At 47.4% G+C, this 144,179-nt stretch overlaps 1 protein-coding gene and 2 long non-coding RNA genes across 5 annotated transcripts; 2 read left to right on the plus strand and 1 right to left on the minus strand.

The window, feature by feature from the left end:
- Nucleotides 1-244: 244 nt before the first annotated feature.
- On the minus strand, nt 245-10,246 carry LOC143667542 (uncharacterized). Its single transcript, XR_013168083.1, has 3 exons — nt 9,771-10,246; nt 7,769-8,095; nt 245-3,619 (listed from the first exon to the last, which is right to left on the minus strand). It is a non-coding gene; the product is annotated as an uncharacterized LOC143667542 (long non-coding RNA).
- On the plus strand, nt 6,409-37,251 carry TMEM114 (transmembrane protein 114). Of its 3 annotated transcripts, XR_013168082.1 has the most exons (5): nt 6,409-6,628; nt 6,914-6,994; nt 34,170-34,307; nt 35,359-36,121; nt 36,486-37,251. XR_013168082.1 is itself a non-coding variant. In XM_077141876.1 (4 exons), the coding sequence occupies exons 1-4, from the start codon at nt 6,409-6,411 to the stop codon at nt 35,589-35,591; spliced, it is 672 nt and encodes a 223-aa protein (XP_076997991.1). In that variant the 3' UTR covers nt 35,592-37,251. The 3 variants fall into 3 exon arrangements, 2 of the variants coding, with proteins under 2 accessions (XP_076997991.1, XP_076997992.1); XM_077141876.1 differs by having other exon boundaries at nt 35,359-37,251; XM_077141877.1 differs by lacking the exon at nt 34,170-34,307 and having other exon boundaries at nt 35,359-37,251.
- A 763-nt stretch (nt 37,252-38,014) lies between these two features.
- LOC143666805 (uncharacterized) lies at nt 38,015-93,170 on the plus strand. Its single transcript, XR_013167736.1, has 3 exons — nt 38,015-38,464; nt 70,644-70,761; nt 93,044-93,170. It is a non-coding gene; the product is annotated as an uncharacterized LOC143666805 (long non-coding RNA).
- Nucleotides 93,171-144,179: the final 51,009 nt, after the last annotated feature.

Here is a 144,179-nt window from a genome sequence, read left to right on the forward strand (position 1 = left end):
ACAAAGTATTTGTTGCTAACAATAGGAAATCATAAAAGGGTGGCTTAAATGGATAGGGGTTTATTTTTCTCTTCTGATGGGACTCTTTCTTTTTTGTTCCCCTTATTATTTATTTATTTTTAATTCATATGCTTTACTCATCTGTTGATAAGGTGGATAAAAGGAACATCAGACACAAGGTTTTCACAATCACACAAGCCACATTGCAAAAGGTATATATATCACTATGCAATCATATTCAAGAAACATGGCTACTGGAACACAGCTCTATATTTTAGGCAGTTCCCTCCAGCCTCTCCATTACACCTTAACTAAAAAGGTGGTATCTATATTATGCGTAAGAATAACCTCCAGGATAACTTCTCAACTCTATTTGGACTCTCTTAGCCATTGACACTTTATTTTGTCTCATTTCACTCTTCCCCCTTTTGGTTGAGAAGTTTTTCCCAATCCCTAGAATGAGTTCCAGCTCATTCTAGGATTTCTGTCCCACGTTCCCAGGAAGATCCACACCCCTGGGAGTCTTGTCCCACATAGAGATGGGGAGGGCAGTGTGTTTGCTTGCCATGTTGGCTGAGAGAGAGGCCACATCTGAGCAACAAAAGAGGTTCTCTGGGGGGTGACTCCTAGGCCTAATTTTAATAAGATTAGCCTATCCTTTGCGGGGTTAAGTTTCATATGAACAAGCCCCAAGATTGGAGGCTCAGCCTATTGCTTTGGTTGTCCCCATTGCTTGTGAGAATATCAGGAATTCTCCACTTGAGGAAGTTGAATTTTCCCCCTTTCTCACCATTTCCCCAAGGGGACTTCACAAATACTTTTTTATTCACTGTTCAAATAACTCTGGGATTTATCGGGGCATCACTCTGACAAGCCTACAAAATCTCATGCCCTACTCAAGGTTCCGTGTATGGTGTTCCATTAAGCTGTTCACATAAATTATATTAGGAAATGCACTAGTCAAAATATAAACTTTATAAAAAATAAACATTTTTTTGCTTTAGTCTCACACATAAGTTAAAGTTTTAAAATATGAATTACCATCTATTTTCAGCACCCTGCAGTATTGACATTCCTTTGTTCTTCCTCATGCAAAAACATTTTAAAATTTGTACATTTAGTTACTATCATTATACACTCTAAGCATTCCTAGATTATACCATCTCAGTCTTTATCGTTTATCTTTCCTTCTGATTTCACTTGTGCCCCCAGGTCTCCTCCCTCTATCATTCTCAGATTCAGATTCACTCAGTGTTCTAACATTATTGTATTTAAGTTAGGTAGTATTGCGCTATCCATTTCTGAATTTTTACTATCTGATGGGACTTTGATGTAGGAAATTCAAGGATGGGGCAGCTGATCAATGATGCTATCAAGGAATATGACTCTCTGTTATCTTCATGTTCTTGCCACCCATGAAAGAGTTTTATCCTCATGGTTGCAAGATGGCTGCTTCATTCCAGCTATCACATCTACATTCCATGTGAACTAAAAACCTTCTCCTTGCAAGCTCTTGTCTTTTTTCTTGGGGGAACCCTTCCCAACAGACTCTGCTTCTGCCTCATTGACCAGAATTATATCACATGGCCACCACTGACTGAAAGGTGTCTAGAAATGTGGAGCAGGAGATGGATCAGAATTGTATTGATTGAGCCACCCTACAGTACCTATCATACAGCTTGAGTGAAGCTTACAGTCTAAAAGGGCAGACGGAAGGAAGCAAATAACCTCATCATTAAGTATTAATCAATTACTGCTAAGAAATGCTCTATGAAGGAAGAATAGCACTAAGACAGCTATGTCTTGGGTTGAGTTTGGGGAGTGATGTCAGAACTCACTGGTAGGTAAGAGGGGAATCGAAATGGAGAAAAGAAGGAAACAAAAATAAGATATGCTATTTAGCAGGTCACTGCTGTGGACTCTGGGAGAGGTCATGCGGAAGATACTATTAGACCCACTTTACAAACAAGGAAACTGAAACTGAAAGAGCTGAAAGTCAAATCCAGGTCTTATTGATTTTAAAATACCAGTATTTCCACGATGCTCTGATGCTTCATGAAGAAAGCTAAGCCTTTCTGACATCCTCCCTCCAGTCTTCCTCTTTCTTTTAAAACCTTTCTTCTCTTTACATTTTTTAAATGCAGTTTCCCCATACTTCTGAAAGAGTTTCCCACATATAATAATAACATTTCCTTGACTCCTTACAGTTCACAAAGAACCTGAATACTCATAGTCCCATCTAATTTTCCCGTTGCCCTCCTTGGGTTGGTGGGTGTGAGTGCTCCCAATTTACAACAGAGGAAACTGAGGCTCGGAACAGTGAGGCAATTTCTCTAGTTTTGCATGGCCTGTAAGATGTGGATTCGTGTTGGAGTCCCTGCTGGATGTTATTTTCCACCTCATCAGGTCTAGCACAGTGCCTGAGAATTCAAGAATCCTAGCTATTGTTTAGGTTTGTTTGTAGCCTTCAAGTTTTATCATGCCTCTTCAGGCATAATAAGGTATTATCCAGTGTTTGATGTGCTCCTCCCTTCCCCAGATTCATTGAAAAGCATTATTTTCTGTTCCTTTTGAAGTGATTGAGCATGACTCAGGTATATTATATTAAAATTCTTAGGGAAAATAAAATTAGCAAAACCTACAAGGTAATCTTTGCAAAGGGGCATGAAAGAAGGTCTCGTATAGATGAGGAAAGTGGGACCCAGTAAAGGGGCTTGCACATGCTGAGTCCAGTGGCCAGCTGCTACTTTTGCATGCTATTACCCCATTTCCTGTAACAGAGCCATGGTTTTTCTTTGGGGACCCAGCTAGTTTTGCCAGATGATAAAAGGACAGCAGTTAAATTAGAATTTCAGATAATGAATACTTTTTTGATAGAAGGTACTTACTTTTCCTAAAAAAATTCTTCATCACTGATCTGGAATCCAAATTAAGAAGGCATCCTGGGATTTTACGTGCTGCATCTGGTGACCAGGAGCCCTTTTCACACCTCTTAGTTGCAGTGGTGTAGGTGGGACCCGCCGGGTCCTATAGGCTGGCTAGGAGTGGTCAAGCGACCCAGGCTTGGCCACTCAGCACATGCTATCTCTCCGAACCCCAGACATTGGCTCAGGGACAGGTCTATGACCACAAACAGGCCACTTAGCTTCAATTCTGGGAACCCGGGACCATCGGGAAAGAGATTCCTTCTCTCATTGTGGTAGCTCAGCTGTGAAGGGTTTATCCTGGGGCCCAACACTTCGTGAGCGCCTACTTGAATGAAGCCAATTGAGAGGAAAGCAACTGAGAGATGGAAAGAAAGAGAGGAAGACCGAAAAGACTACAACTTCAAGATATCTCGGGGCCTCCTGGAAACAGCCTTATTGAATTTTCCTCTTATTTAAGTTCCCGAAAGCTGATGGTCTGGACTGTGTTTGACGATGGTGCCAATGAAGATAGTAGCCAGAGCGGATGGCATGGAAAGCAAAGCTGTCAGTGGTGGCAGTTAATCAAGACGGTGGCTGAAGGGACGATGGAGCAGAATGGTATGTGCCATCAAGGGCAGGATGTGTGCTGGCAGTGATGACTCTGGCTGCTGGTTCCACCGATAATGAAGATGGCCATGATGAAGCTTCAGATGCTGTGAAGAAGAATAAAGTGACAAGAGAAAGAAGAGTTCGCAGTCCTAGTCAATTTCTACCCCCACATGTTAACTCTACCCCCACAGGTTTTCCTCAAATCTATTCACTTCACTCTCTGCCTACAGTTGCTACCACCCTGGCCCCAGGCACGAGCATGACTTGCTGCTTCCATGCAGCATCCTCCTAACTGGCCTCCTTGCTTCCCAACACCTTCCTGGAATCTGAGCTCCACGCCAGAGTCCGTATGAGAGTGACATTTTTAAAATGCAAAGCAGAATATTTCACTTCCTTGCTTAGAACCATTTAGTGGCTTAGACTGAAATCCAAACTATTAGGGACTTCAAGACCTAAGTGACTGGCCCTTGCCTGTACCCCAATCTCATTTCCCTCTTCTCTCTCTTCTCTCACAGTGTGCTAGCCTGATGGTACTTTTGGTTTCTCTAGAGCCAACAAATCCCTAATATATGCTATTTCCTAGGCACAAAATGCTTCTATTCCCTACTCATCCTCATGTCTTATGTCAATGTCACTTTCTCAGAGAGGCATTTCTTGTTCTGAATCCAAATGAAACTTTCCTCTGCTTTCTCTCATAGCACTCTGGTATAAGCATGCTGTGTTGCTATGCATGCATTTATTTATTTCTTGGTTAATCCTCTTAAATGATTCTCTCCCCAATTTGACCAGAGATTATTAACTTTTGGACCTTGGCATAACAGTTCCTTAAGAACCTGACTCAGGATGCTATATATTGATCTCTCCATCCTAAGGGCAGCCAGGGGAAGCCTTTGCTAGCTGTAGCCCCTGAGGATGGTCATTTTCAGTGGCTAGAAACCATTTCCATTCCTCGCTGTGTGCTGTTTATTCCTCAAACAAACAGATATGGTTATTTTTTCTATGTGCCATCTTATGAAAAAAGACTGGGAGGCTTGCACCATGCATTCTTAGGGGTACAAGTTGTGTTTGTATTGTTAATGCCTATAATCTCTGTACAAACTGTGGTGTCTGGCACAGCGCAGCACACAAGAAGCCTTTCTCAAAGGAATGAAAGATTTTATGGCATGAAGAAGATGGTGGAATTGATAAGGTTGGGGATAAAAAAGAGAATAATGGCAGTAGAATGGTGTGTAGTGATGTTGGTGGCTGTGATGGTGATAGTGGTGGTGGTGGTGATGGTGACGGTGATGATGGTGGTGATGGTGGTGATGACAATGGTGATGGTGATGGCAGTGGTGGTGGTGGTGGTGGTGGTGAGGATGGTGGTGATGGTGGTGATGCTGCTAATGGTGGTGTGGTGGTGATGGTGATGGTGGTGATGGTGGTGATGGTGATGATGGTGGTGATGATGGTGGTGATGGTGGTGGTGGTGATGGTGGTGATAATAATGGTGATGGTGATGGCAGTGGTGGTGGTGGTGGTGGTGGTGGTGAGGATGGTGGTGGTGGTGGTGATGCTGCTGATGGTGGTGATGGTGGTGGTGGTGATGGTGATGACAATGGTGACAGTGGTGGTGGTGGTGGTGATGGTAATGGTGATGGTGATGGTGGTGGTGGTGATGGTGGTGATGGTGGTGGTGGTGATGGTGGTGATGGTGGTGGTGGTGTGGTGGTGATGGTGGTGATGGTGATGGTGGTGATGGTGGTGGTGGTGATGGTGGTGGTGGTGGTGGTGATGCTGCTGATGGTGGTGTGGTGGTGATGGTGGTGGTGGTGATGGTGGTGGTGGTGATGGTGGTGGTGGTGATGGTGGTGGTGGTGGTGGTGATGCTACTGATGGTGGTGTGGTGGTGATGGTGGTGGTGGTGATGGTGGTGGTGGTGATGGTGGTGATGGTGGTGGTGGTGTGGTGGTGATGGTGGTGAGAGTGATGGTGGTGGTGGTAGATCAAGTGGCCTGGTCTACCCTGTTGCTTTAATGAACTTCTATTAAAAAACTGACCTGCCTTTTCTTCTTCCAACGTGTAGCCCAGCTCCACTCCCCTCCCGCCCTCCCCGCCTCCCCACTCCCCCCCCACTCCCCCCCACCCCCGTCCCAAATCATTTGAAGGTCAATTTTGAAGGAGGAAAGAAATTGAAGCCGGAGGGAGAGGGTGTACTGAAAATTACTGGCACGATCTGGGAGGGCTGTCAGGCCGGCAGCACCCGTCCTTTACTCCTCCTGGTCCGCCGCCCCCCTTCCCCATGCCTCCCCCGCGCGGCCGGGTCCCGCCCCCTCCTCCAGGCTGCGCGCGCTCAGGGTGGAGAGCGGGTCTGATTGTCCACTGCGCCCGGCTGCAAGTGGGGAGTTGAGGTGGCTGTGTGCGGAGAGCAGGAGGGCTGAGAGAGGAAAGCGGGAGAAAAGGGCAGGACCGGGAACAAGCCGGGGGAAGGGTGGAGAGTGTGGGGGGGGAGGGAGTAAGAGTGTAAGAGTCTGGGGAAAGTGAGGAGTTTGATGGAGAGAGGGTCCACTTGAGCTGGGGAGTGGGGAGTGAGGGAAGAGGTGGAGGTCTGCCGCGCAGGTGGTGGGGCGGGATGAGGACCCCGAGGAGGGTCTGAGGGCGCAGGTGAGGGGCTCTGAGGGTGGAGGTGGCGCCGGAGAGAAGGGGTCTGGGGATGGGCGCAGGTAAGGGTCTGAGGGGCGGAGCCAGAGCCTCGGGAGGACCCGGGGTCCACAGCCCGACGTCCCAGGTTGCGAACACGGAGGCTCCGGGGGTGGAGCTGGGAGCTCCGGGCCGCGGGCCGGGGGCTCGGGGAGGCGCGGGGGGGCCGCGTCTGGGCCGCAGGAACCGGCGCGGGGGCTTCCCCGGCTCGGCGATGCGGGTGAGCCTGGGCGCTCTGGCGGCTGCGGCGGCCCTTAGCGGGGCGCTCAGCTTCGTGCTCCTGGCTGCCGCCATCGGCACGGACTTCTGGTACATCATTGACACCGAGCGGCTGGAGCGGAGCGGCCCGGGGGCGCAGGATCTTGGGGGCGCCGCCAACCGCAGCCAGCTGGAGCCCCTGAGCTCCCACTCCGGCCTCTGGAGGACCTGCCCCGGTAAGGGTGCGCCCGGGGCCCGGGACTGTGGCCGCCACCGCCCCTCTGCGCTCACCCTGCTCCTCCGGGACCTGTTGCTAGGCGCGCACCCTTCCCCAGTCCTAAATGTGGCGGAAGGGGGCAGAGGGCTGGGGCTGCACGCCCCAGAGGTAGTTGGATGGCAGACCGTGGGATCTCCTTGCGCCCTCCCCTCCCCGGGAGGAGTCTCTAGGTTGGGGGTGAAACCACGGGCTGGGGGTGGGAACTGCAGTGCCCCAGGCTCATTGCTTTCTCTGCTGCCTCCAGTCCAGAGCCCATGCACGCCTCTGATGAACCCCTTCTGGCACGAGAACGTGACCGTCAGCGACTCCAGCAGACAACTTCTCAGTGAGTCCTGGGATAGTGACGCCCCTGGGTTAGCTACCAGTCCTCGCCCTTTCTCCAAACAGCTGGGCCGGGGCACTGTGCAGGGTGCCTGCCCAGGTGGCCTTGGCAGTGGGGTGGGAGAACGGAGTGCGGTTTAGACTAGGGTAGTGGGGGGTGGGGAGAGAAGGGATTGTTCCTTGGTTCCACCTGTAAGGGTGTGCAATTTAGGAGTCATTCAACAAACATTGATGGATGGCTATCTATGTGCCAGGCACCGTGTTCCCGGCTCTGGAGAGGGCTGATTGTGCTCCAGGGCTTGCCCTGACGGGCTCCCCGTTGAGTGGGGGAGACAGATGTGGAAACAGGCATTCCTGAATGGCTAGTGGCCTGATGGAGGGTGGGTGGGAGTCAGGATAAACCTAAACCAGCCTGGGGGAGCCAGGACCTTTCCTGGGGGAGATGGTGTGCAACTGGACGTTGAAAGAAGAGGCCTTATCTTACACACCCGAAGGCACCTCCCAGGTCAGTGTTATTTGCATTCTCAGCCTAGAATAAGTACTGGGCAGTAGGGGGGATGCAGTGAATGGCTGCTGAATGATTCAAGTTCTCTTTAGGAGTGAGAACAGCCCCCCAGGGGCCACTGGCATCTGTCTCGTTGGCAGAGGCTCCCCAGCGCCTAGCACAGTGCCTCAAACTCAGTAAAGGTTTTGAGGACTGAATGCAGGAAAGCAAACAAGGGCTGAATAAGCATGGCAGAAGGAGGGAAAGAAATAGTTCACGTTCAACGAGGCTCACCATGTGCCGGACATGGAGCTTGGTGCCCCATGCTTGTCTTCACCGAATTCTCACCACCACCCTAGAAAGTGGGTGTTATCATTATCTTCATTTTTCCAATAAGGAAACTGAGGCTCAGAGAGGTTCCGTTGAGAGAGCTTGAACTGGAAATGAGGACTGAGTTCCATTGACCTTGAAAAATGGGGACAGCTCTTGATCGACTTACTGAGACTTGGGTCTGTGACTCTTAGAAAAAGGACACGGATCAGCAGGGTCCCTGTGGACCGCTCCAACTCCATTCTCTCCTCAGCAGTCTTCTCTCTGGCTCTGCTGGCGTTGGGTCCGTTCCTGGAACATGCCAAATTTCCCCCTGCCACAGGGACTTTGCACATGTTGTTCTCTACTGGGAGTCTCCCTGCCCCATCTGCCAACTTGGCTTGGATAATTCCTACCCTTGGCACAGATTGTGTGACTTTTTGGGTTAAACTCTGACTCTCTCATTGGACAGTGGACTCCAGGAGGGCAGGGACCATGCCTATTTTCCCAAGGCTGAAGTCCCCAAGGAGGCCATCTGTCAAGGTTTGCTGAGTGAGTATGCGAGTGGATGCAAGCCAAATTATGCAATAAGGAGAGCTCAATATATATTTTTGAATGAATGAGTGAGTGAATGAATGAGCCCAAAGTATATCTCGAATGCCCAACGGTAAGCCAGGAAATATTTAACGACTGGCTCTCAGGGGGTGGGGTTGGAGGACCCTTGATTTGTAGTGTTGGCCAATTTCTATGATGTAAATACACACCGTGGTTGATTTCAAGCTCTGCGTACAATGTTAACTGGCTCACCAAATTCCTAAGATAACAAGTGACTCTTGTGAGTTATGTGAGGGGGCTCCAGCACACCAAGGGGCAAAGTCCTGCAGAAGGGGACATCTTCTCGGCCCCTGGAATCTGCAGGGGCTTGAGGAAAGGTGAGGTAGCACCTACTCTATCCCGAGCCCCAAACTGCACAGGGTAAGCTTGGGTAGCCTTGGAGCATCGCCTCAAGAACAATCAAGAGTGAAAGAATGGTTTGATGTAAAGGTGCCAGATATGTAGTAAATGCTAAAAAATGCCATTCCTCTCTTTATCATCCTGCATGACATCTGTGGAGTGCTGACCCTTTGGGGACTGGGCGCAGCATTTGGCCTCCTTAGCTCATCTACTGGGTCGTGGTTAACTGCTCCCAACAACTGGGGCTGGCTTCCTTTTTGGAATTTGATAAGGCAGCAACTCTGCTTGCTCCATGCTTTTTAGAATCAGGCAGGACTCACATTCAGGTTTAAGCCATAAATTAGGTGTGTGGCCCTGGGCAAGTTCCTTTCCTTCTCTGAGCCTCAGCTCCTTCTGGCAAAATGAGGATAATTATCCTTCTTCGTAAGGCTGTCTGGAGGAGGAAAAGGGAGCACGTAAAGAGCCTGAAGCAGTAAGTGGCCGCTCTTATCCTTGCCATTATTTCCTCCGGGGAAGAGGGCAGGGTGTCCCTTCACACTGTGTGCCTGCTGCAAAGCATCCTCAGAGGGACCTTTTACCCAGAATCTCTTTTTTCCCTGAAATGAATTCTGTTTCTGGCCCAAGCTGATTCATTATGCGAAGGCAGTCCGTTCCTTCAAGGAGCTGCTGTGGAGGTAAGAGAGAAGAAGCTGTGGACAAGCAGCACCCTCTCTGAGTTAGGTTCCTGGACAAATTCCCGGTGGGCGTGACTGTGAAGACCCCTAGACTGTTCCTGTAGGAAAGCCCAAGTGTCTTGACCACTTCAGCACCCAGTAACCTGCTGTGATCACCTGGCAGACCGTGAGATCTGGCAGAAACCTGTTAGACCCATTAGCTATCCTGCCTCCTTAATTCCATCCAGCTAGCCTACAGAAGTGAAGGTGGAGCAGAAACATCAGGCTCAAAAACACATAAACCTCCTTCCCGTCCGCCACTATTTCAACCAGATAACACAGAGAAGTTTTCAGTGAAACCCCTTGTCAGCAAAACCTACCTTGCTTGGGTATTTTGTCTTCCACATTTGCTCATGGGATGTTGTCGGTTGGGTTCTTTGGCTACGGGCTGGAGAGCAAGTGATCAAATTCAACAGAGTGTAGGTAAAAGAACCCTGGTCTGGAACCAACCAGGCCAGCTGCACCAGCTGTGCATCTTTTGGTGGCAAGTTTCAGAAACTCAAATCATATTGGCTTAAATAAGAAAAGGAATTATTGGTCCATAGAGGTGAAAAGTCCAAGCCTGTTGGGATCCATAGAGCTAAACTCAATTTTTTCTCTTCCTCTCTAGTCTTTGCTTTCTTCTGCTTGGGTTTGGCTTTCAGCTAAGTCCTTTCTAGTCTGAGCAACTCCAGCAGGAGACTTTCTATTTCCCGGGAATTCTGTGATGTATCAACTGTGTCTCTCTTTGGCCCATATTTGGTCACATGGCCAGCCCTGAGCCAATCGCTGTAGCCAAGGGGATGGAATGTACTGATTTCTGGCTGGCACAGTGCCCACTTGTCAGGATTCCGGGATGGGGGGAGGGATTAGTCCCATCATAGATGAGAGATGGGGCATAGGGGAGGGCTGGTGCCAGGGAGGCAAATCAAGGGGCTGCTGTTAGATACAGAGATGGCAGAACCCACACATGGCCACTTTATGGAGTTTGGAGCCTGGCACCCCCTTTTACCAGCTGTATGACTCCTGGCAAATCACCTGCTTCCCTGAGCTCAGTCTCTGCATCCATGAGTGGGCTGTTCCCAGAAGAACTGAGCTCCCATAAGCAAAGCATTCAGCAAAGCCACCTTACATAGTGGGAGCTCAGTTCATCTGCCCTCCCCCCTGCTGTCCATCATATGCGCCCCCTCCCCGAGCCTCAGGCTTCTCATTTGCAAAATGGAGTTCATAACTATAGAGCCACCAGACCAATTTATTCACCAAGAACGCATTTGTCCAAGCCCAGCTCTGGACTAGCTGCCAGGGATAGAACAGACACAGGGCAGGCAAGGTCCCTGCCCAGGTGGAGCTCGGTCTAGGAGAGGAGTCAGATAATAAACAAGTGGACAAACAACAAATAAATAGCAAGCGGTTTCAAATGGTAGTAGGTATAACGAAGGAAGTAAAACAGGGTCATGCAATAAAGGTCAATGGGGCAGCGTCCCACGTGGCAGCTGGAAGACAATAAAAGTAATGGCCAATGTTCATGGAGCTCAAGCTATGAGCCAGAACCTGCTCTAAGTTCCCTATACAGATAGCCACTCGTTGAATCTTCACAACAGTCCCCAGAGACAGGTTATTTCCACCTGCGAGGAAAAGCACAGAGAGTTTAGGCGAGTTACTTGAGTTTATGCAGTAACTGGCAGATCTGAGATTTGAACCCAGGTAGTTTCTTTCTACTCTCTTAGAATGATGCTACACTGAGATTTTGGTGTAATTTGAGTGGGCTAAGACCAGTGGCCACGGTAGCCCAGAGGAGGGGCTCCTAGCCTGGTTTGGGGGTTCAGAGCCCTACTCTCCTACTCTGCTTCCTTTAGAGAGGGCACAGGAAGGAGGCTGGGGTTTCAGAAGGGGACGCAGAAAGGACTTCTCAGATGCAGTTCATGCTCCTCCTGTGCCTTACCGCAGCTGCTTCTTCTAAGCTCACAAGGAGGGTCAGGCGGGTCGCTTTACAGTTAAGGACGCTAGGCCCAGAGAGGTCAAATATCTTGTCCAGGGTCACACAGCACAGCAGTGGCAGAAGCTGGACTGAGGGCCAACGGCCCAACGCAGCTGTCCGCTGAGGAGGGGAGTTTGCAAAGTTACGAGATTGGGTGCCCGGTGCGGGGATGTATGCAGCGACTTGGAAAATTAAAAACAGCCCTCCCACGATGCTGGGTGCATCTCTTCAGAGTGAAGCTGGCAGGGGACAAAAACAGAGGAGGGATTGGGGACATAATGGTGTTGAGAGGCTGCCTGAGCCCGGGGGGAGGTCTCGGTGGGATTCCTGCACAGCCCTGCTGCAGGCTGGGAGGAAGGGAGAGGGGGGTGTCTCTGGGCCTCAGTGTCCCCAGGCACCAAGGCCTGAGCTCAGGCTGCCTCTCCTGGTACCATCGAAAGTCAATGTCAGACATTTTAAAAATAAACAGTTTTTTTATTGTGAAATATAACATATATAAAAAATAATAAATTTCAAAACATTTAACAAGTAGTTATGAACAGATTTCAGAGTATCGTATGGGTTTCAGGGCTACAATTTTAGGTTTTTCCTTCTAGCTGCTCCAAGACCCTGGGGACTAAAAAGGAATATCAGTAAAATGACCCAGCAGTCACACTCACTTGTTAAATCCTGTCTTCTCAGTTATAACTCCTCCTCCTTGGATCCTTCTCCCACTCTTTATGGGTATTTGGGTATTACTCTTTATGGGTATTTATGCCCATTTTAACTTTTTCATGTTGGAAAGGGCTGTTGATAACATGGGACAGGGTGATGGAAGTAGCTGATGTTCTGGGGAGGCTGGGCTCTCTGGGTTTCAGGACTCATCTGACCTAGGAACCCATCTGGAGATTGTAGATTTCAAAAAAGTAATCTCAGTGCATGAAACTTTTGTAGAATTTCAGATTGAGCCCTAGGTGTTTTCAGGTTTGACAGGAATGGTTTTGGTTGGGGTTTGGCAAACCTTGGTAATGAGCAATATCTAGCTGAAACTTGTGTAAGAGTAGCCTCCAGAATAGCCTCCTGACTCTATCTGAACTCTCTTAGCCACTGATAACTTATTTTTTCAATTTTTTTTTGCATGGGCAGACACCAGGAATCGAACCTGGGTCTCTGGCACGGCAGGGGAGAACTTTGCCTGCTGAGCCACCATGGCCCGCCCTGATAACTTATTTTGTTACATTTATTTTCCCCCTTTTAGTCAGGAAGGCATTGTTGATCCTGGTGCCAGGACCAGTCCCTGGGACTCATGTCTCATGCTGTCAGGGAGATTTTCATCCCTGGATGTCATGTCCCATGTAGAGGAGAGAGCAATGGTTTCACTTGCATAATCGGGCTTAGAGAGAGAGAGGCCACATCTGAGCAACAAAAGAGGTCCTGTGGAAGTAAATCTTAGGTATAATTATAGGTAGTGTTAAGCTTCTCTACTACGTAAATAAGCTTTGCAAGAGAAAGGGCTTGGCCTATTGTCTTGGGAGTCCCTCGTATTTGAGATAGTATCAGGGTTTTTCCCAGTGGTAAAGTTTAATAGTTCCATATTTTTTCTCCCATCCCTCAAAGGACTTTGCCAATACTTTTTTTTTTTTTTTTGTATTATATGGATAGGCACCGGGAAATGAACCCAGGTCTCTGGCACAGCAGGCGAGAACTCTGCTACTGAGCCACCGTTGCCCTCCCGCCAATACTTTTTAATTATCTTCTCAACATACTCTGGGATGTATTTAAGCATTACATTAAGCTAAGCCGAATTACAAGTCCTCATGCCCATTCTGGGCTCTATGTTTAGATGAGCCATCCAGATAGGTTGAGTTAGATTACGTGCTACAGAAAATTTAGGATTTGAACAAAATAAACCTGTCTTCCTTTAGTCTCAAAGAGTAAGTGAACTTCTAAAATACAGACAACGTCATACTTGACCTTCATCTGACCTGATCATCTTCATTCTTATCTCTGATTGAAGCCTGATCTCATTTAGGTTTCTTTAACCGTTGTTGTATGGAGCAATGCTGACTTTCAGAGCTGCAGAATTCCTACTCTGCATCTTAAGGGTAACACAAGTAGTCAAAGTTCCTGGGAAATGCCAGTTCATACATGTACAGCGCCGCATCTCAAAATTCGGAATGAACATTTACAGCTCCAGACTAAAGGTGACTGCTGTAAGAGCTCGCAATCTAGGCCCCAATTTTCTTATGAGTGTTTTCTCAAAGAGATCATACAGTATTTGTCCTTTCATTTCTGGCTTATTTTGCATCACACGATGTCCCCAAGCTTCATTCACCACGTCGCAGGCCTCACGACTTTGTTCCTTTCTGTAGCCGCACGGTATGTCATCATATATATACACACACCACAGCTCGGCTTTCTTTTACTCAGTCATTGTACCTTTTGCCACCTTCTTCCATTGGGCATCATGTAGAATGCTCCAAGTCAGCAGTCTGTGTCTCAGATTAGCCTCACTTAGTTGTCCAATCATCAGCACTCTCAATTTTAAACAATTCTTCCTTGCTCCAAAGAGAAAAAGAACTGATAAACACACCCTCACCAAACAGAAGCCCAAACCTCCCCTTAACTCTTGTCTTCCCTCCCCCCAGTTATTCATCCCTGGTGTTGCTGTGGTACCATGGATGTCTTCCAGTTGACTACAGACCACAGCATGCAATCGTAGTTTTCCTCCTATACTCCGTAATTATGGACTCTGTGCAAGATTAGTGCCTTTGAAGCAGTTCATGCAAGAACTTATTTATATTTCTAGTGTTCACTGGTAGGACACATGGGTCTATAGAACCCCTTTCAGTCATGTCCACCTTCAATACGGCAGTTACTTCTAGACCCACTAATGAACTGCCTTCACTTCTATCCATTCCCTTACATTTAAGTTCAACCTCATTAGCTAACTGTTCACCCATCTCTAGCTTCTGTGTGTCTCTACGTCCCCTGTATTCTATATTATAAGCCTCTGAGTTCACCTTTACTACAATATCTGTCCTTTTGTGTCTGGCTTATTTCACTCAACATTATGTCCTCAAGGTTCATCCACATTGTCATAATCCTCAGGACCTCATTTTGTCTTAATTGCTGCATAATATTCCATCATATATATATATATATCTATATCACATTTTGTTTATCCCACTCTCTGTTTATGGGCATTTGGATTATTTCCATCTTTTGGCAATTGTGAATAATGTTGCTGTGAACACTGGTGTGCAAATAACTGCTTATGTCATTGCTTTCAGCTTTTCTGGGTGTATACCAAGTAGTGCTATTGCTGGATCTTAGGGCAACTTGATATTTAGTTTCCTAAGGAACCGCCAAACAGTCTTCCATAGTGGCTGCAGCACTACACATTCCCACCAGCAGTGCATAAGTGTCCCAGTTTCTCTGCATCTGCTCCAACATTTGCAGTTTCCTGTTTGTTTAATAGCAGCCATTCTTATAGGTATGAGGTGGTATCTCATTGCAGTCTTCATCTGCATTTCCCTTATAGTTAATGAAAATGAGCCTCTCTTCATGTGCTTTTCAACCATCTGTGTTCGCTCTTTGGAATAATGTCTATTCATATCTTTAGCCCACTTTATGATTGAGTTGTTTGTTCTTTTGTTTCTGAATTGTATGATTCTTTGTGTACACAGAATATCAAACCTTTATCCGATACGTGATTTCCAAATATCTTCTCCTATTGAGTTGGCTGCCTTGTCACCTTTTTGACAAAGTCTTTTAAGGCACAGGAGTTTTTGATTTTGAGGAGTTTCCATCTATTTTTTTTTTCATTGCTTGTGCTGCGGGTGTAAAGTTTAGGAAGCTACCTCTTATTACTAGGTCTTGAAGATGTTTCCTATATTTCCGTCTAGGAATTTTATGGTACTGGCTCTTACACTTAGGTCTTTGATCCACTCTGAGTTAAGTTTTATATGGGGCGTGAGGTAGGGGTCCTCTTTCATTGTTTTGGCTATTGATATGCACTTCTCCCATGCCCATTTATTGAAAAGACTATTCTGTCCCAGTGGATTTGGGGACTTTTTAAAGATTGATTTGACCATAGGTTTGGCGGGCTATCTCCGTACTCCGGATTCAATTCCATTGGTTAATACTTCTATCCTTGTGTCAGGCCGTCTATTAAACTGAAAAAAAAAGTTCTGACTCAAAGTAATTCCATTAAAAATTTTTCATTGCAGCGGCGTATGTGCTACATAAAATTCCCCATTTTCCCCAAGCAGACAGTTCAGTGGCACTGATGGCATTCACGATATTGTGCCACCATCACCACCCTTCAGGGCCCAAACTTTTCCATCACCACAAGCAGAAACTCTGTGGCGATTAAGCAATAACCCTGCATACCCATCTGCTCTTCCCACCAAGTTCCTGGCAGCCTGCATTTTACTTTCTGGCTCTATGAATTTGCTTATTCCAGGTGTTTCATGCAAGCGGTCCTTTTGTGTCTGGCTTCTTTTACCCAACAGGATGGAAGGTTCATGCATGCTGTTGTGTGTATCAGAACCTCATTCTTTTTCACAGCTTACTAATATTCCATCGTATGGATGGACCCCATTTTGTTTATCCATTCACCAGCTGATGGACGCCTGGGTGTTTTCCACCTTTTGGCCCTTGTGAACGATGCTGCTATGAAGGTTGGTGTGTAGATATCTGTTCGAGTTCCTGCCTTCTGTTGTTTTGCATGAGTACCTAGGATTCAGACAGCTAAGTCATATAGGGGTAATGTCTTGGTATCTATCAAATGAGGTTTCTAAGAAGAGGTTCGCCATAAGGTTCTTTTTTGTAACAGTTAAAAGCAGGATACAACCTCAGTGCCTGTGGATGGAGAGGTAGTTATGCATTGCTATGTAACATGTCCATTCTTTGGGGTGTTACGTAGCCCATGAAAAGAATATGCTCACATGGACAGAACACCAGGATGTACTGAAGCATGAAGCAAAACAGAGCGCTGTGGGCAGTGGGACACTATTTCTGACGGCTTCTTCCACCCCCAATATTGTACCTTTCCTGTAGGCATGAGCCAGAATTTTGAGATGCACCTTTATAATGTGCCATTAAGAAAGAAAAAGAACGCTACCTATTCTAATTGTGAGAGGCATGGCTGGTCAGGTGTGTCAGAGTGTGACCAAATGTGCATCTTAGAACTGGAGAAATATGTAAATATAGTGGAAAATATATAAATATACAGGAAAAAAAAAAAAGACTGGAGGGATGCACATCAAACCATTCACAGAGGTTTGTACTGGAAGAAAGAGAGAGTTGGGGATGGTGGCCAAATGGGTCGTGTTTAATTTTTTCTAAGAAAAATGTCATGTATTAATAAAAAACAAGCCCCAAGAAGACTACCCAGAGGCTGGAATCTTCCTTAGCCTGCTTATGACCCCTGTGAGCCCCCTTGTGCCCCAAAACGTGTGCAGTCGCCGCTTCCTGACCGTGGCATAGCCCACCCCCCTCTCTCGGGACCGCCCGCCCATCCCCACCAGTCCGGTGACACCTCTGTCCGGAGCTTCTTCTCTTGGTCTCTGGTCCCCGGCCGGCGGGGGAAGACGCTGAAGAAAAAGACTCGGACACACTCCTCCAGGTTTGTCGTAAGTGCCAAGTTTTACTGGAGCTAAGCTTACACACCTTGTTACATTTCTCACGCAGGGGGGAGACTCCCTGCGGGGGACAACCTCTATGCGGCCGTCAAGCACGGCTCTCTGCGGGCTGTCTCCCCGACTTCCCGCCCGGGGTCCTAGATATAGTGTGGTGATTACCAATGGCTGAGCTACACGTACAAGGCTGGGATAGGTGGATAGGAGAGGCGGGCGTGTACATCATGGGCGGAAGTGACGATCGGGTGCCATCTTGGCCCGAACGTCGGGTATACGTATAAGGCGGAAACAGGATGCGGGCGCCATCTTGGCTCACTCGATGGGCGGGGGGAACTCTAGGGCAGGCTGCGGCGTGTCCACTAGGCCCGACCCGGGAGGCGGCTCTCCACATCTCCCCCTTTTTTATTCATTTTGACCCAGTGTCTCCATTGATGAGTGTGCTCCCATGAGCCTGAGAGGCCCACTACATGATTTGGTGCTTTGGGGAGTCTGGACTAGGCTCCAGCCATCTTGCGGCTGAACCTCTGGCACCGACCAGAATGCTCACCTCATATAGAGACCGGAGAGCCCGTGAGCTGGAAACCACGTGACTCTCCCTGCAGTGCTTCGCCTCGCAACTGGGTTATGTAGGGGGGCAGGAGAGCGGCAACCAGAGCCGAGAGCATCATTAGGTGTCTCTGTGCAATGGCCGGAGTCTAGTCTGGCCAGGACCGTGACTCCGCCGTAGAGATCATCCTTTAGACAAAAATTATGACTTCTGGTGCCGCCTTTTACACCCGGGACACGGCCATGGGCTTTGCAGCAGATCCTGTTTTCGAGCGCCCCGCCCTGAGTGGCCGGGACGGGTCATACAGTGAGGGGAAGGACTGGGTAGCGGGACGGTCGTTGCCAGGAGCATCAGGGGCGAGTGACATAGCCAACATAGTGGTGACGCGTAGCTGTTGCTGCGTCTGGAACAAGCGTTCTAACAAACATTTAACAATGAGCAGAGTTACTAAGAGTCCCACTGCTAAAAGAATCCAAGTGGTCAACCTGGGCCAAGAGAACCATGAGGTGACTTGGTCCCACAGTAGCTCGTAGTGGGAAAAGTGGGGTTAAAGTTAGTCTCTCTTCTACTCGGTCGGAGGGTTACTTGCACTGTTGTTGTCATCTTTTCGGTCGCCGCCATCATCAGCAGAGTTGGAGACCGGATCCGGTGGCTCTGGTTGGAGGCTTATCAATTTTCTGGGCAACAGTTCCTTGGCGTCCTCGGGCGACGTCACGGTTCTCACCAGTCTTTCCGGAACCCACACAGGTTGACGTCCTGGTTCCTGGGGAAAAACACAAACAGAGCCTCTGGCCCAACTAAGTACCGGGTCAGGGCCTTTCCATTGTCCTGACAGAATATCTTTCCACCGGACTAGACCTCTATGCGGTGGGCTTGAGGTGGTGTGTTGAAGGGCAGGTGTCACCCCTAGTGGGTTTTCATTTAGAAAATTATATGTAAATAAAGCCACTGACAGTTGAGTCTTCGGGGATAGGCCATGGCTTATTCCCCCTTTTTGTTTTTTGAGCAGGTCTTTAAGAGACCTATGTGCTCTTTCGATGATTCCCTGTCCTTGAGGATTATAAGGGATGCCATGCTTTAATTGCACCTCCATAGTATCACAGAACCTTTGAAAGGTTTGACTGGTGTAAGCTGGTCCATTGTCTGTTTTTAACAATTTTGGCTTGCCCCATGCTGCCCAAGCGGCAAGGCAGTGCGAAATAACCTGGTGAACTTTTTCTCCGGTCTCAGCCGTGGCGAATAGTATTTGGGAGTATGTATCTATAGATACATGTAAATATCTCACTTTGCCAAATTCCGCATGGTGAGTGACATCCATTTGCCAAATGTCACCTGGGATGAGACCTTTGGGGTTGATGCCCAGTGAAGGGGCTGCCTTTTGCTCGGAACAATTATTGCAGGCTCTAACTATATCTCGGGCAGCTGCGCGCGGTATTTGAAACCGTCTGGCCAAGGTGCTTGCATTGACATGAAATTTAGTATGGAATCCCTGTGCTTGCTGATATGGTGTTAGCACTGGGAAAATATGTGGTTGCCGAGTGGCCTTATCTACTAGGCGATTTCCCTGCGCCATGGGACCTGGCAGGCCTGAGTGAGCTCTTATATGGGTTATGAAGAAGGGGCATTGCCGGGAATATATGGTTTCCTGAAGTTTGAGGAAGAATAGTCTTACTGAGGAAGAATGCTTTATAACGCCCACCGTTTCTAAAATATTTACAGAATTCACTACGTAAAGGGAGTCTGATACAATATTTAGAGGATCGGTGATTTCTCTCAGGACAGTGATAATGACTTGTAATTCTACCCACTGAGGTCTTTGTGGTTGAAAAAATACTGTCTTGGGAGTACTCCCTTCTACACAGTATGCTCCTGAACCGGAGCTGGAACCATCCGTGTATACGGCGAGGGCATTCACTAGTGGCTTAGGTGAAGTTATTTTAGGAAAAATTATTGGATGTTGGGTAATAAATTGCAAGAGGGGGTCTTTCGGGTATTGGTTGTCAATATTTCCTGCAAAAATACACCTGAGAATAGCCCATTGGTCTATGCACCCAGTAAGCGTTTCGAGTTGCCGGGAAGAGTATGGCACTCTGAGGTTTTTAGGGTGTTGGCCAAAGTGTTGCACTGCTCTTTTTAGGGCTTCTGAGGCCAATTCTGCAACCGCTGTGGGATAATGTTCTAAACTTTTTCTGGGGGAGATTCCGGGGTGGACCCAGAGTAGTGGTCCTTGTTGCCACAGCACTGCCGTAGGCTGCAGTTCTGTGGGCAGCAGGCAGGCTTCAAAAGGTTCATGGGGGTTTATTCTTTTTATGACAGCGGTGCTGAGTGCCTCCTCTACTTTAGCTAGTGCTCGCCGTGCTTCGGGAGTGAGAAGCCGGGGAGAGGTTATATCTGGGTCTCCTTTCAACAAATCATATAAAGGTGCCAGTGTGGCATTGGGTAGTTTTAAGTATGGGCGAACCCAATTGATATCCCCCATTAGTTTTTGCAGGTCATTTAGGGTCTTAAGAGTGTCTGTTCTAAGAGACACCTTTTGGGGGGAGACTTGAGTGGGCGAAAGCTTCGCTCCCAGGAAGGTGGCATTATCAGCCATTTGAATTTTTTCAGGAGCAATCATGAGATCGGTATTTCTGAGCGTCAGCACTAGATGTGACAGCGCTGCCTGAAGGAGGGGTAAGTCTGCAGAAGTTAGTAAAAGATCGTCCATGTAGTGAACGATTTTCACTCGAGGGAAACGTCGCCGGGTATCAGTTAACCGTGCGGCAACGTACAGTTGACACATAGTAGGGCTATTGGTCATGCCCTGGGGCAGGACTGTCCATTCAAATCGTTGACTAGGCCCTTCCTGGTTAAGGGAAGGTATGGTAAAGGCGAACTTTGGGGTGTCTTCAGGGTGAAGTGGGATTGAGAAAAAACAGTCTTTAAGGTCTAGTATAAAGACAGGCCAATGCTCCGGTAAGGTGGAGAGCAAGGGTAACCCCGTTTGAACAGGTCCTAGGGGTTCCATACAGTTATTAATGACTCTTAAATCATGTAATAGTCTCCATTTCCCTGATTTTTTCTTTATGACAAATACAGGTGTATTCCAAGGGGATGAGGACGGAATGATATGACCTTCTTTTAGCTGTTCTGATATAAGCGCGTGTAGCGCATTGAGCTTTTCCTGCGGCAAGGGCCACTGAGGCACCCAAATAGGGGTCAATGTTTTCCAAGTTATTTTTATTGGGGTGGGTGGGAATCTTCCCTCAGTGGCCCCCGCGAAAAACCCAGGCCCTGCCTGCCTGGATTGGGTATGGTCTGTACAGGCGCTGGGCGTCCTTGCAGGGAGGCCCCCAATCCTTTTCCGGGGACGTATCCCATACCTTTTAGAAGGTCCTTGGCTGTTTTGGAATAATTAGTTGTTAGGGTAAGATCCATTTGTGTCAGTACGTCTCTTCCCCATAGGGAAACGGGTAAAGCCAGCACGAAAGGCTGAAAAGAGCCGTGATGTCCTTCGTCATCTGCCCAGTGAAGGGCGGAGGCACTTATCATGGGAGCAGAGCACTGCCCGATCCCTGTGAGGATTTCTTCCGCTTTGCATAGCGACCAAGAGGCGGGCCAGTCTTGCTGCCGTATAATAGATCGGTCAGCTCCGGTGTCCAGCAGGCCCAGGAAGGGCCTGCCTTGCACCTTGAGTGTCAACATGGGTCGGTTCTCTAGGGACATATGTAAACCTTCAAAGATTTCCCCAGACGATCCAAATCCTCTGTCTCCCCTTAGGTCGGGTCTGCTTGGAAAGGCAGCATGTAAACTAGGCAGGAGCAGGAGTTGTGCCAATTTATCGCCCTCTGCAATGACTAAGGTGCCTTGCTGTGACTGAACCATGATTTGGGGGGAGCCGGTGAAGTCTGAGTCTACCACGCCTGGTATAACTGTTAGTCCTTTTAGGGCCGTGGACGCTCTCCCTAATATTAACCCAACAGCCCCTTGGGGTAAGGGCCCTTTAAAGGAAGTTTTCACTAGCTGAACACCCATGGAGGGGGTTAATACGAGTCGGGAGGTGGCACAGAGGTCCAATCCTGCGGACCCGGGGGACGCACGGAGCGGAGAGGAGCAGGGCGGGGGCCCTCCGTATTGGGGGGCCCCCTCCGCCCGTTTTTTGAGGGCTGTTCTGGTCTTCCAGAGAGACGCTCCCCTTCTGCGCTGAAGGCTGATCTACAATCTTCCGCACGATGGGGTCCCTTTCTACAGTGGCCACAGAGTTTGCTTTGGACTCGGGGTTCATTTTGCCGCTGATTAGGGGCTCTACCGGGACATTCCCTCTTAAAGTGACCTGGTTTGCCACATCCAAAACAGGTTTTAGGCCTTACCACAGGACCCCCCGAGTCTCCTGTGTCCACATGTAGAGAGCTAGCTAGCATGGCAGCAAGACCTGCATTAGTTAAAGGGCTACCAGCATCTCTACAGAGGCGAACCCAATCTGTCAGGGACTTCCCTCGATTTTGTGCAAGAATAACCTTACATTCTTTATTGCACTGTTCGAATATCATCTGTTTGATAACTGTTTCTGCTACCCCTGGGTCAGAAAAGATTCTTTCTGCTGCGGTCTGCATTTTTGCCACAAAGTCTACAAATGGTTCGGTGGGTCCTTGGTGAATGCTGGTAAGCGAGGCCTGAGCTTCCCCTTCCCCGGTCAGCTTTTTCCATGCTCCCACAAAGCAGCGGAAGACTTGAGCATAGACTTCTTGTGGATACCCCGTCTGATTGTGGGCGTGGGTGCCTTTTCCTAGTAGCATGTCGGCATTCCACCCACCCCGCCTCCCTGCGGCATTCTTTGCCGCTTGTTCTTCCGCTAATTCCTCAAACCACGCTTTCCAGTCGATGTACCGACCTGGAGGCAAGCAAGCACGAGCGAGCTGATAAATGTCTGCGGGCGTGTGGTTTAGTGCCGAGAGGTTCTCAACCATATTTAGAGTGAATGGTGCATTCGGGCCATACTGATGAACAGCTTGTCTTAATTCTCTTAACACTTTATAGTCATAGGCCTCATACTGGTTATTACCGGGAGGATTAATAAGGACTGGAAACATGCCTGTTGGCTGATTAGCACTTATCGCATTAAAAGGGTTCCATCTCCAAAAGAATCTCCCCCTACCAAGAGCTAACGAGCGGCCCTGTGGGGCTGTATACGCGGGCGGCGGAGGTAGGCAAAGTGGTCCCTCCTCCTGCCAGCGCTCCGGAAATTCAGGGTTACCTTCTGGAGGGGGTGAAAAAGAATCATGACAGTTACCCGAGTCGGCCACTAGGGGGAGCCCGTATCGGGGGTCTAAGGCGGAAACACCAGGGCCTCCCCCCAAAGGCCCCCGCGTCACGCTCGCGGGTGCGGGCGGGGCGGAAGGTCGTGGGCAGGTTTCTAGCTCAATTAACGGGTTTTCATTTGTCCCCACGCCCTCACCGTCCTCTGATGCTGAGTCCGAGCTGTCTGATGAGGCGCCTGGCTCCGACGGCCTGCCTCTGCAAGAACCGTCCGTAAACGAGGCAGACCGGGAACTTTCAGACTGCCCCATGCTTGCAGTCGGCACTAGCTTCAAGCGTGCTCGGTGACGTCTACCGAGCTCTCCCCCGGGGTGGCCTGAGTACCCACGGGCCTTAACCCTCAAGTAAAGCAAAGACACTTACCTCTTCGCGGTGATCAGGCGCGAAGGTTGAGAGGAATCAGGAGAGGCGCGAGGATGTTCCCCGTACGGGCCACCACTTGTCCGGAGCTTCTTCTCTTGGTCTCTGGTCCCCGGCCGGCGGGGGAAGACGCTGAAGAAAAAGACTCGGACACACTCCTCCAGGTTTGTCGTAAGTGCCAAGTTTTACTGGAGCTAAGCTTACACACCTTGTTACATTTCTCACGCAGGGGGGAGACTCCCTGCGGGGGACAACCTCTATGCGGCCGTCAAGCACGGCTCTCTGCGGGCTGTCTCCCCGACTTCCCGCCCGGGGTCCTAGATATAGTGTGGTGATTACCAATGGCTGAGCTACACGTACAAGGCTGGGATAGGTGGATAGGAGAGGCGGGCGTGTACATCATGGGCGGAAGTGACGATCGGGTGCCATCTTGGCCCGAACGTCGGGTATACGTATAAGGCGGAAACAGGATGCGGGCGCCATCTTGGCTCACTCGATGGGCGGGGGGAACTCTAGGGCAGGCTGCGGCGTGTCCACTAGGCCCGACCCGGGAGGCGGCTCTCCGCACACCTCAACTTCCCTGCAATCTCCACTGCGACCTTTCCCCCCCCTCAGACACCCTTAACAGTCGCATGGCCCCTTTGCCGACCTCCTTTGTGACCTTTTTCCTGCTCTGACACTTTAAAGCTCTTTGATCCTGGGCAAGTGACAAGCACTTTGAACCTTGGTTTTCTCAATAGAAATGGGGGCTAAAGGCGGCTACCCGGTGGAGCCTAGGTACTGGAGAATAAGAAAGAAACAATTATTCTCATGTTGGGTGCTCACTCAGCCCTGCAAGGTCCGAGTCCATGGCCCAGTTGACGGATGAGGAAATGGAGGCTGCAGATGGACAGAGCTGTTTGCCCCCTGAGCAGAGGGGTCAGGATTCGAACTCAGGTTTTTGCTTGTGGACCTGTGCTCGTTCCATATCACAACCTTGCCTCTTGGTGGCCACAAAGAAAATGAAGAGGCAGCCACCGTCCTGGAGGAAGTCCCTGTGTTCTTGTGATGACAGACCTCAGGACAAATGCTTGCAAAAATGTAAACAAACCTACTTTCCCATCAGGTGTCATGGGATGGAATATATCCCTGAGTCCTTTGTCCATTTCAAAGTCACACTGACCAGGTTTGAAAATAAAGACAGTGACATCCTTCCCCTGTGGGAAGTGGTTTCGGAGAATTTCTTCTTTGGCCAGAGCTTCTGATGTTTCTGGGGAAAGATGCGTCCTTGCTCTTTCAGGACAGAACTGTGACTTCCCTACCCGCCGACTTCCAGACCTGCCAGCACTTCTCATTGAACCTTTCTTTGAACAGTGCATTACGGAAGTCACAAACACAGGCTTCCTTGCTTTTGCTTTTACCGGCAACAAAGCATTTTTGAGTTGAAAAGATCTTTTGCAAATAGGTGCACATGATGAAAGGAACCTGTCTCGACATTTTTATGATTACCAATTCTATATGATGTCCATAACCACCATGTATTATGCCTCTCTCATATGGCACCTGAGATCAGGGAGTGGGCTGAATTGTGTCCTCCCCCACAAAGATCTGTCCATGTCCTGGCCCCTGGGACCTCTGAATGGAACCTTATTTGGACAAAGGGACTTTGCAGCTGTAATTAAGTTAAAGATCTTGAGATGAGTTCGTCCAGGATTAACCAGGTGGCCCTAAATTCAATGGCTGGTGTCCTCCCAAGACAAAGGAGGGGAGATTTGGATACAGAGGCGCACAGACCCATGGGGGAGGAGGACACGTGAAGATGGAGGCAGGGGCTGGACAGACAGATGGGGCTAGAAGCCAAGGAACACGAGGGGCCACCAAAACTGGAAGAGGGAGCCTCCTCCGGAGTCTTCAGATGGAACAAAGTCCTTGAATCTGGTCTTCTGGCCTCCAGGCCTGTAGAGAATCTATTTCTGTTGTTTTAAGCCTCCCCGGTTTGTGCCATTTGTTGCCCTAGGAAATAATAGAACCATTTATCTAGAGAACACCCCATTCCCCACCCCATTATTCACCTCATGATGCTTATTTCCTTTGCGACACATGGAGGTCTGGGTTTATCCTTGCTTCTTGCCTGTGTTTCTGCAGCACTGCCCTGCGAGCTCCTTGGGAACAGTCACTGCTCTCTGTTATCTCCCCAGGCTTGACACAGAGCTTGGCACCCATCCAGGGCCCAGAAGTATTTGTTTCAGGGACTCACTGAACCGAGACTGAAATCCAGGAAGCAGGAATCTTGCTTCCAATGCTGCATCTGCTCCTTAATTCATTACCGTCCAGCACATCGAAGGCAGAGAATCACTGGGACCTGCTTTGGGGCTCCTGGGGATGGCATGGGGGAGGGGTCACTAGGTCTGTGGAATAAAGGGAAAGAGAGTGGACGGAGCGCCATGCCTGAGGTTATGCAAGTTCTCATCGTGAGCCGGCAAGGTCCCCCCCCCCCCCCCCATTTCCCAGATGAGAAAACTGAGACTCAGAGCAAGCAGCTCGCCTGAGGTCACACTGCTAGGAAGAACTGAGCTCAGATCTGATTCCAAATGTCCCACTGTTTCCTCTGTGACTCACCGACTCCTCTTAAGACCATATTCCCAAGTGGAGGTGCTATTTCCATTTCAGCTTAGTCTGCCATTCCTGGACGCATCATCCATGAGCTTGCATCTTTTAAGACACTTATCACTTCCATCTGGCATTACAGGATTTTGTGCCTACACTTGACCTTCCCTCCTAAATTATACAAGGAGGCAGGATTCATGTCTGAGTCAATTTTATACCTCTACATTTCCTTTCACAACATATCTCACAAGCTAGATGCTCAACAGATGCTTAATGTCCTCATTCATTCATTCTCTCAATCACTAATTCAGTGATGAGTTTCAAAAATATTTCTTCAGCATTGACTACGTTCTAGTCTCTGTCTTGGACATTCAAGCAAGGATGAGCAAAAATAGATCTTGAGAAAGAAATTTCCTGGGCCATACTGGCCTTTGGTTGCTCCCCTGCCTTGCTCCCTCACATCCCAGAGCCTGGGACAGGTAGGATTCATCGTGTGCTGCAGTAAGGAGGAGGCTTACTGTCAGGAACTGTGGGGTGTCTCAGTAAGAGGGTGTTACAAGGAAGCTATTGTAGGATTTGGGCTTTGGTTGGGTGATTATGGGATTTTCCCTAAACTCGGTGTTGTCAGGGAGCAGGGACAATTCTCTGATTGGTATCTTAATAAATCTTATCTATGGGGAGGTCAGACTGGAGAGACATTATGGCTGTGATTGGCAAAGAGGCAGCGATATTAGCCAGGGGGAGTGTTTGGTATTTTGTAGGTGGCACAGTGACCTCGTTTTCATCTGTGCTTAGACAACACAGCGAAATGGTCTCGCTCCGCGTCACTGCGTCATGGTTTCACAGTCTCACGAGCTGCACCTGCCAGGCCAGTTCCTGAAAGTCAGGGCCTATTTTTTTTTTTTTTTTGTACTTCTTACCATCATTAGAAGGTTGTTGCTGAAAAGGAATCAGGTCTAGCTTGGTCAGAACAGCATTCCTGTGTTCTTAAATGGCTTCCAAGCTTGCAGAGATATTTTCTCATTTAGATAAAATAGTATCAGCTCCCCAAAACCAATAATAAAAATAGCAGTCACCACTTAATATAGGGCTTATTAGGTGACAAATGGTCTAAGAGGTTGGCTATTTTAATTTATATAATCCTCAACATATAATCGTATGCAGCGGATACTCTTATTTCAAAGTTAGGGTTGAAAGATTATATAATAACTTACCTAAGGCCCCTCAGCTGGCAGGTAATGGAGATGACCTTTGAGCTCTGGCAGTTCCAGGCAGTAGGGGCTGGGTTAATGTTTACTGAAACGATGGATGAATACGTGGTTGACCAGTTGTCCTGGTTTGCTTGCGTGCTCCTGGGGCATATGCCCGTGGTCACAATATATAATCTAGTACCTATTGATGAGCGCTCAAAAGTGTTGAGGTTTGGATGATAAATAATAAGGTTATTCAGTGAATATGCTCACAAAAGAGGAATTATGACCTACTCATTTTTGTTTCCATACCAGCACTTTGCATGGAGTCGAACTTAGAACAGATGCTCTTTGTGTTGTCTTTTAAACTTAACTAGTTTTTGGGGATCATTGGGAGGTTTTCACCCTGATTTTATAAATGAGGTTCAGAGTGGTCTAATAATTTGTCCAAAGTCACATACTTTGTTTGTCACTGACTCAAACTCACGATTAAGTAATTTTGATGGCATGCCACCCACAACATTGCTACGTATCCACCACTCTCCCCAAACCTCCCAGGCTCCAGAAATTGGATACTTTAAAGTATCCACATTCCAAATGGAAAATCTTGCCCAAGCACATTCAGTGATGTGATTGGAGATGGGTACATTTCCCAATAGATCAGAACTTGGTATTCATGTTCCAAGACCTCTGTCCTGAAAATCAGAAAATAGAAAATAAGGCGTGCACACACATGCACACACGCACAAATGCAAAAATCAAAACCAAATTTCAACAGGAAGCTTTACAACTCTCCCACGGGCTCCTGTTCTCACCCAGACATTTAATTGAACGCGTACGTCAAGCCAGCTTGCTGCTTGTCTGGGGAGCTCACACACGGGGCCGCCAGGGCTGATCCAACTCCGGGAAACCTAATTAATTTCTAAATGAGAAATGATTTCATTTCTTGGTTGTAGTCTGGAGGCAAATCCAATACAGGGGGACAGATCTTACAGGACCAGTTTTTCATACCCACGGTTGTACTTCGCAGCCCACGTTCTGTTTTGTTTTTCTTATAAATGAAATAGGGAGAGAAAAAACAGAGGTCTCATCCTCTGCAACCACATTCCCTGCCGCCATAGCCCTGGGCGGGGGAGCCCAGTCTCGTCATCTTTGGCTCCGATGAGGCTGTTGGTTTGGGGACTTGAAGGCAAAGTGAATTGGCCTCAGTGGAGATCAGACACTAAAGCGAAATCCTTGTAGGTAGAGTTGCCATTTAGCGGTGTGGGCTCTGTGAGGTGCTGCACCGAGCATCTTACTGGCATTGCCCAGGCTGCCCCATTGCCTTTACCAATATCTGTACGATAACGCTGTGAGCCATACGTCATTGCCCCCAGCTCACAGGTGGGCAAACTGAGGCACCAAGTCCCCACAGTCAGAGCCTGATTTCAAACGAACATCGCCTGGCTCCAAAGTCCAAATTTTTTAGCCACTCACTGCTTAAGCGTCCTTGTTTTAGTCTATATTTCCTAAGAACTGCCATATTTTCCCTGTCTCAGAGCCACACTACCTAGCTCATTCATTCATTCAATCACTCACTAAACAAATACCTGTTGAGCACTCATCATGTCCCAAAAGTTCCATTAGAAACTTGGGGATACAGTTGTACATGAGGAGATAAGGTCATCCTTGTCAAGAAATTCACAGAAAAGATAGAAAAATGAGCAACACCTTCCACATTAGGTAATAATGACTGTGGGGAGCTGAGGGCACAAAGGAGGGCAGCTGACCCTGTGGCCAGAATGGACGTGATGTAAGGAAAGGCTTCCTAGAAGAAGTGATGCTTAGTTTGTCCTGAAGGATCAAAGTATTTATTTTCATATGGAACTTATTGCCAAAAGGATTCAAAGGAGCTCAAGTGCCAAGCTCACGGTAGATGACCAATAAATATTTGGTAGATGAATGACTGGTGAAGAAGAACTTTATATAATTACTTCCCTTTTTGCTTTGGCTGCTGGGAAGCTCAGAGCCAAAGTGGCAGCAACTGCTAAGACCTTGAGACTTTTACTTATCCCCTCCTTCCTTTCCCCCTTACCCTCTTTTTCCCTCTTGACTTTCATGTAATTCGTTCTTTCCCACTTTTGGTTTATAGGTTGCATTTATCTTTGATGGCTTGGACTTAGGTATTTTCTAGAAACTGCCTCAGTAGCTGAGGGAAGGTAAGTAGTAAATACAACATGGGACACTGCTCAGTAGGTCAGTCCTCTGGACACAGCAAACCCGAGGAGAGCGTTTCTCTCTGCTTCTGTGTATCCCATAAGTCTTCATGCCTCGAGGTTAACGGCTGTCCCCTCCAGCGCTCTCTGGGCTCTGGGACCTGAACCTTCATCCCAGGAGCTCAAATGAGATGTCTCCTTGTGGTCCCGAATACGTTCTTTGCAAAGAGAAGTGGGCTCGTTCTGTCTTTGGAGTCACCCTCTGTACAATGATCATTTCCAAATGGCCAGCAGGTGCTGTTCCCAAGTCGCCGCCCTGAGGACCACAGCAGTGGCCCCACGGCCACCAAGGCAGAGCCGGGATGCCAGCCAGCCGTCTTCTAATCCAGCGCCTCCTGAATACCCCCAGCATCGTAGCTCAGTAGTTACGTGGGCGATTCTGTTAGTGGCTTCTCTCATTAAAATGCCGGCTCCACAAGGGTGAAGTTCTGTCTGGACCCACTGCAGGCAGCCAGTGTGGAACCCGTGGGTAGATTCATTCATTCATCCATTCATTCATCATCCAGTCACCATTCTTTGCCCATCTGCTGTAGGGATGAAGATTGATCCCTGGCTCTTGCCTTGAGCTGTTCAGTTTCTAGTTGTGGAGCCAGCTGTGCAAACACATTTCAACCCAGTGTGCAAAGTCCAACCATGGAAACCCAACGAGACACCCCAGGGGAGGGAGGGATTGACTCTATTGGAGGCTACCTGGGAAGGCTTCCTGGAGGAGGTGATGCCAGAGCTGGGTTCTGAGGGTGGTGGGGAATGGAGTTTGCCAGGTGATCATGGGTGGGGAAGGACATGCTATTGGGGAACACCCTTTCTGAAGCTGGCAGGACACAATCATCTTTATCTGCAGAAGAGGAGGCGCTGGTGCTAGAGGGTAACTGTCAGGGGGTGCGGGTGGGGGCCGATTGTGTGCCTGTCTCACTTGTGCTCAGACAGATGCCCTGGGCACTCTCATTACAGCAGCGAAGGTTCCCTGGAGGGGCTGCTGGGACATTCTGAGGGAATGTGTGTCCCGAAGGCCAGGAAATGTGGCTCACTCTGGAAGGAGGAATGACAGGGGAAGACAGATGGACCATGCAGAGTTCTTGATGTCCTTGTACAAAACTCTCGAGTGGAAATAAAATCAGGCCTCTCCGGCAGCACTCCCCACTCTGGAGACAGCTGGTGGAGAAGAGCAGCCCTCGCTTTCGGGTTGATACGTTTGGGTGTTAGGTGGTCATAGCTGCACAGTTCGCTTTCACACTTCCGTGCCCAGGTCTCCCACTGAACAAAAGCGGGCCTCACCCCTGGGTTCAAATCCCGACGCCGCCAGGTGCCCGACTGTGCCAGATGCCACTTCCTGGCGGCGAGAGCTTGGGCAAGTTGCCTAAGGATTTCCGGCCTCCGTGTTCCCGTCTGTAAAATGGGTACGAGGATGACTGATCTCAGATTGCTGTGTGAGGATGCAAATGTACAGGAAACGCCTAGGAAAGGGGTCCGGCGCTTCAGAGCCACTTTTATTACCGAGACCAGGACTCGGGGCTTGGCCAGGCTCCCCTTTTCTCAAGCGTAACTCGGTTGGGGTGAGGTTAGACTCCTCCAGGGTGAAGTCAGGCATCTGTCTCTGACCCGTAGGCCATCTGCGATGTGTGGGGGCAGGGCCCAGTGCTGGCGTCAGAACCCTCGGAGCAGCTGGGCCTGTCGCTGTCCTCAGCCCCGCCCCGCTGCCCGGAGATTGACAGGCGGGAGACGGGAGGGGGGGGAGGGGGAGGGAGCTGGGGGGGGAGGGGGAGGGAGCTGGGGGGGTGGGCGGGGAAGGAGCGGACGGGGGCGAGAAGACCCTGCGTGCCCCCACTGGGGAGGGGGTGCCCCGGGAGCCTAAGACCCCAGAGAGGGGCCCCAGGGGCTGCTCCTCCTTGGCTCCCGCGGGCGGTGGGGGTGGGGTGGGGTGGGGTGGGGGTGGGGTGGGGAAAGCTGGGCCAGGGCTTTAGAAACGGCGAGTCTCCGAGCGGAGGGAGCGTCTGGTGGGGGGGAAAAGAACACGGGGCTGCCAGCGCCAGGCTGGGGGCGTGCTTTCCCGCGGATGCCCTGGAGCTCAGTCGGGGCTCTGAGGATACCCGGGGCTTGTCGGCTGCCTCCTCCCTCTGGGGAAGCTGCTCCCTTCACATCTCACCTCCTCCCTTCACATCTCGCCTCCTCCCAGAACTTTCTGGAACGCCCCGGCTGGGCTCGGCCCCGCCTCTGTTGCACCCCTTGCCCCAGCCGGGTGCTAAGGAGGCCACGCCGCCGTGTGGGCGCCCCCCCGCAGCAGACCCCGGGACTAGGGCTCTCCTAAGAGGGTCTGCTTGAGGGGCGGCCCCATGGCAGGAGGTGGGTAACACCGCGGAGCTGCCCCCCCACCTGGGGTGGGGGTTCACTGGCCCGTGGACTCCCAGAACGGGGCTCCGGGGCACGATGAGAGGCAGAGACAGCCTCTGCGCTGCAGGTGGGCGTCCCCAGGTGTGCAGGGCAAGGAGAAGAGCTGAGGAAACCCAGGTGGGGTGCTGGCAGCGCCCACATCTGGTGACCTGTGGGTCTCCCCCACCGGGTCCTGCAAACTATAGGCCAAATCCTGCCCCCCACCTGTGTTTTTGTTGTTGTTTTTGCATGAGCAGGCACTGGGAATAGAATCCGGGTCTCCTGAGTAAATTGGAACACAGCCACACCCATTATTTATTGGCTGCTCTCGAGGTAGGACAACAGAGTTGAGTAGTTGAGGCGGACACTCCTGCTTTGTGTGGTCCACAAAGCCAAAAATATTTACCACCTGGTCCTTTGTGGACAGAGTGTGCCAGACCCTGGGGGAGGCCACGGGCCCCTTGGGAGCAGGAGAGTGAGGCTCCTAAGAGGATGCATTCTGAAATAGACACGAGCTACTTCGTGCTTTTAAAAAAATGACTTTATTTACCAACATTCTATTCTTTCCCCCTCCCCCTGTCCTCCTGTACCTCTAATCTACTTTCTGACTCTTTCTAGACATCACTTACAGGTGACACGATGCAATGTCTGTCCTTGTGCCTTGGTGATTTCACTGAGCATAATGCTTTCGGGGCCCATCCGTGTTATACTATGTCCATGGGCGTCATTCTTTCCTATGGTCTGATAATATTCCATTGTGTGGGTAGACCGCATTTTGTTTGTCCATTTGTGTGTCGAGGGACAGCTGGGCTGTTTCCACTTTCATCTAGTGTGAAGAATGCTGCTGTGAACACTGGCATTCAAGCATCTGTTTGAGTCCTTGCTTTAACTTCTCTTGGGCATATTCCTACAGGAGGAGTTGCTAGCTCACGCAGTAAAATACGTGTAACTCTGCGAGGATACACCAAACTCTCTCTTACAGTGGCCACACCCTTTCACACCCCATCAGCGCTGACGGGGGCCCCAGTTTCTCACCAGCATCTGTTACTCTGGTGCTCTCTTTTCTCACAGGCTTATCAGAGCTGTTGCCCAGTTTTGCCTTTAAAATATCCAGAACTTGATCACTTCTCACCACCTCCTTTGCTTCCATCCTGGTCCGAGCCGCTGTCACCTTCAGCCAGGTTCACTTCCACAATTCCCCAAAGGAGATGCCTCCCTCCAGCCTCGCCCCTTCTAGTGGTCTCCTAGGGCCGCTGTAAAAATGACCACAAACTGGTGGCTTAAACAACAGAAATCCATTCTCTCTTGGTTTCGGAGTCCAAAAGTCTGAAATCAAGGTGTAGAGGAGGGCTGGTCCCTGCTGGAGGCTCTCAGAGCGAATCTGCCCCATACCTCCCTCTGCTTGGCATTCCTTGGCTGTAGACCCGTCACTCTCATCTTTGTCTCGGTCTCCACAAGGCCTGTTCATCTGTGTCTTCGCCCTTATCTCCTTTCATAAGGACACCTGTCGTTGGACTTAGAGCCCACCAGGTAACCCAGGGCAGTCTCAGCTCAGGATCCTTCACTCAGTTCCATCTGCAAAGACCCTTTTCCAAATCAAGTCCTATTTGTAAGGCCCAGGTGGGCGTATCTTTTGGGGGTCACTATTCCACCACTTCATCCTTCTACCATCTTCTCTTAACACCGCACCCAGAGCTGCCCTGTGAAAACTTCAGTGAAATCCCAAGATTCTTCTACATAAAACCTTCCAGTGGCTCCTGTGTCACTCAGGGCGAAAGTTGGAGTTGCTCCGATGGCCGTGAGCCCTTTGCCGTCCATCCAAGCGAACTCTGCTGCCATCTGCACACCACCCTCCCGGCCCCCCACGGCGTCTCAGTCTCCCACGCACACTCCCCTTTGGGATCTGCTCTGCTCTTCCATCCTGGCACTCTCCCCCGCCTCTCAGCGGTGCCATTTACTTATGTGTTTGCTGTCTGACCCCAATCTCTAGAATGTCCCCTCCAGGACCAGGGCGAGGGTCCTGGTTTATTCGGAATTCCGAATTCATAGGGCCCGGAATGCTGCCTGGCTCATAGGGCACAAGATAAATGTTTGTTGAGTGACTGTGTGAACAACAATATCAATACCTACCCCAGAGGGGGGTGTGAGGACCAAGTGAGATGAGGCTTATAAAGCCCATAGCCTGGCATGTGGTGACCCTCAGAAATGTCACCATCATCTTCATAGCATGGTCATTATCCTGGTCATCGCCACCACTGTCAACATCGTTTTCGTACTCATCATCATATCTTCATCATTATCGTTGCCGCCATCATCATCATCATCATCATCATCATCATCATCATCATCATCATCATCATATCATCATTAGAAGGAGCAGCAGTAGCTGTAGCCATAGGGTTGGTAGCAAGAATGCTAATTTTTTTGCCCAGGCTTCCGGCTCCTGGCTCACAGTAGATGCACCGTGTAAGGTTTGTTGATTGAATGCTGGATGTTAGTAACTGTTCTGTGCCTGATGTGCTCTGTTTCTCTTCCAAGCCATGCACGGGGTGTTTGTCATTCTGCTGCCACTCAGCCTTATCCTGATGGTCTTTGGGGGAATGGCGGGGTTTCTGAGCTTCCTCGTCAGAGCCTACCTCCTCCTCCTGCTCACTGGGGTCCTCTTCCTCTTTGGAGGTAGGTGCCCACCTGGCCTGGGGCTCAGATGCCAGGAGGGGCTGGGCAGTGCCAGGCACCGGCCCTCAGCAGGGGAGGGGGTGTGTGTGTGTGCGTCCCATCACCTCTCTGGGACTCGGTTTCCCCATCTGTGACATCACACACCTGGGAGAGATGAGTCGTATCCCACTTTGGTTCCAAGAAGGAAGCAGTGGCGAGGGGGCAAGTGCTGAGAGTCATTTCATTAGTTCACGAAAGAAGCATGTATTCTCCTTGTCCTCACTCACAACAGCTTCAAGCTCTTTGGGGCTGTAGGCTTGCAGGAGACCCTCGCATTGCCACCGTTGCTCTCTCATCTCGACCTGCCGCTCGCTTTGGCTAATTTAAAAAAAAAAGGAAGACAGATAATGCTTGGGTTAATAAGTTTGTTTGGCAGACCAGAAGCTTTAAAAAATGGGATCAGGCTTCCCGCTGTCTGTTTTGTGGCTGTCCCTGCTTCCTGTGCACTTGAGCTGGTTCATCAGTAAAAAAAGAGGCAGCTGATCACACACACACACACAACATCCTCAATGGGGATGCAGGGCTCTAAATCCATATCTCCTGAGACCCACAGTGTGCCAGGTGCTTTCTTGAGATGAGCCAACAGACCGGGCTCCAGCCCCTGAGGAGCTTACAGCCAGCTGAGGGAGACAGACGTTCGTCAGACAATCACACAAATGAATGCAACATTGCAATTCTGACAGTGCGGTGATGGAGAGCTGGGTGGTGCTGTGAAGTCATGGGGTGGGGACGGGAGGTCAACCAGGTCAGGGTGTCCAGAAAGGGTTAATGAGCTGGGATGTGGAGGATGGACCCAGGGTAGGACATGCGGAGCCAGCATGTGCAAAGGTCCTGTGGCAGGAAGGAGCATGGAGGCTGGGGTGAGGGCAAGGCCAGAGTGGTGGAGCGGGAAGAACAAGGAGGAGGGAAACCAGGGGAGGGTTTTCTTTGTGCTGCTCCGTTTTACATCCCCACGCCAATGCTCTAGAGTCCCCAGTGTGGTTTTGATCTGCTCTCCCTGCCGCCCCTGCAGCCCTGGTGACCCTCGCCGGGATCAGCGTCTACATCGCCTACTCGGCCGCCGCCTTCCGGGAGGCCCTGGGCCTCTTGGAGGAGAAGTCCCTGCTGGACCAGGTGGACATCCGCTTCGGCTGGTCCCTGGCCTTGGGCTGGGTCAGCTTCATCGCTGAGCTGCTCACCGGGCTGGCCTTCCTGGCAGCAGCCCTCGTGCTAAGCTTGAGACGACAGCAGGATGGGGCCATATGAGCCTGGACGCCTGGTCATTGTGGGGAGGTGGGGCTTGGCTTGGGAAAGGGGGCCCATGAAATCATCTCACTGGGTCTCCTCCATGCACTGGAGGGGATCAGTAGCCAGCCTGCGAACCTCTATGTCTGAACTCCAGGCAGGCATGGCTGTGCAGCTGTGAGTTCCTGTGGGCTGGAGAAGGACTGTGACCTATAGCCACACTTGAGTCCCTAATCACATACAGACCTTCAGAGATCGCCATGTCCACCCGTGCCGTCTGACATCATTTCACCCTGACCCTTTGTATCAGTTCCTCTTCTTTGTTCAAGAAGTGGAGGATCAGAGAAGTTAGGGCACTTGTGCAAAGGCACACAGCAAGTTAGCGGCAGACTCGGTCTCAAGGCAGATCTCCTCCAAGACCAGTGCTTGCTTTCCAGGCACAGCTTTTCCAGAGAGGCATGAGGCTGGCTGACAGCAGCGCGGTTAGTGTGTGTGTGAAACATATCCCACACCAGACACTGCACACAGTGGTGATGTGACCATGAACCCAGGTAGGAAGGCACCGTGGGAAACCCCACAGGGAAGACAGCAGTGATCTGGGGTCTGGCAGAGTTTCCTTCCCAGCCCAGCTCCCAGCTACTCCGTCAGGCATGTGCTTGTTTGGTCTAGGGTCCTGCGCCTGGGTAGGGAAATGCATAGTTTGTGCAATGATTGTTATCAATTAGTGCCCTGCTTTTGAAACGTAAAGTAGGGTCATCACAGAGATGAGAGACCCTCCTGATCGACTGGGTGTTCAGTGTGCTGGGCCCCCTTACCTATCACCTCATAATTGTTGGGAACCTCCATGGGAAGCCAAGGGCAGACAGAAAACTTGCAATGTGCAGGGGAGAATAATCAGCAAACTCTCTTTTGCAGGGAAGATTTATCAGCAACACTCACAATTAGTTGGGAAGGGTCATCTAAAAAAACAATTAGCAGCTCCTTGGACTGTCATCTTTGTGCTTAGTCGTCAACGCCTGATGTTAGCCTGTCACACTCAAGGCTGTGCCTAAAGTTATTTCCACGTGTCAGTGTTAACACAACACACTCAAGGCTGTGCTTAAAGTAATTGCCACATGGAAGTGTTGACTGAACTCAGTCCCCTGGTGTAAAGCTCAAGACCGGTGAAAGGTAAACACACCTGGAAATGCATAAACGGTATCATTTGCTGGGTCTTTAAATGCCCTCCAGACAAGGAACCCTCCCTGGGATCAGAGCAGCGAGTCTCAACTCTGGTTTGCCCTTTGGAAGCACCTGGGCAATTTGAAAAGTGTGGCCCCATCCCAAAATCTCTGGGGTGGGATCCAGACATCGTCAGTTCGCAGACATGCTCAGGTTTTTCTAACGTGCAGCCCGATGAACCCTGGGCTGGCTTAGAACCAAACAAGTGATTGCTTATGAGTTTATAACAGTAGATACACCTTGCTGTTGTGATTTCTTGAACTCCACCATAGGCTGCATTCAATAAAAGTCTTATGAGGGAGGGTGGCCTGGTCTCTGGGGTGTCCCCGAGCTTCGCGGATCTTCGTGGGGGACATTATTACCACGCAGCCTGCGGGTTCAGAGCCTGGATTCTGCAAGCTCCAGGGTGAGGCTGACACTGCCGACGAGTGGACCGAACTCCGAGTAGTGAGGATTTGTAAAGTACACACGTGCGTGCACACGCGTACACACACACACACACACACACACACACACACACACACACACACAGAGGACTGTCCTCCTTCCAGGCAGCAGGGTTGCTTCCACACTGATGCAGGAGGCCTGGACCCTGCCATCGTCCTTTCTGCTGAGTCCTGGGGATGACGTCATTCTCATTATGACATCATCACCACCGCCACCGACATCATCGTCACCACCATTATCATCACCATCAGTCACCATCATCATCCTCATCACCATCCTCAGCATCACCTCCACCCTCACCATCACCTCCACTCTCACCATCACCTCCACCGCCCTCACCATCACCTCCACCCTCAGCATCACCTCCATCCTCACCATCACCTCCACCGCCCTCACCATCACCTCCACCCTCACCATCACCTCCACCCTCAGCATCACCTCCATCCTCACCATCACCTCCACCGCCCTCACCATCACCTCCACTCTCACCATCACCTCCACCGCCCTCACCATCACCTCCACCCTCACCATCACCTCCACCCTCAGCATCACCTCCATCCTCACCATCACCTCCACCGCCCTCACCATCACCTCCACTCTCACCATCACCTCCACCGCCCTCACCATCACCTCCACCCTCACCATCACCTCCGTCCTCACCATCATCTCCACCCTCACCATCACCTCCACTCTCACCATCACCTCCGTCCTCACCATCACCATCACCTCCACCCTCACCATCACCTCCGCCCTCACCATCACCTCCACCCTCACCATCACCTCCGCCCTCACCATCACCTCCACCGCCCTCACGATTGCTCTCAGCATCGCCGCAGTCATCAGCACCCACCGTCATGGTTGTCATCACAGCTGACACCAGGGGTCTCACTACCCACCTGCACTGTTCCACGTGCCACTGAGTCATCAACAAATATTGACATCCACGTGCTAGGAACCAAGGGCAGGGACTCAAAACAGACTGTGCCTAACTCTCAACGAGAGGCACGTGAAATACACGGCAGGTGATGAGCGTGATGGAGGCAAGCGAAGCAAGGCACAGATGAAGAAACTGAGGCACAGACACTTAATTGTCTGTTAACTGCCCCAAAGACACATGGAGAGAAAGAGAGGCAGCTGGGACTGAAATTCAGAACTGCCTGAACTCAAAGACGACTTTCTTTTCACTCTTCTCCCAGTGGCTGCTGCATTTTGCTTTCTGTCTGCTGGTAGGTAATGGGCATTGCAGCCACTTCAATTTCTCCCTAGTCTGGAAAAGTGCAAACGGAGCTGACTGGTCCGAAGGCCCAGTGGGGTGGTGAGCGCAGCGGAAAAGTCACTTAACTCCAGCCTGAGGAAAGAAAGGAAAAGTTTTCACAAAGTGAGGGCAGCCCTGTTAGTAAAAGGTCGGTCTTTGCTACCACCTGCTGGTCATATTGTAGAACTGCAATGGGGCAAGCCCTGATTCCCAATCAGGCTGAAGGACGTTTGTTTTCAGTCCTCTTAAATGTACAAGCACTGGGTTAACTGCTGTGGACAGGCGCTGTCAACTGGGGCTACTTGCCCAGTCCCAGGAACATCTGGCAATGTCTTGAGACATTTTTGATTGTCATAACTGGAGTTGGGGATATGCTACTGGCATCTGGTGGGTAGAGGTCAGGGATGCTGCTAAATATCCTACCATGCAAGGGCGGCCCTATGACAAGGTCTTATCCTGTCCCAAATGTCAGTAGTGCTGAGGCCAAGAAGCCCTGCTAGGAGAAGAGAAATGAGTGACAGAGCAGAGCATGTGTGCACTCAGGGTCTGACAACTCAGTTGAGAGAATCCCATTCGTTCGATCTAGAAATATTTACCAAGCCCCTACTATGTGCCAAGAACTTTTCCAGGCACTGGGAGCACGTTCGGGGGGTGGCCGGCGAGGTCCCTGCTGTTACCAGCTTCCATGAAAACAGAGGAGCTGCGCACGGACCGATGATGAATATGGCACATTTGCGGTCAGGGTGATGAGAACTTCACATAAAACAGGACAGTGAAACCAGGCTGGCGGGACAGGGGCTGCTCCAAGTTCTGTGAGGCCAGATCGGTCTCCCAGGGGGTCCTGGAAGCTGGGGCGGGGCTGGGTGAAGACTGCCCCACGTCCTCAGCCCAGGCCGGTGACCTGGGACTCCTTGAGATGACCCTCGGGGCTGCCAGGGGAGCTGCCGAGGAAGCACCTTTTCCCTGTCCTAAGACGAGGTGCCTGAGACCCCGAGAAGGGAGTGACCACAGGCCACCGGCCTCTGCTTCTTCGGCCCTGACCTCCACCCTGTGGCACCCGGGGCGTCTCGCTTCCTCCCTGAGGTTAAATGGCCTGGATTTAATTTATAGGGGAAAAAACAAATGTGTGTGTGTGTGTGGGAGCAATCCATGGTCTTTGCCTGTCCTCCCAGTGAATTTCCACTTGTCATTTTCCCAACGCGTGGCACCCAGCAGCTGGGACCTGACCTGAGGTCTCCGCGGACGCTGTAAGCATAATTTGTCCCTTATCCCAACGACAGCCTGCGCTTTGTCAGATCTTTTACAAGTGAGGTCCTTTCTGCAGGCTATGGAGGGACGGGGTGGAGCGGGGGAGAGGGCGAGGGGGAAGGAGAGGCAGAGAGACAGACACCCAGACATGGACAGATCAACAGAGAGAGGAAAAAATCCTAAGACAAAGAGAGACTCAGAGAGCGACCCGGGGACGCAGAGAAGTGACAAGCACAGCGCTGTCTCTGCCCCACCTATCCCTGAAGACAGGACAGCTGCCCAGCCGGTCCCCTGGGCGCGGCGGTGGCTGCAGGGCTTCCTCCCGGCGCCTGTGTGCGGGCGCTCCACCGCCAGCCCCGGCCCCGGCAGCCCCCGCCCCGGCCGGCCGACGCTCTGCAGAAGCTGCGGCCCCCACGCCCCTTCCCCTGCGGCGCCTGCGACCCCGCCCCCCTCCCGTGGGATGCCCTGGGGTCCCTGCTGCTCTGAGGCTTGACATCTCTCAGGGCGTGGGGGCTACTGCGGGGCTGGAAAGGGGAAAAGGGGGAAGAAAAGGAGACGGGGGAAGGAAGACTCAGATGAGGGGTGCAGAGAATGAGGAGGAACCGGGCCCGGGGCTCAGGATTTAGTTCTCGGGACAGCCGCATAGGGAGGGCAGCGCCAGCCGGGCTGGGGCGAGGGCGTGAGTGGGGTGGGCGCACCCTGAGAGGTGGGCGCACCCTGAGAGGTGGGCGGGGCTCAGCACCCTGAGGGGTGGGCGGAGCGTACCCTGACAGGCGGGCGGGGCGCAGCAACGTGAGGGGTGGGTGGAGCGTACCCTGACAGGTGGGCGGGGCATACTCCTGCCATGTGGCGGCCACGTGGCGTTGAGGGGCCAGAGCCGGGACTGGGAGTGCCCGATGCCCAGACCCCCCTCCTCGCACAAAGTCCCGCCTCCACATCATCTCTCTCCTGCACCAGGCGACAGTTTTATTCTGAAGCTCGTTAAAATGGACTGTGGGGGGTGATGGTGGGGACAGGGAACCCAGGGCTAGGAGCTTGTCCTCAAGATGGCATTTCCTGACCTGATGACACTCACCCAAACCTCTGGCCAAGAGGATGGCAAGCCATTCTCTAGGCTGGGCTCAGAGAAACCCCAGGGCCACATCTCGGCCTAGCTAGGACAAAGTGGGGCAGGAGATTGGAAACTTCGCCCATGGCTGGTGGGAATGTGAGATGGGGCAGCTGCTGGGAGACAGTCTGGTGGTTCCTCAAAAAGTTAAAGGCAGACTTACCATAGGAACGCAAAATTCCACTCTTAGAGACCCCAAGGAACTGGAAGCAGGGTGGAAACAGGTGCTTGCACCCCCGTGCCCATTGCAGCTTTATTCACGGTAGCTAACTAATGAATGGATAAGCAAAATGTGGTCTGTCCACAAACCGGAGTATCATTCAGCTGTAAAAAGGAATGAAGTCCTGCTGCATTCTACAGCACAGGTGAACCCTGAAGACGACATGTTAACTGAAATCACCCAGACACAAAAGGACAGCTATTGTATGATTCGCTTAAATGAAATATCTGTAATAGATCCACAGAGACAGAAAGTGGATTAGAGAGTCCCGTGGGCTTGGGGGGTGAGCGGGAATGAGGAGCTATTACCTTACAGGTGCAGAGTTTCTCTTTGGTGTGACTGACGTTTGGAAATTCAGGTGATGGTTTCACAGCATCAGGCACATATTTAATGCCACTGAATTATGCACTTAAAATGGCAAATGTTACCACAATAAAAGGGCTCAAACAAAACAAACCTAACACGGAAAGGAAGGATATGGTCTAACTCTATAGTCGCTTTGCTAACTTAACGGGGTGGCTTGGGGAAGTCCCTGTGTCCCTCCAGGACTTACTCTCTTCATCTGTGAAATGGGCTGCCATCCTCGGTCCTGCCTCCCCAAGCCTGCTCCATCCGACCCAACCCCACAAATGTTTCTCCAGAGCCTCTTCTGCAAAGGCACCATGTCACGAGCATCGGACGCAAAACCAGTTGTGCACGTGGTTTTGGCTCTAGAATGTCCTGCTTGGGCAGCTGGTGTCCCCCTGCTCTGCTGCTCCCTGGTAGGTAGGCTTTGATTGTATGCGGGAGGACCGAGAGGACGGAGGCAGCGGGAATGAGACCAGTTTTCTGAGCGGGGCTGTATAGGGCGGTGGGGCGAGCATGGGGAGGTGGGCCCAGGCACCGCGCATCCGAGCACCAGCTCTGCTGCCTCCCAGAACGTGACCTGGGAGGGCCCCTTCGTGCCTTCAAGCCCGAGGTCCTCACCCATCCACTGGCTCTGTGAATGCCGTGCAGGAGAACGGACAGACGGCCAATGCGAGGTCCGGGCGGCGCTAAGGGAGGCTGCTTCACCGCTGCTCAGATGTCCCTAGGTGCTGCCCCCATCTGCCTTCCGGGGGTCTCAGGAGAGGTGTCCCATGTGCTTGGCCACAGACCGTTGTCGCCTGCTCTGGCTTTTTCTAGGAGCCATTCGGGGGCACTGATTAGAACGGGGCGCGCTGGAGCACTGCGCTGGAGCACTGCGCTGGAGCACTGCGCTGGAGCACTAAGCTCCCGGAGCATGCTCAGAGTCCCACATCCTCGCCGCAGTCCTGCAGGGTAGCCTGAGGGGTTGAACTGTGTCCCCCCCGCCTCCCCCAAAAGACACGTTCCAGTCCTACCCCCTAGTGCCCTGAACGTAACCCTAGAAATAGGAAGTTTGGAGATGTGATTAGGTAAGATGAGAGCAAACCGGATTAGGGTGGGTCCCAATCCAATGTAAGAGGGGAAATTGGATGCAGAGACATGGGGGAGAAGGCCAGGGGACCATGGAGGAGGCGGGGGGTGGGGGTGGGGTGCGTCAGCGGGAGGCGGGGGGGGGGGGGGGCGAGTAGCGGGGTGCATTAGTGGGAAGCGGGGGTGGTGGTGGGGTGCGTCAGCGGGAGGCGGGGGATAGTGGGGTGCGTCTGCAGACAGATTCTCTCCTAGCACCTCCTGAGGGACCCTGGCCCTGTGCACACCTGGAGGCTGGACCTCTGGCCTCCAGACTGTGAGAGAATAAACTCCTATTGCTTTGAGCCACTCGGTGCCTTACCAGGCGACCAGGACACAGCGTCACCCACCACTGTTCCCATATGATGGATGAGCCCACAGGGGGCCAGGCAGGCCAGGCGCTGGTGTTCAGGGTCATGGCCAGGTGCGGGCAGAACTGAGATTCCAATCAGGCTCCAACCGCCGAGCCCAGTGCCCCTGCCACGCCGGGGGTGCCACCTCTCCATCCATCACTACCCTCGAAGGTTGGCCTGGGGGTGATGCCCCCGTGTTGGGGATCCCTGGGTTTTCCACACACGCAGCAGCTTCCTGTGCAGGGGCGCTCAGCCACTGACGGGACAGAGTTGCAAGCACAGTGCGCAGGGGCCTCGGCTCTGCGGCAGTGACGGGGATTCTGCCAGCACGTCAGCGTTTGTTCCATAGTCATTTCTATTTCCTCCTTCAGACATGCTTAATTTAATGGAATACGTGGATCCCCGGAGGAGCGACCGTTTGATTATTAATAAAATGTTTCTGCGTCACCCGCGCTGGCTCCCCCCACCCCTTGCCACCTTCGTTCCTTTGTGGGGTATTCTGCACCCCCGGTTGCGTCCTTGCTTGGAAGCAGCAGCTCCGCACAGCTAGGAGGGCAGCTGACTTGCTGTCATCCCCGGGTTGAGACATGCGTCCCTCTCTTTGTTGGCCACGGCTGCCAAGACACGTGCCCCGGTAGGGTTGGCTCAGGAATTGATCAAATTACAGTTTTGGGCTAGGGGTGCCTAGGCAAGGTGTGGCTGAATTCTGCTTTCTCTGGAGTCTGTGGGATTCTGGGGTGGCTTTTGGCTGCCCGTGGTTCAGCTTCGGTCACCAGCTTCCCCCCTCCGGCTGTCCCTTGTGTCCACGTTCCCTCTGCTTACCAGGGCTCCGGCGTGGTGGCTGGAGGCGCACCCTTGCGCAGCGTAGCCCCAGGTCCGCCCGTCCCTTCTGCAAAGACGCTCTCACGGCATCGGGTGTTGGCATCGGGCACATGTGGGCCTCGTTTAAGTCCGGCAGAGTTGGGGGCCGCGCCCTGAGACTTTGGTTCTGATCTCGCGTCACGGGACCGGTAGGTGTCCGACCCGGCTGGGTTCCGTCTGCACCCGATTCCCACGTTTGACCAAGGAGCCCCCGGGTGGTGGGGGAGGCGGCTCGCCCGGCGTTCAGGTGCTGCCCACTAGGATGGGCGCCGGGACGCAGGGCTTGCGTCTGCGGGGCGCACGTCATCTTCTGTCTTTTGCTGTTATTCGCTTTCCCACAGCGAGGGGGCCGGGCGCGGGGAGGGGCGCCATCACCCACGGGGGCGCCGCTGGCAGGGGCTGGGTCTGGGCATCGCGCCTCGCTGCAGGCGCCGCACCTGTGCTTTCAAGAGCCACACCTGCCTCTTTTCGTTGTGGCTGCGTAACAAATGGCCCCTTTGTGTTCTGGCGGAACTCAGCAACGATTATTTAATAGTTTTTAGAATATAGATTTCATATGCTTCACTCTTGTGGGTTTTGAGGGTTAAGGCTTCAGGAGGGCTCAGTGGGGGGCTTCTGGTTTGGTAAAGCAGTTGGGGACAGGTGGGTCTCTCTCTCTCTCTCTCTCTCTCTCTCTCTCTCTCTCTCTCTCTCTCTCTCTCTCTCTCTCTCTCTCTCTCTCCCTCCCTCTGCACCAGTTGAGCTTCCTCACAACATGGCAGCCCCAGAGGAGTCAGGAGGTTCAGGGCTCCAATGAGGGTGTCCTGACAAGCAGGGCGGAAGCTGCAGGGCTTTCTGTGACCTAGCCTGAGAAGTCACACAGCATCCTTTCTGCCATAGTCACAAACCTGCCCAACTTGTGGGGAGGGGGACGGAGACACGAACCGCCCCGGGGGGCGCAGTGGAGTCACACTGTGGAAGAGCACGGGGCATCGAAGGTAGCATGGTGGCCAGCCTGTCACAGGGCCACCTGCCATGCACTCCAGGAGGAACTAGTTTCCTCAAGCCTCGTCCGCCTGTGGGTGCCATGGGGGTTCGTGAGACATGACCCAGGGGCATTTAGTGCATCCATGATGCTGTGTAACTATCACTGTTTCTGGTTCCAGAGAAGTTTCATCACTCCAAAAGGAAACCCCATACACCATGGCGAGTTTTTAAAAATAGTTTTATTGAGAAATATCCACATACTACAGTTCAACCATAGTATACAATCAGAGGCTCACGATATCATCATGCGGTTGTGTATTCATCACCATGACCATTGTTAGAACATTTGCATCTCTCTAGGAAAAGAAATAAAAAGAAAAAAAGAGAACTCATACATCCCATACCCCTTACCCCTCCCTCTTATTGACCCACAATATTTCAGTCTACCCAGTTTTTATCCTTTATCTCCCCCTATTATTTATTTTTTTTGGTCCTTTTCTTTTTACTCATCTGTCCATACCCTGGATGAAAGGAGAATTAGACACAAGGTTTTCACAATCTCACAGTCACATTGTAAAAGCTATGTATTGACTTCCAGAATCAGGGCTACTGGAACACAGCTCTACAGTTTCAGGTACTTCCCTCCAGCCACTCCAATCCACCATAAACTAAAAAGGGAATATCTATATAATGCATAAGAATAACCTCCGGGATAACCTCCAAACTGTGTTTGGAATCTCTCAGCCACTGAGACTTCATTTTGTCTCATTTCTCTCTCCCCCTTTTGGGTAAGGAGGCTTTCTCATTCCTGTGATTCTGGGTCCTGGCTCATCCTAGGATTTCTGTCCCATGTTGCCAGGGAGAGTTTGCACCCTTGGGAGTCATGTCCCACAAAGTAAGGACAGCAGTGAGTTCACCTGCTGAGTTGGCTTAGAGAGAGAGGCCACATCTGAGCAACAAAAGAGGTTCTCCAGAGGTGGCTCTTAGGCATAATTATCAGTAGGCTTAGCCTTTCCTTTGCAGGAACAAGCTTCATAGGGGGGAGCCCCAAGATTGAGGGCTCAGCCTATTGAATTGGTTGTCCCCATTGCTTGTGAGAATATCAGGAATTCCCCAGATGGGGAAGTTTAATATTTCCTCCCTTCTCCCCAGTCCCTTAAGGGGATTTTGCAAATACTTTTTATTCTCTGCCCAAATTACTCTGGATATTTTGGGGCATCACACTGACCTGTATAAACCAACAAGATCTCATGCCCTATTCAAGATTCCATGGATTTATGATGTTTCAAGTAAACTGATCATATGAGTTAAATTAGATAATATGCTACCCCACATTTATATACATATAAATAAACATCTGTTCCTTTGATCTCAGGTAGAGGTTAAAGCTTGAAAATATGGGCCATCTCATCCTTCACCTAGTATTCTAATTTACCTTAGTCCTATCCAAATCAGCTTCATTCATATCTCTAGATGAAGTCTGATCCCTTTCTCAGCTTTTTAAACAATTGCTGAACGGGGGAATGCTGACTTCACAGCTTCAGTGCTAACTCTGAGTCCCAGGTGTCACATAAATACCCCATGGGGTTGGGGGGGTGCCCTTGGGAGGGTCTCTCTGCTATTGGGAGATAGTGGGCAGGAGGAGGGGTGGCTGTAAAACCGCAGGCACAGGGACAGCCGGAGGCTGCTGCTGGTGTAGACAAGAGAAGACGTGGACCAGGGTGGAGGTGATGGGAGGAGAGGAGAAGAAGGCATTATGGCACTCAAGATGTAGAGTTGACCGACTCAGTGATGGTGGATGGAGAAGTGGTGGACGCAGGTTCCCAGCTGAGACAGTGGCATGACGGGTCTTGCCCTTTACAGAACAGGACAACGTGGAGAGGCAGGAAGCCCGGTGATGCTGGCTGGGGGAGGCAGTGAGTTAATTCTGGAGGATGTTGAGTTTGAGATGCTGGCAGGATAGGTGTGTGTGGTGGTTTGAAACCGTGGTGGACCCCAGAAGAGCCATGTTCTTTAATCTTCATTCACTATTGCTGGGTGGGAGCTTTTAAATTGTTCCCTTGGAGATGGGACCTACCCAATTTGTGGGTGGTAACTTTTGCTTAGATGCTTTCCATGGAGATGTGTCTCCACCCATTCAAGGTGGGGTTGCTTACTGGAGCCTTTTAAGAGGGCGCCATTTTGGAAAAAGCTTCAGTGCTGACAGAGCCCACATAGCCAGAGACCTTTGGAGATGCAGAAGGAAAATGCCCCTGGGGAGGCTTTATGAAAGGAGGAGAGAAAACTAGCAGACGTCGCCATGTACCTTCCCAGCTGAGAGAGAATTCCCCAACTTTGTTGGCCCTTCCATTGGAGTTAAGGTAGCTTTTTCTGGATGCCTTAGTTTGGACATTTTCGTGGCCTTAGAACAACAAACTTGCAAGTTAATGAATTTCCTTTGTAAAAGTAGTTCTGTTTCTCATATATTGCATTCTGGCAGCTTTAACAAACTAAATCATGTCCAGGAGGCTGCGGGGAATGCTTCTTAGGACAGAGAATGGGGTCACCAGGGTTGGGTCCACCTTGGCACCAGCCACCTTTGAGTGGGATCCCCCTTTGGGGTGGGGGGCCGTCCTGGGCAGCGTCCCTGGCCTCTGCCCCCAGTATGACAGTCAACAATGTCTCCAGACCCCGCCCCACGTCCCCTGGGGCACAGTCGCCCCTGTTGGGCTCAGAAGACCTGCTGGTGGGCAGGTGTCATGTCAGCTCTTGGGACATGTGGGACACTCAGTGCGGGGTGAGGAGGGAAGCGAACCGGGAACGTGCCCACGGTCAGCGTGGACGCCAGTGGGGCGAGAGCAGAGGAGGTCACAGGGGTCCCGCAGATGGAAGGACCAGGGAGGAGGAGGGAGGGAATCCCACCCCCGCTGTACCCACCTTTCTTGGAGCATCACATGTCAGCCTTTGCTGTGGGGGCTGTCGAGTGTGCCAACGAAGGGCCTAGACCCGTGTGTTCCAGGTCCCGGCTGGGCAGCCGTGGGTGAACGGCACATGCTCCCCTGCCCCTGCTCCCTCACCCAGCAGGCAGGAAGGCGCTCGGAGCAGGGCTTGCTATTTGTAGGTGCTAAAGAGGTGACAGCGACTGTTATTATTATTATTCTACTCATTTCCAGCCCTTGGAGCATACCTCGCTCTTTGGATTTAATGAAGTCCATCATTCATTCATCTGGCAGGTATTTATGGAAGATTTTCTCTGCACCAGCAGGCACTGTGTAGACGATGGGGTGGAGCAGGGAGCCCAAATGGACACAGGGCCTGCCCTGGGGAAAGTGGTGCTCTGGAGGGAGGGACCCGTGATTCCAGAGGGAGATACAGGGATGCAGGGGCAGAGAAGCCCCCGACTGCAGGGGACCGAGAAGGGGATGGGGGCTCTTCCTCCCACAGCACGCCCTGTCCACGCAGAGCCCACGCCCTGCCCGAGGGAAGAGGCTGTGGGACAGCAGCCCTTCTCATGGCATTTTGTTCTTGAGAAGGGGTCCCTGGGAAGCAGCCTTAGGAGCTGCCGTTTCTCCCCGGTGGGGTTCAGTTGGCTTCAGTTTGGGCCTGGTTTGAAATAGAAGCACCCACACTGCAAGGAGGTGGAAGCTTGGGACAGGGTTAACGATTTTCCTACACTTCTCCACTTTCCTGGAGAAGACAGCCCACGTGTCCAGGCAGAGATGAGAATGGTGGTGGTGGGGCTGAAATTTGGAGGGCTCCCTTAAATTCTATGCCTGGAGTGAGTCCCTCACTTGCCTCAACCTCATCTTGGCCTTTCTTGGCCCCTGCTGAGCCCACCCTTTTCTATGGTGTATTTGGGTTGAAAACGCCTTTTCTAATTTTAACGTTTTGGGGTTTTAGAATGCTTTTCCTCCTGATTTCCATTTTGAGCTTTTGGCTGCTCAGGATAATATCCGGGGCAGGGGGTGTTGGTCACCCATTCACAGATGAACAAACTGAGGCACAGACAAAGGGAATGCTTAGCTCAGGTTCACAAATCAGCTACCCAAGATGAGAACTAAGACCAGGAGGATTGTACTGACCACCTCAGTACAGGAGACTTTTTCTGCTCCATCCCCCCAATAGCGTGAGAGGTACAGCTTAACATGTAGACTTGGGGGACTTTAAAAATATTTTAATATTAATTTCAGACTGTGGAAAATTTGGAAAATGCATGTAAGCACAGGAAAAGAATAAAGATTTGCAACTCACCACCCAGGGATAACGCCTGCTAATATTTGGGTGCATTTCTTTCTAGTCTCATATCCACTTAGCTCTTCCAATAAAGGCACACAAGCATGGGTAAGTGGATGCCGGTTTTCCCTTCACCTTCCCGCATCTGCTTGTTCCCCTTCCAGCCTCAGGCGTGTCTTCAGATCTCACTGAAGTACCCACTTATATAAACAAGGCCTTCACCAGCCCATACGGCACCTTTGTGCCAATCAGTAAAGGGGGCCTCCTAAGCTGGTTTTGGAGGTGGAACCAGGAAACATCCTTTTGCACCAGGACACAGATTTCACCCCCCGCTGTGGCCTCCTGGAGGGCGTCCTGTGCAGTGCCCAACTTGCCCAGCTCTACGGGGGTCCTGTGCACAAAAGCACTGCTGAGGAACGAAGGTGCTTTGGAATCTTTTTTCAAAGAGATGAAAGATTCACGGAAATCATCATAAAATTACAATTGGGATAAGTAGGGAAACACACCCAAGTGCTTCGACTGTGGGGTTGTTCTTTAAATGCATTTTCCACATGAATTGCCCACGTTTGTCTTCCTGGTGTTAGTAAAGAACCGGGCACGGAGGATGTCTTCATATTTGTAACACTGAACCCGAGTGCACAGGGGGTGGTTTAAAAATTGTCCACGTAAGTGTCAATGGCTGAGAGATTCCAAACAAAGTCGAGAGGTTATCCTGGAGGTTATTCTTACGCATAACATAGATATGATCTTGTTAGTCAAGATGTAATGGAGAGGCTGGAAGGAACTGCCTGAAAATGCAGAGCTGTGTTCCAGTAGCCATGTTTCTTGATGATGATTGTATAATGACATAGCTTTCACAATGTGTCTGTGTGATTGTGAAAACCTTGTGTCTGATGCTCCTTTTATCTACCTTATCAACAGATGAGTAAAACATATGGGATAAAGATGAATAATAGGGGGAACAAATGTTAAGATAAATTTAGATTGAAATGTTGGTGATCGGTGAGGGGAAGGGGTGGGGGGTAATGGTATGTATGAATTTTTCCTGTTTTCTTTTTATTTCTTTTTCTGAATAGATGCAAATGTTCCAAGAAATGATCATGATGATGAATATGCTTCTATGAGATGATATTGTGAATTACTGATTATATATGTAGAACGGAATGATAAAAAAATATATATGTCCACAGATTCTTGGCCACTCTTTCCATAGAAAGATGGAGTCCATCCCCTCATCTTAAATGTGGGCTGGCCTTGGCCAATTGCTTCTAATGAATAGAATGTGCTGGAAGTGACTAAGTCATAAAAGGTGATACAGCTTTTGCCTGGTTTTCTCTCCTCCTAGGTGTCTGTCTCCTCTCTCTCTCTCTCTCTCTCTCTCTCTCTCTCTCTCTCTCCTTTCTCTCCCCCTCTCCCCCTGTCTCCCCCTCTCCCTCTCACTGCCCTTGCTTTAGAACCCAGCCACCATGCTCTGATGGACGCCCACGTGGCCCCACGGGGAGCCCACGGGCAGCTGTCCCAGCCCCAGCTGACGTCCTTTGCACCCATCTCCCTGGTCTGTGGGCTCCGGGCTGTTTGCATTCTCCTGAAAGGATGTTCCGTGGCCACGTGTAACCCTCGGGGCCCATGTGAGGTCAGGTTTTCTGGAATTCCAGCTTCTGCGTTTTGGGGAATGTTGGCAGTTCAATCAAGGGCCTTAAGTTTTGGTTTGGAAAGTAGGAGGCTCCCAGGGCTAAGCCGCAGTGTGGGCAGAGGGGTTCTGAGAACAGCGGTGGGCGCCGCCGTGGAGGGCGGTCCTCCGGTGGGCGCTCCCGCAGGCCGAGCGGCAGAGGAAAAGATGGGGAGTCGGAAGAAGTCCCGGCGGGAAGCAGGTACCTTGGTCCGATTAGCCAGTGACCAGCAGGAACCATCGCGGGACAGGGATGAAAGGATGGCGGTCACTGGGGGAGGGTGCGGTACAGACAGTTGAAGTGGGAAGAGCCCTGCGGCCCCACGATCGATCGCAGCGGCCACTGGGCTGGCCTGGCTGCCGGGAGGGCCGGGGCTCCAGAGCAGGCAGGAGGGTGGGGGTGGGTGGGGGTAGTGAGGGGTGTGGGGGTGTGGCACCCCGAGAACACAGGGCCCCCCCACCTTGAAGCCACAAGGCAGAGCTCTCAGAGTCGGAGAGCCTGGGAGGGGTGGGTGGGGGGGGATGTACCTAACAGCTGCTGCATTCCATTTTAATTTTTAAAAAATGTTTTTATTTTGAAATAGCTGTAGACTCACAGGACGTTTCAAAAAGTGGCACCGAGAGTCCCTTGAACCTTTCCCCCAGCTTCCCGAAGAGTACCACTCAGGTGACTGAGGAGCATCATCAAAATCAGGATGCTGGTTCAAAAACGACACTGGTGTGTGGTTGTGTGCTAGACCACACACCTTAGTTTTACACGCACTCATCTCTGTCTCTGTGCGTGTGAGGGCAGCTCTGCTCATTTCTCCCCGATGCATAGTTTCGTGCAGCCATTGCTACAATCAAGACACAGAGCTGCGCTTTCCCAGGCGCCCCCTGGCCCCATCTGTGACCCCTGCCAACCACGAATCTGCTCTCCATCTGTGAGCCGCGTTGAGATGTTGCATCGCTAGTGCCACACCTCTGTCTTGTCGCTCTTGAGAGGGGCATTTTCCCGCTCCACGTCATGCCCTTGAGAACCGTCCCAGGTGTGGCAGGTGTCCGTAGCTGGTGACATTTTACTGGTGACTCTATTCCCTGGTGGAGTTGGGCCACGGTTCGTTCATCCACTCACCCATCAAAGGACATCTGGGTTGTTTCCTGTTTTTGGCCATTGCAATGATGGCTTTCACTTGCTTTGCCTCTGGTTTGAATGGAGCAGCCCAGTAGAAGCTCCTCTAAGGAACTCATTTTTGCATTTGGTTTGAGGATATTGCTTTAGATGCCTCCACAGTGTCAGCTGTGCCATTCCTTATGAGACTCTGGGAGAAGAATTTCTCTCATACCTCAGGGACAGAAAAAAAACAATGTTTCTCTTCAACTTCCAGCAAGATTTAATCCAAAGATCCAGGGACACTTGTCAACGGATGGAGTTTCTCTCTTTGCTTTGGCCACCAGGGAGCTGAGTTTGGAACCAGTTCTTTGTTCGTGAAATTCCCCATTTTCATCTTCTTATGCATTGCTCTTTTCAACTGATCATGATTATTTTCATCTTTATTTTTTACTCTTAAATATTATTGTAAGTATAATAGTGTGAAGAACTTTATCAGAATTCAAGCCATCCTCCCCTCTGAGAGAAAGTTCCTCCAGAGCTGGAGACCCAAGCATGTTTCCAGGAGGCACAGAGTGGAGGCTCAACAGAGGGAGAGAAGAGTGAGGGAGCACGAAGAAGGGAGACGGCAGCTGCCCCTTGAATGCTGGTTCCACATTCTGCTCCTCTCCCTACCTCCAAGCGCCAAGCACAGGCGAGGGAGGTGTAGACTAGGTGCACTGAGAACGTTTGAATCAAGCGTCTCCTACTGCGATTGCCTCCTGAGGAGAGCGCTGGACATTTCTACCTGTGGGCCCGGCTGGGAAGGCGGGACAGGGGCAGGGGAGTCTCCCCGACAGCCATGGGCGAGTGTGGCTGTGACGGTGGGCAGCAGGTGGCATGCCTTCATGTCCTGAGGGCTGGAGAACTCAGAGGGAACCAGATTCCAGATTTCATAGGCATCCGGGGTTATATAATGTCCTCCCACCTCCAAATGCACGTCCGTCCAGATCCTTGGAGCGTGACCTTATTTGGAAAAACAACACAAAGGCAAGTTACATTTGAAGATGTAATGAGTTTAGTCACATGGGGTCATACTGGATAAGTATGGGCCCAAATCCACTGTAGGTGGTGCGCTTAGAAGAAGAGGCGAGGACACACAGAGACACAGACAGACATGGGTACGAGGGTCCCATGGGATGATGGAGGCAGAGGCTGAATTGATGTGTCTACAAGCCAAGGAAAGCCAATGGTGGAGGCAGCCCCCAGGAGCTTGGAGAGAGGCCTGGCTCAGATTCTCCCTTGGAACCTTCAGAAGGACCCAACACTGTCAAGACCTGGACTTCAGACTTCTCTCCTCCAGGATCCTGAGAGAATAGATTGCAGTTATTTTCAGCCATCCAGGTTGTAGTACTTTGTTATGACCATCTTAGGGAATGAACACCACAGAATAGAAAAAAATTTGGGGGGACCCATATCTGTTACCCACTTTTAATTTTGTTGAGTCCATCAATTAAGTAACCACCCAAAACATTCGCGAACACACACACACACACAAATCTACACTGGAAGGGAAATACCTTGGAAGAAAAGGTTGAACTTTAAATTGAACATTTAGACTTGTGAAAATCCAGTGTACATTTTTCTTACTGTTTTCAATTCACTGTGGATTAGATCATGTGTTATCAGTGGGGGTAACAATTGGGTTTTTGGGGGTGGAAAAGATCTTAAGTATTCCCTGAGTGGGCCACCAGTCAGGGAATATCTAAGGGCCACAGTGTACCTGTGCTATTATAATATTTCGCGGGAGAGGCAATTAGGAGAAAAGAGTCTAAAAATCTCCTTAGGGGGACGATAATGAGAAAGTTTGCCATAGATCTGCCTGGACCTAAATGATGGCATTTGAGAACCACTGGCCCAGTCTGTGGGAAATAATGTAAGCACCACTTGGAGCTCAGGAGGTGTGGATTGTAGCTGTGGAGAGTTTGCTAAGGGCCAGGCGTGTGCCAACCCGTCCGACCATTGTCTGGCACCAACCCCGAGAGGCAGGCACTCTTACCACGGCCTCACAAATGAGGAGATGGAACTGCGCGGAGGGTAAGGCGCCTGCTCAGTCGGGGTTACATGGTGAGTAGGTACCGGGACTTGGAGTCAAACTCAGACATCTGACATTTACTTTAAGACCAGGCTTTTCTGGGGTCTTGCATGCGGCATCTCAGAGGGTATAGGGCTCACATTTTCCTTTCAATGGAAAAATTAAAAGGTCTGGCCAAATGCTCTGGCCAGGGTCTCTTGCCTGGGAATCCCATCAGCTGGGCTGGGATTAATTTCCATGGTCCTGGCAAATCCAGATGTTGGAGTTCAGAAGAGCAAGCCACAGGTTCACCCGAAGGATGTGGGGCCTCTCATGCTTGGCAATTAAAAGTGGGGATGCTCAGCTGTGCACTTGTCCTCACGGCCTCCCGATAAAAGTCTGTCATGCTAATTAAATATCTGCTGGACCTCAGCCTGGCGTGGAGGTCACACAAAGGTCACGCCCTGTCTGGGCAGACAGTGGCAACCGTCTTTTGTGCACAGGGAAGAAAGTTTGGCCTTCCAAGGGCAATGGGGATGCATTTCAGGCTGACAAGGGAAGGCCACCACAGAGATGGGTCCTGGAGTGGAGTTCTCATTTAACCTGTTATGGGTTGGATTGTGTCCCCCCCAAGAAACATATGTTGACGTCTTAAATCCCAGGTTTAAGGACACTATTTGGAAATAGGGTCCTTGGAGATGGAATTAATTAAATTAAGGTGAGGTCATACGAGAGTAGGGTGGTCCTTCATCCCATAGGACTGGTGTCCTCAGAAGAAGGGGAGGGACAGCCCATAGAGAAGATGGCCGCATGACGATGGAGGCAGCGATGGAACGCTGCAGCTGCAAGTCAAGGAAGAACAAGGGATGGTGGCAAACACCAGAAGCTAGCAAGAGGCAAGGCAAGCGAGGATTCTCCCCAGGAGGGAGCCCAGCCCTGCTGATACCTTGACTTCAGACTTCTGGCCTCCAGAATGGTGAGACCATAAATTTCTCACCACCTGGTTTATGGTACTTTGTAAAGGCAACCCCTTGAAGAAACCCTGTGGACGGATCCTGCCTTTCCTTGCTCCCCACCTTCCGTGCAGCTGCCAGGATGATGTCTTTAATGCACAGGTCAGGACACATCTCATCTCTGCTCAAAAACTCCGCAGTGACTTCCCCTTGCCCACAGCAGTGGTTGCCGCTCAGCCGTGAGCACACACCTGCACACGCACGCCAGCTGTTGCATATCGACCAAATACATATACTGGTGGGTCTTGTATGTGCAGCTCTTTTTATAAAATGCTTGGAGATGTTTCCCCAAGGTTCAGTTGGCTGTGTCTTTTCTTCGAATCCATCCAGCTAACAAATCTGCAAGCACAGAGTGGCCACACAAAATTCCTGGCTGCTCGTTTATAAATGCTTCCACCGACGTGACAGTTAGAGGTAATGCAAATTATGTGAGTTAGCGAGCATTTATTTACTTAATAGTTTGAAATGAGTTAAGAATTTCTGTGATGCGTGCGCCATCCATCTTAATCAGAATGCGGCATGGAAATGCGTTCCTGAGAAATGAGTGCACTTTCGGGAGTTTGTGTTCTTCATCAAATCGTTTTATGCATTTTTCAGCATTTCTTTGTTCAATCAAAGGTTTGTAAATTTAAGAAAGAGTAAAAGTATGTGAGAAACCCAAGAAATAATAGATGAGCTGCTAGTAAAGCGGGAGAAGGAACTTAATGGAAAACAGTGGTTCTCAAAGTGTGGTGCCTGGATCAGCCACACCTGCATCGCCTGGAGATTTGTTGGAAACGCACGTTTTTGGTTCTCACCGCACGTCTACTGAATGGGAAACCCTGGCAGTGCTGCTAAGCAATCGTGTCTTGACAAGGAATCCAGGTGATTCTAATGCACGCTCAAGTTGAGGACTATGGAATTAGGAGAACACATCAAAATATATCTGAACAACAAAGGAATATTGATAAAGAACACTGAAGAAAGAGAACAATTACAAAGAGAGGATGAAAGGTGCAACAAAGGCCTAATTAAGCAAAAGAGCGATGCATCCAATAAAACCAGTCTACAGGTTTGTAATCATCACAGAGTGAGCACATAGTGCACTACCCACATTTCACCCCGAGCATCCAGTGTAAAATATCAGGGAGCAGAGTAAGCACGGAATACGTATGCTTGCATCTTCTTTATATCTATTCGGAGGATAACTTATGTTTTGCTGCATGCAGTCATTTTTCATGTGCCTGTAGATTTGATTGGATTGAACAAAGTACAAATTAATTTAAATGCATCGCTGAGCTTATGACTTTCATCATCATGTGTTTTCTTAGTCAATCTGCACGGAAAAGACAGCTCTTACCATGGCGTTACTGGACATTGAAAAGGGATTTCCAGGCCACTGGCCTATAGAACAGAATCTGAGCCTATCAGCAAGACCCACCTCTGTGTGTTTTGTGATCCTCATTTAATTATCTCAACAGGCTGTTTTTCCATCAAGCTCCGTCCACATGGGACCCTCTAGCAATATCAAATCACTCGATGTTCTTGAAGTGCAGCTCAGGTTTCTTCCGCTATGAAATCCTACTTCCCCTGGGAAGCATCCCCAAACTTCCCCAGGAAGTCTCCAGTTTTGCTTTTCCCGTTTCCATGGCCTCCAGGGCGCACCTCCATCATGGCAGATTCCTGCGCTGTGCTGTAATCACACACCTATCTGTTTCCCAGTAGACACGTCCTTGGACGTGAGAACTGTGTTTTTCCTTCCCTGTAGTTTAGGACCTACTTTAATGGCTCATAGTGAATGCTCAACAAATATTTGCTGGATATTTGTTTACTGCTTAGACAAGTTATGCATGCCTATTTATCCAGCACGTGTACTTAGAATGAGCATTCGAGGGTGTGTCCTTGACTTATCCTTTGCAGCTCATCACATAAGCTCCCTTGCAATATAAATATTGGATATAAAAGGAAATAAGGACAGTAACTTGCGAATAGAAACAGTAACAACAAAACAGAGGAAACAAGGAAATTAATCAGCAAAAAACCTAGGCTAATATCATCATTGTCATTAAGTATGGCATTTAGCTTTGAGCTTCCTGGCAGTCCAGGCAAAAAGGGAAATATTGGATTATTTAAGTCAATTTGACCAATGAATCATAGCAGTTCATCAAGAAAGTTAAATGGTTTCATATAAGGAATTTAACTGTCAAGGTTCCTATACAAAGGGTATCAACAAAGTGTTAAAGTAGCAACTATGGAGAACATTTATTTGTTTAGTTTCCAAATAGTCTCTGAGCACATACTCTACCCTTGACAGTGTGTGGATGCTCAGCCTGCAGAAATGAATGAGACAGTTCACATTCTAATAGAGGGAAGAGGTTATAAAACAGACCAATTCAATAGTGTGTGATAAAGTCTGTGCTAGAGGGAAGAGCAGGAGGCTTTGGGAGCCCAAGGCAGAAACCTCAGCTGTGGGTGAGTGTGCGAGCTTTCTGGAGAAGATATCAGAGCTTAAGTTTTGAAAGAATGAGTTGAGTTGGCCAGGTGAAGAAATCTGGAGACACAGAAACGGGGAGGGGACTTTTGGAAGTTGGCGCGACGTGTGGGTAGGGTTGGAGGGATGAGAATGGAATGCATTGGACCATTGCAATCAATTCAGTAAGGCTGGGGCTTGTGGGAGAGTGGCAAGAGATGAAATTAACGAGGTAAACTAGCAAATGTCTTGGCATCAAAGAACCTTGATGTTTGGGTCTCAAAGAGCATCAAAGGACTTTGGAGTTCGGGTCTGTAGGGCAGGCAAAGGGTAGATATGCAAGAGTTTTCACTGGGATGCATCCGAGTCTAAGTTATGCCTTTGAGAAATGCAGAGACTTTCCTTCATGGCCACTCTTTGGTTCCCCCAATGAACACAGCTTTGCTCTGTAGTTAATCCACGCTGGCCCTAAATTTCTTTGCTACAAGGCTAAACACTTTGGAAACACTGAAGCCTGAACTGACATCAATTATGCTGAAAGGGGGAAAAATTAATTAAAAGTTTTCAAAGGGCTCTGTTCTGTATTCTTCTCTATTTTCATGTTATCAGCAACACCGCTTTTTCTTCTGGCTGGGAGTTATTACAGTATAACATTTTCATGTTGCTTGTAGGGTAATTATGTCAAATGTATGCGAGATGATAAGCGGCAGTTTGTATTATTCTGTGATTAATCTCCATACATTCTGGCATTTCAATCTGGCCTCTGAAGACGAGGTTTGCTAAACTCTGGTGAAGAGGGAGGGTGTGGGGAGGGCCAGGAGGACTGAGAAGTTGGAACTGAGATGTTTCTGCTCTGAATTATTCCGGTTTCCCCAAATACCCAGGCTCCAGGCCCCGTGTTCTCTCCTGGGGTTTTTCAGTGTGGTCTGCAAACCTCTGGCATTAGACTCATGTGGGATGCTTGTGGAAAAGACCCAGTCCTGTCCTTCTTTGCCATCCCCAAGCCTCGGAATCAGCATTTACAAGGCCCTGGCCCAGGAATCTGCCTTTTCAACCTCGTCCCTGACGTGAACGGACCCAAATTGAATATGAAGGTTTTCCAAGATGGTGTTGATGAGAAGAGCAGGCTTTGGATTAAAACCTGCCTTGGAAGGTGGGGGGAGAACATTGAGTCTCCCTGATTTCTTTAAAAACATGAAACCAATGGATTTGGCTTATTGCTATCCAGGAGCAAGACAAGGCATCTCTTGTAAGACTTCAAAAAAAGGGAAACATTCTGGAAGATATAGTGGACAAAATGTTTGGGAACGTGCCCTAACATTGGAACAGAGTCGAGAGCAAAGGAAACCATGGGGGTGGAGGTGGGAGGGGTCTGAGTTCATGTCTTCCTTGAGCAAGACAAGGGATCCCTGTCCTGGACACACTCATGATTTCAATCACGGAGAGCAAAGTGGACACCTCCTCTTGCCTGGGAAATGTTATCTTCCTTCTGCATTTCACCCTAATATTAGGTGGTTTCCCACAAGCGCCACGGAGTCCTGGTGTCCACTTCTGAGAGCAAGTCCATGTGGGTTCACTGGGCTGTGTCTCTCCAAGTTACCACTGTTGTGGCCAGATCCTCCCCCTCTTCTCCTCCCCAAGTCTGGTTTCTTGAGTCCTGAAGAATTCCAGAATCTTCCCCCTTCCAAAGTAGATCCCTTCAGCCAAGTCACTTTGGTAAACTCCAGTAACCCCTACACTGACAGGCAAGAAATACTGTGGTCCTCACTGGGTTCTCTGGTCTATGATTTATTGATGTAGAGTATGAAATTTTCATTAAAACAGACTGCTGTTACTCACTGATTTGTCATGTTTTTAATTTGTACTTTAAAACATTAATAAAACTGACACAATTAATTATTTTTGAAACATCAAATATAGTTCAGATGTCGGGCTGGTAGAATGGGGCTTCCTGTCAGAGCAGAGGGAGGAACTGCTTCGAGAAAGCAATGATTTCACGGAGATGTGTCCCTCCCTTGAGCCCCACAATCATCTTAATTGCCTCTTGTGCCGTAATATACATCCTTGTTGACAAAGTACTTTCATTTTCTCTATCCTGGGGTATGATCCTGTGTTGCCTGGGGTGGTACTGGGTTATATCTGTGGTCATATTATGCCCACCATAATGGGTTGAACAGTTTCCCCCCAAAATCCATGTGCACTCACCCAGAGCCTTAGAATGTGATCTTATTTGGAAATAGGGTCTTTGCAGATTTACATCTTGAAATGAAATCATCCTAAAATCCAATGACTGGTGTATTTTTTTAACTTTTTATTTATTTATTTATTTTTTTTGCATTCTACCCTCACTGAAAAAAAAAAAACCTTCCCCTTCCCCTCTCTTCCCATCCCCTGGTAACCTCTCATCTACTTCCTGTATCTGTGAATTTGCTATTTTTAGACATTTCTTACAAATGACATCATACGGTATTTCTCCTTTTATGTCTGGTTTATTTCACTCAGCATAATGCTTTCAAGGCTCATTGTGTTGCAAGCTGTCTCATAAATTCACTTTTTCTTACGGTTGAATAATATCCAATTGTATGTGTATACCATGTTTTGCTTAGTCATTTGTTGATGTGTCCTCTTGCATTGTTGTCACCTTTAGCTACTGTGACTATCCTGCTGTGAACAGTGATGTACAGTGGTCTCTTTGTGGCCCTGTTTTCAGTTTCTTTGGACATATATCTGGGAGTAGAATTGCCAGGAATATGGTGATTTTATATTTAACCTTTTGAGAGACCACCATATTGCTTTCCACACCAAAAAAAAAAAAATAATAATAAGGTTACCTTTACTGGAGGTCTTTATTTCTTTATTCCACTTTGATCTGCTGTCTAATGTTCTTTCCTTTCAGTCTGAAGGGTTCCCTTCAGCATTGCTTGTAGGGCAGGTCTAGTGGTGTGAACTCCCTCAGCTTTTGTTCATCTGGAAATGTCTTAGTCTCTTCCTCATTTTTTAAAGACATCTTCGCTGGGTGTGGAATTCTTGGTTGGGCAATTGTTTTCTTTCAGCCCTTTATTTCCTCCCACTGCCTTCTTGCTTACATGGTTTCTGATGAGAAGTCACTTAATCTTCTTGGGGCTTCCTTGTACATAACATGCTGCTTTTCTCCTGCAGTTTTCAAAACTCTCTCCTTACCGTTGTCTTTCAAAAATTTGATTACTATGTGTCTGGATATGGTTCTCTTTAAGTTTATCCTGTTTGGGGTTCATTAGGATTCTTGAATGTGTATATTCTTGTCTTTAGTTGCATTTGGTAAGTTTTCTGCCATTATTTCTTTGAATATTCCTTCTGACCCTTTCTCTTTTCCTTCTTCTGGGTCTCCCTTAATGCAAATATTTATATGCTCAATGGTGTCTTACAGTACTCTTAGTATCTGTTCAAGTTTTTCATTCTTCTTTCTTTCCCCTCTTCGGTCTGAGTCATTTCAATTGTCTTGTCTTCAACTTCACTGATTCTCTCTTCTGCCAGCTCAAATGTGCTGCTGAAACCCCCTAAAGGAGTTTTTTCATTTTTGTTATTGTGGTCTTCATCTACAGTATTTCTGTTTGGTTCCTTTAAAAAATTTTTATCTCTTTCACAATTCTCACATCCTTCAGTCATCATTTTCCTGATATCGTTTTGCTCTTTCCCCATGTTTTCCTTTATCTTCTTGAACATATTTAAGATCATTTTTTGAAAGTCTTTGTTCAGTATGTCCAAAGTCTGTCTTCTTCATTGATGGTTTCTGCTTTTATCTTGTTCCATTGGATAAGTCATTAGTATCCATTTCTTTGTTTAACTTGTAATCTTTTGTGCATACTGTGCATTTTAATGTGTGAACTCTGGGATTTATTTCCTGAATAGTCTGTTCCTTAAGTTTGAATCCAGTTAGTGATATGACAGATGTTTCCTTGAGTGCCAGGAGCTAACAGAACCAAATAAACCAAACCCAAAAACACCTTTCACAGTCTTTGCAAATTGGCTTTGCTTTGGCTGGTGTTTTCCTTCAGAGTTGAGCCCTTCTATCAAGGAAATTAACCACAGGAGAGAGTGAAGGGTAGGGTCCTCTCCACCTTTTCTGAACCTGCATCTTGTCCTGGGCTTGTGTTTACTTGTGGCCTTGGAAATTCCCTCATTTACAGGAATCCAAATATCCCCTCTATTCCCCATGGAACAAGACATTCTACCCCTCCTGGGAGCTCCATTGTATGTCCTAAAACTGGCAACCCCTTGCTCAGGCCAATGTGACTTAACTATTTCTTATACTGCTTTAGCAGTTTGCAGCCTGCGAGGCAATTTCTGGGAATATGATCCAGAGAGGATTTCCTGGTCAGTGTCTCAGGTTACCACACAATCGTTTGGCGCCAACATACAGGCACTCCAGTATATGTTAGGGGTTACTCTGCCCTCTCCAGAACAGGTCCCTGGACCTCACTGGGGGCACAGGCTAGCTCTTCATTGTGCTGGGGATGGAGGAAGGGAAATCAAGGTCACACTTTTCCTACGATTTTTAAAGCTATGTTTTCTGGATGTAGCACTTGCATGGTTACTGTGACCCTTTGTTTTCTGGAGTTTTGAGGAAAATGGCTTTGCTGGTTTTTGCTAGATTTTCAAAGAATCTTTGGGAAACAGCACCATGGAATGTCTTACACCACCATCTTTTTGATCAGAAGTCCTGCAAGGGCTTTGGAATTAGACATAATTGGCCCAAGTCATGGCAATGTCATCTTTCTTTAGCCTGTGTCCTCATTTGTAAAATGGAGATAATAAATAATAGCACTGATTTCGTGATGTTGCCATGAGTTTAGATGAGATGATGTGACATACTCCATGCAGAGCCAGAGATAGTATGTGACTGATATATGATCTTTGTTTTCACATCTCTGGTTATTTCTGTCTCCAGCCCTGCATGGGGCTGACCCATACTTAGCCCTTGGCCTCACTTCACTTCATGCTCCCTTCTGTAGCCTGTCTCCAGAAGCTTTGAATTTCTTCCAGCTCCTTATACATATGAAGTTCCCTCCTACCATGGAGACTTTGCATCTGCTGCCCCACCTCTTCACTTAAACCATCCTTCACATTTTGGTGAAATCATCCCTCAGAGAAGCCTGCCCTGACCCCTTTCATTAGACCAAGTCCTCTGGTTATCAGTTCTCAAAACACCTTACATCTCTCTTCCCTAGCACTTGTCCCTGTATCAACTTTCCATTTACTTATACAATTTCATTCATGTCTGTCTCTCCCACCAAACAATAAGCTCCAAGAGGCCGGAATGGTGTCTGTTTTTATTGCCACTGGTTCTCAGGTACCTAGCACAATGCTGAGACAAGTGAGGGGACCATAAAAATGGGTTGAATGGATGAAATGAACCTCACTGTTCTCAGCTCTCGTTCTGCTTCCTCTATCCCTGCCAACTCCTGGGTTTCCCGGTCTTTCTCCGAATCTTTCACTAACTCCTCAACTATGGGTGAAATGGCTATAACTATAGCATAATAATAGCTGAGACTTTTCTGAGTGCTTAGCATATGCCAGGCATTTTTCATGCTGACTTCATTTGAGGCGTATGGTGCAATCATTGTCACCCCTATTTTCCAGGTGAGGCGATTGAGCTTAAGTAGCAATTACTGAGCAGCTGAGTGACGAAGCTGGGATTCCCACTGAGGTGGGCCAGAACTCCTGTCCCTCACTGAGGATGTTCTACCTCTCCTAGCAAGATGAAGAACCTAGAAAAATGGTCCCAGCACCAGGCACATTTACCAGAGCAATTGCCCCCAGCCCTCCAGATGCTTCCTCTCAGGAAGGTTTCCTTCTCTCTCTGCTTCATTCAGACTCAGTGGAGGCCTCTGCTCGGGTCCCTGGATGTAACTTCCCTCCACCAGCCTCACCCCCTCTTCTCCCTCCATCCACTCCGACTCCCTTCTCAGAGGAAACAGCCACCTTCTCTCTGAATCGTGTGTGCTTCAGATCCCATCTCAGAATTCTGGGTTGTACCAGCCACAAGGATCCTGGGAAAAATTGCCCCAGAGACCCTCAAACATTCCATTCGCTGCCACACATGAGGCTGGACTGGGTTCCCATATGTGATATGCTTCCATGGCAATTCCCAGATAGCGGCCCAAAGCCTAATGAGCAAAGAATAGAAGCAATTACAAAAAATCATAAATGTGATATTTGTAATGACTAGAATTTATTGATAAACCATTAAGTTATCCATTAACCAACTGAGGTCTTCCTTATATCCCAAGCACTTGGCTAGGGGCTGGGGATGCAGTGATGAAATATTTTTCAAAATCACAAATGTAGACACTAAAGATGATATAGTTTGCATAATGGACACATTCTTTTAGAAATATATATACATACATACAATTGATCCTCATTATCTGTATTTGTGAATTTGCCTATGTGCCAAATTTACTTGTTACACCCAAATCAGTACTTGTCGAGCTTTCAAGGTCATTCATGGACACATGCACAGGGATGGAAAATTTGAGTTGCCCGATAGGCAAGTTCCCAGCTGAGGTAGAATAAGACCATGCTCTGCTTTCATGCTTCAGCGCTCATTCTGGAAGCAAGTTCCTTTTTTTGTGGTATATTTAGTGCCATGTTTCCTACATTTTTGTGTTTCTCCTTGGTGACTTTGCCATTTAAAATAATCCCCAAGCGTAGTGCCGAAGTGCTGTCTAGTTTTGCAGATTTTGAGAAGGCTGTGTTGTGCTCCCGGAGAGAATGCATACGTTAGATAAGCACTGCTCAGCAGGAGTGGCAGTACTGCCAGCTGTGAATTCGATGCTAATGAAAGATCAGTATATAGTAAGGTGTCTTTAAACAGAGAGTTATGTGTTAGTTGACAAAAATGTTGGGATCAGAGGCTTGAAGGAAGCTAACTCTGTATTTCTCCTAAAACAGTGGTTCAGTATGCAGTGTTTGCAGTGACATTATAGAACATAGCTATTGCACATGGTAAGAATCGGCTGTGTGCACGTGTGTGTGTGTATGTGCATGCATGTATAGACAATGAAGTGTATAAAGCAAAGAATCATAAGCACATGTGTTTTGTCCATGTTAATGCAAGCTTATGGTTTAAAATTCAGAAGGTACAATTGGATATATAATGAAAAATCTGCCCCCAAATTTCTTTCTTTCTGGTTTTTTTTTTTAGGCAAATGGGAGCAAAGTAAATAGTGTTCTAACTTTGCTTTTTACACTTAACAACCTATCTTGGAGATTGCTCCATATAGGTACATAAAAACCTTTCTTACTCTTTTTCACAGTTGCTTTTTTAAAAAATAGCTATATGGATGTCAACAGTGAATGACTGACAGTGAATCAATACAATGCAAAACTTTTGCAAGTCTTTGTTGTCATGGAAAAAAGTTCCTGGCTTAGTATAGAATTGAGAAAAAAAGCAAAACCAGAGTATAATCTAACACGTATAATATAGTGTTTGTGTAAAACTTAGCCTACATGTCTATGTGGTTATTTATATGAATTGAGAATATCAATAAAAGTTATAATATAAAAATATTAGCATTAGCTATATTCAGGTGGTGATTTTATTATGATTTTTTTTACTTTATATTTTTTTATTAAAAATAAAATGCATCATTCTCATAACCGGAAAAAGGAAACATTGTCTTTGTTTTGAAAGCAACCAATGGCCATCTCAGCACACCGCCTCTCAGGACAGGTTGAGGACGGAGCACATACCCCTGCGTGAAGGACAGTCCCAGCTCTTCCGCTGTCCTTCCCTTTGCCTCATGTCCAGCTCAGGACATGGCAGCCAACAAAAGGAATTGTGTCTGAACACAAATGAGCCAGAACAGCTTTGTCAGAGGGTCCTGCAAATCTGCTCTAATTCTTCTTGGAAAGTCATTTGCAGATTTCACTCCTTAAGCTGATTGTAGTAATGAACAAGCTGTGACCCTCCCCATAGCCAGGCACGGTCCCCCAGTGTTGAGATGCCACGTCAACCCTCTCCTTTTAGAGGTGATGCGTGCTAAGGCCTCTCTTAGTGTCCTAGGGCCTCCCTCACAAAGTACCGCAAACCAGGGGCTTCTTACTTATTCTCTCACAATTCTGGAGGCCAGAAGGCTGAAACCACGGTGTTGGCAAGGCTCCCCGTGAAGCCTCCAGGGTCCTTCCTGGCCTCTCCCAGCCTCTGGGGTGCCTGGAGCCCCTTGGCTTGTGGCAGCATCCCTCCAATCTCTACCTCCATCTTCACAGGGCTTCTCCTCTGTGTGTCACAGTGCCCTTGCCTCTCCTTACAGGACACCAGTCATTGGATTTAGGGTCCACCCTAAATATAGGATGATTTCATCTCAAAATCCTTTACTAATTAAATCTTCAAACACCCTATTTCCAAACAGGGTCACATTCGGAGGTTCTGGGTGGACGCGGATTTTTGGGGCACACTGTCAAATCCATTACCAGGTCCTACAAAGGACATGTCAGAGAGGACAGCACTTGGTGGACTTAACTGCTTCTCAACTATTACAAGCCAAGCTTTCAAACATGCAGCTCCTGGGGGAGAAAGTAATAAATTTTTTTTTGTGTGTGTGTGATGAAAATTTTGGGACCCAGGATTTAGGCTGAACTCCTTGTTCCATTTTCATGGTTTTGTCTTTCGTTTTACAGTGAGGACATGAGGACCTTGGGGAGCAGGAAGATTTGTCCAAAAACCGACCAAAAAACCAAGGCTCAAATCCAGGAATTCTTATCCCCAGCTCGGGGACCTTGCGTGACATCGAGCTCCTCACACCCCAAGGAGCACGTAAGGCACGGTCTGTGCAGTGAGCCTCTGGCTTTATTTGACTGGATGAGAATTCTGCGGGAACCAACATTTGCGGGAGCCGGTCCGGTCCGGTGCTCCCACTTGGGGTCTGTCTCTCAGCGAACGGGGAACTCGGGCAGTCGCGATCTGCTTTCGGTCCCGGGGGCTCGAAGGCGTGTGAAGGCGCGCGACGCTTAAAGGAAGAGTCGCGGGAACGAGTAGCGTTACACATCGAACGTTTATTATAGGAAGTGCAGAGGTTTATATAGCGGGGTGGCGGAAATAGGGAGGGGGAGTTGGGGAAGGCTGTGATTGGCGAATGAAATGGGTGTTGTAATGAAGGTTGAGCCTATCAGAGAGCGAGAAGAGAGTGGTGTGATGTGAGGTCAGAAGTCGCTAGGTGGAGGCTAGCGCTAGGTGGGGGCTAGGGGAGCTGCGTGATTGGTGAAGAGGCCAGGGGTGGCAGCGAGGGATTGGGTGAGGTGAGAGCAGAAGGCTCAATGGAATGGCTTGAATATGTTGCTAGGCAGAGAGCTAGAGGAACTGGCCGAAATTACATCCGGCAAACATTTGCAGGTGACGTCTTCAAGATGAAGAATTTGGGGCAATGCTGCATTCGTCATAGAACTCATAAGAGCAGCGCCTACAGTTTGGAAATTCGTTTTTTTTTTTTTTTTTCTTGACAAGTGGTATATCTCATTTATTTCCCATGATCTTCTTGCATTATTTCAACGTTATTAATACCCAGCAAATATATTAAAAAAGTAATAAACTGGCAATTATTATTGTGCTATGGACCCCAAACTGCAATTATTCATTACGTTTCAATTATTAACTTCAGTTCAAATGTCTTTCAGCAAAGACTACAAAACGAAAAAAAAAAAAAAAAATCCCGAGGAAACTGCACCCTAGTTCCTGGAGATCCATGTTTCACTCTGACTGGACGTTTCTCTGATTTATCTGCTATCTCAGGGCTAGAGGAATCACTACAATGATAAGACAAACTTCTTCTCTACTTAATCAACAATAACATCCACATCTTATATTTATCTGGAACTTTTAACCCTTTCTAGCGTCTTAATATCTCTTACTGTATTTCATTTAACAGCTCTAATGAAATATGCAGATCCGCTACGACCCCCAGTTTATTTATCGGGGTCACTGGGGCTTAGAGAGCCTCAGGGATCAGGCAGGGCAGACGGGTGGCCAGTGGGACGTCCCGCGGACCCCCCAGCAGCTCACTCCCCACCCCTCCGACAACGTCTTAGCAGCAGTCCCTGTTTGTTCCCTGTAAATCCTGGCTGAGGATGAGGTCGGTGTCTGGAGCGGCTGACGGCGGTGGGGCCGGAGGGGTCAGCCTGCCCAGCGTGCACACCGCGTTCTCCTTCCCGGGTCTGGTCTTGCCACCAGCGGTCATAAGCCCACGTCAGCGACGGACACGTGTGCCCCACAGAGGATGTCCCGAGGCTACTCCGCGTTCCCCTGGGCGTGAGCTCATTTGTCAATAGGAGCTTTTGAAGGTGTCATTATTATCTCATATGCAGCCAAACTGAATCAGGGTGGGGCTTTGTGCTGGTTTGAAAGGATCCATGTCCCCTCGAAAAGCCATGCTTTAATCAAAATCCCATTTTGTAGAGGCAGAATAATCCCTATTCAATACTGTATATAATTAGATCATCTCCCCGGAGATGTAACCTAATCAAGAGTGGTTGTTAAGCTGGGTTGGGGGAGATGTGTGTTTTCACCCATTTGGGTGGGTCTTGATTGGTTTACTGGAATCCTATAAAAGATGAAACATTTTGGAGAATGAGATTCTGAGAGAGCAGAGAATGCTGCAGCACCACGAAGCAGAGAGTCCATAAGCCAGGGACCTTTGGAGATGAAGAAGGAAAACACCTCCCAGGGAGCTTCATGAAACAGGAAGCCGGAGAGACATCTAGATGATGCTGTGACAGTTAGACAGCATGATGATGCTGTGTTCACCATGTGCCTTCTCACTTGAGAGAGAAACCCTGAACTTCATCAGCCTTCTTGAACCAAGGTATCTTTCCCTGGATGCCTCAGACTGGACATTTCTATAGACTTGTTTTAATTGGGACATTTTTTCGGCCTTAGAACTGTAAACTAGCAACTTATTACATTCCACTTTTTAAAAGCCATTCCGTTTCTGGTATGGTGCATTCTGGCAGCTAGCAAACTAGAACAGGCTTAATCTCTATGACAGGAGACCTAGGATGTGGAAGTCAGAAGAAATCTGGAGATGTAGGAGCTGGAAGTCACTGGAAACCAGCGGGTCAGACACAGGAGAGGGCTGGCTGTGTGCCCGAGGACAGCCACCACCAGATCGCTACTGATGGGGGACAGTGTGGCGTTGCTGACAGCATGTTGGGACTTTCGGCCTTCAAATGGACAGTGGACTAGACAATGGACGCTGGCTGTTTGAGTCAGCCAGTGTGGTGGTGTTTGTCATAGCAGCCCTGGTGAGCCAGGGCACCCCATAGTACAGAAAGGTTAGGAGGTTCTCCCAGAGGCCCACAGCCAGTGTCAAGCAGTGCAGCAGTTGTAATGGCAGTAGTGATGGGGGGACGAGCTCACCGTTGACCATGGGCCAAGCTTGATCCTCAGTATGTTGCATGCCCTGCCCTGTTCAATTCTCAGCACAACTCCTGAATCAGACCTTCTTTCACCCTCATTTATAGAATGAGGGTCCTGAGATTAGAGATGGCTAAATGACCTGCTCGAAGCCCTGCCCACTTTGCCCACCATGGCCTCTGCCTCCTACCAATGACGTTTTCCCATTGCATGCATTTCTCCATCCCCCAAAGGGAAAATGGTGCTGCTTCCAGGATAGGGGAGCTTCTACGAATGGAGGTGTCTTACAGAGAGTCTTCTCAGGAGTTTAGCTCAAGACTTGCCCTCGAAACAAGCCCAGACCCTCCATTCCTCCAATCCCCACCTCTCACATTCTCCCCCGTGGGATAGATGAAAGCTATATTGTACGCAAGGAATTCCATTTTTTTTAAAAAGTAAATTGTATTAAATTTTAATGGTGGTCATTAGGAGCCTGGTTTGTCTGTGGTGTGTAAGTGAGCCTGCAGTCCCCGCCGAAGAGTTGCGTTTGCACAGATGAATCGTCTGTAATTCCGTCCAGTGTATCCTCATCTCTGTCATCCACGCTGTGAAGCCTTGTCCCCGCTTGGGCTGAGCTCGATGATGTAGCACTTTGGCCTTTAAAATGTGCACAATAAATATTTTAGATCCACTGACGAATCGCTCGTCCTCATTCCGGGGCTGCCGGGTTTGTGGGGATGGGAGGTGGGAGTCGAGCACGTCGCAAAACGAGAGTCGCCTGAAGCTTTGTGAAGGGGTGTCAGGTGCCCGCAGGGTGAGACGGCTTTCCTGGGCAGACACGAGCAGCAGCCGGACTACGACACGCTCATGGGTGGGTGTCGCCCTCTGAGACGGACTTTTCCAAGGAACACATAGTAGGTGCTTTGTACTCAGTTCGTTCAATAATTCAATTTTCCATGCAGCATCCAGTGGGACCCTTAAAACTAGGAACCAGGTCGTGCCAGCCACCTGCTTAAAACTTCCCATCGTTCCCTACGACACCCAGAACGGCATCTTACGACACCGAGAAGGCCGACAGGACACCCTCCTGCCTGCTCTCCTGAGCTCTCTCCCACTCTCCTCGCTCGTAAGACCATCCGCGCGGGACTCGCTCGTCTTCCATGGACACAGACAGCACATTCCGGCCGCAGGGCCTTTGACTGCTGAGTGAATGAATGATTATTTCTTGGGCACTGAGGATAAGCAGGCTGTATGCTGGTATGGAGCGCTGAATGACATGCTTTTGGTCCCTTGTAATGGAGCTTACGTTGTAATGAGGTGTTTGGTCTTTGACCTTTTTTTTTTTTTTTTTTTTTTTTAAAGGAAAGACAGAGAGAAGGAAGGAAGGATAGAAGGAAGGAAGGAAGGAAGAAAGGGAAACATCTTTAAACATTTTCTTGTTTTATTGTATTCTGTTTCTCCGTTTTTGTTACATGGGCTGGGGCCGGGAATCGAACCGAGGTCCTCCGGCATAGCAGGCAAGCACTTTGCCCGCTGAGCCACCGCGGCCCGCCGGTCTTTGACCTTTTGGCAGCTTGGACAGCAGCTCTGGGAAGCAGGCTCACCAAAACAGTAGCGACCAGTGTCCAGTTTGGGCCAGATCCTGAAATTCTAGAGGGTTTGGTGTTGAAAGAGTCTTTTGAGATCATGACATTCAAACTTCCCTCTTTCAAGTCTCAGAGAGAGGGGATGATTCGGACAAGTTCACACCACAAGCTGGGGAGGCAAAGTGAGAATTAAGACCCAGGACTGTCAACTCCAGGAATTGTGTTTGTTCAATTTCCTTGTCCTGGTACTCAGGTCTGGGCTCTGTAAGGTTCTGGTTTGACCCAGTAACTATGTGTTGCTCTGAAAGAAAAGGTTTACACTAGCACATCTGAGGATTGTCCCCCAAATTCCAATAAAATCCATCAAACCAAAAGCTGGGTGGTTTGGAGCTGAACCCCAGGAAGTGCCCTGAAAGCCCTGCCCTTAAGGGGCATCTGAGCGAGGTCAGCATTGCTGTGACTCTTCCGTGAGCAATCTCTCTCTCTCTTTTCTTTCTTTCAGAGCCTACCTTGTGTTAGAAAACAAAAACAGCTCGAGATGCCATGGCTCCAACTTGGAACTTCATATATGTGAGGCAGATTCTCAACCTCACGACGGGGGTTGGAAGGTGGTCCTGAAGGTAACTGCCAAGAGAATGCTCCCCATTTCTAGCTCCTGGGCTGCTCTACAGACCTTTCCATTCAATAGCTGGTTGATGATATTTCTGAAGGTCCTACAGACCATTCCATTGAGTGTTCCATGGACCATTGTACTGAATGTCACACCAATCACTTCACTGACTGTTTAACGAAAAATTTCAGAACTCTCTCGGTAAGAATCTTAGCCTTGGATTGGGTTCCTGAGATGAGGAAACCCTGAGCCTGAGAAGTGCCCATGCTCTGTTGTCTGACTGAAGCAAACTCCTTCAGGGGGAAGTGCCTGTGTGGCTTCCCCTCCCCTGGTCCTCTCGGAGCCGGTCCAAATGCACCCATAAAAAGCTGTACTTGATCTCTTGGTGGAAACACTTCTTTTCTCAGTGTCCTAAAGAGGGATTTGGAATGGGATAAGTTATGTGTTGTGGTTTTAGGCATTAATGAATACGAGAAACTAAATTATTGAATTTTGCAATGCAAATTATATTTTGAACACAAATTCTTCATTTCTGAATGCTAAGGACTCATAAAGAATGTCAACGGCTTATGAATTAGGCTATTAGTATGCAATTTGTGATTCAAACTGCACACCAGCACCGTGTAATAAGTAACTATATCAAGAGTAGTGTTGTGGTCTAAAATTTCAAAATATTATGCTTAATGCATCAGCATTTTTCCAAAACGATCCATTAGTCTTTCCTTCCTCCCTTCCTTCTTCCTCCCTCCCTCTCTTTCTCCCTTCCTTTTCCTTTCTTTCCTTCTCATCTTTGTTTATTTTCCTTCTTCTCTGTTCCCTTCCCTTTCCTTCCTTCCTTTTCCTTCCCTCCCCTTCCCTCTCCTTTACTCCCCTCCCTTCCCCTCCCTTTCCATTCCCTTCCCTGCCTTCTTGTCCCTTCCCTTCCTGTACCTTTCCTTTCCTTCCTTTCTTTTTCTCTCTCTTGTCTCCCTCTCTCCCCGCCTTCCTCCTTTCATTGACTGACTACACTCTCCCAAGGGAAACCCTGCTCCCCCCACCCTTTCCCACGCTGGACTGTGGAAATGGAAAGAGTCCTGAGCCGCCTATGGACGGGTCCCCTAGTTCTGGAGGTGGGGAACTGGAGGCCCAGAGGGTGGTCAGATCTGTGTGAGGCCCCACGGGGTAGAGCCAGGCAGGACTGGGTCTCTGGCACCCAGTACTCCCTGGACGCCCTGCTCACGCTCCGAGCCATGTCTGTACATCTGGAGCAGTGACATGAGAGGACAATGAGCTAGCGTTTTGTTCGCATTGCTGTGTTTCTTGTGTCTCTGCTGAAGCCCCAACTACTATCAGAACTAAGATTTCTTAAGAACCTTTGAAAGTGTCATGAATTGTGCTGGTGCTTCATAAGTGATCTCGGGTTATGACCAAGGTGGGCTCTGGGAGAAAATCTCTACTCACCTTCCCCAGCTCTAGGAGCCTCCTGCATTCTTTGGCTTGTGGCCCCTTCCTCCAGTTTAAAAACTCAGCAACATATCCTCTTCAGATCTCTCTCTCTCAATCTCTGGTTGTGAGTTCATCTTCATGTGGCCCTCCTTTCTCTGTTTTATAAAGACCCTGTGATTACACTGTGTCTCTCCCTATAATCCCAGATCACCCCCTTATCTCAAGATCCTTAAACACATCTGCCAAGTTCCTCCACCATGAACAGGAACAAATTCACAGGGTCCACGTATTATTACATGGACATCTCTGGGGGCCGTTATTCAGCTGACCACAGGCCTGGACAAGTGGATTCAATGGATGCTCCTATGCGGCTTCTATTCTAATGGGGAAAGACAGACAAAAAATAAAATCAGAAAATTAATGAGATGGTCTCAGTTTTCAATGCACAAAATTAAAACAGACTGATGTAGCAAAGAGTGGCTGGAGGGAAGGTTGTTATTTGGGGTGGAAGCAGTCAAGGAAAGCCTCTTTGAGGAGATAACAAGTTAAGACCTAAATGACAAGAGGGAGGCTGCCACGTGGTGACTCTCATTCCAAGTGGGAGAGGAAGACCCTGAATTACATTGCACAGGACGCAAGAGGTGGCTGTGGCAATTGACCACTTGAGAAGTGAAGGAGGCTTGGGTGGTGTTCTAGTTTGTTAGCTGCCAGAATGTGGTATACCAGGAACAAAATGACTTTTAAAAGGGGGAATTTATTAAGTTGCAAGTCCACAGTTCTAAGGCCATGAAAATGTCCCAACTAAAGCAAGGCTAAAGAAATGTCCAATCTAAGGCATCCAGGAAAGATACTTTGGTCCAAGAAGGCCGATGACATTCAGGGTTTCTCTCTCAACTGGAAAGGCACATGGTGAACGTGGCGATGTCTGCTAACTTCCTCTCCAGGCTTCTTGTTTCACGAAGGTCCCTGGGGGTGTTTTCCTTCTTCATCTCCAAAGGTCTCTGGCTGTGTGGGCTCTGCGGCTGTTTCCAAAATGGTTCCTTCTTAAAGGGCTCCAGTGAGCATCCCCACCTTGAATGCATGGAGACACATCGCCATGGAAACCATCTAATCAAAAGTGACCATCCACAGTGGGTCACATCTCCATAGGAACAATCAAAAGCTCCCAGCCAGCAATACTGAATGAGGATTAAAGGACATGGCTTTTCTGGGGTCCACCACAGATTCAAACCAGCACAGGTGGAGGTGGTGGTACTGGATTTGGGAGGAAATGGAAGATTCTGGATATGCTTTAAGGCCTCGAGAGGACAGGACTTGCTGGTGGATTTGGTGCGCATAGCAGGCATGAGTGGACACTAAGGTGGCGAGTGGCAAGGTCCTCATTCAGACCTGGATTTGTCTTGCCTTAGTGGTTTGTGAACTGGTTTCACACTCATCAAGCCACTTAAGCCACTTCAGCGGTCAGGAAAATCAGGTCCAGCTTGTTTTAAACAAAAAGGGGCTCTTTTTTTGATTAGAGAACTGCAGAGTTGCAGCGTCACACTTGGCTTCAGGCTCAGCTGGATCGAGATGCCCAGACGCTGCTGTTGGGCTCTCGGCTCTGATGTCTTCTGCGTCGGCATCATTTTCCTGGATGGAGGTGAAGATGACCATCTGCAGCTCCCAGCATGCACCTTGCCAGCTCAGAATGGCCTGCAAAAAGAGCTGCTTGTCCTCAGTAGACCCTGCAGAGTCCTGTGGTTCCGGCTAAGGCACCATCACGAGAAGGTGGCTTGCCCCAGATGGGCCAGATCAAGTTTCCAACCCTGGGGCTCGATGTTGAGTACCGTTGTTCCAGAAAGGTTCTGATCAGGACCCCCGATAGGGGGCTGGATAGATCCACAAAGCCAACCTGCTTCTCTTCCCAGAGCGATCGAAGGTCTTTGGTTATCCTCGCTTCTCACCTTGACCATGGGCATTCTCTTCCAGGTAGCAAAGATGCTGGAGATGCTGTGGTCGCTCCCAAGTGCTCTCTAAAGCCCTCTTCTGAGAGCATCCTATTCCCACCCCCGCTGCAGAGGGGACCCTGCGAAGTCAGAGTCAATGCCTGTATCTCAGGTCTAGTGAATGTGGGGACATTTACAGTCTGCTGGAGATGCCCGCATTAGCCGTTTCTCCGGAAAGATGGTGAAAAAGCATTATTGAAATGACCAGAGACAAAATAAACCCAGAGCCCCCACTCCCACCCCCACCCCAAGAATGCCCTGCACCTGTGATAATGGGGGGGGGTCTTAGTGAAGTGAAGACACCTCACGCCTGGGCCGGCTCGCTGATTGATGGCTGCAAAGAAAACCGCCCCCCCCTTGGGTGATAAAATATTTAGAAGTTAACTTAGCACCCCAGTGCTTCATAAAGAAGAAGGTTCATGCATTTTAAAGTTATTTTGTAAATCACGCTGACGGCTGACAATGCAGATTTACCGCGTTGGCTGCGATTTAAATATCAGGTTATCCCCTCATTATGTTAACAGAGTGGAGAGCGAGAGCATCCGTTCCCTCTGACCTGTCAGGGGCCTGGTGTGCTTCCCTGATGAAAGCATCGCTCCCGCAACTCTGGCTTCCAGGAGGTACCCCCCGCGGTGTGAGAGGGAGGGTGGGGGATGTGTTGTTGGAGGCTTTGGGACAGCTTCCCGCGTTTGGGGGAGCAGGGCAGGAGCAGAGAGCGCCGATGCCTATTAACTAGCACAGCATGGGGCAGGGCGGGGTGGGGGGAAGAGAATGAAAGTGAATTGAATCCTTCTCTTTTACTGGAATTTATGAATCCCTTCAAAAGAGAAAGCGTGCATGTGTGTGTGTGCTCACACAGAACAAATGCATGTCGGAAAGGGCCAGCAGACAGCAGTCCCGGCTCGGCTGATGTCGTCAAGGTGATGGGGAAAGGAAAGAGATCATTTGCTGAAAACAGCACGTAGCCCACCCCTCCTTCCCCTCCACTTACTAGGAGCAGACAGGGTGGGCGGATTTGGAGTCAGACCCTGTTTATTAACTGTTTACAGCTGTGTGACCGCACACAAGTTACTTAACCTCTCTGAGCATTCCTTTCCTTAGCTGCCAAGTGGAGACAAGATTAGTTCCTCTGGATGCGAGGATTAAAAGAGGCCCCCAAAGTGAAAAGCCTGGTGCAGGCACAGAGTAAAGTGCTCAGAGTACGTTGGTTAAAAACATTCACAATGCCATGATAAAAAAAAAAACACACCTATTTTTAGAGCACTTGTAAATTTACAGAAAAAATGCACAGAAAGTATAGTTCCCCCATATCCTGCCCCCCCAGTTTCCCTTATTATTAACACCTTGCATGTGTGTAATATCTTTGCTACAATTGAAGGACCAATATGGATACATCATTATTAACTAAAATCTCCCTTCAGCAGGAGGGTTTGCCCTTTGTTTTGTACAGTTCTAAGGGTTTTGACAAACGCATCATGCCATGTATCCCCCACAGAATTATTTCCCTGCCCTAAAAATGCCCTGTGTTCCACCTATTCATCCCCCTCCCCCCGGCAAACCCTAGGCAACCTCTGATCTTTTTCTTTCTGTATAGTTTTGCCTTTTCCAGAATGTCGTCTGGTTGGGATCTTTTAGCTTGCAGGCTTTTCAGACTGGCTTTTTTCACTTTGCAATATGCATTCAAGTTTCCTCTGTGTCTTCTTATGGCTTGGGAGCTCATTTCTTTTTGGATTTTTTCTTTTTTAATTTCAAAGTACACTTTAACAAGTAGTTATGGAACAGATTTCAAAGTTTAGTATGGGTTACAGTTCTATAAGTTTCAGGTTTTTCCTTCTAGCTGCTCCAAAACACTGGAGACTAAAAGAAATAGCAATATAGTGATTCAGCAGTCATGTTCATTTGTTAAGTCCTATCTTCTGTTATAACTTCTCCTTCTCCTCTGACCTTTCCTCCCACTCTTTAGGGGTGTTTGAACTATGTGCATTCTAACTAGTTCATGCTGGAAGGGGCTGTCGATAACATGGGATAAGGGGATGGAACTAGTTGATGTTCTGGAGAGGCTGGCCCCTCTGGGTTTTAGGACTTATCTAGCCTAGGGACCATTTGGAGGTTATAGGTCTCTGAAAAGTAAACTTAGTGCAGGAAACTCTTGTAGAATCTCAGAGCCCTAGATATTTTTTAGGGTTAAAAGGAATGAAGTTGGTTGGGGTTTGGTAAACCATGGCAATTAGCAATATCTAGCTGAAGCTTGCATAAGAGTAGCCTCCAGGGTAGCCTAAACTCTATTTGCGCTCTCTTATTTTGTTACATTTCTTTTCCCCCTTTTGGTCAGGAAGGCACTGTCAATCCCACAATGTTGTTATTATTATTATTATTTTAAATTTATTTATTAATTAAAAAAATTAAGAACAAACAAACAAAAACATTAACATATAATTCTGTTCTACATGTATATCAATATCATCACATAGTTGCATATTCATCATTTCTTAGAACATTTGCATCAATTCAGAAAAAGAAATAAAAAGACAACAGAAAAAGAAATAAAACAATAACAGAAAAAAAAAGATTATACATACCATACCCCTTACCCTTCACCCTCATTTATCACTAGCATTTCAAACTAAATTTATTTTAACATTTGTTCCCCCTATTATTTATTTTTATTCCATATGTTCTACTTGTTTGTTGACAAGGTAGATAAAAGGAGCATCAGACACAAGGTTTTCCCAATCACACAGTCACACTGTGACAGCTGTATCATTACTCAATCATCCTCAAGAAACATGGCTACTGGAACACAGCTCTACATTTTCAGACAGTTCCCTCCAGCCTCTCCATTACATCTTTTTAAAAAATTTTTTATTAATTAAAAAAAATTACAAGAAACAAACATTTCCAACACATACACTCAGCAATTCACAATATCATCACATAGTTGCATATTCATCATCAAGATCATTTCTCAGAACATTAGCATCAATTCAGAAAAAGAAATAAAATGACAACAGAAAAATAAAACAAATAGAAAAAAAAAATTTTACAGGCCATACCCCTTACTGATCCCTTTCATTGATCACTAGCATTTCAAACTAAATCTATTTTAACTTTTGTTCCCCCTATTATTTATTTTTATTCCATATGTTTCTCTCACCTGTTGACAAGGTAGATAAAAGGAGCATCAGACACAAGGTTTTCACAATCACACAGTCACATTGTGAAAGCTATATCATTCATCATCAAGAAACATGGCTACTGGAACACAGCTCTACATTTTCAGGCAGTTCCCTCCAGCCTCTCCATTACATCTTGGATAACAAGGTGATATCTAATTAATGCATAAGAATAACCTCCAGGATAACCTCTCGACTCTGTTTGGAATCTCTCAGCCATTGACACTTTGTCTCATTTCACTCTTCCCCCTTTTGGTCCAGAAGGTTTTCTCAGTCCCTTGATGCTGGGTCTCAGCTCATTCTAGGGTTTTTCTCAATCCCTTGATGCTAAATCTCAGCTCATTCTGGGATTTCTGTCCCACGTTGCCAGGAAGATACACACCTCTGGTAGTCATGTCCCACGTAGACGGGGGAGGGTGGTAAGTCTGCTCGCTGTATTGGCTGGAGAGAGAGGCCACATCTGAGCAACAAAAAGAGGTTCTCTTGGGGGTGACTCTTAGGCTTAATTTTAAGTAGGCTTGACCTATCCCCTGTGGGGTTAAGTTTCATATGAACAAACCCCAAGACTGGGGGCTCAGCCTATAGCTTTGGCTGTCCACACTGCTTGTGAGAATATCAAAAATTCAACTTGGTGCTGGGAATCTACTCAAAGGAATTAAGGGCAAAAACTCAAACGGACATTTGCACACCAATGTTTATAGCAGCGTTATTTACAATTGCAAAGAGATGGAAACAGCCAAAATGTCCATCAACAGACGAGTGGCTAAACAAACTGTGGTATATACATACGATGGAATATTATGCAGCTTTAAGGCAGGATAAACTTATGAAACATGTAATAACATGGATGGACCTAGAGAACATTATGCTGAGTGAGTCTAGCCAAAAACTAAAAGACAAATACTGTATGGTCCCAATGATGTGAATCGACACTCGAGAATAAACTTGGAATATGTCATTGGTAACAGAGTTCAGCAGGAGTTAGAAACAGGGTAAGATAATGGGTAATCGAAGCTGATGGGATACAGATTGTGCAATAGGACTAGATACAAAAACTCAAAAATGGACAGCACAATAATACCTAATTGTAAAATAATCATGTTAAAACACTGAACGAAGCTGTATCCGAGCTATAGGTTTTTGTTTTGTTTTGTTTTGTTTTGTTCTTACTATTATTACTTTTATTTTTTTCTCTATATTAACATTCTATATCTTTTTCGGTTATATTGCTAGTTCTTCTAAACCGATGCAAATGTACTAAGAAACGATGATCATGCATCTAAGTGATGATGTTAAGAATTACTGATTGCGTATGTAGAATGGTATGATTTCTAAAAAAAAAAAAAAATGGGCAGCACAATACTACCTAATTGTAATGTAATTATGTTAAAACACTGAATGAAGCTGCATCTGAGCTATAGTTTTTTTTCTTACATATTTTTGTATTTTTTATTTTTATTTTTATTTTTTCTCTATATTATCATTTTATTTCTTTTTCTGTTGTCTTGCTATTTCTTTTTCTAAATCGATGCATATGTACTAAGAAATGATGATCATACATCTATGTGATGATATTAAGAATTACTGATTGCATATGTAGAATGGAATGATTTCTAAATGTTGTGTTAGTTAATTTTTTTTAATTAATAAAAAAAAAAATTCAACTTGGGGAAGTTGAGTTTTCCCCGGTTCTCACCATTCCCCAAAGGGGACTTTGCAAATACTTTTCCACTCACTGATCAAATCACTCTGGGATTCATCAGGGCATCACCTGGACAAACCAACAAAATCTCATGTCCTATACAAAGTTCCATGTACTTAAGGTGTTCAATCAACTGTCTAATAAGTTATATTAGGAGATGCGCTAGTCAAAGTATGGATTTGTACCAAATAAACATTTCTTGCTTTAGTCTCACACATTAGTTGAAATTTTAAAATATTAAGTACCATCTATTTTCAGCACACTGCAGTAATGACATTCTTTTGTTCTTCCTCATGCAAAAACATTTTTTAAATTTGTACATTTACTCACTATCATTATACACTCTAGGCATTCCTAGATTATACCATCTCAATCTTTATCGTCTATCTTTCTTTGTTATTTCATTTATGTCCCCAGCCCTCCTCCCTCTATCATTCTCACATGCAGCTTCATTCAGTGTTTTAACATAATTATATTACAGTTAGATAAAATTGTGCTGTCCATTTCTGAGTTTTTATATTCAGTCCTGTTGCACAATCTGTATCCCTTCAGTTCCAATTACCCAATATCTTACCCTATTTCTATCTCCTGATGGTCTCTGCTACCAAGGAGATATTCCAAGTTTATTCACTAATGTCAGTTCATATCAGTGAGACCATACAGTATTTGTCCTTTTGTTTCTGGCTAATCTCACTCAGCATAATGTCCTTAAGGTCCATTCATGTTGTTACATACTTCATAACTTTATTCTGTCTTACAGCTGCATAATATTCCATCTTATGTAAATGCCACAGTTTGTTTAGCCAGCTGTCTGTTGATGGACATTTTGGCTGTTTCCATGTCTTGGTAATTGTTAATAATGCTGCTATACACACTGGTGTGTAAATGTCCATTTGTGTCCTTGGCCTTGTGTCATTTGAGTAGAGACAGCATATAGATGGGTCCTGTTTTTTAATCCATTCTGCCAGACTATGTCTTTTGATTGGAGAGTTTAATCCATTAAAATTCAGTGTTATTACTGCATGGGTAGTACTTTCTTCTACTATTTTGCCTTCTGGATTTTATATGTCATATCTAATTTTCCTTCTTTTTACCTTTACTCATAGACTTCCTTTCTACACTCTTCTCCACACTTCTCTCTTCTGTCTTCGTATCTGTCTCTAGTGTTCCCTTTAGTATTTCTTGTAGAGCTGGTCTCTTGGTCACAAATTCTCTCAGTGATTTTTTTGTCTGAAAATGTTTTAATTTCTCCCTCATTTTTGAAAGACAATTTTGCTGGATATAGAATTCTTGGTTGGCAGTTTTTCTCTTTTAATAATTTAAATACATTATCCCACTGTCTTCTCGCCTCCATGGTTTCTGCTGAGAGATCTGCGCATAGTGTTACTGGGCTTCCCTTGTATGTGATGGATTAATTTTCTCTTGCTGCTTTCAAGATCCTCTCTTTTTCTTTGACCTCTGACATTCTGATTATTAAATGTCTTGGAGTATGTCTATTTGGATCTATTCTCTTTGGGGTATGCTGTACTTCTTGGATCTGTAATTGTAAGTCTTTCATAAGAGTTGGGAAATTTTCAGTGATAATTTCCTCCATTAGTTTTTCTCCTCCTTTTCCCTTCTCTTCTCCTTCTGGGACACCCACAACACGTATATTTGTGTGCTTCATATTATCATTCAATTCCCTGAGTCCCTGCTCATATTTTCCCATTTTTTTCCCTATAGTTTCTGTTTCTTGTCGGATTTCAGATGTTCCGTCCTCCGGTTTTGAAATCCTATGTTCTGTCTCTCGAAATCTACCATTGTAGGTTTCCATTGTTTTTTTCATCTCTTCTACCATGTATTTCATTCCCATAAGTTCTGTGATTTGTTTTTTCAGACTTTCAGTTTCTTCTTTTTGTTCTTTCCTTGCCTTCTTTATATCCTCCCTCAATTCATTGATTTTGTTTTTGATGAGGTTTTCCATGTCTGTTTGTACATTCTGAATTAATTGTTTCAGCTCCTGTATGTCATTTGAATTGTTGGTTTGTTCCTTTGACTGGGCCATATCTTCAATTTTCCTAGTGTGATTTGTTATTTTTTTGCTGGCGTCTAGGCATTTAGTTACCTTAATTAGTTTATTCTGGAGATTGCTTTTGCTTCTTTTATCTAGGGTTTTCTTGCTGGATGAATTTGTTGTCTATCTGTTCTTTGACATTCTGTTCAGCTTTATCTGGACCTTTAGCTTAAGTTTTGTTTAACAGAGGAGAATTTTTCAGTTCTTGTTTTCTTGTTTCTTGCCCTGCTTGTGTGGTGCCTTCCCCCCTCCCCACACACACTTAGGCAGGTCTACTTAGATATTATAGACCCCAGCCAGATTTTCCCAGACCAAACTGGCCTCCTATCAGGAGGAAAGAGTCACCTGCGTCGGTTTTCCCTTAGGGTGAGACCCAGCAGGTTGAAAGACTTTCCTGTGAAGTCTCTGGACTCTGTTTTTCTTATCCTGCCTAGTATGTGGCGCTTGTCTGACTACAGGTCCCACCAGCATAAGATGATGTGGTACCTTTAACTTTGGCAGACTCTCCCTGCTGGGGGCGTGGTGGAGACAGAGGAGAGGTTGTAGGCTGGTTTTAATGGCTTCAAATTACCAAGCCCTGGTGTCTGAATTCCTTGATGGAGGGATTCCACCTGGGTGGGGCTTCACCCCTCACCTGGGGAAGGCACAGGCTCCAGACAAGCCCCCCAAAGAGCTCACTTCTGCCTATGCCTGGGGCAGTTGCAGCCTGAAAAGTCCTGCCACTATATCCAGAGGCAGTCAAGCCTTTGTAGATACACAGCCACAAAAACCTCTGTTTCCTTCTTCTTTTTTCCCCCCTTTTTCTGTCAGTCCTGCCTCCTTTTCGCCGGGGCAAAAATGAGCAACCTCCGCTTTGATCAGGTTCACCTAAGCTGGGGGCCTATTTTTAGTAGTCAGAATTTGTTAATTAGTTCCACAATTGGCGTTGATTGTGCCCAGTCCCTGCTGCTGGTAAAGTCCTTTCCTTTCCCCTCTGGGAAGTGGCCTGTGGGGGAGGGGCACTGGCCGCCATAGCTTTGGGAACTCACGGTTCTGGGTGGTGCTCGCAGCCGGTCCAGCTGGTCCAGACTGGGGTACACTGTGTGTCTGGTCACTATTGTGGCTCCGGGAGCTGTTCTGTACTGTTCCTGGTTATTTAGTAGTTGTTCTGGAGGACGAACTAAAATGTGCACCTTGTTAAGCCGCCATCTTGACCCGGAAGTCTATTATTATTATTTTTAACTTACCGTAGCGTAGGCCTGTTGCTTTGCCAACATTATCTCATTTTCTGCTCACAAGGAAGCCACGGGGATTCAGCACGAGACCCATTTCTCAGACTAGGGGATGGGGCTTGGCTAAGCAATGAGCCCCAAATTACACAGGCACCAGCAGATAGTGTTGGGGCTTGAGTCTGGGTCTCCCTGACACCAAAGCTGGGGCTTTCCCACTTTTCCATGCCACCTCACTCTGCAAGCACAGAAGAGCCAATGGCACAGTTTCCTCATGAACTCACCTCCTCTAAGCCTGGCGCGGGGGATACAGAGAGTGGAGACAGGCCTCCCTGGAGGGAAGCTGGGAGGACCCTTGAGATAAGGGCCAACGAGGCAAATTTATGAGGCATCAGTTGTAAGACTCGAACACTGCACTGGCTACAAGGACAGGCCACCCTGACAGGGTTGCGTGCAACTGATGAGAATGTAAGTTACCTGGATCTTGGAGACTGTGTGGACGCTCCTTCCCTGGGGCCACTGCACATCCATCGATGAGGGGCTAGACTGGGCAATCTGCAAACACTGCCCTTGCTGGTGTTTAATCCAGGAAGGGACATTGATTGGACGTTTGAGTATGTTTATCATGCAGGGTGTCTTAGTTTGCCAGGTTGCTAAACAAAGTAACCAAAAACTGGGGAGCTGCCAACTGCAGAAATTTATCCTCTGAAATCAAGGTGTCAGCAGGGCCATGCTGCCTCTGAGACCTATAGAGGGCGAGTCCTCCCTGACCTCTCCCAGCCTCCGGCCACTCCGGCATGCTCTGCTTCTGTGGTCGCATGGCATCCTCCCTGCTGCCTCTCGGTTCAAGTTGCTTTTATTTTAAATGTATTTTGTTATTTTAGTTTTTTTTTCTCATTATAAATAAATAAATTTAATTTAATTTGTGGTTTTGCTTTTCCCTTCTCAGTGTCTCTTAGAAAGAAAGTTGTACCTGAAAGACAATAAATGCTCACTTGGCTGTGGAGAACAAAAGAATTTATTCACCATCGTGCAAGAATGGGCGTGCCACAAAAACGTGGTGGCGGGCCTGCCCGGTGACAGAATGCCACAGGATTTACACCCTAAGCTTGACACACAGGTCCTGCCCCTGCGTCTCCGCTGATTGGATGCTCCAGAGGTTACAGCCTATCCGAGTAGCCTAACTAATTCAAATTTCCCACTGAAAGTTCCCACTTTTGGTTATACTTCACACCCCAGTGACCCTGGCCGTTACTTATTTAAACTTGTTTTTACCCATATAAGGATCTGGCACCAATTCTAGGCTTAAGTCCGAGGCCCTCTCCTTCCCTGCCTGTGAGCCCAGTCTGAGCAGGTTTTGTAGCCCTTCCTTTAGTGAGTTTTGTTTTTCCCATTCTGTGCCTTTTTGTGTGAAAGCGAAACTTAATTCTACTCTTACAGTGTCCAAGTTTCCTCCTCTTATAAGGATGTAACTGAAAAATTAGGATTTAAGGGATGATTTTGATTACTGACTCATTATGTAGATGTTTCGTTTTGCTTTCTGATGTATTGGAACAGACAGAGGGGAACAGCTGCAATCCCTAAACTATATTTCAGCTGCCTGGATATCTGAACTGATTGTAAAAGCCCTTATCTTGTGCCTCTGTGACTGTACAAGCTGTTACTCCTTTTATCTTGTAGGGCAAAGGCCCCAATGCTGCTGAAGGATTTGAACTCAGCCCTTAGCTAGCTTCAGTCCCTGACATTTGTAAATCGTATCAGCTGGGCTCTGCTGTTGAAAGATGACTTGTCTCCCTTCCTTTCAGCCTACGCCTTTAGTACTGAAATGATCGCTCTGCCTGCCCTCCTTTCCGGTTATGTTCTCCTATTGAAATGATGGTAACGCTGTATCCTTTTCTGCTTAGAACTTACTATTTGAAATTGTAATGAGTTCATTTTCCCTTGCGAAAATCCTTAAAAGCTTTGAACCTCTAAACTCGAGGAGATAGGTTTTGGTTCAGTAGGCCATCTGCTCTCCTACTATGTGCCTAGTAATAAACCTTTTCTCTCTTTGAAACCTGGTTTCTTAGGGATTGGTTACTGAGCTCACTGGGCAAAAGAATCCATGACTTTTGTCCAGTAGCAATGACACTGGTCATGTTGGCTTAAGGGCTTACCCTTCTCCACCATGGACACATCTTGCCTAATTCCCTCCTTGCTGACCCTATTTCCAAATAAGGTCATATTCTGAGGACCTAGGTATTAGGACTTCGAGGCACCTTTTCGGGGAATGCAGTTCAATCCATGACATGAGGTGAGCTGGCCTACCTCAGGGCCTTTGCACTCGCCGGCCCTGCCCCTCTGCCCACCCTCTCGCACGCTGGGCTCCTTTCCACACTTCTGATCTCCTCCCCTGAGGTCACTGACCTCAGACAGCCCACTGGCAAAAGCAGTGCCCCTGCTTTGCCGCTCTGCCTCACATGCTCCTTCTTTCCCCATGATTTCCGCAATCTGTGCTCCTTCTGTTGCTGGGTTTATGTCCTCTTCCTTGGCTTTCCTCCTCCAGGAGCACATAAGCCACGCTGTCTTTTCCTTGCCGTGCCCACAAGCCTGGCGAGGTGACCCGGCACAGGGCAGGGACTCTGAAATGCTGTCGGGTGGACAGGGGAGGGAAGTGGGGCCGCCCTTCGGCCTTTCCTGCACCCCAGCTGCCTCCTCCCAGGATGGGGTGGCAGTGCCGCACCGCGGGCCTCCTGGGGCAGCTGCCGCCAAGCTCCTGCACACGGACGCGCCCAGTGTTGGGCATGCAGCAGGAAGCTCGGTAAGCGCTGCTCCCCTGGCTTCCTCCCCGCCTCGCCGGGCTTTGCGGGCATGCAGTCTGATGCCGAAGCGTCACCACAGCTGTTTCTAGGCCAGGGGCACGCTGAGGACTTCATGGGGGGGGGGGGGGGCATGGAGAGAACGGTGCCGAGGACCGGCCTGGAGCCCTCCCCACCCCGACCCCCCGTGCACCTCTGCCCTCCCTCTGGGCGGCCGTCCTTCCCAGACCTGTCTTAGCGTCCCGTGGCCGCCGTAACCAAGTGCCATGCACAGGGTGGCTTAAAACAGCAGGCATGAAGTCTCGGAGCCCTGCAGGCGGGGAGGCTGGCGTCGAGGTGGACGCAGGCCCTGCTGCCGCTGGAGTGTGTCGAGAGCAACCCTTCCTTGGCTCTTCCAGCTCCCGGGCTTTGCCGGCATGTTTCTCGGCTGGCTGGTGGGTGCGTCCCGGCCCTCGGCCATCTCCATGTGGCCTTCTCCTGTGACCGTCTGTGTCTCTGTCCAAACGTTCCCTTCTTATCAGGCCCAGCCTCCTCCAGTTTGGCCTCATCTTAACGGATCAGTTCAAAGACCTTATTTCCAAATTGGGTTACATTCATAAGACCAGGCTTGGGACTTGAACGTGTCTTTTGTTGGGGTGGGGGGGACACCATCCAACCCATAATGCCTCCTTGAGGAGGACAACCACCCCACCTTGCTCCTCTGCCTCCCCCGGCCCCTCCTGCTCCTTCTCCTCTTCGCACTGCCTCGTGTCTTCCTTTACTCTCTTCTCCCTCTAACTTATTTTTTCCTCCATTCTTAGACGGAAATATCTACTGAGCCCTGACTTGGTGCCGAGGACTATGTTAGGCACTTTATACAGATTATCTAGTTAATCCTTGTAACCATCCCCAAACTGTACCTTACAATGCCTCCAGGGGAGTGAGGCCAAAAGAGGTGGGAGGACGTGCCCGGGACGGCGTGGCTGCAGGTGGCGGGGCCGGGACCCAAACCCAGGAGGCTGGTCTTGGAGATCACACCTCATCCCCACCTCGCCGTCTTCCTGACGCCGCTAAGTCCAGTGCTTCCTTTCCTCCATTTCCCCTTCCTCTCATTTCCCATTTCCCACTGTTTTCCTTCTAGTTTCAAGTTGAGATATAATTCATATATCATAAAACCACCCTTTTAAAGTGTACAATTCAGTGTTTTTTAGTATGTTCACCGAGATAGGCATCTGTCATCTCTAGTCCGAGAACATCTCATCATCCCAATAGGGAACCCCATGCCTGTTGGGCGGGCCCTCGCCATTTCCCGCCGCCCTGCCCCACGCAGCCACTGGTCTGTCTGTCTGGTTTTGCCTGCTCTGGACATTTCACCTGAGCGGAACCACGCACCTGTGGCCTTTTGTGTCTGGCTCCTTTCACTTGGCACAATGCTTTCATGTCCAAACCTCAGAGTGTTGGTGGGAGGAGAATGTCCATGGGTTGGTGGAAAACAAAGTCGACTCTTACCCACTGACTTTGCTGGGGCGCTGGGCATTGGAGGAGTGTTGGGGTGTTGGAGTGATGGGGACGCTAGAAACGCAGGCTACGGGTCATGATGGGGGGCTTTGGGTGCCATCTGGGACCCATCCCCCCAGTTCTTCTTCCTCCTCCTTCCTGTTCTTGCTGGGAGGTGCCCACATTCCCATTTGCAAGGGATACCTGGGGGCTGGGGCAATGCACTCCCCTCCTCAGTGTTGGGGGTATATTCAGCAGAGGCCTGGGTATCCCGGGAGTGAGCCCTGGTATGAGATGATTGGGGGTGACCTTAACCTGCGCCTTTCCTTCGGGGTCCGCGCTACTCCAACTTCTTCCCTGCCGTTGCCACCACCTCCCTGGCTCCAGCAGGGCTGCGGGGAGGGCAAGCCCAACTCCATCTCAGGCTTCCCATTGGAGGGAAATCCTCGAGTCCCTACTCTGTGCCCCCAAACAGCCCCCAGACTTTGGGGTTTTAGTCCCATTTTACAGGTGAGGACATCGAGACACAGAGACATGAGAAAACTCACCCTAAAGTATTCAGTGAACAAGCAGCTGAGCCAGAATCCAAACTGAGGTCTGATTTCAAAGCACAGACTCTTCCCACTCACCTCATGCAGAGCACAAGCCGGCGGGAAATCACTGGTCCTGTTCATCAGTCTGGTTTGATTGTTTTTCCTTTCTCTGAATTTTCTTGTGTTCATTGTAGCTCTCTTGTTTGCAAGCAATACAAATAGACTGTGGCTAACTTGGGGTAATAAAAAAAAGAGTGGGAATTTATTGGGAAAGTACAAGGGTAGCTTAAGGAACACCCCAAAATATTGGATAGTCAGGTATCAAAAAGGGCCAGAACCAGTGTTGTTTGGGGGATGTGAGCTCAAGAAGCCATGATGCTCCTTTGCAGAGTGCTGTGACTTAGCTCAGTGACAGAGTCCTTAAGTCTCCGTCTTCCAAATGTAGCTTTCCAGAGGAGGAATTTGATTTCTCTAGCGTCAGCTAGGTGCCCTCGCTGAAGGCTTGAGGAAAGGTTGAGGGGTGAGTGAGTCAAAGAGCAGGGCCCCTTTCTAGAGGTTTCCTTATCGTGAGCCAGCTCAGACATCCTAAGAGGCGTCAGCACACTAATGTCGGGTTTTTTTCCTCCCTTGTTTCTTTGTTTCTCCCCTCCCAAAGAACACAAGCTTGAGCTTATTATCTTGCCTTGAGATATATCAGAACATAAACCGAGAAACTGACAAGGTAAGCGAGGACCACATTAGGACCACCGACATTTTAGGGGACAGAGATCCTGGTTCATAATAAACTTGGCTCAGAAAGAGGATCCAAAAGACAATAAGTGGGAAAGGGAGGGAACAAGGGATAGGGTATGAGAAGGGAGCAGTGAGCGGGACAAAAAAATCCCCCCTACCCCCAAAGACTCTAAATAATATCCTGCTCTGAACATATGACCCATGGTGGCCAGGGAAGAGAAGCCATGGTGAGCTCCTTTGGAAAGACAGAAGTCTCATCTTCATTGTGATGCGAAATGGACATTGGATCTATCCGAACAATCGGGTTGTTTTTGATTTCCTCAGTCACGACCTGGTAAGCTCAACCCCCATGGTTATTCGTTAAATGGCAAGATGAGCGCCGTTTCCAAGTGAAGCAGCACTAGCGGACAAGACAATTTCATCAAATAAAATCTCATAAATAATATTTTGCTGTTTGTGGTCAAGGCTCTGAATACACGAGGGGCCGCTTTTCTAAAGCGTTTGTAATCAATTTCTGCTGATTTACCAACCCTGTGCTCCATGAGGGTGCTTGGAATTTCATAGTTCATACACCCACACAGGTTATGGCAATTGATCCAGTTCTGGAAAGTGCTATAATGACTTCGAGTGAACTTGAAAGACTTTGTATTTGTTTTCAGAGACTGCTAGAGAGAGGGAGTCAAACTTGGGCACCCAGGCACAATTTGTAAAGGTTGCACATGAAAACGATGGATTAGCTTTACTCGGGGGCAGCGATCTTCTCCTTATAACCTCTCTGCTCACAAGGCAGGCTGGGCTTGGCACAGAAACACTTGACTTCCTTTTTATCTCTATCTTGATGGCGGCAGAAATCCTCTTTGAACATCTGAAGGAGGAAAAGTCAATTATCAAAAAATCCTCCTAGAATGACTCGGCTTTTTGAAGTCCATCTCTTTAACAAACACTCAAAAAGTAAGTTGGCAAACATGAGAAGTTGTAAAAATTTTCTTCTTGACTTTAGCACAACTGAAACCAAATATAAATAGATATGTAATCAATTTCACTTTGCTTCTGAGCTGCATGCTCTGCTCTGAATGTCTCTTTTAAGCTGTCCAGGCATGGCTGCAAGGGGATCTCAGAAAAAGAAGCTTCTACCCACCTTTCAATGGCACCTGGAGGGCGGATGTCATAACTATTAGAGGGCTTCCATGTACTGAGGACTCTAAACCACAAGAGCATTTAATCTGAATGGATCCCTCGAAGGTGACTCATCCCTTATTACCCATTATAAAACAGAGGCTCGACAAGGTTCAATAGCTTACTAAGGGTTTTTCAGTCCATCTGGTTCACCACGTAACTCTGCCTTTCCCCCAGAGGTATGCTGGTAAATGTTTAACAACCAACTCCCTAAAAACAAAACCAAGTAACACTCTGATCTGTAGTGTTTGCCAATTGCTATGATGTAAACACTTCTACTATGGCCGCTTTCAAGCCACTTGCTTGATGCCATGGAAGGGGAAGTAAGAGAAGCTGTGCATGACAAGCTCTCATGCTGGTGTAACCTTGACTTTTCCATGGACCTTTGGCCTAACCCATTTTGCACCCCATTTTCTGATTTTTTTCCCATGTTGTAGCTCAGGCTGCATTGGTTTGTAACTTCACCTTGTTCTCAGGTTAATAGTGGGACCCTGTCACTTGGGCTCTGCTTTTCTGAATTTCCTTCTTGTTGAAAACTGGACCTGCACAGAACCATTTTGGGAAATACAACATTTGAGCCAGCTGTGGTGTTTGAGGATGGAGGGGTGTATGTGTGTGTGGGGCAATTAGAGTCATTGCGGGCTCTGATTCGTTGACATTGGTTTGCTCTGCAAACCCGCTCCAACACTCCCACATTGGGACCAACATGCACTGGTTGAGCAGGCACGAAGTCCTCTTCCAGTGGGAGAGAAGCACTTTGGAGGCTCAGAGTAGAAAAGGAGCCTCTCCCCAGGCTTGACAGGATTGGGGGCTACGGAAGGAAATCAGGGGGAACACGGGAGGGATGACACTCCAGGCAAGGCTCGCTGGGGCATAGTTAAGCCATGTTGAAGAAGCTTTGCTCTTCATCTTGCAGGAGCCTCCAAGACTGCTCTAGGGAGAGGGTGGCTGAGTTGAGTTTAATAGAGAGAACATGAACCAATGGGAAAGGATGGGACCTGAGCCTCAAGAAAGCCTAGTGGTTTTGGTGGGACAGGGAGGGTGGCCAGGAGTGGGATGTGGGTGGTACATAAGCAGTATGGAGGAGGGCGGGAAGGGGAATAGAGAGGAGAGAACGCTTCAAGGAGGAAGCGGCAACAACGTCTTAAGGTTTTCCAGATGGTCCATCAGTGGGGACAATGGCAAGTCATCAGTGATCTCCTGCTGAACACAAGGAAACTGATGCAGCTGCAAAGAAGGAAAGGTCCCCAGACGTTTCCTGAATCCTTGGTCTGGGCTGGGTACTTTACATACAAGGCTTTATTTTTAGATTGAAATAGCAGTTTATTTCAGAAGTAAATTTTGAATCTGGAAAAACAATGGCATATATGGTACAAATGATGTGAATTTTTGCAGTCTGTTGACTTGGTATTCAGCACACAGATTCTCTCATTAAAATGGGATCAAGGCGTGACACACAGTTAAGTGTGACCGTGACAGACTTTAGGCTTATAGGATAAAAGATAACTTCAATACCCAAAGCAGTGTAAGTTCTGCTAGGTTGTTGTGGAGTTTAACCTCTGAGTATCTTGGGTGTTTGGGTAAGTGTCACTGGTTTGTCATGGATGGAAAGAAATAAAATATGTAAACATTCATTTTATCTTTGGTGGTGATGTCAAAGATTCAAAACTGTATTTTTCTGGACTAAATAATTACGTTTTTCATATAGATTTCTTAATCCCTTGGATATATGGCTGAATTTCACACAAGGACAGTTTTATTTTTCACCCCTCAGAGCAATGGGTTTATTTATGATTCAACAATCTTTGCTTCCTGGCAGCATGCGTGTGGTGGCCCAGGCAGGGCAGGTGGAAGTTGTCTGATGCCTTCTGAGAAATGATGCCCTTGTCAATGCCAGGGTAGATACTGGTGCTCTGAGTTCTCTTACGCTGTGCTGCATGAATCCCATCTTAAAGAGAGGGCGTTATCCATCATTTCCTTGATATAAGGCCTCATGACATCTTCATGAGAACGCTTTAATGACCATGAGGCTAATAGCCGCTGGGATTGGACTCAACAATTGCACAGCCAGAAAGGAGTCAGCTCTTCCCGATTCCCTGGCCCCATGTGTCTCTGTGTGAAGAAGGCAATGCTTTTTTCCACGCCCTCCCGTTCTTCCATTGCTGGGCTCTTCTCTCTGTGTGCTGCAGCTCCTGGCCTTTTAAGCAACTATTCCTGGAATTCTCATGAAGGGCTGAGCACCAGGCCACAGGCTTGAAACCCAGCATTCCATTAGATATTCACAACAGCACAGTGTGGGAGGCGCTGTTCTTGTCCCATTTTCCAGATGAGAGTGCTCATCCTAGGGTGGGTAAAGTCACTGGCCCAAGACTGCTTTGTAGTGGCAGAGCCTGGGCTCCGGGACTGTATGTCAAGGAGGCAAGAGGTCATAACCACCATGACATCTCTTCATGCAACTTAGGACCTACGCATCTCAGGACCTGGGCTAGGAAAGAGCATTTGTGCAAGAAGACAGAATGGTGGTTTGACTGACAGCTCGGAAAGTGCTTCTTTTTTACTGCCTGGGGTCTTTGCTGTCGATGCCCAGAGGAGGTGGCTTCATCTGCCAGCTCCACGTCATCACTCATCAGGGAATATGCGACAAGCACCAGCAAGATCACCGTCAACTATCAATTCTCCCATCCAACTCTCAAGGTTGAACAATTTAATTCCAGAGTTAGAAATGAGGCTCCAGCTTCGTTTGCATCCAGCAGTGAGGTTCTAGGCTAACTGGATTTGCATCCCCTAAGGGAGAGGTTGAGCTGATAGGAAATGGCTGTATCGTGACCCCGTGTCCTTATTCCTTGCATCCAGGCCTCCGATTAAATTCCATTGATCAAAGGAAGTCTCCGGTTTTACTTACTGCATCATTTTCCTAGGGCTGCCGTAGCAAAGTACCACAAACCGGGTGGGTTTAAAATAGCAGAAATCTATTCCCTCATGGTTCTGGAGGCTGGAAATCTGAAATTGAGGTGTCGGCAGGGCCATGCCCCCTCTGAAGGCTCTAGAAAGGGTCCTTCTTGGCCTCTTCTGGCTTCTGGTGGTGTCAGGCACTCCTTGGCTTGTGGCTGCACCGCTCCAACCTCCATTTCTGTCTCAACACGGTGACTTCTCCCTGTACACACCTCTCCATCCTCATGTACAGTTCTCTCTGTGTATCTCTTTTCTTATAAGGACACCAGACATATTGAATTAGGGCCCACCCTCATTCGATACAACATCATCTTAACTGGATTATACCAGCAAAGACCTTGTTTCCAAACAAGGCCATGTTCCCAGGTACTGGGTGTTAAGAATTCGGTGCATTTTTTGGGTCGATGGGGATACAATTCAACCCATAACATTTACTGTTTAGTGGCTTTTGATATCGGGCGAGTCACTTTATCCAGCTGGGCCTTGATTTCTCCTCCTGTGAAATGGGTGTGGTGGAGAAAGTGGAGTTCCCGCTTTTCTAGGTCATTATGAACCTTGAATGGGGTGCTGGTGTCAGATCGCTCAGGGGTTTGAAGCCCAGCTCTGCCATTTACCAATGGGGCAACTTTGGGAAAGGGTTCGAGCCTCTGTTTCCTTATCTTTAAAATGCGGACATGAACAACCCTCGCCTCGTGGCACAGATGTGGGATAACGCCTGTAAAACGTGCAACACCTTGCCTGGTGCATGCCAATACCTAAACCAGGAGCTCTTTTCATAATGGGACCTTACTGAGAATCCATTCAGAGGCTTCAGGAGGAGATAGGAGGCAAGAAAGAGGGGAAGCCTGGTGGTAGAGCATCGGGAAGGGAGGGGGCCAGGCAGAGTCCGAGGGTTCGCGTGGTTTTGGTTCGGTCTGCGACCAAGAAGAAGCATTTCTGGAATGGCCCCGGCAAGAGTAGGGGATGGAGGGAACAATATCTGTTGAACACTTGCCACATTCAGGCACGTGCATTATACGTCACCTCCCTTAACCCTTGAGCAAAAGCAGCAAGGTAGCATTATTGTTTCCATTTTACAGACCAGCAAACTGAGGCTCACTGGATGAAGGCGAAGTGGATGAAGCAGCAGACTGGGAAAGGATCTAAGGTGATCCGAAGCGTCCTGAAGCGCTGTGCTCTGCCCTCCACCCTCCAAAAAGGCCAGTGGCAAAGGCAGTCTGCAGGGGAGGGGGCTCTCGGGAGAAGGAACCCCGAAAGGAGGCCCTGGTTCCCAGAAGGGCTGGTGGCTCCATCCTGCCCCCACCGCCCACCAGGGCCCAGCGGAGCTCCTGCGCCCCCGCTCCCCACCCCCTCGGCCGGCTCATTCTGTCCGTCTGCACAGCCCAGCCCAGCCCGGCGAGACACTGAAGGTCTCAGCTAATGTTCCTGAACAGCCCATTCCGGAGACCCAGACAACAACCCAATTATTTCTGGCCAATCGCCGGCCCGCTCCCTGCTTGGGGCCCACATCCAGTGGCAATTTCTCTTTTTCAGGAGAGTCAGCTGGGGACCCGAGCACTGGCCTGGCCCGCTGTGAAGGTAATTAGGAAAGTTTGGCCATGGAAACCCAGCGGCCCCTCCTCCGGTGGGAGGGAAGGGAGGCATGGGGGCGGCTTTGCTAGGCAGCTGCCTGCACTGAGCAGCCAGGAGTCAAATCATGAGCCAAGACCAGGAGTGGGGGTGGTGGGTAGAAAAGCAAGAGTCTGGATGTTTACAGAACTCTGGACCAGTTCTTCATGCGTCCTCAAAGCAAGCTGAGACTGGGGCAAGATGCTCTCCTCCCCTCTCCTCTGGCCTTACCACCTCCCCTCTCTTCCTCCCCCTCCCCGGCCACCCCACCTCTCCCCCTCACCTGACGGACACTAGTAATTAAGATAATGACAGCAGTCCTTCTCGCTTTACCACTCCTAGGAGCATTTCTGGATTTTTCATATTCAATCTCTCCATTTCATATTCAATGGAGAGATTGAATATATAAATGGTCAGTGACAAGGACCACATAGATAAATGGATTCTGACCCACCACCTCTGCAGCAACCAGCACTAAACGGTCAGGACTTGGCCAGTGACTCTGGCTTCCCCAGTGTTTGCCCATGCAACCAACTTAGGACCAACAGAGAAGGCCAAATATGCTTCCCTAACCAACCACATGGGATGCTCCATTTCTGGTTAGCCCACCTCCAGCTTCACCATGAACAGCTTTGGATGGAGGCATGCCTGCAGCCTTCCCCCTTTTTTACACTTTAAAGTTTTCTCCTAGAGCTTTTTTCTGACTCCCTTGCAAGCTCTTAACAATAGCCCTTGCTTTCTCTCATTTGGGTGATCTTCATTTATTTCTACAACATTAAGGCAGCTTGGAGCGATTGGTAACTACCTCAAGGTCACACAGCTAAGGAAAGTCTAGTGTGTTTGACTTATGGGCTCCTCTCCTTCCACTATGCCAAGCTTTGTTCCAAAAGAGATTTCTCTCCCTCTCTGTCCCCAAGATACCAATGATATGACCACTGACATGAGAGAATAGGGAAGAAAGGACGGTCAGAAGTGTGGTGTCTTGGAGAGGTGTGGAGAGAGGGGATGGTGGAGGGGTTTCCCATGGCAGGCAGGTTGGCACAGGAAGCTCAGTTGTAGAATTTCAGCCTTGTCACTTTTTTCCTTTTCCATTTAACAAATGAGTGTTAAATGTTGAGAGTCAATCATTTGTCCTTGGGTTGTTATTTGTCTAAAGATAAGGATGACTATGGAGAGATTCGTGGGAAAGGAGCAATTAGTATTCCCATCCATCTCAATGAAAGATAATAATAATATCAACTAATAGCCATACCAGGGCACAGCGGAAATTTTTAAAGTCTACAAGCGAGAGACCTGCAGGGGCCACGTCTTTTTCTAAGTGCCTCTTTGACAGGTGCCCATTTGTTATGGGAACAAGCAGAGGCTGTCTGCCTCCTGCCTCACCAGGAGCCACTTCCCAATTCCTCATCTTGTCCTGCCAGGTGTGGGACAGGAAGCAGAGCCCAGGGAAGCTGGTGGGCCAGGGCTGGGGATGGGGAGAGGCTCCCCAGTGGGGTCTTGATCCCTGGGAGCACTGAGTCTTTCTGCTAGATTTAGGAATGTAGAGAGCCCTCTGCGAAGGGCATTTCTTAAGGTTGGACATCATTAACCCTCACCTTTTCCTGATGACAGCAAGTCAGTTTTCCTTGGGGAACTACCCCTCACTCCCTATCTTTCTGGTTGCATTAGGACGGTCCCAGGCTCTTCTTCTCAGCCTCAGGGACAAAACATGACCCAGACCTGGAATCAACAGATTCTCTTTCTTGATCACTGTCTTGTGACTGGTTCAAGGATAGTCGAAGAGGAGGGCTTGAGACTGGTGAACTAAGGGCTTAGGTGAGGCAAGTGAAGAGCAACAAGGAAGAGCGCGAGAATTGGTGGACTTGGGGTGTTCCTCCTCTTTGATGTCTGACTGGACAGTTGCTTTATCAGTTGCTCTTAGTTCAGCCTCCTAGATCATCAGCTTGGCTCTTCTGACCCACAGGTAACTGAATCTTCTACTTGGCTGGATTCCCGGGGCACATCTGCAGGGGGCAGTGGTGGGATGTGGCACAACTCAGCCGTGTTAGATAAATGAGGCTGAAGGCTTGCTACTCCTGTAGACCACACCTACAAATCAAGTAGCTCTCATCTCATGGACGGTGGTTTATCCCCTCGGTGGGTAAGGTAGCCCAGGTGGGGCTAATTGAATGGAAGGAGAAAGCACCCGTCAAATGTTCTTAATTAGGGACTTTGTAAATAAGTGATCAACATGACAGCATCCAATATTAATTGCACAAAACTCTGTAAGAAATAGAGTGGAAGTGAAATAAGAGACAAAGTGAAATATATAGAAATGTCACGTCTAGGTACGCTTTGCAGCTTTCCTTTTAATGCCGATGGCTGCTTAACTTGACCTCTGGCTGGCATGATCACAGTCTCAAGTTAGAAACTCACCTTGATTTCAAAATCATGGGGTACTACTTTACCCCACTGCAATGGCTGCATATTATATATATATATAAGTGTTGGCAAGGATGTGGAGAAATATATTGCTGATGGGAATATAAAACGGTTCAGCTGCTGCGGAAAACAGTTTGGCAGCTCCTCAAGAAGTTAAACATAGAATTATCATACGACCTAGCAAATCCACTCCTAGATATATATACTCAAAAGATTAAAAAAACAAGCATAAAACAAGCGCATGTACATGCATATTCTTAGCAGCACTATTTACAATAGCCAAAGGTGGAAACAGCTTGATCGCATCGGTGGATGAATGAATAAACAAAACACGGTTTACCCATACAATGGAATGCTATTCATCCATAAGTAGGAATGAAGTGCTGATACCTGCTATAACAGGAAAGAACCTTGAACATATGCTAAGTGAAAGAAGCTAGACACAAAAGGGCGCACATTGTTTGATTCCATTTGTAAGAAATATCCAGAATATATAAATCCATAGAGACAGAATAAAGATGGGTGGTTGCAGGGTTGGGGGGGAGCAGTTGGGAGTCATTGCTTAATGGGTCCAGGGTGATGGAAATGTTTTGGAGCTAGACAGAGGCGGGAGTCGTACAACGCCGGGAACCTGCTAACCACCACTGAACTGTTCGTGTTAAAATGGTGAATTTTATGTTATGTGAATTTCACCCCAATAATTTATTATTTTTTTAAAAACTCCTTACCTTGGCTTAGGTTCTAGGACAGTGTTTCTAAAAGTATGGTCCAAGAGCCACTTGCATTAGACACACTGAACCATGATATCTGGGGTAGGGCTGTAACCTGCCTTGCGAACGAACTCCCAAGTTAGGTTATGGATGTGCATGCTTGAGAATGATTGTCCTGGATCCAGGGCTATCCCGGGGACGTGTTTCTCTTGGGTCACGCAGCTCTGGGCTTGGGGTGATTGCATTATCAAGCCAAAAAAGGTGGAGGAGGCAGATTGCAACACAACGAATGTTCAAACAAGATCAAGAGAGATGAGCTCATAAAGCAAATGGCAAAGGGGACACATGAAAAGTGAGATACATTCTGCCTGGTAGGAATCTCCTGATTATTAAAGGGAAGGGGTAAGTGTGGAGTGAGATTTATGGGATGAGAAAGCCATGTGGAATAGAGGAGGGGTCCCCCAAAAGAATGAACAAGGGAGAACGGGAATGGGTCTTAGGCAAAAACAAATATAGCTACTGCAGTCTACTCTCTGGGCAGAGGAAAGAGCACGTGTAAGGACTGGTTACAGGAAAACATGGCATGCTTCCTGGGAAGGTTTTCTGTGGTTGAAACATTACGAATATGAAAATAGGGGAATGAAGCTGGAACTCTGGAGGGGACAGAGAACCTTGGGTATCATACTGGTCATGTGGTGCCATTTAATATGTTGAACAAGGGACCAGTATGTCTTCAGCATCAATGGAGGAAACCGAGGCATGGGGCAGGAGTCTAGAATGGAGAGGCACTGTGAGCTCTTCTTTGGGGCCGGAGGAGGAGTCTGGGGTCTGGCTGACCAGGAAAGATAAATAGACGTAAGGCTTCTACCATCTGGCTGTGGGTGCCTGGTCTGTATTAAGGGGTCAAGCAGAACGCCGTGATTGATCAGCTCTGACATCCATGCGAATGGAGAGGAGGAGGAGCGGTGGTCCTGCATTAGCATTCTGGTCTAAATGATCTGGACTTGGGCTAGTTCCATAGCCCCATTGGGTAAAGACCTAGTGTCTCTAGCCCTTTAACTACAGCAGAGGGGGGCCTGGGCAGTGTCTGAAGGGTCATTTCCAGCTTCAGATTACAGCTCTGGTTTAAGAGGCTGAAACAATTTGGTATCTGCCCCTTGGCAATGTCTTGAACTAAAGGATCGATAGTGTTTTGTTTTGTTTTCTCTCTCCTTCGCTGAGTCATCAGTGGTGAGGATGTATCAGGCCTGGAATTCTCAATCACAGGAATCCACGTTATGCCTTCTTCTGGAGAGTGAGCATCTCAAAACCCATATCAAAACCCATATCACAGTGAATGATCAGGGACTAGATTGTTCTGCAAATCTGGGAGTCTTCCATTTGTGCCTGTGACTGCAGGTTTGACACTGATTTTGAGTCATTCCTGTCTTTGGAAGGAGCTGCCTTGCCTTTGCCTGCCCAGCACTCCTTCCCTCTCCTGGTAAGAGCCATTTGCTTTTCCCCAGGGAACCTGGGAAAGCTCAATGGGGCTTTCAAACCTGGTGTCCTGCTCAGCTTCCACCCCTGGCCCCAGGGGTGAGCACATGATGAAGGCCAACCAGTGCTTTCTACATCCCTGGCCGCGGCGAGAGAGCCAGGGAGAGAACCAAGGCCCAAGCAGGACCCTTGAGGGTTTATACCTGGACATGGGCAAAGCAAGAATTTCTCTGAGATGGGACTCAGCAAACTTCTTCTGTAAACAGCCAGATGGTAAATGATTTGTCTTTGTGGACCACACGGTCTCTGTCCTGACTACTCAGTTCTGCTGCCCAGTGCAAAAACAGTCTTGAACAAAACCTAAACAGATAACGTGGCTGTGCTTCAATAAAACATTATTCACAAAAACAGGGTCAGATTTGGTCCCCAGGCCATCGTTTGCCAGCTCTTGTTTTAGAAGAAAACCATTGGAATATAGGAATATAGGCTCCACCTAGTGAACAGAGCCAACTTGAAACCTGCTTAGAGGAAAGCAGAACTAAAAGAGAGAAAGAGCTCTGAAGGCAAACACTGACCCCTGGCTCAAGCCATACCTGAAGGCAGCTTCCCTGGTACCTGCTGGTTTTGTAAGTCAATATTAGCCTCCGTTGCTTAAGGTGATTTGATAGGGGTTTTTGTCATCAGAGAGCATGCAGATTAACGGGGTCTTCTCCAGCAGTCTGCATAGAGTTCTAAAATTGTCAAAATGCCTGAGCTTTGAAGGCCCATCAACAACCCAGGAAGTAGGAAGAGGGAAGGGGCTTTTTAAAACCTGAGCGGGGAGGCCTTGACTGAATCTTCCCAGGAGGCTGGTCCATCCATCCACAACCATTAATTGAGTGCTTAGTATGTTTCAGATCCTGTGCCTTAACTTCGAAGGCAGTGAGGGGGAGGGGCAGGGGAAGCAAAGGCCATCTATTGTGTGCCTCATGTAGCATGTGCACCGACCATTTCACTCCTTCCTTCCAAAGCCTGAGACACAGGATCCTTATCCCATTTTGCACTTAAGGAATCAACAGCTGAATTCAGAAGGGTTATGTGATTTGCTGAACGTAGCCCAGATAGTAAGTGAGAGAGCCACGATGTAAACCCAGCTCTGGGAGCTTTCAACACTCAGTTTGATTTTTCAATACTATTTCTGTCTTCCCTAACAGGAAGTGGGTCCTTGGTAGCTCTAAAAGCAGCAGGTTTATAATAAGACTGTGGATGACCTGGGAGAAGAACAGAATGAAGGGCCAGCCAACGGCTTCTGTCACTCCATTCACCTGGAGCGTTATAAGCAAATGCAGGCCTGTTTATTGTAAATACAGACTTCACCTACCCTTCACGCAAGTTGGTGATGTTGATTTAGAAAATTTCTCTCTGCAAAATGCTAACAATGCAGTGGTGCTTGCATTTTATGTGTGCGACATTATGACTAGATACATAAAATGGGAGGAAAAACCCTGCAACCGACAAGCATTGGGTATGTAATTATTGTCTTCCTTTCCTCTCTGCCTCTGTCCGAGCCAGCTCTGGAGAGGAAGCGTCTCCTAATGGACAGAGTTAATGATAAAACTGCTGACGATGCTGTGCAGGACACTCACGGGGTGGCAGTTCTTCTGGAGAGGAATCCAAGACCCTGCCAGAGGGAACTCCGCAGCCTGTTCCAAAACAGCGATGTTTCCTGCCAAGTCCACAGGCGTCTGGACATGGAAGGAGGGCTCTGCTGCCCGGATGGTGAGGGTGGACTCGCCACTGAAGCTCTCACGGCCAGGCATTGGGGGTGAGAGTCCCAGGCAGGACCCAGACCTGGGACTGATGGGGAGAGAGGGAGGGGGAAGGGGTCAGGATCCCCCCTCTTTCCTTTGGCTTACAATGCTGGAATGAGACGGGGCGGGGGCAAAGAGAAATGCAAGGCAGAGGGAGACAGACAGAGTGATAGAGCTAGTGAGAAGAATTAAGAGAAGGAAAAAGAAAAAGGGATGATAGAGACCACAAGGACAGACAGACAGAACCCCCCCCATACAGAGAAGGCACAGCACCCCCACCCACCCCACAGCCACACAGTTGCACAGAGAGGAATGAGAGAGAGACAGAGGGACAAAGAGAGGTAGAGGGAGAGAGGCTGAAGACAGAGAGACAGGGACAGGCAGAGACAGAGACAGGGACAGGGACAGGGACAGGGAGAGACAGAGAGAGGCAAAGAGAGACAGAGGGAGACAGAAATTCAGAGAGAGTACGAAAAATAGAAATGGAATCTTATAGAAAGAAACAGAAAGGAGGTCTTTAGCGACTTTCGAATTGTGCTGTTCAACCTGAGAAAAGAAGGAAACTTCACTCCTTTATTATGGAGCCTTCAAAAACTGCTGATGTGCCCAGCACTTAAGCTGCGAGAGAGCCTCGGACCCGCCCCTGTAAACCAGCTCCCAGAGCTGGGTTTACATCGTGGCTCTCTCACTTACTATCTGGGCTACGTTCAGCAAATCACATAACCCTTCTGAATTCAGCTGTTGATTCCTTAAGTGCAAAATGGGATAAGGATCCTGTGTCTCAGGCTTTGGAAGGAAGGCGTGAAATGATCGGTGCACATGCTACATGAGGCACACAATAGAGCCCACCCCGCCGGAGAGACACAGGCCTTCGCAGCGCGCCCACGTCTGTGCTGGGGACCAGTCAGATCACAAGCATCTCACCCACTCGTGCAGGCACTCCACCCCTGAGGGCCCCGGATGCCCGGACAGAAGGACTCCCTGGGGACAGCCCAACGCGAATCTGCACAGCCGCTCCCGGGCCCTGTCTGTAGGCAGTCAGGTACAGCCACGCCCCCAGCCACGCCCCCAGCCACGCCCCAGCCACGCCCCAGCCATGCCCCAGCCATGCCCCAGCACACGCGGCCCTGGTGTGGCCTGAGCTCTCTGGGGCCGGCATCCTGGTGGTCTACTGGTGACCTGAGCTGGCAATCCCACCCCCGGGTACCCAGGAGGACAGCGCCAACGGAAGAGCATATCCTCACGTGACGTTCGGGTTACATGAGGAGTCCGTGTTATTCTTTTTCAGTAGAGGGGAGATGCATCTGTACTTGTTCCTATAAACCAGTCCCATGACTGCTCGCCAATAGATCCATTGCTTTAGACAGGTCCCTAGGGAGGGGCGATTTAAGCAGTTTCCGTTTTTCTTTTTGCAGTGGCGAAATCCTTGTGTGTGCCTTCATGTGTACTGGAGAGCCGTTAATAGATAGTGACAGGTGAACTTGTGTTCGAGGGCCGGTGAGCACCGCCAGGTTAACTTCTGGGTCTCTCTGCTCCATCTTCCAGCTGTCCCTGGAAGCCGCAGGGCAGGCGGGACATTGAATGTGTTATTAAGGATTTTGCTAAACCTTCTGTGATATGCAGAATAATGGGTACCCCCAAAGATGTCCCTGCTCGAATCCCTGGGTCCCCTGAACATAGTAAGTTACATGGCAAAGGGGATTTAAGCTGGCAGATGGAAATAAGGTGCTATTCAGCTGACCTTGAGATGGGGGATCACTTTGGGTTATCTCGGGGGCCCAGTGCAATCTCAAGGATCTTTGTAAGTGGAAGAGGGAAGCCCAGGAGAGACTCAGAGAGCTGGTAGTGTGGGGAGGACATTTCCTCTCGTTACTGGGTTTGAAGATGGAGAAAGGGGCCACATATAAAGGAATGTGGGTGGCCAGAAGCTGGTAAAGACAGAAATGGACCTCTCCTAGGGTCTTCAGGAAGGAATGCAACCCTGCTGACATCTTGGTTTTAGCCCAGAGAAGCCTATTTCGGATTTCTGACCTCTAGAACTGTAAGAGCGTACACTTGTGTGGTGTTAAGACACTGAGCTTACAGTAATTTGTTATTGTAGGAATAGAAAACGAAGACACCTTCTATCCAAAACCTCACTCACAGCCTGGAGCGAGGAGGGGTTTATTTCTGGGAAAGATTTAGGGAGCTCATTGGGTGGGAGCTCACAGTGAGTGAGGTTTAATTTAATTAGCTGGAGGCTTAAAAGAGCAAGGTCAGAAGAGAGCTCGACGTAGCACAGCTAAGCAGCTCGGCATATCTCATCTCAGCCCTTGCAGCTCTCAGCCCAGGCCTTTGGAGATGCAGAAAGGAATCGTCCCGGGGAAAGTTGTTGGAACCCAGAAGCCAGGAGAGAAGGCCAGTAGATATCACCCTGTGCCTTCCCATTTAAGAGAGAACATCAGAGGAAAGCTAGTTGCCTTTTTTCTGAAGACTATACATTTTTTTTTTTTTGCAATGCATCTATGTTTTAATATAGCAAAAATTAGAGCATATATGTTTATAGTATAAATACATCTAAATATCGACATATTTATACATAAATATGCATACATGTTTATATTGCATTATATCCTATGTCTATGCAAACATAAATACATAGAAGACTATACATTTTTAACTAAGTAAATCCCCTTATTAAAAGCCCATCCATCTCTGATGTGTTGCATTCCGGCAGTTTAGCAAACTGAAACAGGACTGTAGGAGGGTGAGCCTGGGGCGAGGCTGCCGTGAGCGTGGGATCCTGCCAATACCTGCTCTGCAGAGACTCACATGTGGCAGTGGACCCTAGGACGTCCACAGTGCTCTTCAGTGTGAACTGAGCACCTCCCACCCATGGGTGCTACTTGCAGACGTGCACAAGCAGGCAGCCTGTTTCCAGAGTCCACTAGTGATGACAGGGGATGGGGAATTCTTCCTAGGCTAGCTCCTCTGCGGTGCCTGATGGGAGGGAGACTTGGGTGTTTCAGTCAACGAAGCATCCTGGCGTGCAAGGTCACTCTGGCCAAGCTCTCATTTGTCAGAGCCACACCAACTCTTTTTGTCTGGCCGTGAGCTCGGCAGGGCAACCGGGCATTGTGGGGTCAGCTTTCCTCTCCACCGCTGCTTTGCAAAACCCCCATTTCCTCTCATCTTGCCCTTCTCTCTGCCTTCCCCTCTGTTCCGCACTCCCTGACTCTCTCACTCACTCTCAGAATTGAAAGGGACTAGCAAATGCCTGCTCAGCCTTGACAAACTCTCTCAGCATCAAACGCCCTAGTTGGGCTGGGGCAGCTTCTGCCAGGAGCAATTAGCAGTCGAAGGTTGGAACAGTTGCGCAGCCGGAATTTCAGTCCTCACCATCTGTGGGCTGGGACATTGCCCGATGAGAGCGACATCAGGCAGCCCATACCATCCTCAGATTCAGTAAAGGTATCTCCGTTTGTAGAAGCATAAATAGAGCAGTTAAGGGCTGAAGTGTCGGAGCATCTCCCCAAGCCCAAACGGAAGATTTTTGTCCTGAGGTCAAGAGCGTCAGTTCTGTAGCTGGGTCCAAACCCAGCTCCATGGCCTTGAGGCCCTTTCTCAAACTCTGAAGCTTGTTTCCCCACCTGTGAGATGGAATCACCAGCTCCGATCTCGTAACTTGCAATTAAGCACAGATGGAGAACCCTACGTGCGTTCCGCGTTTTGCAGTTGAAGTTCTTGACCCAGAGTATTTCCCCCATCTTCGGAACAAGCCCGTGTGAGCTTACGTATTCCCTTACGAAGGGGGAGACAATCGTTTAGGCAGCTATGGTTAAAGGCCACTATAGAGCCCAATGTAGGAACAATGAAAAGGAGTCAGTTGTTAGCATACAGATGTGTTTCTCAGTGCGGTAACTGTGCCAGCTCACCTTCGGATGGCTTTGGGAGGACGCTGGTCTCCCCTGATAGAGAACTCGTGTGGGTTAAACGAGCTGATGTATGGAAAACACTCAGCAAAGTCCTGCCACAAACCGGCAATCAATCAATGCTAGCCGCCACCAACATTAAATGCTATTGAGAGCTGCGGCCAAGGGAACGGAGGGGAGGGTGCACGCGGCGAGGTCCTCCCAGGCTGGAATTGGCTGTGAAAGGCGGATGGATGATGGGGTGAAGCCTAAGGAGGGCTCAAAGGCTGATGGTGAGTTTACTGGGGCTTCTGAGAGGAAAGAGGTGTTATCTCGTGGAGCGTAAAATGAGTGAGGCGGAGCTTTTTTCTTGGGGGGTACGGTGGGGGGTTGGAGAGGGTTGGGCGGGTTTGAGGACATATCAGGAGTTTCTCCTTTTTTCATTGAAGGGGTTTTTTTGCAAGGCCAAAGTCGTACCTGGGTAGCTGACGAGTCTCATAAGGAGTCCATGTGGCGTGATGCAGGAGTGAATATGTAATACTGAGAGCTGCTGCGTGGGACCGAAGGGACCAGGGACCCAGTGGGCAGCCAGTGTGGGGCCGCTCGCCCGCTGTGCAGCCTCGGGGGTGTTTCCTGAGCTGTTTCCATGGGAAACGGGAGGATGGCACGTTTGATGGGAAGCAACGTGGTGTAGGTGGAAATGGCCTTGGGGTCAGGTCACTTTCATATCTCTCTGTCTCAGTTTCCTTAAATGTAAAACGGGAGTAATGTTGGCCCTCACGTCCTAAAGGTGTGTGGGTTTAATGAAACAATACGCGTGAAATACCGTGGTTACTACCCGGCATGTTGCATGAGCCCAACGAAGGTTAGATGTGATGATGACGGTGCCTTTGGGGTGCTTGTCTGCAAAAACACAAATCCATCTTGAGTGAACTAGCCCAGGCCAAAGCTGGTGACAGGCCATGGGCTTGGGGAACCTACTAAGAACAGGACAGGCCTATGCAGGGATTCGCGTCCTCTCTCCACCTTCCAGCTTTCTTCTCCTCTATGCCTGTCGAGACCTCTGTTCCTTTCTGACGATGATTTTCACCTGTCTCCATGGTGGCCCATAGCTAAAAGTTATATTTTTCTATCTTCTCCACCAGGGAAGGCAGAACCCAACTTTTGGGGATTGAATGCACCCTCCCCCCCCCCAAAAAAAAAGACATATTCAAATCATAACCCGCATTCCTGTGGCAGTGACTCATTTGCACATAGGACTTCTGGAGGTGTGGCCCCATTTGTGAATAGGATCTTCGAAGATTCTATTTAGATAAGGCCACATTGAACCAGGGAGGAAGCCTAAGCCATATGACTGGAGGCCCTAAAAGGCAGAGGCAGCTGGGACACAGGCAGGCAGAAGATACCAGAGGCCAGAGAAAGCCACAAGAGGAGACCAAGGAGACAGAGTGCCATGTGACGGAGGCAGAGCTATAAGCCAAGGAGCCCCGGGGAGGACAGGAAGCCGACACCAGAATACCCCACACACCGGGAGAAAGTGTGGCCTGCTGAGACCTTCATTCTGAACTTCCAGCCTCCAAAACGATGAGACAATAAAGTCCTGCTTGTTAAGCTGACCCATCGTGTGATACTTGTCATAGGCACCCTGACAAATCAAGACACCTACCTTCCGACTCCAGGTAGAAAAATCCTAGGGAAGAGGCGGGACAGTCTTGTTTTGCATCACATCCCCATCCCTTGGACCAAATGCTGTGGCCAGGTGGTGAGGCCCTGAAAGTGGCTCAGCTTCGATCCTGTAGCTGCCCTTGGGGAGCTTTTGCAAGTTGGACTGAAAGGAGAAACATTTCCCTAAGGAAGGGAGGTGCCGGGCAGACAGAAGCCACAGATGTCTGCTCTGGTATACAAAGAGCCTGGCCTATTTTCTGGCACATGGTATGTCCTCCCAAAACCCACCTCCATCCATTAGCTCCTGCCTCAAGGACCCTTATCTACATCGTAGGCTTCCCATAATACCCGTAAGAACAATGAACATGGTTTGGTGTGTAATAGTACAGGCACACAGTAGGTACTTCATAAATTCTTCCTCCTTTCCATAGCCAGAAATGTGGGAAGCTCGCCTCATAAATAACTCAAAACTTCCCGAGGAAATCTGCTGGAGAACCTGCCTCCCGCCAGGACCCCAGAAACACCACAGCAAATGTAACTTGAGAAACAGCGCTGTTCCCACTTAGTAATTAGGCCGTGATTGTTGTTTATCTGTGCGCTGCACTGTAACTCCCTCTGCCTGAGGCTGGTGCTAGAGCTGGGAAAATACAATTTCCTCCAAACTAATTTAGTTTTAAGAGGAAAATGAAAGTTTAAAGTAGTTTAATGTTTCAGCAAAACCATAATGGCTAGGGAAGATTGGACGATGTGAACCAATAAAGCACCCTAATTCTGATAATAACTCAAGGCTTAACTCTACCCCACATCAAAATCCACCCGGGCGCTGCTACCTGGCGCGGGGCGGCGTGGACCCAGCAGATGGTAGGATCATCCGTCCCCTTTATTATTTTTTTTTAATAAAAGGTTTCGCTATTGACTTTCGTAGAGCTGTGAGGACACCACTATTAGCCGCATTTATGTGCCCCTCTAGGACACCTTAAGAGTCACCCGGGGTTTACATAGCACCTCCTGTTCACGGGTTTCCCACACATCATGAATCCTCAGGGTAAGGGGCCGTCCCTGAGCTTAACACCTAAGGAAGTCGTTGCGAAGACCTGAGTAAAACGTCTTTTAATGAAGAGACTCAGTTTCTCCTTTATAAATGAGAAGAATGAGAATGACCTGGCAGGGTTGTGGCGAGAGTTAAGGGTAGTGATGTACGCCTTTGGTCAGAGAGAGAGAGGGAGGTATGGGTGGGGAAGGGGGCAGGAGGGGGCAGGGAGAGGAGAATCTAAGAAAACAGCTTCACTGGGGAGTCAAAGAAGTAGTCGGAAGATCTCAATTCTTCAACGCTTTTGTCTCTTCATCTCTTAAAACTGGGATAGTCATAGAAGCGATTTCACAGGGCTGTTGGATTAAAGATGTAAGGCACTTAGGAGAGTCACTGGCACATAATAGATGCTCAATAAATATTTGCTGGTTTTTGAGACTGAAAAGTCTAAAACAGATACCCGATCTTGACAAGGGTGACGTAGCGCCCAACAAACGTCTTGGATGTCGGTCTCCTGGGAATGTCCACTTCACGGGGCCGGCGGGGTTCAGCTTTCGGAATGGCCCTTGACCAACGCTTGGGCTCTAATCATGGATGGAGGGCCAGGGCCAGCCCATGTCTTTGAACCCTGGTGAGCCTCCTCAGAGCCCTTGTCTCTTCCTGTGACGGACAGGTGGTGGGGCGCAGGCTTTGGGTCTTACACACCTGAAGTTGACTGTTGGTTCTGCTCCTCATTAGCTGTGTGACCCTAGCAGCTTACATAAACCATGCTGATTCTCAGTTTTCTCGCCTGTGATGCCGAGATTCCAATACTTACCTCATGGGTCACTGAGGCAATTAAGGGAAATAATTTCCTGTGTGGTTGCTCAAGTCCAAGCTTGTTACTTCCGTGTCTCTCTGTCTCTAGTTGCCCAATTTTATTTTCTGTGTGGTCGTTATCATTTATACAGCCATCCATTATGGGTCTGCAGTCTGTCTCCCTCCACCATTGTATACCTCCCAAAAGGACAGGTGTGCTCATTTCTTACCCACAACATGTAAAGCAGCTATGGTCATAGTAGACACTCAACAAATATTTGTAGAATAAAAGAAATGACGCTTGCAAAGTGTTCAACTGAAAAAAAAACCATGTTCATTTTCTTCCCACTTTGACTTTTGTATTCATTTAAAAAATGTATTTATTTTTATTAGAGATGTCGTAAGTTTACAAATAAATCCTGCAGAAAGTCCAGTTCCCGTATGTGTGTGAATTCCCTCATACATAGTTTTCCCTATTATTAAGACTAGGCATTTATTTCATACCTTTGTTGTAATCGATGAAACACTATTATTATAATTATACCATTAATTGTAGTTACCATAGTTTACGTTAGGGTTCACTGTCTGTGTTGTATAGTTCTATGTTTTTTTTTTTTAAATGTTCATTCTGGTAACATATATACAACCTAAAATTTCCCCTTTTAACTATATTCGAACATATGATTCAGTGCTGCTAATGTGCTTCCATCACTACCATCCATTACTAAAACTTTTCCATCAGCCCAAACAGAAACTCTGAACCAATTAAACATTCACTCCTTATTCTCTACCCCACCCCTTGGAAACTTGTATTCTAGTTTCTGACTCCAAGAATTTTCTTGTTCTAATTGATTCATGTCAGCAAGATCATACCGTATTTGTCCATTTGTGTTTGCTTATTTCACTCAACATGATGTCTTCCAGGCTCATCCATGAATCAGAACTTCACTCCTTTTTTATGGCTGAATAACACTCCTTTGCATGTATGGATGACATTTTGTTTTATCTTTCATCTGTTGATGGACACAGGGTTGCTCCCACCTTTTGGCAACTGTGAATAATGCTGCTATGAACATTGGTGTGCAAATGTCTGTTCAAATTCCTGCTTTTGATTCTTTTGGGTATATACCCAGAAATGCGATTGCTGGGCCATTCTATACTTAACCTTTTTTTTTTACATGGGCAGGCAACAGGAATCGAACCAGGGTCCTCTGGCATGGCAGGCAAGCATTCTCACCTGCTGAGCCACCGTGGCCTGCCCTATACTTAACTTTTTGAGGAGTCGTCAAATTGTTTTCCATGGCAGCTGTACCACAAGAGTTCCAATTTCTCCACATCCTCTACAACACTCGCTATTTTCTTTTTTTAATAATAGCCAGCCCAAATAGTTCCTTTCTGAAGTCATTTCTCTATCCTTATCATACACTGCTAAAGGAAACTGCCTACCTGGATACCTCATGGTGAGCCCTTTAAGATGTATTCCCTGGTGGGACAGGATCTCTGGCCAGTCAATAGCTGGGCCTTCGTATCAACTTGTGTTCTAGTGGCTCTTTTTAATTTTTAATATGTATTTTTTACATTCCTGATTGACAGCTTTATTTCTTTGCTCCCATTCTTAAGTCCCTTCAGGGCATCTTGGAAAAGCCACCAAGAGGGTGTGAGGGAACTTCATGGCTGCTCCAGTGTCAGCAGAAGGGGAAGGAAGATGGCAGGGGCATAGAAGACCCAGCTCCAGCCATCTACCGAGGCCCCCTCTTCATCCCAATCCACCATTTCATTAGAAAGTTTCTATTTTCCACTTCATCACAGGTGACAGTGGTGCAACATTTTCCATCACTGCTTGACAAGGGTCATATGACACTTTCCTAAGTATACTAAGTCCTCCCCAATAGCCTTCTCTAAAGACATCAAGCAAAGCCCTCCCAACTCCTGCACACCACCCTGTCCCAAAGTCACTGCCACATTTTAGGCTGTGGTATGGCAGCGTCCCACTTCTGGAGATCAAAATCTGTTGCTATATAACAGAACACTCCAAAATGCGGTGGCTTAAAATAACCACAATCGTTTTATTATTATCTCTCAAAGGTCTGGGTTTGATTTGGTTTGGCTCAGGGGTTTTTGCTTGGAGTCTTCCTCATGGTTGTAGTCATATTGAGGCTGGAATTGGAATCATCCAAAGACCTAGTCACTCACACGTCTGGCACTTTCCAAGATTCAAATAATTGGGAGCAGGAGGTCCTGGGGATCCTCCAGTATTTCTTTATCTCCATATGATCGCTCTAAGTGGCCCCTCTAGCATGGCAGCTTCAAGGCAGCTGGACTCCTTAAATAGTAGTAGCTCAGGGCTTCAAAGGGGCATGTCCAGAGAGAGAAAGCCAGAGGGACACCATATGCCTTTTGTGGCTCAGTCTTGGAAGTCATGAGTCGTCACTTCTGCCAGGTTCTATTAGTCCAGGCAGTCACAAAGGTCTGTTCAGTTCAAGGGAAGGTGTTATAGACACCATCTCTGGTTGGGAGAGTGTCAAGTTACTGGAAAAGCCCACGGAACCATCCAACTTGTTTAAATCACTACATTTTGGAGAGTATTTTTACGGTGACCTTTGGAAATTACAGTCTTCCTGAGATAAGTGTATTAGTTTCCTAGGGCTTCCATGATAAAGTATCTCAGATTGGGTGGCTTAGAACAACAGAAATTTACCGTATCACAGTTCTGGAGGCTAGAACTCTGAAATCAAGGTGTAAGCAGGGCCATGCTCTCTCTGAAGTCTCTAAGGAGGAACTCTTCCTTGCTTCTTCCTAATTTTTGGTGGTGGTCAACAATCATTGGCATGTCATGGCTTGCAGCTGCATACATCCAGTCTTGGACTCTGTTTTCCATGACCCTCTTCCCTGAGCGTCTCTGTTTCTGTGTCTCTTCTCCTCTTCTTCTAAGGACAAAAGCCATATTGGATTAAGCATAACCTCATCTTAAGTAATGACATTTGCAGCAACCCTAATTACAAATAAGTCCACATATGAGGTAGTAGGGATTAGGACATTAACATATCTTTTGGTGGAACCCAATTGAACCCATAGCAATAAGGATTTTGGTTATTATTCTAGGATCAGTGGGACATCATAGAAAAGTTTTAGTATGAATAGACATGAGCTTGAGAAGGTCATTCTGGCTGAAGCAAAATGGACTAGAGAGAGGGCAAAAGTGTGAGCAGGGTGATTAGTGAGAAGACTTCTACATTTATCGAGGCAAGAGGTGGTGGTGACTCAGTGGTGCAAGAGATGGAGAAAAGTTCATAGATTTTGGATGTTTATGAAACAAAGTTTTAAAGATTTGTGGTGGGCTGGGAGGTACCAAGGTAAACTTTTTTCAGCATCATGGATGTAGGTGCTGCTGCCCAAGAAGGATGTATAGAGGAAGAAGAGAAGGAGACCACGGATGGTGCTCTGTAGAAAAGGAAGAGAAGACTTTTGAGAAGGAAGAGATTGAGAAAGAATCACCAGAGACGTTGGGGGATTAAGAGGGTGGAGGGTTATGGAAGCTAAGGCAAAGAAGGCTTCAAGTAGGAAAGAGTAGCTAACATTGTGAGATGCCCCAGGATACGTCCTGCATGGTTTTTCTGTAAACCTACAATGGTTCTAAACAATAAAGTAAAATGAAAAGAGATGCCGCAGGAAATCAAATACAAAAAGTGTTCATCCTATCTAGCAACTGGGAGAACCCAGTGACCTTGGACTGATTTTTCTCCCATAAAATAAATTGAGAAAGAACCACATTCTCCCTAAATAAACATTTGCTTTTTTTGAAGTAGTCAAAATCAGTGTAGTGGCCTTTTTCCTCTTGAGCTAAGAGCCAGGCACTATTCATAAAAATACCTCCATTGGCCTCAGATACTGTACACCCTACCCTATTTCCCAAAGCAATCCTTCTCAACTCTAGCTACAATAGCATCACCTGGGGGACTCTAAATTAAATGAAACCAGGGCCACATCCCCCATTAATTAAGTCAGAATCTATAGGGATGGAACCTGATATTGGTGTTTTCTTAAAAAGCTTTTCAGGAGAGCCATCCAGAGTTGAAAATACAGGCATGGCAATATCTTTTTTGGAGTCCTACTTTTCTATTGTTGTGTAACAAATTTCCACAAACTTAGTGGCCTAAAATAACATTCATTTATGATCTCACAGAGTCTGTACGTCAAAAGTCCAGGTATGGCTGAGCTGGACTCTCTGTTCAATCTCACAAGGGGCTGACTGGGCTATGTTCCTTTCTGGACCCTGGAATCCTCTTCCAAATTTATTCAGGTTGTTGGTAAAATTCAGTTCACGTGGTTTTTGAACTGGGAATTTCGTCTCCTAGAGGCTGGCCCTCTCCTTAAGTAGCTCCCAAGATGGCTGTTTGCTCCAGCTGCCTAGTAGGCAGCTTCTGATGCTGCTTCTTGTCTACTACTTCTGAGATCCTCTTTTAAAATCCTCACTTGATTAGGTCAGACCTACCAAGGATAATCTCCTTTTTTCATTAAATCAAAGTCTGTTGATCAGGGAATTTAATTTCATCCACTAATCCTTTTCACCTTTGTTATACAACCTAACTGTGCTCATCTGAAGCTATTTTATAACCCAGAAAACCTGTATCCTTTCATCTTCATTCAATAATGCTGGATGGCATGTTTTTGATTGTTTGCATTGAGATGTGACCCACCCAATTGTGGGTGATAACTTTTGATTGGATGGTTCCCATGGAGATGCATCTCTACCCATTCAAGGTGGGGTTGCTTACTGGAGCCTTTTGAGAGGGAACAATTTTGGAAACAGTTTAGAGCTACTTGAATAGACAGAGCTAACAGAGCAGACAGAGCCCGGGGGAGCCATTGAATAAGCCCGGAGAGAAAGCTAGCAGACGTCATCATTTGCCTTTCTAGCTGAAAGAGAAACTCTGAACATCATCGGTTTCTTTTTGAACCAAGGTATCTTTACCTGGATGCCTTAGTTTGGACATTTTTATAGCCTTGCTTTAATTTGGACATTTTCATGGTCTTAGAACTGTAAACATGCAACTTAATAAATTCCCCTTTTCAAAAGCCATTCCATTCTTGGTATCTTGCATTCTGGCAGCTTACAAACTAGAACAGATTTTGGTACCAGAAGTGAAGTGCTGCTATGGTTTGCAAATACCAAACATGTTGGAATAGCTTTTTAAATGGATAAGGGGAAGATTTTGGGGGAGTTATGAGGAGCCTGATAGAGAAGGCCTAGAATGCTTTGAAGGGATTGTTGGTTGAAATGTGGACTCTAAAGATACCTCTGATAAGGCCTTAGACAGAAATGATGCACGTGTCATTGCAAACTGGGAGAAAGGCGATCCTTGTTTTAAAATGGCAAAGAATCTGGCAAAATTGACTGTTGATTTGAGATGGAAGGCAGATTTTGAAAGCCATGAACTTGGATACTTAGCAGAAGAGATTTACAAATTAAATGTGGAAAGTGTGGCCTCGTTTCCCTTTGCAGCTTATGGTAAAATGCAACAGGAAAGAGATAAGCTGAGAACTCAACTCTTGGGTACAAAAAAAGCAGAAATTGATGTTCTGGAAAATTCTTGGCTTCCAGATAGGGAAACCCCAGAGAATAGTGCCCCACGTGAGTATTTAACCAAACATAGAACCAGTCAACCATTTCAGAAGAAGCCAGGATTGGAGATGGGGTTATCCAAGAGGGGTTTGTGGAAAGTCCTTTTGTCCGATGGGTATGATCCCAGCCTACTGTACAGAAAACCAACAAGAGTGTTGTAGGATCTATATAAACGGAACCATTGCCAGTCTTAACTAGAAGGGACAGAAAAGGGACAAATTGAAGGAAAAATACCTTCTAAGGCAGAGCCATAGAAGCTAAGGTCTGAAGCCAAGGAACCACGGGTCAGTAGAGCAGACCCACCCATGCGCTTAGAGAGGGTGTGTTTGCTCTGAAGGCAGAGGGTGGGCCTCCCATCTCTCTGCTGCTCGGGTAGAGTTGTGCTCCAGGCTTTGGAGAAGGTGGAGCACATTCCTTGGGGATTGGGCGGAGCCTGGCCACCACCCCATTGTTCTGGAGGGGTTGAGCGTGTAACTTGGAGATGGCAGACAGCACAGGTGCCACCCAGACGTTTGGAGAGGGTGAAGCCGAGAGAAAGGTGGTTTCCTCAATGTCTCCCAAGGTTGCATCTGGAGAGAACTGGGCCGCTGCCCAGGCCCTTGGAAAGGGTGGGGCTGCCACTTTCCAAAGCCCTCAGGATAAATGACTCTGAGACTTTGAAATCCAGTGGAGTTTGCCCTGCAAGTTTCTGAAACTGCTTGGGTCCAATCACCCCGTGTTCCTTCCAGTTTCTCCCTATGGAAATGAGAACATCTATCCTATGACTGTTTCTTCTTTGTATGTTGGCAGCAGATAACTTGTTCTGAGTTTTTACAGGTTCAGAGCCAGAGGAGAATTTTGCCTTAGGACAGACCATGCTTGTAGGTGACTTTGTTGAGATTTTGAATGGTTTCTGACTTTGTGATGTATTTGTAGTCCTACTGAAATGGTTTAAGGCTTTCTGATATTGTTATGGAATGAATGTATTTCACATTGGAAAGAACACATCTTTTGGGGGTCCAAAAGGTGGAATATGCTTGTTTGAAGCTATTTTGTATCCCAAGAAAGCCATGTCCTTTAATTCCTTTCATTGTTCCTGGGTGGCATCTTTCTGATTATTTCCATGGAGATGTGACCCACCCAATTTTGGGTGGTAACTTTTGATTGGATGGTTTCCATGGAGATGTGTCTCCACCCTTTCAAGGTGGGGTTGCTTACTGGAGCCCTTTAAGAGGAAACCATTTTGGAAAAAGCTTTAGAATCAACAGAATGGATAGAGCCCCCGGGAAGCTATTGAGGAATCCTGAAGAGAAAGCTAGGAGACATCGCTATGTGTCTGTTTCGCTGAGAGAGAAACCCTAAACATCACTGGTCTTCTTGAACCAAGATATGTTTCCCTGGATGTCTTAGTTTGGACATTTTTGTAGCCTTGCCTTAATTTGGACAATTTCACAGCTTTAGAACTGTAAACTTTCAACTTAATTAATTCCCCCCTTTAAAAAGCCATTCCATTTCAAGTATATTGCATTCTGACAGCTTTTACACACTAGAACACTAACCTAATCATGGGTGTGACATCCTACATATTCATTCATCTTACTGTCCTTTAAGAGGAGGGGATTACACAGGGTGTCCACATCAGGGACCAGGAACCTTAGGGGCCATCTTAGAATTATTGCCAAAGGCATAGTCTCAACCATGGGTGATTTTGCTCTTCAGAAGACATTTAGCAATGCTTGGAGACATTTTTTTTGGCCACATTTGGGATTGGGTGCTACTGGCATCTCGTGGGTTGATGGTAGGGTTCCTGCTGACCATCCTATATTGTACCTTATTGCAATGCTCATCTGGGCTCCAAACATCAATGGTGACCCAAATATTAATAGAGAAACACTGAATTAGAAGAAAGAGGAATTTGGGACTGGGCCTAGGAGAGTTTTGGAGAATCGGGAAACCATATGGATTCCATTCCTTATCTGGCTCTACATACAGGGTTTAAATACCTTTGGATGGAGGAGAGGTAGTCAGAAGCTTATGGAACAATTCCTTAGAGCATTTTGAGACCCTGTGCAGTTTGTTGGGGGTCCAGGGTTGGGGATGAAACTTTCTGCCTCCTAATTGAATCCAGTGCACTGCTCCCCCACCCCCCAGCAGTACTGTCAGCCACACGGGTGCTGGAAAGGGACTCCTTGTCATGGGCATTGGGTGGTGGCTGCAGGGAAGTCTCTCAGTGTGGGCTTGTGGACCGGTATGATCTGCAGAAGGAGAGGAGGCGTCGGCGTGTTCAGCTTGGTAGCTGTAGCTGAGAGGTTGGTTTGTGGGCTTAGGCAATACTACAAGAATTAACACCTGGAAATCACCTTAAGAGTGGCTAGTTTCCAGCAATCGTGTGAGAGAAGATAGAGGTATCATCATCTGGTCATTAAAAGTAAATGCATCAGTTATTAAAGAAATGCAAATCAAAACCACAATGAGACAGATACTGCTTCATACCCACGAGAGTGACCATAATAAAAAAGACAGAAAGTAACAAGTGCTGGCGAGGATGTGGAGAAAGTGGCACCGTCGTGCATTACTGGCGGGAATGTAAAATGGTGCAGCTGCTTTGGAAAACCATTGGACAGTTCCTCAAAAAATTATGCACAAAGTTAAGCATATTCTCAGGCAATTTCAGTCTTATGCATATACCTGAGAGAACGGAATCCACACATCCACACAAAAACTTGTGCATTTAGTGTTCATAGTAGCATTACTTATCCTAGCCCCTGAGTGAAAACAACCTAAATGTTCTCAACGGATGAATGGATAAACAAAACGAAGTATATCCACACAGTGGAATATTATTCAGCCCTAAAAAAGGAACGAAGTACTGATATATGCTACTACATTTATGTCTCTTGAAAATATCATGCTAAGAGAAAGGAGTCAGACACAAAAGACCCTACACTGTATAATTCCATTTATATGAAATATTCAGAACAGATAAATCTGTAGAGGTAAGCTTGATTGATTGGTGGTTGTTAGGGACTGGGTGGGGGGGTGGCAAGGAGGGAATGGGGAGTGACTGCTAATGGATACAGGGTTTCTTTTTGGGGTGATGAAACATTCTGGAATTAGATAGTGGTGATGGTTGTCAACTCTGAGTATACTAAAACTTATTGAATTGTCGCTTTGAAAGGGCAGATTTTATGGCATATAGATGATATCAATAAAAATAATTAAAAAAACATAAATATATTATTTAGTGGTTCAGGAAGCTGAGGTTTGAAACAGCTCAGTTACATATGGAAAGTCACAATTTCTGGGAGAATTTTTGCCCTTCCCGTGAGAACCTGTTCAGAAGCTTGGGCATCCTCCAACCTGTAAGCTTGTCCCCTGTCCCTCCCTGCTGTGTGTCCTTCCTCCTGGCTCACTGCTGCTTTCATTCCTTCAAGGGAGAATGCAACCAGCTCTTCTGGGAAGGCTTTCATATTTCCTCCGCCTTCCTCTGAACTTGGCACAGATATTTATGGCACATGTTCCGTAATGCACTGTAGTGTAAATACATGACCTGCATGGTTAATGGAAGGGTATCCGATTCTTTCTTGTGAAGAGTGATATAAAACCAATTTCATTTGAGAAAAAAGTCTGGAGGCCAGGCTACTTTCAGATGTGGTTAAACCTTGGGCTTCATTCTTTTTCCATACTTTGACTCCACTCCTCAGTCTCTGCTGCAGATTTATCGTCCATCTTTTCAGGTTCCAAATTCCCGTGGTGAGTCAAAGCATGCCCCTCTCTCCGCATAGATTTGAAACCACTTTTTGATTCTCGACTTTGTGTGTGGGAGGCGGGGATGGGCAGGATGACAGGGATTAGGTCACACACCCATCCCAGGAGCTGAGGGGAGGTGTTCAGGCTGACCCCGAGGTGCTGGTTCAAATGGGAAAGGGGGTGCATTTCAGAGGGAAATTGGGGTCCAAAGTATGGGGAATGAATGCTGGATGGCAAAAAATTAGCAAGTCTCTACCCTGATTCCTTTCTATATAGTAGTTAATATACATTTACTGAATGAATAGAACTCACAAATGCCAGCTTCCAAATCACAACTTGGGGGAAAGCATGAAAAGCTTCACAAGTTGGGCCAAGCAGGGATGACATAGGAAGCGAAACCCTGAAACTTTTTGAGGTTTGTATCTAAAAAATACATGCTGTGAGGATTATTTTTGAATTTTTTTTTAAACTGGTGAAGCTGTCCCAGCTATTCTGAAAGTCCAAATCAGTAGGTCTCAACTTTTCTGCTCAATGGCATAGCTCTGTGATTATTCTTAGAATTCAGTGGAAGCCCCTTAGGAAAATTTACACAGTACAATTCTCATGGAATTTTGGGAGCTCCTGGACCCTTGGGAGCCTCAAGTCGAGCAGTTTTGTTGTGAATAATTGCATGTGGCAATGGATTGTGTCTATTTGGTTATTCTCCATAGTTTTCAAAATCTTTCTTTATGAAATTACCCTGACTTAGGGCTAGAGGGCGTTGTGTACTTTGAAACCAGCGTGAGAGCCTTAGATTTTTCACACAAAAAGGCCTGCTCACTGCTCACTTAACCAGTTGAGTCCCTCCCAGCTCCGAGGAGGGAATGAAGTCAGCCCCCTGTGAAGAAAAGGATGGAATAAAGAGAGAAGAGCTGCCTAAATGTTTCCTTCATTTGTATGTTGATGAAATGTCGGCAGTCTCCCTAGAGTTCAAGGGCCTGGCTTGGATTGAATTCCCAGCAAGGATCCTGGGATGCCGGGAGAGCAGTGTCCTGGGCAGCCCTGCGCCTGGCTTCCTGGGGGATCTCAGGAAGGTCCCTTCCCTTCTCTGGGCCTCAGTGTTCTTATTTGCAAAAGGAGAGGATTGGATGAGCTGCTCCCATCCAGTTACAGTATGTGATGCTTCTTGGGCTCAAAGCTTTCTGGAGTGGTGCAGGAAAAAAAAAATGCAGCCAAGACAGAGTGAGGCTCGACTTGGAAATGAGCCTGTCAGGTGATCCGAGGAGGGGCTGTGCCCCCCACTGTCGCCCTGCAAGCCCCAGGAGGTGAGGTGTGGGCAAAACAATTCCGGAGAATGAATTTGGAGGGTTGTTCACACTGTGGTGTGCTCTCCTCCCTGCAAGTGTAGACTCAATGGAGTGATTAATTTCTTACTTCTAGAAAAAGGCCAGAGTGGTGGAGAGCAGGTGGAAACAAGATGGTACATTCCGTCTCCCCGGCTTGCTGCTCTGATGATGCCCACGGCTACACTGTAAGCTGCCCCATGTAAAGGCCCACCTGCCAAGGAACTAAGGATGGCCTCTGGCCCACAGTCAGAGGGAAGCAGAGACTCTCAGTCCAAAAGCTCACATGGATCTGTCCTGCTAACAATCAGTCGCGCCTTGGGATAAGATTGCAGCCTCTTGACAGCTCGCTACAGACTGTGAGGGGCTGTGAGGCAGTGACACCCCGGGAAGCTGTGTTGGGATTCTGGCCTACTGAAGCGTGAGATAGGAAGTGTTTGTTGTTTTAAGCTGCTATGTTTTGGAGTAATTTGCTATGTAGCAATAGGTAATGAATACAGAAATTAAAGCAGTGATTTTCAAACTGTGCTTCTTCCAAGTTGTGTGGCTGTGGGTAGGTCTTTTACCCTTTCTAAGTTTTGTCCACCTGTAAATGGTGATAAAAAGAGAGGACCTGCATCATAGGGTTGTGGTGAGGTCTACATGAGATAGCACATGGAAAGTGGTTGGCCCAGCGTTTGGCATGTGATCAATAATTATCACCATCATCATCATCATTACCATCACCACCATCATCATCATCATCACCACCACCGTCATCATCACCATCACCATCACCACCATCATCATCATCACCACCACCATCATCATCATCACCATCACCACCACTATCATCATCACCATCACCACCACCATCATCATCATCACCTTCACCACCACCATCATCATCATCATCATCATCACCACCACCATCATCATCACCATCACCACCACCATCATCATCATCACCTTCACCACCACCACCGTCATCATCATCATCACCATCACCACCACCATCATCATCATCACCATCACCACCACCATCATCATCACCTTCACCACCACCATCATCATCATCACCATCACCACCACCATCATCATCACCTTCACCACCACCATCGTCATCATCATCATCATCACCACCACCGTCATCATCACCATCACCATCACCACCATCATCATCATCACCACCACCATCATCATCACCATCACCACCACTATCATCATCACCATCACCACCACCATCATCATCATCACCTTCACCACCACCATCGTCATCATCATCATCATCATCACCACCACCATCATCATCATCACCATCACCACCACCATCATCATCATCACCTTCACCACCACCATCGTCATCATCATCATCACCATCACCACCACCATCATCATCACCATCACCACCACCATCATCATCACCTTCACCACCACCATTGTCATCATCAGCATCACCACCACCATCATCAGCAGCATCACCACCACCATCATCATCATCATCATCAGCACCATCATTGCTCATCACCATCATCATCACCATCACCATCACCGCCATCATCATCATCTAAGGAAACCAGTAATAGTAGGGTAGAAGCTAGAAGGTATTAAATGAAAACCTGTCCTGGGATCTTTTCTATCCTTCTTCCAGCAGCAGACACTACAATCGTGAGCAAGTGATGGGCCAATCCGAGACCCCCATTCCTCTGATGACAACGACTGGTCCAAGGGCTACAGCATCAATTAGAGCCCCTCTCTGAGATTTACATTTAGATGTTGGGTATGCTGGTTTGAAATTGCTATGTAAGAAAAGTCTCTTTTTAGTATAATCTTGCGAGTGGAGACTGATTGTGGGTGGGATCTTTCGATCAGGTTGTTTCCATGGAGATGTGACCCATCCAATTTTGGGTGGGACCTTTTGATTAGATTATTTCCGTGCAGATGTGACCCTGTCCATTTTAAGTAGGTCATAATTAGTTTACTAGAGTCTTTAAGAGAGCTCACAGAAAGAGAGAACTCAGAGCTGACATAGACATTTGAAGATGCTTGGAGACAGACAGAACTCAGAGAGGAGGCCACTGGACTCAGGCGCTGAAAGCAATGAAAACCAGGAGCACAGGACCAGCAGACATCACCATGTGCCTTCCCATGTGACAGAGAATCTCTGGACATGACAGGCCTTTCTTAAGTGAAGGCATCCTCTTTTCTGTGCTTTAATTTGATTATTTTCACGTTCTTAAAATTGTAGCTTTTTACTTAATAAATCCCCTTTATAAAAGCTAATCCATTTCTGGTATATTGCATGCCGGCAGCTTTAGCACACTCCAACACTGGGAGACTGAGGTTCTTGGAGGAGTCTTCCAGAGTAGGGCAGAGTGAGAAACCCTCCACCCTTTTCTCCAGAACAAAGGCCATCAGTAATTGCCAGCAGAGCTCTTTGATACTTACTTTATTTCCGATAGAGCTGCATTCCAGTGATCGATGATGCCTGAAAAAAATTCCCCAAAGAAATAAACACAACAATAGAAAGAGAAGTCTGAAGCCCTTCTCCAAAGTCTATCTGTGAATGATTTCTCCTCTCTTAATTGGTCCTTTTAGGCAAAACCTCTCAGTGTTGTAATAGAAATTGGTCCTTTTTACTTCTGAGGATACACAGGGCTGATTGCCTCTGAGGAGTGAGACCCAGGGGCAGACCACACGGTAAGCCCTTTTATCCATCCCTGTCCTCGAAGCAGGGGCTGCGTGGGTAGGAGGCCAGTCCTGTCTTCCAGAGTCCCTGGAGTCTCCTAGAGAGTCTAGTGATCCTCCTAGCTTCCCGTAGCTGATATTTTCCTCCTGGGTGGATGACGGAAGGATGCCCGAACACACCAGCATAGAATAATCCAACCATGCAATCCCTCCATGGGAATTAGAAGAGGCTTATTTGTATCAGATTTTTTTTTTAAGGGGGGGAAACTAGGAGTTTGATTATGGACATGTTGAATTTGAAATGCCTGAAAGACTACCAGGTGTTGATATCCAGTAGCAATGGGCTGTGTCTGCAGCTCCAGGGAGAGTCTGGGTAGATGTGTACATTTGGGAGTCTTCAGTGGCAGAAAGCAAACGGAGCCAGGTGCCAGGTGAGATTGCTGTGGGAAGCAACTCCGAGCTCCTGTTGACCTTGGTCCAGGCAATGCTTTCCTTCGGCAGGTAAACCAGGCAGAATTCCAGGTAGCCCCATGGGGATGGCCAGCTTCTTTTCTGGGGTTACCTGGGAAACTGCCCAGTATCCAACCTCCAGTGCACCTCTGACTCTTGAAAGGGGGTGTGTCCTCACTTCAGGAACTGTGGAAGAAAGAGAAGAGGAAGAGTGCACTGGCTTATCAGTAAATGAAGGGTATTGCTCTAAAATGTCTCACCTTTACCTTGGCTGAGCTATCTCCATTCTATGGCTTCGCCTGCTCCCCCCCAACGCCCCCACTCCCTGCCTTCCTTCTTCCCTCCCTCCATCCCTCCCTCCATCCCTATCTCTTTGGGAGAGAATCTTCCAGAGGATACATGCCCTTGGCTTGATTAGAAATTAATTGTGCCTTATTCCAGGACCCATATACTAGCCTCAGGGAAGGCCTGTGATTGGACCTGTTTGGGTCACGTGACCTTCCCTTGGGCCAATCACTTTGTCAGTGGGGTGTGCTGTCTGGGGTGAAGTGCTCAGATTTGCTCATTCTGTCACTGTCTTCTCCATCTCTGCTGCTCCTTGATGGTCTCTTTCTTCCTCTCAATCACTCTGTATCTCTGTTGTTCTCTGTAGGTCTCCTTGATTTCTCCTTATACCTTCTGTGTCTCTGCTCTGTCTCTCTCTTGTCGTTTTTCACCTGTCTCTTTTCTCCTTTGTCTCAGTAGGTGCTGCTTGTCTCTCCATGAGGACAGGACACATGTCTGTCTTTCTCATCTCTGAATCTCCCAGTGTCTAGTAAACAGTGGACATTCAATCAATATTGAGTGAGTGAATGAATGAGGAGACCAACCTTCCCTTAAAGATTTCCAGGCAGGAAAAAGGTTCCAGGCAGCCCTTTCTGGGAGAAAATGGGTGGGAAGCACCTTGTGCCATATTTGGGACTAGGAAGAGGTCTCTGACATCATGGGCTTGGTGAAATCTATTCTGGCACAGAGGCAGAGGGATTGCCTCACTACCCACAGACTCTCTCTTCTTTGCAGAATCTGGGAATCATCAGGCTTTATCTGTCTCTGACATAAACTCTATATATTCACTCGCAACCTTTCCTGATGTAGAACCTGCATCTCTCCTGCTGTGGCGTAAGCTTAATTTTAACAGAGAAGAGAGACAGAGTCATCACCATGCTGTGCAATGGTGAGTTTTCCTAAAGGAAAACTGGATTTTCATTGCAGTCTTGTTGGAAAACCCTGTTCTGGGAGGCAGGACTCCCAGGTTAATAGCCAAGGCTCCGAGATAATCTTGCTTTGTGGTTTAGGAAGTAGGTCATTCTGTCTCTTAGAGCTTCAGTTTCTCTTCTCTTCAACAATATGCTGGACTAGGGGATGCCCACGGGCCCTGCTAACTGTGATGTTCCTTCTCTATCAATTCCAGAAGGTTGAAAACTAGCACACTGCAGCATGTGCTTGACAGCTATGGCCGAGTCCTAAAAAAATTATGGCAAATACCATCTGGCCCCAATCTTCAGTAATTTCATAGAGGCTTCTAGTGGCCTCCCTCTGCCTTCTCTAGGTACGCAGGAGGCAAGGGCGGTGCTGAATCCCGTCATCTCTCCTCACCATCCCTTTATGGCGAGTCATTAGGATGCATTTGCCATGAATGATTGAAAAAGAGAGGCGGCCCCATTCAGACATTAATGGAATCTACTGCATTAGCCATCACGTCAATTCCACTGGAATATTTTATGTCAGGCTATATAATGTAACGTGAGGGCTTTGGGGGAGATGTTAAGAAAAGAAGACTGATCCCCTGGGGGACATTGAATCTTATCCTCTCTATAGCTGCTCTGAGTCATGGAATGAAGGATGACTTTCTCATCATCCTTTTATTCCACAAATACTTGGTAAGTGCCTGCTAGGTCCTGGGTACTATCTCCAAGGGAGCTTCTCAGGTGAGAGCAGCATCCTGGAGCAGAAGACGAGGTCTCCAGATCCAATCTTTCTAACTGGGTGAACTTGGACAAATTTATTAAATTTGCTGACTCTGTTTTCAAGTCTGTTGGAGATAAGACCATTACCTCCCTCTTAGGGGCATGCGAGGACTACTGAAGGCAGTACCTGTAAAATGGTCAACAGCGCCCCATGCATGGAAAGCTCTCTGTAACTGGCAACTACTCTTACGTATTACGGTGTTCCAGGCAGAGTGTTCGATGCTTTGCTTACATTACTGTGTTAAATTTACTTATGTCATCTCACAGCCACCTGATCCAGCTCCACTGTTTGACACAAGAAAAAATGGTTTGGACGAAGGTCACACAACTTGTGCTGTCTGGCCCGAAAAATGAACGGATGCTAAACTTAGCTAGGCCCTGGGAGCACCTACAAGTCCTTTTTTATTTGCTTTAATATAGATTACCTCATTTACTCCACATAACAAACTTAGTAAGTGCACCGCTATTATTTCCATCTGACAGATAAAGAAATGGGAGGCGTTTCAAGGCCATGCAGCCTTGCTTTCCTCTCGGCCATTCCCATCAATGCAACAACCAGCCAGAGGTGATATTTTCATTTTGCAGATGGAGAAGGTAAGGCTTGGAGTGATGAAGCAAAGGGCCTCGGGTTTCAAGGCTAATGTAAGGTGAAGATAAGATTCCAAGCAGGGATTTGGCAAGTTACTCGATGTCTCTGTACCTCAGTTTCCTTAACAATGAGATGGGGGAAATGGTAGTACCCACCTCATGGGGTTAATGCATATAACGTACTCAAAACAGGACGGGGAACACAGTAGGCACTCAATAATGATTAAATACTATTATGCAGTCCATTAATGCCAATATTTTAATAACATTAATTCTGCCTTATTAAGTTCCTGCTGTGTCAATATTTGCTTTACATATACCTAGTTGACTCCTTGGCCCCACTCTCACTCCCATTGCAAGGTAATGCATTTTGCCATCATCTCCTCAATCATTGTCCAGGAAAAGCATCTTGGTGGCACCCAAAGGACTCAACCAATCCAGTTTTCCTTCTATGGAAGCCAGCCACTGGCATTTTGATCTTCCATTCATTTAACTCAAAGGCTTTACAGAAACAGCGTTGGTTTGCAAAATGCCTTGTTGACATCCTCCCCTAATTAATGCCGGTCTTAACCAAGCCCCATTACTGGGACTATTGTATCTCGAGGCCCCAGGCCATGCAATACCCGGGACAATCTATTTATATCCAGAATATTTTAAACAGTTTTCCTTCCCCCATCCCACCAAAAATAAACATTGATTTATACTAAATGCTATTGAAAAATCAGATTTATCACCCAGGGGATTAAGAAAAATGAAGGGCCAATTTAATGACAGGATTTAGTTCATTATTTATCTTCTAGCACGTAAATTATAGATTGTCATAAATTTTTCATTCTTTGGGTGCCTATTACCTAATTCCAGTAAAAAAAAAAAAAAAGTAAAGAAAACCAGAAGCCTGTATTACAAAAGAGCAAGTGTCTCCTCTCTGGGCACAAGAGCCATCTCCTCTGCCTTCTGACGGACGATAATATGTCAAAATGAAAAATTAATGGCCGCTCCCTTAATTCATCATTGCCTGTCTCTGTTCTATTAATGCTTCCCCCCTCTTCCTTCCCTCCTTCCTCCCTCTGTCTCCTCCTCTCCCCGCCTCCTCCACCCTCCCCTATGGCGTAACTCCGCTCACCAGCAGTCAACTGCAAGCAGAGAACTGGAAAGGCGGTAGGAACAGGGAAAAGAAAACCGAATGCGTTGGCCTCTGGACCCGTGGAGCATCTGTTAAAGTGAGAATGGACAGGCACCGACCTGCTCTGCTCCATGCATCAGGGCCCCATGGCCTAAACACTGACCTAGCGTGGGGACCACAGAAGGCATCTAGCACACAAGACTTATGGTAGGGTTGGGGGTATTAAGGTGGGTGGTGTGCCAATATCATCAGATTTACTGTCCAAACAACAAATCTTGGAATATTTGTAGGGAAACTCACAAACCATCTGATCCAACTCTACAGCTTTACAGATGAGTAGAAAGAGTTTCAGAGAAGAGATCGGTTTTGCTATAGGTCACATAACCTAGTGAGACTGGTACGGCTATAAATTATGGATGCCAAACTCATCAGGGCTATCGAGACCACCAATATGGATCCTTTCATTCATTTAAAATCATCTCCTTTTCCTAATTCTCTTTAAAGCCTCCTCCAAATCCCGATTTAACTTCCCTCAGTCTTTGTAGAAACCGCATCTCTTAGTTCACCTTAAAAATAATCGATGACACTTACCAAGTATTTCTAGCGCTCCACTTTCAGGGCAAATGATAAGATGGTGCATCTCCACACACTTTGAAGTTAGGTTTGCCCATGGGCTTTGCTTTGACCAATAAACTGTGAGCAACAGTGCTAAGAGCAGGCACGAGATTTAGCACGTTCCTTCCAACATGAAGACACTCATGTGAGCATGGTGGGATTGAGTCTTCCTCCACCTGGGTCCTTGAGCACCTAAGATGAGCACTGCACCCCTGCTGACCCAGGTTGCCACATGCAGCATTGAGTGGGAGATACGTTCTGTTGTATAAAATCACTGAGCTACTGGGGTCATTTTTTTTTCCTGCAGCAAAATTTAGCCTGTTCTGACTCATGGTTCATTAAAAACCACTGAGGTCACCAGGCTCTTCCTTCCTCATCTTCCTGCAGATGCACTCATGTCTTCACCCAGTATCATCTCATTTCCTTCAGGCAGAGAAGATGAGGTGTCTCCTCTCTTTCTCAAGAACATCATCTCCTTCAAGATGTTTGGTTTCTCCCTTTCTTCTTTCTCATCCAAGATACATTTTTAACGAGTTGCCCACTCTTATTTCTTCCCATCCCTCACCTCCATTAGTTCTTAATCCACCCTGATTAGGTTTCTTCTCAGAAGCCTCCAAAGAAATGCTCTAAGATGCCCAGTGATATTGTTTTTGTTCTTTCCAATTTATTTATGGGGCTAGACCTTGCTGATGCATCTGGTAGTGTTGATTTTGTCTTCTTGAAATACCATGATCTCTTGGCTTCAATGATTCCTGCTTCCCTGTTCCTTGCATGCCTCTCCAGCTAGTTCTTTTCTGTCTCCTTATTGGATATGCTTTTTGTTTTTCTCTTCAATCTCTATCTTTATTAGTAGTGTTTCCTAAAGCTCTAACCTACTCATGTGTGTTTTCCCATTCCACGTTTTATTATTTTATTCCTCTCATAACTCCAACTCTCCATAACTCTTGAATCATATCTCCAGTCTAGACATCTTCCTGAAGGCTTAGACATATGTCATCTGCCTATTGCTCAGTTCCAGCTCATGTCTGTAGGTTTGTGAAGCTCAACAGGCCCAAAACAGCACTTGTCATCTTCCCCACCCCAAAAATTGTTTTCCTTTTTTTTTTAACCTCATCTTTTGGTGGCACCACTATCTTTCCAATCATCCAATCCAACCCTTCCTCCTTTTAAGAACCTTTATATGAAAATCAATCTACTTATTTTATATCCTTCATCCCCAGAAGATGAAGGGGAGAGAGAAGCAAAGAATGAACCCTAGTTTCCCACCACACCAAGCTGCTCTATTTCCTTTCTGAAAGATAAGAAAAGGGTTATTGACCAAGAGAAGAGACAGTATCCTGAGAAAGACCTGTGGCTAACGGCGTTCTCTAAGGTTTCACACTTCTCTGGGGGACTTAGAGCAAGTCTCTTCACTTATCCAGGCCTCTATCCATTGACAGATGGGCTGAGCTGGATCCAGGAATCTCTGTGGGCTTTTTTTTTTTTTTCGCTCTGGTCCCACATGGCAGAGCAGAAACCCTCCTTGCCAACAGTGTCCAACCAACCTCTGAATCCTTCGACCCCCTCCAGTTTAGATGCTCTGGCTTCTGGGGTCAAGGTATTAGTTATAAGGTGACAGGTTCATGGGGTTAGAGTGAACAGTGGAACCCAGCAGGCCTGAGTCCCATGGAGCATAATTTAGCTGCTCTCCCCAGAAGATAAGAAAAGGAGCAGTGAGAATTTGCCGGGACAGTTAAACAAGGGATAGTCCATCTCAACAACCTGGTGGCTATGGGATAAACATAAAAGATTGGATGGAACTTGTCTACTCAGTCTCTGGAGTCCTTCAACGTGGTGTCTCTGGGAAGACTGTCTATTCCTCGCCTTTGTAACCTGGCTGCATGGGCTGGTGAAAATATTGGCAATTCTCAGGATCACCGCGGAAGGCAGTTTGTATGTTCCTTGGTTATAACCCTTCAATCATGCTCCATCAACTCAAACGCTCAGTCAGGCTGGTACTTGAGGTTCTTCCTGACCTGGTCCCTAATTCTGCCTTCAACATTCCACAGTTGTATCCTGTGTTTCTTATCTCAATATGGAAATGAGGAAGGTGGAAGGCCATGTGATCAGATGGGGGGAGAGAGAAGCGACGAGGGAGATGGTGGGGGTGAGACTCCACCTGGGGTTAATAGGAGAGGTTTCCTTTCTAAGACCTGGCCCTCCTTCCCTAAAACATCTTGCCATTCCTTGCATCAAAGAGCCTCAAGCAGCCAACCGAGAGACAATATACCATAACATTCAAGGGTGTGGGCTTTGGAGATACATATTTGTATCCTGGCCCTGCCACATGTCAGCTGTGTGACCTTGGGAAAGTTTCTTTACTTCTCTGAACTTAAATGTCTTTAGCTCAATATAACCTCCCGTTTCCATCATTTACCACATCAGTTGTTCTCCAGGCCAAGTTTCCTCTTAATTTAAGAGGAAATCAACCTCTCAGGCAGCCTGGGTAACACCCACCTGTGACCTGCTTTTTCGAAAGCTCCTCCAATAACATAAACCCTTATGTCATATTTTGGAAGACAGCATAGAAGTATGGAAGTAGAGAGAAAGGATAGAATGTGGCCTCTGACAGGCCTGAGTTTCAATCCAGCCTCTGTTACTAGATGTATGAACTTGGACAGATCATGTCTGAACCAGTATCCTTGTTTTACATTAAAATTTTAATTTAAGATTAAATTAATTAATTGAAATTTTCATTTTAAATTAAAAACCAATACTATCCTTTCCTGAGGAGTTTTGTAAGTACTAAATAGGATACAATGCGAGTGCTTGGGACTTCACTCGCTTGTGAGTACACGTGCACTCACATGAAAACAATGATCGGGGCTGGTGGGGCCCCATCCGGATCAAGGTGGCGGAGTGAGAAGCTTCAGGGCTTCATCCTCCCACAGAAGCTTTGATCAACCAGCGAGAACATCCTTCTCAAAGCTCCAGAAAACAGGTAAAGGATTTCAGTAATGGAGCAGGTGCCAAATCAATAAAAAGACCACTTTTTAGAAAAGCACTCTGATTGGCCCCTTTACCACCTCTCACCAGCTCAGTGAGGAAGCAGCCTCACACTCCCAGTATGGCTCTCTAGTCCCAGTTCCGGATAAAGCAGAGTAACCCTGTCCATGCTGGAGCTTGTCTAGCCCAACCTGTGCGGTGGTGCCCTGAGGGTCTCACCTTCCCAGATCTTGCCCTGCATGTAGAAGGCCGTTCACACAGGTCTCCCTGAACTCTGTGGGAGAGCAGTTACGTGGCTGCCTGGGGCAAGGGACTGTGGCTACAGGACATATGGGCCCTGTCCAGGACTGTGAAGAAACTGTTTCCCAGGAAAGAGGGGGCACTGATATCTGTGTAAACAAGGGAATTCCAAATGCTCATGCCAGAGGCAAAACATATGCACAGAAAGAACCGGGAAGGCACTTACACGTCGGCCTTGAGATGGTCTCTAAGCTCATTGTGAGGATTAGTGCTGAAAGAGAACATTCACCCAGGTCAAGCTGCAAAGACTGGAACAGGTGTTTTTTATTTTTCTTCTTCTTCTCCTCCTCCTCCTCCTCCTTCTCCTTCTCCTCCTTCTCCTCCTCCTCCTCATTCTTCTTCTTTCTCCTCCTCCTCCTCCTCCTTCTTCTAGCTCTTGGCCTCCAAGGAAAGCTTGGTCATAGCACTAGCTGGATGCAAGCTTAAGGAACAGACACCCCAGAGTCTAAATTCAAGCAACAGCACATTAAAAACACATTTGTCCAGGTTTCAACTAAAAGATTACAAAGTACACAAAGAAAGAGGAACGATGGTCTAGGCAAGATTGAAGAGAAGGTTAAAGCATTAGACTCCATCATTGCGGAGGATCAGACCTTGTACATTCCAGACAATGACTTAAAAATGATCCTAAATATGCTCAAAGAGCTCATGGAAAACATGTACCCAAAACTAAAGGAAATAAGAAAAATTATAGATGAACACAAAGAGAATATCAAAAGAGAAATGAAAATTCTGAAAAGGAAACAAACAGAGCTGATAATCACAGATAAGGAACCAAAAATTCCTTAGCGGGGTCCCACAGCAGATTGGAGCTAGGGGAAGAAAGAATCAGTGAACTGGAAGACAAGACAATTGAAATCATCCAGTCTGAGGAGCAGAAAGAGGAAAGAATAAAGAAAAATGAATAGAACCTGAGGAACGTGTGGGACACCATCAAATGTACCAAAGAAAATGCATGGTGGAAGTCTCAGAAGGAGAAGAGAGAGAGAAAGAGGCAGAGAGGATATTAGAAGAAACAATAGCTGAAAACTTCCCAAATTTAGCAAAAGACATGAATCTATACATCCAAGATGCCCAATGAACTACAAGTAGGATAATCTTGAAGAGGCCCATACCCAGACACAAAGTGGCCAAATGATTGAATGCCAAGGATAAGAGAATTCTGAAAGCCACTAGAGAGAAGCAATACAATAGCAACAAAGGACCCTCAGTAAAATTAAGTGCTGATTTTTCATTGGAAACCATGGAGGCAAGAAGCCAGTGCGAAGACATATTTAAAGTGCTGAAAGCAAAAAATTGCCAACCAGAAATTCTTTATCTGGCAATACTGTCTTTCAAAAATGAGGGAGGAATAAAAATGAGGGAGAGATTAGGAAATTCCCAGATAAAGTTGGTAAAATGTTAAAATTGGTGAATTGGTGGATCTGAGTATCTGAAGGGGAAGTTGGGGGGGTATGTTGGAGTTCTCTGCCTGGAGTTTGTCTTATTTTGCAACTGTCCCGTAAGTGTGAACATATTTCAAAACAAGAAGTTAAAGAAAATGAAAGCCATGGCCTGAGTTCTTGATATTGGAAGAACTAGAGGAAGAATCCCTTTCCAAATCTTTTCAAGAATCCTCACAGCACCCAGGTGTGTCCAAAGCCAGACTTGCTTCTTCTCCCTGCCAGCCTGTGTGGGCTGCAACAGAAGCTGCTCCCAGTGGATTCCACCCTCTAGAGGTTGGGAGAGTGGGAGTTCTGCCATTCCTTAAAGCTGGTGAACCAGGAAACGCCAGCCCCGCAAACTGGTATGAAGGAGCCACGCCCTACCTCTTGAAAAGTGAGGAGGAGGAAGCTTCTTCTCTGTTGTGTTCAGTCAGGCTGCTTGTTGTGGGTTTCGATTGCGTCTCCTCCAAAGACATGTTGAAGTCTTCACTCCCAGGACCTCAGAATATCCCATTTAGAAATAGAGTCTTGCAAATGGAATTGGCTGAGTTAGGTCAGGGTCATTTGGGAGTAGGGCAGGCCCCTCCTCCTACACAGCTGGTGTCCTCATAAAAAGAGGTGGAGAACAGACAAGACAGAGAGAGAGAGGACTCTGTGACAGCGGAGGCAGGGGCTGGAGTTGAGGTATCCTCAGTCCAGGGAGACCAGAAGCCAGAGGAGAGTTCTGTTGGGATTCTCCCCTACAGTGTGGTCCCCTGACACCTGGATTTCAGACCTCTGGCCTCCCAAACCATGAGCCAATACATTTCTTTTGTTTTAAGCCACCTAGTTTGTGGTACATTGTTATAGCAGCCCTGGGAAACAAAACAGGGTTCTCCAGTTTAGATGCTTGAGCCCCAGGAGTTATAGGGTTTAATAATAAACTTTCCCATCCTCCTCTACACCTTGCTAGGCCAGGAAACCTCTGCTCTGGGTCTAACAGTTCTGCTGAGGTCCATGAGTCCAGAATTCTGTTCATCAGATGCCAGGTGCTCCAGTGCAGTGACAGGGGAACCAGCTACATGCACTGTTGGTGGATTGGAAATGCCAGCACGGGGCCTCAGTCCCAGAGACTCTGGTGGTATCCCATAAGAAACTGGACACAGACTTCTGTGTTATGCCTGGTTGATGTGTCATGCTACTAAGTTGCTTGAGGCCCAAAGTATAACTGCATAGTGATCCCATTCTTCAAGTGTGTGGAGAACGCATCTCTTCTTCCCTTCTGTAGCCAGCAACCCCTGCCCTCTGATGCCCGTGTCTTGCTGTAGGATCTGACTTGCAATGCCAGACTCTGTCTTCTGTTTCAGAATGTTCTATCTGGAGTCTATGGTCCTTCCTCTAATGGGGCGGCTCTCTCCCAACAGATATGCCTGAATCCAAACGTTGGCCAGGGGCTGGGCCCTCTTCCAAGTTGTTCCTTAATGTCTACGGAGTTGCAAATGGGTGGGAATGTCCTCCATCTCCCCCCTTCAGAAGCACCTGGCGTCCCCCTGGGCCGGGCCAAGAGCCCCAGAGCTCGGAGCAGGGCCCCAAGTGGATAGTTCTCAGAGGTGAAGTCACCTTCTCCCTTCCTTGTTTCTGTTTGTGACCTGGAAGGCAGGACTCGGAACATAAGGACTTGTTATTGCATCTTTCTCGTCTCCATCTGACCACCACTGCTTTCCTCACCTCTACCCTTAATAAAACAACATAAAAATAGATGGGCTTGATTTCCCAATAAATTGCCATTGCAAAAGCATTTGTTACTTTGCATTGCCGGAATATCTAGAGAGAATTAATGACATTGGTGAGTGGCTACCATGAAGATTTATGTGTTGATCCAGGGAGATTTGTGTTTTTTTTTTCTTTCTCTCTCTTTCCCCTTCTTCCTTCCTTCCTTCCTTCCTTCCTCCCTCCCTCCCTCCCTCCCTCCCTCCTTTTTTTCTTCCTTTTTCTCTTTCTCTTTCTTCCTTTTTCATAAAGTGTTAATAAAGATTACAGAAGAGAAATAATCAGGGCAAGTTAATTTGAAATGAATCTTTAATCAGGTTTCATCTGTTCGAAGCAGACGACTCCTTTGTCAAAGCTCGGTCGCCAAGCTGCAGCCTGGAGACACCATTTTGTAGATGTAACCTCAAAGTCAAAGCTATTCTGACAGAAATCAAACAAGAAATAATTTCTCCCTGAAGGAATTCTATTTTAGCTTAATGACGGCTGGAGTGTTCCTGTTGAAATGGCAAATGGGGGTTTTTAATTACGATTCATACTGTCCGGTTTAATGGCCAGACTTTCACTTATTTATTTTTTTCCCGGAGCCCAGAAGCTCATTTGTTGAGTGTGTACTGCCAAATGCAGAGATTATCCCAAGGTGAAGAAGTGAATTAATGCTAAAAGCCGACCTATGCCCAAATTTTCCCTTTAAAAAAGAAGGAGGGAACCTGATCTGGCCAATGAAACCCCAGCCAGATGTTTATTTCCTAAGACCACCAAGATTCTCAATTAGCGAAACAAGCTGAATAAATGGAACAGAATGCCCAAGGTCAAGATTCCAACAAAATGGATCTAAAAGAACTATAAAGATCACAGTAAATTCTAGGCACCTAATCGTTCAGTTAAGAGTACTGGGCTGTGTACTGGACAGAACCTTTGGAATCATAAAACTATATTTGAGTTCTAGCTCCATGGGATAGTGGGGTCATTTAACTTCCCTGCATGTCATTTTCTTCAGAATCTCAGATGGAGAGTTAAGTCAAGGAAGAAACTTACCGTAGCTAAAAGAGACATGGAGACTTGAGTTGGAATCCCTGCCTTGCCATTTGCCATTCTATAGTTACTTTAAGCTCGCTCAATGTCCATTCTCCAAGGGAGAAAACACTGATGCAGAAAATATTATCAATTGTGCAATGTTCTCATATTAAATTAGAATAATCAGAGAACACAGAGGGTACAAACAACGTTCAAACCCAGTTCTGTTCCCCGTTTGCTGCTAGACAGCTGACATTATCTTAGGGCCAGTTGGCTTTGAATGGCTGGACAGTTACATAATGACTTCCCCTTGTTTCTTTGCTGCCTAATTAATTGAGTTAGAGCACTCTTGTTAACCAACAGTTCTCCAGACTGTGGGCCTGGTTATAGCCATTTCACAGCAAGGTTATAGGTGGATAGTGTGGCGATTATCTGTACTATCCTATTTGGTATATAAAATGTACAATTTTATATTGCATGTTATATGTAATCCATTCCATGTTTTATATTTGTACTCTATGTTATACTACATATTTATATTAAATGTACAATTCCGGCTTACTGGGATGTTTAAAGAACAAGGTAGGACCTTTCAGACAAGTCGGAGGTTGTATTAACCACCTGTTTTCTTTACTGATCAGGTTCTTTTCAACTCCCAGTATTCTGTTCTCTATGGATGTGGTAGTTCCTGGAGAGGGTTGGAAAGAATATTGAATTAGTGCTGTAAATTATTGTAATTTTGGAGCTTATCAAATCTCTGTGCAAACCCCCTTCTCTGCATCAGGCTTGAATTAGAATGTTATCTGCCTCCCATGAAGTGGTCACTTGGTCAATAATATTACCTAGTTTCACTGCCAATTAATCCCATTTCTAATTTGTAGGATCCTGGAAACACAGCTACAGGAGGATCAAGAATTGGAAGCAGTAACAAATATTACTTGTCAGAAAGAATTTTTGTGAAGATATAATGAAATCACATACATAACCCCGTACACAATATATAGTTTCTGGCACCCAGTAAGTATTCAAGATGTGTTTGCTTCCTTATTATCATCCATAGGGTCTAGTCTTGATTTTGGTCCACATAGTAGATGCCTGATTAAATACGCATTAAATGAAAGAAAATCTATTGATTAACCCAAGGTTGACCATCTAGTAGGCATTCAATAAATAGTTACTGAACAATTAAATTCTATAGCTTTGGGTGACTTGATTAACTACTCTGAACTTTATAAGGTCTCTTCCATCTTCCATCTCACATCTTATGAATTAATAATATGTTAATTAAAGTTCATAACTTTCTATGTTATGAGTTAGTTGCATTCACCTTAAATCCTTTCTGGAATGGGGCAGGAAAAAATGAAGAAAGAAAAAAAGAAAGGAGGAAAGAGCATGTAAGTAAGTTTGTTCTGTATGCTAGAAATTAACCCCCAGGATGAAGGGATTGACTTGACCCTCATGACCATTCACCGGATACAACGTCACAGAAATGATTCCATCAATGGAATGGATGTTGCTGCATACTTATATTTTTCTTCTGTTTACACCTTTACATGCAGGTCCTCACTGTTTCTGTCTTTTGGGAAGGAAGAGTATGGTAGGTCTGCATTGGGGCTCCAGATGCTGGCCTGGGCTTATGGGACATCGACTACCTCATCTATGTTAGTTTGCAAGCTGCTGGAATGCGATATACCAGAACTAGAGTGGCTTTTGATAAGGGGAATTTAATAAGTTACAAGTTTACGGTTCTATGGAAGTGAAAGTGTTCAAATTAAGGCACCAATAAGAGGTCACCTTCACTCAAGAACAGCCAATGGGTCAGGAACACCTCTGTCAGCTGGGAAGGCACGTGGCTGGCATCTGCTGGTCCCTTGCTCCTGGGCTCTGTTGCTTTCAGCCTCTGTTCCTGTGGGGGTTCCTCACTTTGCTTCTCTGGGACTGGCTTTCATCTCTTGGCTTCCCTTGGCTCTCTCCAGGTTCTGGCTTGCTTAACATCTCAGGGCAAAATCTGCTGGGCTCCAAGCATCTCCAGACATCCATGTTTCTTCACTCCACGTGTCTGCATCCGTGTCAGCTCTGCTCTGAAGTTTCTTTTGACACTGACGCTTTTGTCATTTCTCTAGGCTCTGCCGTTTCTGGTTCTTTCTCCAAAATGTTTCCTCTTTTAGAGGATTCCAATAAACGAATCAGGACCCACCCAGAATGGGTGGAGTCACATCTCCATCTAATCAAAGGTTAATACCTTTGCGTCACAACTCCATGGAGAAAAATCTAATAAAAAGATTCCAACCGACATTATTGAATCATGATTTTAAAAAAAGGCTACTCCCATAAGATTGGCTCAGGATTAAAACATGGCTTTTCTGGGGTACATAATACTTTGAAACCGGCATGCCATCTAATCTACTTAATGGTTATCCTTAGTTCTTTTCTTCCAAAGTCATTTCCTGCTCCCTAATGTGTTTGGAATATCTTTGGATTAAAGTCTTTGCTTGCAAACCTGCATCAGAGGCAGTTGTGAAAAGAGTCCTGGCAGTATGCTTGAGTCTCAACCCCATTCCTTTCTGGTGGTGTGCTTGTGGGTGACTCAGTTTACCCTAAGGACCCTAGTTTCCTCATCCGTGAAATGGAGGTGAGGATGCTTGCCTTTTCCACCACATCAGGTTTCTGGGAGAATTCTAGGAGCCAGCGAAAGCCAATTAAGCATGGTAAAGTCCTATAACTTTATGAGAGACTATTGGGTATTTTGGAAATAAAACAGAGCTTGATGGTAGGTGGAGAGTGGACCCCAGGGACCCCTGAGCAGCCGTGGGTCCCACCCGACTCCACGCGGAGATCCTCTGTGCAGGGACCACAGTGTCCCAGCTCTCCTGTGCAAGGAGAAGGGATGGAGTAGCTGACAACCACGTAGACCCACGTTAGAGACCACAATTCTGCCGGCGCCCTCCTCGCTGAAGTCTGCCTAGAGAGGACGACGCTGAAGATGATCAGGAAAATCAAGGAGATGGGAACCAAAGCCAGCAGCCCTAACGTCAATCACTGACACAGATGCCCAGAAAACCCCAAACCACACGATGGCAAAGGGACAAGAGCAGCCGATCCGCCAGCTGAGAACTGGTTGGCCCCGAGGCAGAGCAGGGCGAGCCGAGTAACTGCAGGCTCACCATCCTTACCGCCTCTGGTTTCCCCATCCAACAAGAAGCCAGTGTGAAATCCCAGCCACTGGAAATGAGCAAAAGATTGGAGCCGAAGACCTTGAGTGCTTGCTTTTTCGCCCTGCTGACCAGATAACTAGAACTGCCTGCATTATTTATGCAGCATGGGGTTTTTATTTATTTTTACCTAAAGACATCTCTTTTTAGTAATGATGAAAGCCTGGCTTTTCTCAATACATCTTTAAAGTGTTTTTTTTTTTTTTTTTGCTTTTGCTTTACATGGGTGGGCAGGCACTGGGAATTGAACCCGGGTCTCCAGCATGGCAGGCGAGAACTCTGCCACTGAGCCACTGTGGCCCACCCATCTTTAAAGGTTTTAAAATGGATTCATATCTGAAAAAGTTGAGTTTTTTATGAGCCTTGTTTTTTAAATTTGTAATAAAAGCTTACAACTTGATTTTTTTCAAAAAAGTCAACAAACTTCAAGCCCCTGTTAAGAAAGGTCTTACATAATAAACAAACAACCAAACAAGCAAAAAATATATATAATAGACACTAATTACTGAAATAATGGAAGTGCTCCTCTCCTAGCACCAAAGCCTCCCCTTCATTCTACCTGTAATTGGAAATTGAGATCTGTATGATGATTTAATTTTTATCTTTTCCTTCTACCACCCTGTAAGCTCCTTGAGGGCTGGGTCTGTGATTCTTTGGTGCCTTCCATGTGGTATTATTTAAATAAGGGGAGGGGTGGGTATAAGCGGCTTTCATCCAGGGTGGTAACCATGGAGATGGGGAGAAATAGTTAGATTCTGGATGTACGTAAAGCCCATAGGATTTCCTGGCATATTTGATATGGGTTGTGAAAGACAGAGAGCCATTGAGGAAGACTCCAAGGTTTTTGTCCTGAGGGACCAGAAGGATGGATTTCTTTTAATTGAGATGGGAAAGGCTGTGGGAGGAGCAGGTATTAGAATGAAGATTAAGGATTTAGTTTTGAACTTAATGCTAAGAATGTAATTTTAGAATAATAGATTTTAAGAGATTGAAGGGCTCATGGAAACTGTTTAGTCAAACAGTTTCAATTTGTGGCCACATAGTCTTAGCTTAAGTACAGCATGAGCTCACTATTCCCTAAAATCCTTTCATTCTTTGCCAGCTCTGGCAGCTAAATCGCTATGTAACTTTTACCCCACATGAAGAAACCTGAACTCTCTTTTCCCAAATAGTCATTCACATATTGGAAGTCAACAACCATGCATCTCTGAGTTTTCTCTTCTCTAGGAGGAGCACTCCCATTTCCTTCAGCTATTCCTCATATGGCCAAGGTATCAGTCATTCACACTTTAGTATGAAAGACTCACCTTACTTTCTCAAGACATTTGTACTGAAGAGTCGGCTGGGTGTAGAACACACAGCTAACCTGGAGTTAGCGGATTATGATTAGGGATATGACCAAACGTCCTGGGACATGAGATAATAGCAGAATGGAAATAAGAACCAGGCCATGGCAAACAGGCAGGCTAAGAATTAGGAGTCAGGTTTTGCAAGGATGTAGAATCATAAGGTGGGAGTTTGGTGTGTCTTGTTCAATGCATTATCTCTAGTGCTTTGCATGGGGCCTTATATGAAGGAAGGGATTAATCAGTACCTGTGATGGATAATGAGTGTATATAGGAACAGGTAACAGACCATGCAGTGCCCTCCCAGCTCAAAGGGTCCATTCCTTAGGGAAGCCTTCCCTGCCTCCAACATCTGGTTACATCCTCTTTTTGCAAATTCTCATCGTGCTATACACTTTCCCTTAGGAGCACTCACCTCTATAGTTGTGATTTTATAATTAACTGCATGATTCTTTGCTTTCCCCTCTCATTAGCCATGAACTGCTTGAGACAGAAACCATCTCTGGTTTTGTTTCTCAAAGAATTCCAGCACTCAGAAATACTTATTAAATGATTGAAGTCTGGAGGTCGAGGGCTGCTTTCCTCCAACTGTTGGGCTGGTGTCTTAGGTACACAGGAGATAATACTTCCCACAAAATAAGTGGAGCTCATTCTTTCCTTCGAATTAGAGTTTCATCAGCATGAGTCTTACTTTTCTTATGGGGTCATTGTCTATGGATTTCATTTGTTGACACTCCCAGAATCAAAGTGCTGCCACTTTTGGCTTTGACTCCTCCTGCTCCAGGATTACTTAACTTTCTAGGTGATCTTGGGCAAGCTTCCTCATCTCTGGGCCTCGATTTCCTCATCTATATTTCAAAGAGGCTGGGAGAGATGTTCTGATAGGGGCCCCTCGGCATTGGCAGTCAACGTGTCTATCCACTCTACTCATTTTAATTTTACTGCATTAGGCTGAGCTACAGGTGAACTCACAAAGCAGCCTTTAAGGAAGTCCTTCAAAGTGGTGTGAACTCCAATTGGTTTCCAGAAAGCGGTGATAAAGAGAAACCAACAAAGAGTACTGTGCCTTTGGGGGACAGCAGTGAGAGAAAAAAGGAGATCAGTTGTCTGGCTGCTGCTGTGGACAGTCAAAAAACAGGCGACAGCTGAGGTGCCACATTCTGCATGAGATGGCAGATCGGGTCTCCACTGCCATCTGCAGGAGGAAGCAGCTCTGGATTAGATCTTGGGGCAGGGAGGTGGGGATAAGGCATCATCAAGAGCATCTCAAGAAGAGATTGCTTGAGCCGGAATAGAGGTTAGGGAGACACTCTAATTGAGCCCCTCCCACTGCTGGGCTTCATGCTGACATCAGCTGATTTATGTCTCTTAAGAGAGGTGGGGAGAAGGAACAATTTTTTGAAGATGAGAAAACTGAAATACACAGAGGTTCAAAGATTTGCCACGCAGTACTGCTTAGGGGTTGGCTAAGCCGACACAGACCCCCGTGAATCCAGAGGCTTAAAGAGCAAAGACGTTTCCCTGTCTCTGATGATAGAGCCCTAGGAAGGGGCCATGGCACAGGAAGGTGGATGGCCCTGCCCCACGTGGTTGTGCCTGGCCTCGAGCTCCTTAAACCCCGCAGTGGCTGTGCCAGGCCCCAGGGCCACACTGTCATTCCCAGTAGGTAGCAAATCACGAATACAGGAAGATCACATCTGCAGGGTTTTGTGGGCCAGGCCTGGGGGTGGTCCCCCCCGCCTCCCCCCCACCCCATGCACACTTCTACTCGCATGCTTTTGGCAAGATTTCCCACTGAGTTTTAGAGACGGCTGTGCGGCCACTTCTCAGGTATAGCTCTATTGCTGTTGTCGAAGGGGAGGATGGGTTTGGGTGGACACCTGGCAGCTTTCACCATGCAAATCCCATACACATAAGGAGCAGGGGCACAGCAACCCATGCCCAGATCCCGAGACAAAGCTTTCTCTTAGCGCACGTTTTTCTCCCCACTATTGTCTCCTCTTGCTCCTCACAGCTCACAAGTCTTCACTGAAGTCCCAAACACACCAAGACATTTTCAGCTTCAGGCCCTTTCAGATGCGGCGCCCTCAGCATCCTACATCACCCTTCCCCCATCTTTGAATGATGTGTCTCTTCCCGCCCTTCAGACCCAGCTCTCCTGTCACCTTGCAGAGCTAGAATTCTGGCCCCTTTTGAGGCATGGAATTTGTTTGGGATGTTCCATCTTCCAGGACCAGCCCCCAAAGGTTTACCGGTCTGGACCACAAAAAGTTCTGGGATGGTTGGCTGCATTGTTTTCCTTCCTGGGCTTGGGCAGGCCAAGGAGAGAAAGAGTGCAATCGACCCTCTTGCAAATATTTCTGAAGAAGGAAAAGGAAAGCAAGAGACGGCTGGCTGGGAGCAGCACCATAGCCATCGATCGGGTAATTGGAAGCCCTCGGGTATGAGTCCTCATTAAGGCAGAGGGACATGCATCATTTTCTAATGACACCTCTTCGATCCCAGCAGCTCAGCATGCAGGCAGCTCCACAGTCAGGCTGTGAGTCTGGAGAGCCGGCGGGGTCTACAGCCAGGCCTCCTGCCATATGTTTCTTACAATTAGCAGGTACTTGGGATGTAGGCAGGGCGCCCAGTGGACCAGGCAGCTGCCTCTGCCAGGCAAGCACTTCTGGGCCCTGCCCAGAGCTCAGAGATAAAGAAGGTGGCGTCATGGGGTGACATGCAGCCCCCCGTGGACCCATGAGGTGGTGTCTGGAGGAAGGCTGCTGACTACAGACAGACCAGCGTTATCTGCCTCTACCCATGACTTGCTGCTGCAAATTGCTGAGTCTTCATTGCTGGAATTGAGGACATTCTGGCTGGCCCATGGGGGAGATATTTTGGGATTATTCTTTTGGTGTTTATTATTCTAACATGGAAGGAGCTGTAAAAATATTGGAATCAGGAACTCATGATCTTGGTCATATTATTTTCCCTCCATTTGTTTGCAGATTTTAGTTTTGATATGAAATTTGCAAATAATGAGCTGCACACATCTTAGAAGCACCTTGATGGGATTTTGATAAAGCATGTGCTTTTAGCATCGTCATCCCAGAGTTCCTTCTTGCTTCTACCAAGTCTCCTCCTCCTTTACTTGGCAAGCACGGTTCTGAATTTTTCCTACCATAGGGTAGGTCCTTTTGTTCCCTGATATCACATGAATGGAATCATGCAGCCTGTACTGTTTGGCTCCTTTCACTCAGTGTATTGCGTTTTGCGATTCATCCATGTTGGTGGATGTCAGTAAGTAGATCCCTTTTACTGTTGAGTAGTAGCCCATGGGGTGACTCCACCACAGTTTGTTTATCCACCCTTCTCCTGAGAGATACCTAGGTTGGTTCTAGCTACAATTTTTTTTTTTCCTACAAGACCTTTATTGAACATGTTTTCATTTATCTTGGGTCAACACTTAAGAATGGGATTGTTGGGTCATAGGGTAAATATATGTTAATTTTATAAGAAACTGCCAGAAAGGCTTTTCTCCAAAGGAATTGTATAAGTGACAAATTTCCCTGAGAGTGACAAAGAGAATTCCAGGAGGAAGTCAGTGTGACCTGAGCTCAGAGGGAAGGACTCCCTTCAGTGGGTCAAAAGGGTGTAGAGAAAAGAGGGAACATTCCAGACAGGGGCCAACATGTGCTTTTGTAGCTGGAGAGATTCCCTGTGTTTGGGAACCTGGAGGATATCTGGGTCAATCTCCCTTTATCCCCAAAGGAAGCATATCTGGCACTTATAGGTACCTGATAACTATTTGCTAATCCGAACGGCAACCAGCTCTTCTCTTTCCTTCTGATGGGAAAAAGTGAGAGGACTAGGCACTATTTTCACAGGGGAGGCAGCTTCATCCTCTGATTCTTCTCAGATTCAGCTCACATTAATTAAAAATATTGAGAGGTGTTATTTATTGGCACCTGATTTGTGCCAAGAACTGCGTCAAAGATGATTGCATATATAAATTCAAACCCAGTAACGATATTCTTAAGATTTGCTACCCCTTTTAGGAAACGGAGGCAAAAAGATGGGAGGTGACTTGTTGAGTGTATTAGAGCTAAGCAGAGGTTATGCCAGGATCAGTTCCATGTGTCTTCAAGGTCCGTGCCCTTTTCCACCCGTGCCTTGCTGTGTCCCACATTGGCTGGAGATGGAGGGTGGGCTGGTGATTCCAGTTAAGCTGCCCCAGTTAAATATGGTTCAAATTGCTTCCTAATGAACGCTGTCCAGCCACGTTCCCAGCAAGATTCTTTGCCGAGTAACTGACAGCCAGAGATTGCCAATACAAAGTAATTAATATGGAGTAATGATGAGTGATAAGAGATGAAGATCTAAAGTGAACTATTAAACGACAATATCATTTTCTTGTCTTCTTCCCTTATGTGCACTGACAGGAAGAGAGTTGACATGATAATTTTATAAAACTCTCTGACACTTCCTGTTAACTCCCCTCCATTAGCTTAGTATGATAATTGGCAAGAACAGACACACGGGAATAGAAAACACACTCTTAGAAGACGGAGAGGCATTTCCAAATGGGACATAGTACCCTGAGGCTTCTTAGGACTCTGAATTCCAAATCAGAGGTTGAATGGTGTTCTCCAAACAGTGAGCATTTCCTTTGGCAAATCTCTGAGCCGAAGATGGGCACACTAGAATCTCAAAAGCGGAGGAGAAACTGTTTATGCTCTAACATGTGTCTGTTAAACTTTCCACTTCCTCTCCACTGATCAAATTTCACCCTTCCTTCAAACTCCAGCTAATTCTCTCCTAGCCAAGAATCCTCCATTAGATTCTCACTTGTGACTTTGAACTTATAGTTGGAGGTGGGAACACAGAGTCTGGATTTGTCCATGGCTCTAGGTAGCCTGAGGGCAGGAAATTGCCATTTTCTACTTCGCCAAGAAATCCTCTATTTCTAGAGAGGGAAACCTGAGCCCAGGACTTAGAATAGTGAAGCCAAATTTTGCTGAGCCATTGAGATTGCTTCATCAAACTCGATTTCAAAAACTTCATCTTAGATCTCCATGTTTCAAGTGAAACATCAGCCAAATAAATACTATCGATATTACTAATATGAATATCAATACATCAACTATCTTTCATTATGGCTTGGCTCTATGAGGCACACAGTGACCAGCCTGTCACACATGCTAACTCTTTTTTCATAGTCCATGCCTTGATGTCAGCCTGAGTTTCTTGGTCCTAAGAGTAGAATCTTAGGGTGGATCAGCGACTGTGGATGAATGACAAGAGGCAAGCTAAGATGAGTCACGGGGCAAGGCTCAACCCCAGCATCTCTTTGGGGAAGAAGGAGAAGATAGGACAAAAGGCTCATTTTTAATCATGTGGCTTAACTTTTGAAGATTGGATCCTAGCTACGAACCTTGCGATTGCCAGCCTGCCAACCTCTGGAACACACAGATAAGTGAGACAATCTGTTATTCCAGACCTCAGAGCATCTCCGGAACACTGAATTGGATAGTTCATTCATTCATTCATCGAATAGTTCATTCACTCATTCATTCATTGAAATAAATATTTAGACAAGCACTGCAGCACCATATAAAGAACATGTCCTTGGATTAAAATCTTGGTTCTGCTGTATAAGCAATGTGACCTCGGTTAAGCTTCCTAACCTCTCTGACCCTCAGACCAGGTGAATTAAGGTGGCCTGCTCTCATTACCTCCATATTTCCTCCAAGTGACTGGTCTGGGGTTTTAGGGTTGTGTTAAGAAAACAGAGACCCATACTGACTTGCCAACTTTGAGGAAACGTTATTGACTCAATGACCCGTCTGATGTAAAGAAAAGACAGATTGACACATAGGAGTAAATGCCCACACAATTTTATGTAATTAAGCTCCTCTTCCTCTTTTCTGTTTGTTGGTTTGTTTTTTTTCAGGCAGCCTTTTCCCTCATTACAGCAATTCTCTTCCTTATGTTAGAGTTCTATTGGGAATGCATATAATGCTGAACTTGAAGTTCTGGCTTATTTGTCATTTTGACTTTTACCTACCTACTTCACCACCATCTCAAAATTTCCTACCACTCAGAATATCTTCAAATATATAGAGGAGCACTTTCCAGTAAGCCATCATACTCACACCTTGCTGCAAGGCTGGACAGACTTGTTAACAAATCAGGAAAAAAATACTTTCTGAATACCACTTTCCAATGGGATGCTTGGAACGTATGAACAGCTCTCCTTAACTAAAGAGCCCAACATAACAGGAAAACCAGCCCAGTGTTTTCTGATTGTTTTGTGAAATTGCTTGGCTTCAGAGTGGAGGGAGTTTACTCCTGTTTTCTATCTCAAACGCTCACAAAAGTGATCTTTTAGCTCCAAAAGCCTGCCACAGTTGTGGCTCCTTCTGTCCACAGCCTGCCTCAAGCTGTCTCCATTCCAAATCATTTGTGGGACAAGACAAGGTTGTACCTTGTCTCTAGTCTTATTTATTAGCACATTACGACCACTAATCACAATTAAAAATAACGATGCCATCAAGATTATTCAAATCAGGGACGACCAATTTCAACTACCATTAGTTGTGGATGGAATTATGGGTCCTGCTCTCTCTTCAGCACTTTCAAAGGACTCCTTTCTTTCCATTATTTCTGCGCCCCCATCAGAGTCTTGAATT

Source organism: Tamandua tetradactyla, chromosome 23, assembly GCF_023851605.1.
Source record: "Tamandua tetradactyla isolate mTamTet1 chromosome 23, mTamTet1.pri, whole genome shotgun sequence".
Classification (NCBI taxonomy): domain Eukaryota; kingdom Metazoa; phylum Chordata; class Mammalia; order Pilosa; family Myrmecophagidae; genus Tamandua; species Tamandua tetradactyla.

Coding starts and splice junctions, on each gene's coding strand:
- TMEM114 (XM_077141876.1), top strand. CDS start 6,409: ATGCGGGTGAGCCTGGGCGCTCTGGCGGCTGCGGCGGCCCTTAGCGGG. Junction 6,995..34,169: donor CTCCAGCAGACAACTTCTCA/GTGAGTCCTGGG, acceptor TTCTCTTCCAAG/CCATGCACGGGGTGTTTGTC. Junction 34,308..35,358: donor GGTCCTCTTCCTCTTTGGAG/GTAGGTGCCCAC, acceptor CCGCCCCTGCAG/CCCTGGTGACCCTCGCCGGG.